The 144179-nt window shown below is 35.3% G+C and overlaps 1 protein-coding gene across 1 annotated transcript; it reads left to right on the forward strand.

Annotated features, from left to right (window-relative positions):
- Positions 1-19399: 19399 nt before the first annotated feature.
- On the forward strand, positions 19400-85389 carry GRXCR1 (glutaredoxin and cysteine rich domain containing 1). Its single transcript, XM_056802574.1, has 4 exons — positions 19400-19542; positions 33910-34152; positions 80378-80443; positions 85091-85389. Exons 1-4 carry the CDS (start codon positions 19531-19533, stop codon positions 85268-85270), a joined length of 501 nt encoding a protein of 166 aa, XP_056658552.1. The 5' UTR covers positions 19400-19530; the 3' UTR covers positions 85271-85389.
- Positions 85390-144179: the final 58790 nt, after the last annotated feature.

Below are 144179 nucleotides of genomic sequence, written 5' to 3' on the forward strand. Positions count from 1 at the left end.
ACCATCAGTTGTTTTTCATTGTCTTACATGACTGTTCATCTTTGTCTTCCTTGGGGTATTTGATACTACTTGCCTATATCATCACTGGCAATATGCTACAGGCTACCCAGCCCTGTCATGCCTCTTTCCATTGCTTTTTGGGTTACTTGCAATTTGATTCTTTGATTTCAGATCATGGTATTTGATTATTCTCATCTATATGGGAGATAACTGGTGACAGTTAAAGTGAGTGATTGAAACAAAATAACAGCACCATGCAATTTCTCCAATACTATTCAGCTCATTTCCTCCTTTTATACTTCAATTTTTTTACATAGTTCATTGCCCATTTGTAGTTCTTACAGAAGGATGGCAGCTCTACCTTTGTAGCCATCACAGTAATATTGTGCAGTCATGTTGGAATCAGAAAAATTTGATTCAATTCTGTGTGACCTTATGTACGTCATATAACCTCTTTAGGCATCAGTTTCATGTCTGCAAAATGAGAGTGTTGGAGTAGATGACCCATATAAGGGGTGACAACAACTGAGCCTTAATGCTGAGTGAGAGGAAATAGAATCACAAACCAATGAGTGGCATCTAAATGGAGCCAAATTTGGAAATGCATAATGTAGAAAAGGAAGGAAAAACAGAGGTAAATCTTCCTTTATGCTTTGTGAGCAGATACCTACTTTACATAGCCAGAGATGAAACATAGAATGATAAGATCTGACTTGGGCTAAGAGATCATTTAGGCAAGATTCCTAAACTCTAGAGAGCTAAAGGGACTTGCCTAGGATTATATCACTGGTTAGTAGGAGAATCTTGATGGAGTAGCTACCATGTTCGCTTTTGATTACTAAATGGCTAATAATGCATCTTTAGAATCAGGATATTTTATGTGTGTGTGTATAATTTCAGAAATATAACATTTGAATTAGAAGGGCAGAAACCATTTTGATTGCCCTAATTTTGTTATGATTTTGTAATAAGAATGCTCAGATAAAGTTTAATTTCAAGGGAGTGATTGGCTGGTTAGCCATCAACATCCTGATACAGTTTTATCAAGAATGAATATATAATAAGTAGCATTACCTTGATCTTGCACCTACAGGAAATTTCTTTTCTTTGGCCCTACTATCTTTTTAAGCACTGCTTAAACATAATCATATTAAAAGAGCATATTATTTTATATTCGGAAACTGCTTCTTCCAAGATGTAAGATTGGCAGGCATCATGCTTTATCCTTTCACTGACATTCTTTATCATCTCCATGCTCTACTCTTTTGTGACTAGTGAATATCCTTTAGGAAAAGTAGCCAGTAAGTCTTTTATAAACTTACAACCAATCATGTGTCTAATCATATAGTATCTAGTGAATAATGGATATTTAAGGACCAATTATTTGGTTTGTGAATTATCAGATTTTCATTGAGACATCAGCACCATCTTTCAAGGATAAATATAAAAAATATTTCAAAGAGTCAGGTTGCCCTGGATTAACTGGACTTCAAGTTATCTTCAGTTCTTCATTAGTGATCCTTGGATCAGATCACTTAATTTTGCTCATTGTTAGTTTCTTTGGTATGAGATTTTTCTGATTTTACTTTATCTATAACTGGAACCAATGAGAATATTTTAGTATTGTCTTCAGCTAAGCTAACTTGTCTGCCCTTTGTGGAGCAGTTGATTGGCTCTCAATTGGGACCATTGACCATTTATCTAAAGGCATTGGTGGTTGTATTAGAAACAGAAATGGTGGCCTGTTGCTCTGGTAATTCTATGCCTATTAATGTCAGTAGGTCAACAGTTGTTGCTGGAAATGGACCTCCATCATGATGTGTATAGGAGTTGATCTCATAGCTGGTCTGATGGCTTGGATCACTGCTGTTTCTTAGGCTCTTGAGTTCAGGGTCCTGTGGTGCCCTAATGACTATCCAAAGGGAGATGGTAGTCATAGTGGGATTAGTGATTGGTTGCCTAGCACTGACTTGCTTCCTCTCTCTCCCTTAGGAAACTTTACTCCATTAGATAGATTGGTTTGCCTGCCTTTCTATGGTGCCTTTCAAAAACATTGTTAAGCTCCCTTTATCCCAGATATATTTTCTGCTCTGAATGTTCTGGTGCTCTTGAAGACAATATCTCCTGGCACCCTCCAAAGCTAACTGCTCTTTGCAACCCTGCCCTCCTCCTCCATTGGGCAGGAATAGTTAGTTTTATTCCTTCCTTCTCAATATCACTTTATGACCCTCTCTCTGCTACCATCTCTCAAAAATAACTCTGTCTTTTAAACTTCATTCCATCATAACTATATTCTTGTTACTATGACTTGTGATTTTCTAGGGTACTCTTCTTTCTTTCTATAGATTCAGCACCTGGATCACAGACTTGTACATATAAATATATGTATAAAATAGATAATGATAATTAGGGGAAAGCCATAAGCCCCTCGGAGGGATTGGAAAAGGTTTCATTTAGAGGGCAGCACTTGAACTGAGCCTTGAATGAAACTAAGGAATCTAAGAAATAGAGATGAGGAGAAAGAGCATTCCAGGCACTAAGCCAGTACAAAAGCTTGGAGATGAGATAAAAGGATACTGTGTGTGTGTGTGTGAGGAATAGGAAGATGGCCAATTTGGGTGAACTATAGTGTGTGTGTGTGTGTGTGTGTGTGTGTGTGTGTGTGTGTGTGTGTGTGTGAGGAATAGGAAGATGGCCAGTTTGGGTGAACTACAGTGTGTGTATGTGTATGTGTGTGTGAGTGTGTGTGTGTGTAAGTATAAGTGTGTGAAGGGGAGTCATGTGTAATTAAATTAGGCTTGGTAGATTAGGCACAGGTTGTTAAGGGCTCTAAGTGTCAAAAAGGGCTTTATATTTGATCCTAGAGGCAGTAAAGAGCCAGTATGGAATGTTATAATCAGACCTGTACACTAGGAAAATCATTCTGGCAGCCTTGTGGAGGATTCATTAAAGGAGAGGCAATAGCATGTACTCTGCTTCCAAAACCTGAAGGAATAAAATTAAATGCTCACAAAACTGGTTCCTCTAGTTTGGTATATTCTATTAAACTGACACATTTTTATATCACATTTTAAAAAAATTCATAAATCAAGAATGAAGGATCCTCATCCTCTCCCTTCAAGTATTTATTGAGGCTTTGGAGTTTATAAGAAAATATAGAATATTCCACAAGTCAGTGTGGTTTTAAGCTTTAAGAGATTAAAATCACACTGACTTTTGGAACACACACATATATAATATGTTTCTTGCTCTCAAGTTCTGAAATTCAAGGAAAGAGAAAAGAAATATTCACATATAGTAGTTAAATAGCAATATGACAGTATATAATTAATTACTACTGTGCCACAAGTAAGTACAACAGGCATTCAGATAATGAAGAGCTCAGTGAGGGCTACAGTGGTCTGAAAAGTCTTTAATGAAGAAATGGAACTCGAAATGGATCCCAGTATATGGGTAGAATGTAGAGAGGAATGATGGGAAAGGTATTACAGGTCAGAGGAACAGTGTGAATAAAGTGGGAATGATCATAGATTGTGAGTTCCTTGAGGATAGAGATTGCCTTTGCCTCCTTTTGTATCTCTAATGTTTAGCACAGTACATGGCATGTAGTGGTGCTTTCATTTAATTTTTCATGTAGATACATGTAGATACAATTTTTAATTATTTTTTGACATTTTGCAATTGATGTTCTCTTTCTTCCTCTTCCCCTAGAAAGCAAGTAACATGATATAGTCTATACATATATTATCTTACAATATGTATTTCTATGTTCAGCATGCTTTGAAAGAAGGAACATACTGCTTTATACTAGAGAAAAAAATTCATGGAAGAAATAAAGGGAAGAATGGTAGGCTTCAATTTGTGTTCAGACTCCATCAGTTCCTTCTATGGAGGTGGATAGCCTTTTTCATTATGAGTCTCTTGGAGTTGTCTTGGATTCTTGCATTGCTGATAATTGTAAAGTCATTCATAGTCGATCATCATACTTTATTGATGATATTGTGTAGAATGTTTTCCTGGATCTGTTCACTTCACTTTGCATCACTTCAAATGAGTCTTCCCAGGTTTTTTTTTTATCATCTTGTTTGTCATTTCTTATGAGAAAATAGTATTCCATTACAATCATATACCACAACTTGTTCAGCCATTCCCCAACTTATGGACGACCCTTCAGTTTCCAATTCTTTACCACCATGAGTAGGTGTTTAATAAATGTTTATTGACTGGTTAATAGAGAAAAGAAATCTGACTGGATAAAGAATTCAAACGGGAAGGTAGTAGGAGATACTGTTTCATTTGACAGTGTGGAGGACCTTGAATGCTAGGTAGAGCTATTTGGGGCAATTAAGAAAGCCATTTTGGGTAAGTTGAGTAACTCTCCTTGGCTTCAATTACCTAAGCTGTTTCAGCTGAATTAATTGAATAATTGAATGGACTCTTCACAATATTTTGGCTAAAAGAGTCTTGCCTTGGGAAATTAATTAAATGGTAGGAGAACTGGCCTTGATTACAATGTCACCTACCCTACTTCTACAATTTCCAATTCCTAAATAAAACTTTTTCAATTGGCATATCTAGCATGAATTGAGAAGTTATACTTTTTCCTTCTACTAAAAATGTCTAACATTTCAATAACAATTACAGCATATCAGAATTGTCTGGTCTTTTAGACCACATGCTAAGCTGAAAATTGGTTATGAATGAGGAAACAACATTGATTTTTGTTAATTTTAGGTAATAATTGGTGGGGTTGTATCAGAGTTAACAGTTTGCAAGGATTAAAATTTTCATTTGGCATTTTGGTTTGTCAGTTAAATTAAATTGTTAAAGCCCTTGAACAAAAAGCAAATGCAATAAGTTCAAATTGATATGTTTTACATGGATAGAAGAGATTGGAATGAAATGGTTTCTAACTGCTTCCAGTTTTATAATTCTTTAATTTTATTACCATTTTGGCTTTGTCAATGAAAGTAATGTAATTTATTCCTTTAACATAAAAGAACCAGCTCTTAAGGGCATACATTTTTCAGATTGGCCCACAGGCAAGCTAAAAACTTGAATTACCTAGCCATCTCATAGAAGTGTCATTCCATAAAAGAAGTATCTAGGTGGCTCTTGACTGGGTATACTGAAAATTTTGTCCTTTGAAAGGAAGACACGGAATGAGAGAAACAGCTATATGAGTCAGTAAAAATTTCTCAAGTGGAAAACTAAAGAGCTATTGAATTTTACAGTCATCGAATATTCTCCCTTTCTTCTAGCCAAATGATCTATGCTTATCCCACCATAACCCACTATCTGACAGGTCCTGGAAGTGCCAGTAAGATTTATATCATCACAAAAAGCAAGAACAAGCAACATGGTGACAATTCCATTCAGTAGTTGTTAAGGAAATTTATTTTTTATATTGATATGGATAGCTCAGATATGGCTAAGTGGGAATTACACCCCCAATAGGGTGGGCATAAAGAACGCTGCTCTCTTGGTGGTTAAGACCATAGTAGTTAAGTCAAAAGAAAAGTGAACATGGCTGAGCTCTGCCTGAAACTTTAGGTGTGGTGAGAAAGTCATCAGTCAGGACATTGGGGTCCTAATGTCGACATTCTAGAGATGAAACCATTTGAAGCTCTAGGGTATGATGTCCTATCTAAGTGGCAAAACCTCTAGTGAGACTGTTATAAAGACAAAATGGGATAAATCTATCAAGTTGAAACTTACTAAAGATAAATGTTCAGGATTTCACATAGGTTAATAATAACAAATATTATAAGCACATGTTGGAAAAACCTAGAGAGTTTATATAAAAAAAGATGACAATTAATTGCTAGCTATGTATGAGTAAATATTGAAGTGTGGTTGTCAAAAAATTCCAGTTTGGTCTGGGATGTTTTTATAAAAATATAGACCCTAGAATAGGGAAAATAAAAAGCTTATTTTATTCTGTGCTGTTCAGACCACCATCTGAGTATTGTGTTCAGTTTAAGACTGGTTTCCACATTCATATTTTCAAAGAGTAAGTATGAACACATCATTCTCCTGCTCAAGAACATATGGTGGCTCCCTATTTCCCTTAATATAATTGTTGTTGTTCAGTTGTGTCTGACTCTTCATGACCCCATTTGGGGTTTTCTTGGCAAAGATACTGGAGTGGTTGGCCATTTCCTTCTCCAGCTCATTTTACAGATGAGTAACTTAGTCAAACAGGGTTCAATGTTTTGGCCCAGGGTAACATAGTTAGTAAGTGCTTGATGCCAGATTTGAACTCATACAGATGAGTCTTCCTGGCTTTAGGAGCAGAATTCTATCCACTGTACCATCTAGTTGCCCATTTACTATGAAATATAAACTTTTATTTAGCTCTTTACCATCTGTTTCCAACCTATTTTTTCAAGCTTATTTCCCATTGCACTTACATGCCATGATGTTTTATTTAAATAGCCTACTTGGTTGATGTTCCTCAAGTGAATGTTTCAGTTTGTGTCTACAAACTTTTGCATAGGGAGGCACTAGCACCTGAAAAGAGTTCTCCTCACTTCCTACTTTTATTTTTCCTCAGCTCAAGAATTGTTCTTTCTATGAGACATTTCCTACACTTCTCTTTCCAATATATGTATATATGTTGTCTCCTCCAGTTTTCAGGCAACTAGCATTTATTAATTGACTATAGAGTGTCAGCTTCTTGATAATAGGCATTTTCCCCATATTGTATACTTAGCCCTTAGCGTTTAGCATAGTGCATAACATAGAACAGTGATAGCGAATCTTTTAGAGATCAAGTGCCCAAACTGCAACCCTCATGCTGCATGTGAGCTGCCCCCTTACCCCAGACAGTGAAGGGATGAAGCACTCCCATTGGGCTGCTGGGCAGAGGGGTCACTGATGTGAGAATTGTCCTCAGGCATGGTGGAGAGGGGGAAGGGAAGAGCCCCCTCTGGCATGTGTGCCATAGGTTTGCTGACATGAGTATAGAGTATAGATGCTTCATGAATGCTTATTGAGTTGGGCAGCCTTGACAACATGCTTTATTTCCAGAAGATAAGTGTTTAGGACATTCAAAACCATGTTGCAAACAATGGAATTGTAGAGCCAGGAGGAACTGTTAGAGCTCATTAAACATCTTCATTTTGTAGATGAGAAAACTAAAGTTCAGAAAAATTAAATTTTGCCCAAATTCATGAAACTAGTTGCTGGCATAGGTGTTACTAGAACCCAAGTATCCTGATTCTAGTTTGGTGTTCTCTATATTACATTGTGCTGATTCCATTAATTAATTGGCAGAGAAAAATGCTGTCTTTCACAGCCATACAGACTGTTCTTCATCTACAGACACGTATGCTGTTCTTCTTTCATCTGGTTAGTCACCTCAAAATATAGAGGACTCATTGCAGGACCATAGCCAGCCACTCCTGAAAAACCACTTAAAATAAATTGTCTTGTGAATAGCAGGCAATTAGAAAATGTGTATTGAACTGTATTGAATGTCCTTCTACTAGTGAGTTGGTAGCACTCTCTTTGACAATGAAGGTAATTCCTTTATGATAAGACTACATGGAAGAAGATCAAGATATCCCTATATTTTAAATATACTATAATATTTATAATATGGATGGGTCAAGCAAAGTTTTAGCATTCTAAAATAATATTTTAAGTGTTTTAAATGTGACAAGTTGAAAGCTTCCAATGAGAAAATAAAATGTGCAGAAACAGTTCAAATACATTATTCCAAAACCTTGGCACCTTTAAGAGTTTTTCTTTCCACAACGTGATTTTTATGCTGTTTTTGTAAAGTGAGAGAAGTTAAAATTGTTGTGTAGGGGAAAAAGAGCATCACAATAGGAAGCTATTTCTAGTTGTAGTCATGGTAACAACAATGAAATAATTTCTACTAAGACAAAATGAGAAGGGTAAGTTATAATCACTTGGGAATAATCAGTCTGCAGAACTGATTAACTGTTTGAATGGAGGATTATCCTAGAAAAGTGGGGGCGAGAGCATTATTTTAACATTAACTATATGCTTCAAAATAACTCTGCTTTTTATTTTCCCCTTCTCTTGATTTTGATTGGCATTTTTGTTTATAGAAGGCAATAGACAGAATATAACATGGAAGGAATCAAACCAATCAGCACCCCATTGAGAAAGTTTCTGTCTGGAAAATATCTTTTAGTATGGCAGAAGGCAAACTTTTAAACCAAAGATGGAAAATGGAGACAAACACAAATGCCCCCAGGTAGTAAACTATTGGGCTTGTGGCTAAAATGTTTGTTTGCTTTTGGAAATATTCAAATAGAATATGCTTTTCCAAATGTTTGTATTTATGACAAGAATCATGAGGCTGATCAACATTTTGATATGATTTATCCTATTCTATTCTGTAGATCTTTTAAAATTTTCTTTAATTTTCATGAAAGTATCATACCCCTCTCATTCATCTACTCACCATGTATCTTCTAAACACTTGCTGTGTGTCTAGCAATGTTCAAGGTGATGTTGAGGATTTAAAAGAATAAGATATGGCTCCTTCCCTCCTTCCCTTACATTCTCCTTGGATAGAGAAAGGCATGACATCATTAACATGATAATATAAAATTAACTGTATAATATTATAAACTATAAATCTTAAACTATCCATAAGTACCATTTAACAATATGTTTACATTAAAATTTTACATTCTTAGCTTCTCTTTGAGTACCTGGCCCATGTGGAGATAGAGACTGTTGGGATTCCCAAACTATAGGACTCCTTCATGACATCTCTCAGGGATCTGACATCACCACCCCCAGTTTCTGGTCTTAATACATCCGAGTATAGTACTAGCAACCAGAACTCCATAACCTCCCCTGCCAGCTACATGGTCAGGAGATTTCTGCCTTTGCCTGGTCCAAGAGCCAACTTAACCTAATATACCGACAACTCACTCTAAATTTAAACTCAGGGCTTAGGTTCCACATTTTGATACTCTTCCTTTCTCATACTAATTCTCAGGTATTCTACCACCATATCCAAGGACTTGATTGAATACTGTTATGGAAAATAATTATTAAAATTACTTGGAGAGAAATAGGGCAGAAATTAATGGCAAAAGATGGAAACATGGCTGTCTGCCTTCTCTCAGAGATTCTAATAACTAACAACTAAATGTGGGAATTCTTCAGAGCAAGGAAAATAATGAGATTGTGTTTAGAGGCAGGAGAGGCTTCTGATACTTGGGCATAACGTGAACTACTTTAAGAGCTATCCCCAGAGCCTTGCATGGAGTATTATACAGAATAGGTGCCATACAAGGAAACTTTTCTAGTATCCATTGAGAGTGAATATTAGGGAGTAGTGAGAAATATAACAGGATTGATAAACTGCAGTTAGATTATGGCTATGAATTTATTTATAGTTTATTATATAATATATGAGTTTACATTTGATATTATAGGAAATGAGAAGCTATTAAAGATTTTTGATCAGGGGTTAATGTGATAAAAAACAGAATTTTCTGAAATATTTTCCTAGGTATGTGATGTCAACAATGTGGATACTACTTCCTCTGACAGTTCTGATAAAAATTTATCTCTGCCTTTTCATCAGTTGTGTACGTCCTATCATAACCCTCTATGAGGAATCCACCTAATGTGTTAAAAGATTTTTCTTTGGATATTTTTTTAGGCTCTTGGCATTTCACAATTACTGGTATAATACTTGTCCTGTTCATTTGCCCTCATTCTTGTTATAAGACCTGCCTACAACCTTTTCTGATCTTACATCTTTTATGTGATATCTTTTACTATCATAATTGATGCTATGCTGCCACCTACTTATGGCTATCATAGCTATGCCTGTATATGGAATACACATAGAAACACGTGCATATATGTATTTTTTGATTCTTTAGAACCCAGGATTTCAATTTATGGTCATATGGTGTTGAAAATGTAAACCTTTCTTTCTAATAAATGATTTGGACCACTGAAAATACTGTGCAATTTTGAAGTGCAGTCTCGTCTTCTCTTTTTCTTCTACTCATTTCTGGCTTCAATTCATTGTTTGTAGGTATGGGCTACATATACTGGTGGATTAGCTCCACAGGCTGTTCTTCCAACTGCATATCAAAATCTGGACAATAACCATTTTTTTTTATCCATGGAACAATTGGAGCCTTCAGTTTGGGTCCTATCCAGGAGGCAAAACTTCTGGTGAAACTAAGACACAACAGAATAAATCCTTTGAATGGTTGTAGATCTCATTCAAGAGGACTGCTAGGATGCCGGGAGCCATCAAACCCATGCTGTTTGACATGGTCACCTGTGGAAACCAGGGGTTGCAAAGTGACTTCCAGGGAGGATGGAAACATCGACTTATTCCCCCTTGTGTGACTTCTCTCACTAACATCCCTTATTATTGGAATTATTCCCCAGGAGAAAACAGATGACAGCAACATGCTAGCAGGATTATTACAGATGTCCCTCTCTGTCCCCCTAGAAAAACACCAGGAGATCCCACTTAGAAAATTAAAACTAAGGATTCTTATGTACCCACTTAGATAGGACCCACTTTTCTAGGCATAAAATCTTCTGACAAATCTGTGCTCAGATTCCCTACCTCCATGTACAGGCCAAAAACAAGCTTCTGTGACCGAAACCTGGGCCATGTTGATTCTACCCCCTGACTCTGCACTTGGCAACAGTGTTTTGTTGATTATTTCCTTAGGCTTTGTGTTTGTCGTTGGAATCCATGGAATCAAAGTATGTATCTGTTTAACCACTGAAGCTACAAAATAAACCCAAGCCTGAATGAAGGTGGAGCAGCTCCTTGTGATGCCTATGCTACAGGTTGAAAATATCAGCTGTCTTCCCATTTATTATCCACCAATGTCACTACACCCAGTCAAGGACCCCTGTGCTAGGATCTTATAGCTTACAGGATCTGATGAGAATAATATTGCCTAATAGGAGCATCTGGAGGACCTTGTGGTCTATTGAAGTTTCCTTCAGCAAGCACCATTTTTTAAAATCATAAATATCTTGGGGTTTTGTGCCTTGCTTCATAATTAGAGATCCAGAAATTATCTAGTTTGATTTGTTAAACAATGTTATATGAGCATAACATGTGGATAGTTGTCATCTCTTAGGAGAAGCCTCAAGAATTCATTTTTCTCTACAAAAGAGAATACAAATCTTTGCACATCTCAGTAATTATGTGATTTTAAAGATAAAGAATCAACTGCCAAAGCTTGCTTATTTCTTCTCATATTTTCATCAAACATGGAATTTATTCTTCTAAATGTGTGGATTATTCAAGTTTTTTTTCAAAATAGAATGAATAGGGATTCAGCATGTATTAATGTCTTTTCCCTTGCCTTTTAAAAAGATACAACTTGTGAATTCCCCTTGATTATTCCCCTCTAGGTATCTTGGCAATTGATTCATCAGTGGAGTTAAAATTATATGGCTTATAGCATGAATTTCCTCTAGGTGCACTTGATCTGGTCCGACTATCCTTATTATGTTTATATGTTATTGCTGTTCCACTTCCTTTCATTTAGTGAAGTAGGAGTTGAGATGTTAGAGTTTAACAGTGATTCCACTGTTATTGATGAGAAAAATAATTTTGTTGTAAAAAATTTTCATTTTCCTTGTGTTTGTTATCCATTAAGATTCATTTATAAATGTTTCTGGAATGATTTGGCTTAAATGAATCTCATTCAAAACTTTCCACAAATATTTTTTCTTCACTGTTTTTCTTAAGAGTTATACTATTACCCATAAGATCACAGTTCTTCTAAATAAAGTTTTAGAAATGAGTTTATATTTCCCTTGATACCCATGTTCCTGCTTGACTATTTGATCAATTGTTTGCTGATAGAAGTGGTAACTGTAATATTTTCACCTTTTTGATGTAGAGTTTGTTTTACATCAGTTAAAATTCTATAGGAAAGCATGATAATTTAGACCACAGGGACTATAATGAATTTGTCTCTCTATGCCTAGCATGGAATATAAGGCCTGATACATAGTAGGCATTAAAGAATGCTTTTTGGATGAATGAATGTTTAAATGGGTCATCCTGTATTTCTTGTATGCTTCTCATCATTTCATTTTAATTTGGTGTTGATTTTGATCCTTAAATTTTTATTGCATATACACAGATAATTTAACAAAATTTCCATGTTAGTTGTTAGATGCTTCCTTTAAACCTATATAGTATTTTTCATTTCTGGTGATGGCTAATGGTGGCATTGTTCAGTACCTTCTGATTCTCTTTTCTTAGAGGAAATACGATTATTGCACTACACATTCTGAATATAGTATACAAGCATTTGACATATTTTTCCCTTCATAAATCTTAAGTTGTATTTTCTTTTTTAATGTCATATTTTCCAAAAAAATTCATCATCTTTTTTTTAATGACAATCTTTACATGAAGGCAAAAACTATGGAAGCATTTGTGAATTTATTTTTCAGGATTTTCTTGAGTTTTCAGAATATTTTCTTATCTTGCCATTCTCTATAACATATATTACTACAGAAGGGATACATTTTCATTCTTTTTTTCTAGTTTTGCTCATCAAAAGCATTGCAAGAAAAGATAACCAAGTGCCACACAAAATCATATTTCTTGTTTTATTGGAAAAGGATGAAGTGACTTGCCAACACTTTCATTTACCTCTTCAAAGAAGACATAGAATCTATATTTTCATGTTATTATAACATTCTTAATGCTTCAAGTTTCACTCATTGATGGAAATATCAACATTTATACCATTTAATTACTCAAGTAGTATGTTGATTTGTGGGTTGTTGTATAAGAATCTCATATTTTAACTACCAGCAGTTACATTGGTTTTTATTGATAGTGCAAATTTGTTATTCTAGCATCTTTTTCTGCCACTCTATGACCAACACTGGGGAAGTAGAAGGAAACCACGCAAACAAATTACATGGTTCATCAAAAAATTAATCACTCAGAGGGGCAGTTATGTAGTTCAGTGGATTGAGAGTCAGGCCCAGAGATGGGACATCCTGGGTTCAAATCTGACCCCAGACACTCCTTAGCTGTGTGACCCTGGGCAAGTCACTTAACCCCTATAACCTGGCCCTTAGCACTCTTCTGCCTTGGAATCAATACACAGTATTGATTCCAAGGCAGAAGGTAAGAGTTTAAAAAAAAAATCTATCACTCAGTGGTCGGTCCATTAGTGATGAGGCTCTGCATGTAGTTAGACTTATCCTTGGATTATGTGTGGTCTTTTTCTGAGACTGTACTTCCAGCCTTTCAATATGGTAGAAAATTTTAGAGCTTACATGGCATTGGTATAGTTCTAGAGAATCTAGAATCCACTATCCAATGGGAAGAGGTATTAAAGTTGAAGGTTGTTTTAAAATAGCAATTAAAACTAAGGGGAAATATTATTGCTATCTACAGCTAGATTCTCATCTTAATACAGTTGTTGTGAGAAGGAACTTTGCTGAAAACAGTATTAAAAGAGGACAGCTTTCAGAGTTTCCTACAGAAGACCATACATTAGAACAGAGAACAAAAAACCTCATTTTTTCATTGTTTTATTATTTTTTTAAATGCCTTTGTTACAGAAGAGCTTAATGCATCTTTAAAGGCCATCTTTTAACAAGTTGACTTCCAGTTATCTATTAAAATCTCACCACATGTTTTGATTGACCCAATACCAGAGATAATTTTATTTACAGTCCTTTATTACTATCAAGTGTGATGTAAACAGGAAATGTGTGCTTGCCAAAGGAATTTATTATTGTTGTATAGGCAGGATCATGTTCAATACAGACTTTAAAAGACTAGGATTTCTCTATAGATGAATGATAAAGTTTGGGGATGATGACACATTAATTATACTAAAATCCAGAACAATACAGAGCTTCCCAAAGGAGATCCAAGTTAACTTACAAAAACTCAGTCTAAGTATTCATATGGAAAAAAAAAATCCAAATGATTAAGTTTGATGCTGCCATCTTGGAGAGACTCTTGTACTCAGTCAATAAAGGAACTCGGAGGATGCTTCCTATAGGAACCTGGATCAAGTTCTCTATGTTGACAACATCACAGGTCCATGAAAGCAAATAAAAGAACTAAGTTATGGATCAACCAAATGGCAATGGAGAAGTGCATGATGGATATGAATAGGCTTTAATGCCTCCCAACAAAGAATTGTTTGGAAAAAGTAGTGTCAAAGATATACCCTGACAGCTATTTTGTTTTCACTCTGACTCTTCTATCCTCCAAGCTAACCTTATTCCTTCATCAGATCCTCATAAAGTATAGCTTTTGAAGTCTTCTGCTATCTTGGGTATCATCTTCTGGACATTTTAGCCTATTAATATTCTTTCTAAAATAAGATATTCAAAATTGTGGTATCTATTGGTGAGGGAATACTATTGTGCTCAAAGGAATAAAGAGCTGGAGGAATTCCATGCAAACTGGAACCACCTAAAGGAATTGATGCAGAGTGAAAGGAGCAGAACCAAGAGAACATTGTACACAGAGACTGATACACTGAGGTGTAATTGAATGTAATGAACTTCTCTACTAGCAGCAATGCAATAATCCAGGACCATTCTTAGGGACTCACGAGAAAGAATATTATCCACATCCAGAGAAAGAACTGTGGAAGGAGAAACACAGAAGAAAAATGTGATTGATCACATATGTCAATGGGGATGTGGTTGGGGATGTAGACTCTAAATGATCACCCTAGTGCAAATATCAATAATATGGAAATAGGTCTTGATCAATGATACATGTAAAATCGAGTAAAATTGAGCATTGGCTATGGGAGGAGGTGGGAGGAGGGGAGGAAAAGAACATGATTCATGTAATCATGGAAAAATTTTCTTAATCAATTAAATAAAATTAAAAATAAATAAAGGCAAAAAATAAAGCATTTTGGTGAAATAAAAATAATATGTAGTACTATATTCATGAAACTAAAGTCATTTTAATACAATTTTTGTTGCATATTGAATTTTATAAAATTGTTTGTCATCCAGAAAAAAATAAAATGAGAAGTTCAGAAGTAGATTATTCATTCAGATCAGCTTGACTAAAGCAGAGCACAAACAATGCGATTACTTCCTTCATCTAGTAGCCTGTGATTGCATTAGATTTTTTTTTATCTTATTGAACTAAAAAATAATTTCTGTTACAAACTAGTTGAACTTCATGGTTTATAGCTGAATATGTAATTAGAACTGATCAATTTACCCATGTAGCTTAATTAAAATGATTATTACTCATCAATTTAGAAAAAAGTTTAATAATTTCAAATATTTAATAAAATATATAGAAAACAAAGGAAAAACTCATTTTCTAAAATTCTTTCTAATTTATCTATGGGTCCCTATAGAAGGTGCCTGTGGGAGACAGAGATTTGCTTCTATTATTCCAACATTCTGTTAAGTACATAAATGGGAGAACAAAAAGTCATTCTGGTGATTTATTTTAATTCATTATAGTCTTGCAATGACTCTGGATGCTATGCAGCAGCCAGACTTCCTTGCCTCTTTTAGTCTATCAGCATAAATTCAGACTAATCACATGAAAGAGTTATGCTTCCTTCAATGTGGAATGACATCTCTGGAGGAACTAAAGGCATCAGCAGAAGAATCATATTGTCACAATGTGACATATGATGTTGGTCAATGAGAAAGGCCAGATTTCCACCAAATAGATTTCCTTAGTAATGAACAATGATGTTAACAATTGAGCAAAAAGCAGCACTATAGACCCCAAAGACAGAGCTGAAAGTGTAATTGAGATTTCTTTTCATTCTTGATTTTTTTCCTTCACTGTTAACTCACTGCATTCTCTGTAACTCTCGCTTTAGACAGTTACTACTATTTTTCTTTTCTAAATAATTGAAATTTAAAAGGACATATTTTATGGTTTAATCACATTGATACATGATTTTGCCGATATATCTGACTGCCTAGAATTCCTAGGAAGACCTTATAATGCCTGGTCAGTGCCCTATGACCTCTGGTACAAACATATTAGATACAATACAGGTGTCAGGGATCCATTAATTGGTTGCTGATGTTTGGTAAAATTTCATTATTTCCAGCCCAAATGGTATGTTCTCCAATTTCTGAGGACTCTGCTTTGTGCAGCCCCTGCCTGAAACTCCATGGGAACATACAGAGCCTAAAGAAACGGAGCCAGACCCAAAGGAAAAGCCACCCAGTACTATTTCCAACTCCAACACAGGGCTCAGCTACTTTATTTAGAAAATACCAGCTTTATTGGATGAAATCCTGAAAACTAATATTGAATAAAACTACAGAGTGCAATAGAGGAATTATCCAGAGACTTTGAAGGACAGAGCATGGAAGAAATGCTTCAGTCTGATGCAAATATAACTTAATTTTGTATCTCCTAATGCACTTATAAATTATTTTATATTATCTTTTTCTGTATTTGTGTCTTATCTCCTTTTTTTAGATGGTAAGCAATGAGGACTAAACTTTTTATGTCTCCAAATGTGCTTTAGGAGTACTTCCATTTCAAAGAATAATCTCTAAGGTTTTTTCTTTCACAGGCTACCTCTTACTTCTAGGACAAAATGCAAGCAACCCTGCATGACATTGAAAACCTTTTACAATGTGACTCCAGCCCACTTTTCCAAAATTTCTTACTAATTTGCCTACTGATTTTTCTAGTCAAATTGGTCTTCTTGGTGCTCCATGAACTCATTGTTTCACCTCTCTACTCTCTGCTTTTGCATAGGCTGTCCCATGTCTAAATGTACTTTTTAAACATTTTTTTCTTAGAATCTTTTGCTTGCTTCGAGAAGCAATTTTGGTCCACTCCCTTTGGATGTTCTTTCCTGACTCCTCTAGCAATTATTTGCATTATTCCATTCAAATCATAGGGTACACACACTTATCTTTTTAGATATGCTTCCCACTCCATACCCCAGCTAAATTCCTTGATGAAAAGGGATATTTTCTTTGAATTTCTAGCACCTACAAGAGACCTTTTAAGTCTTTTTAAAAAGGTAGAGAACAATGTGGTAAGAGTGATTTTTTTTTCTGAAACTAATACTGAAAGTTTAATTGTTTTTATTCTGGTAGGGCAACTTGGATATTTCAAAGAAATAAGTAGGGAGAAAGTCACCTTCTCAAATACTCAGTTTGTAAAATGTCTCTGATTCATTTTCTTCAGTTAAGTAAACTTATGATGAGAGTCAGACACTTTGACCTGTATTTGATTTTCTCACTCATCATGGGATATGTTTTGTATAAAGAGACAAGCCAATTATTAAATAACAAGGAAGAATGCTTCACTTCCAGAATGAATGGGAAGCAGGAACCCATTGGATGCCCAGAAAAACAAAACAAAAAACCCAACAAAATCCATATCAGAAGAGTTATTTTTGCTGGTCTTTGTAATTTTCATATTTTTAAAAGTGTATCCTATCTGACATATTAGTAAAGTTTCTTAACTGATATAGTAGGAGAGAAATGAAATATATTATTTTTCCCTATTAAATCTGATAGTTTGTAATTCCTACCTTACATATAATTTTCAAATCTCTAAGGGCAATAGAAGAACTTATGAAACAGAGTATTCCATGATTTCCAAACTAGGTACAAAGTGCCAAGTCTGTTTAGAATGATGTGATATTATGGGGTTTAGTGAAAGCTATTCAAATATGGGAGCCAAGAGAGCTAACATATTTTTCTGGGTTCCTTGCAAAGGAGTATATTTATCTTACTGTAAAAGGAATAATGGTAGCCCCTAATTCAGGGCATATCTACTCTATTTGTAGCACTTGTAGCATTTTTTTGCCCTACTTAATAAACTCCTTTTGCTCCCTATGGACCACAGAATCAAATATTTCATCTTTGTCTCATCCTTTCATAAATTTTATTTCTTATATAAATTTTATTCAGTTATCAATTCAGTAATACAGGTATACAATTTATAAATAATTAAATATATGAATATTCAGGAATTTTATTCTGTCTTTTTGACTGGATGAATAATTAAAAAGCTTTGGAGACCAATTTTGTCATGAGGAAAATTAATATTGAATTGTAATAATTTCTATTAGAAACCTTTTTTAAATCTCAGGTTTCCAAGGTCAGCCAGCTTCCAAGCTAATGTAATTTACTCCCAAACTTTAAGGCATCTCACTGGACTGGCTTTTGTTGATCTTATTCATCTGTAAATAAGAACTCTCCCTGGTAAGAAAAGTCAGCAAGCTCAAGCTACTGAACTTTGTAGCCACTTGGCTAGTGAAAAAATGATGCTGGCATCTTCCAAGCCTTGGCAAAGACTTTGATAAAATAATGAGGGGAGAGTTATGGTCTCTTTTGAAATTTCTACCAGTGGGCACTGACAGGGGAGGTCCTAATATCCAGCTTTCAGGCCAATCAGAAAGAGGTCACAGCTCCCTTTAGAGGCAAGAAGACAGGCCTCATATCTTTACTGAGTAAAAATCCAAATGCTACAGTTGAATCATTTCAGTAGTGTTTGATTCTAAGAAACTCCATTTGGGGTTTTTCTTGGCAGATATTGGAGTGGTTTTCCATTTCCTTCTCCAGTTTATTTTATAGATGAAGAAATTGAGGCAAATAGAGTTAAGTGATTTGCCCAAAGTAGAAGAGCAAGTAATGTCTAAGGTCCTATATGAAATTATTAGGATGAGTCTCTTTGGTTTTAAATCCTGTGCTCTTTGTGCCTTGTTGCTCTTATCAGAGACCATAAGCATGAATAAATGTCTGGTGGTGGAGCTGTCCTAACAGTGCATAATATCAAACATCCACTGTTTTTTTTTCTTCTTGTTTTCTACTCTATAAAATGTGGATATATTCCACCCCCCACCCCCACCCTTAGGATGCTATTATTCTAGAGTCAGGAGGACTTCTTGGTCCTCATACATTCTCCAATGCTGCTTTCAGGCACTGCTTATTATGATTGAGTAGGATAGCTTCCTTGACTAAAGTATATTTAAGTTCACCATACGTGGTTCAAGATGGAGCTTCCTCCCTTTATCCACCTCACTCAGTCTAGTAATAGAATAGTCAGTTATAATTCAGTCATCCATCCATGCCTTTTCATTTTGTAGACCTTGTTCTTAATTTCAATCTTACAGCTCAACCGTAATTTGAGAGGAAGTCTTTTGAGACTTGTTTGTTAAATGAATTTGAGTAGTCTTCTTCCCTTCCTCAAACTGTTGGCTGATTTGAGCAACTGGCTGTTTGGAGTAATAGCCAACTTTTTATCCTCCTTTCTGATAGCTTCTTGTTCTACTCCCTCCCTTGTCCTACTTCTAACTTGTCTCTATGTACACCCTCTCTTCCTTTCCTTCCCCATTCTCAAGGTCTTTATGTAGCGTTGCTATGAGCAGAACTGGTTCAGACAGCACAATCACCTCTTTATGACATAATGGTGTCTACAATTACTGGGCATATCCTTGTTGGACTGTGGTTGTGCTGATTCCTGATACCTCCTAAAATTTAGATCTTGACAAATCCTGTCAATTCTTGTGGTGTTCCTCGCCTGCTATGAAAACCATGGTAGGTAACACTATGGCATCACCAATGTGTGTGATCTGAAAGCTTAGTTTCTTTTTGATTGTTTATTTTGAGATATATTGAACCATAAAAATAGTCATTGTGACCACAAAGAAGCCTGTGAGAAAATTATTTTTGTGCAGGGCAAATTTTTCTCCTATGTGAATTTTCATTTTCCTTCTAGTACAGATCCAGTAATTGATTTAGCATCAAGACAGCTATAATATAAAGGAAAGTACAGAAGTTAATTTATTTCTTTGAAAAGAGAGAAACTTCTCAAAAGATATATTAGCATGTGAGAATTGTTGGGAAAATAGACCCCTACTCCTTATACTTGATTGAATTTTAGTGATAGTGATCAATTTAAGATAATCAGTATTGTGGTTCTAAAGTGATTAGTATAAATTCCATTATAATCTTAATACAATCAATAGAATTCATGATTTTTACAAGGATTTCTAACTAAAGCATAAAGATTGCTTCTAAAGGGAAGTCTAACCCCTCCCTAAGTTTGTACTTCTCTTTATCATAAGATGCTGGCCATCTGAGTTTCATGTCCCAACATGGCACAAACATCACACTCCCTTCCCTGTTTGAAAATAGCCATCCTTCCCCCCAGATCAGATGAGAATAAGGTAATGGACATTGCCTACCCCAATAAGGGTATTGTCATTTGACTTGACCTTTAGACTATTATGGCTTTCCGAAATGAACTAACCAATCAGCTTTGTAATTGGGTAACTGTTTCTAAATAAGGTCTATATGATGTTATGTGATATGTCATCAACCTTGTATTGAAATATTCATTTTGTTACTTAAACCAGATCTCAGCCTCTGGGCGTTGTCTCTTGCTGGGGTCCAACCATGTAATACATGCAGGAGAACGCTTTTATTGGAGGACTTGGCCCTCTTCCAAGAAAATCTAACTTTCTACCTTGACTTGGAGAAATTTGACTTATTGACTTTATTTACCTAAATTGTCTATATTGAATCTGTGGGTTTCTATTTCACAACAGAATGTATTGCATGTTTCTCTTATCTCCAAGGATAACACATATGTCTGAGACTCAGGGTAAGAAACTTCGGGCATCAATGTCCACCACTGTGTGGGGACTTTGCTAACTGATGCTAACTGATGCAAAAATATTTATTTTCTTTAGTGCTGTTTTTATCTCTGGACTTGTGGTCACATCCCAGCTCCCCTGATCCAGTAGGAAGGGGGTTACCTATCTAGAATCTCCAAGTGTATTTCTCATCTGAAGGAAGTATGAATTCTTTCAGTTTTTCTGGGACCACAACAGAAGGCATTTCTGTAGCCTGTATACACAATGTTGTTGTTAGCACTTGCGTAGGATCTGGGAGTCTTGTTCACCTACCCATGGAATCATAAAATATGAACAGGTATCAGTGATCATCTAGTCTATACCAAGAAATGGTTACCAGTATAAAATAACTGAAAAATGTTCAGCTATTTGATCACTTCTACAAAGGGGGCATATATTACTTCTTTTAATAAAAACCCTTCTCTTTATTAGAATAAGAATGGATGAATGTATTTATTTTGATCTATAAGGATTTTGGACATAAGCTTATTTTAGATAGAAATTTGGGGATTAGGTAGAGTAAGTAGAGAGCATAGGTTTGGGGAAACCGAAACAGGAGAAGGATTCATGAGGACCTAAAAAGTGGGAATTGGGATCTAGTTAGAAAAACCCTTAATTATTATTTTTTATTTTTTTTATAGTTTTTTTTTTAATAATATATTTTATTTGATCATTTCCAAGCATTATTCGTTAAAGACATAGATCATTTTCTTTTCCTCCCCCCCACCCCCCATAGCCGACGCGTAAGTCCACTGGGCATTAGATGTTTTCTTGATTTGAACCCATTGCTTTGTTGATAGTATTTGCATTAGAGTGTTCATTTAAAGTCTATCCTCTGTCATGTCCCCTCAACCTCTGTATTCAGGCAGTTGCTTTTTCTCGGTGTTTCCACTCCCATAGTTTATCCTTTGCTTATGAATGGTGTTTTTTTTCTCCTGGATCCCTGAAAGTTGTTCAGGGACATTACACCGCCCCTAATGGAGAAGTCCATTACGTTCGATTATACCACAGTGTATTAGTCTCTGTGTACAATGTTCTCCTGGTTCTGCTCCTCTCGCTCTGCATCACTTCCTGGAGGTTGTTCCAGTCTCCATGGAACTTCTCCACTTTATTATTCCTTTGAGCACAATAGTATTCCATCACCAACATATACCACAGTTTGTTCAGCCATTCCCCAATTGATGGGCATCCCCTTGTTTTCCAGTTTTGGGCCACCACAAAGAGCGCAGCTATGAATATTTTTGTACAAGTCTTTGTGTCCATTATCTCTTTGGGGTACAGACCCAGCAGTGCTATGGCTGGGTCAAAGGGTAGATATTCTTTTGTCGCCCTTTGGGCATAGTTCCAAATTGCCCTCCAGAATGGTTGGATCAGTTCACAGCTCCACCAGCAATGAATTAATGTCCCTACTTTGCCACATCCCCTCCAGCATTCATTACTTTCCTTTGCTGTTATGTTAGCCAATCTGCTAGGTGTGAGGTGATACCTCAGAGTTGTTTTGATTTGCATCTCTCTGATTATAAGAGATGTAGAACACTTCTTCATGTGCTTGTTAATAGTTTTGATTTCTTTATCTGAGAAAAAACCCTTAATTATTAAGGAAACCCCTACCTCAACTCTATTTACTATCTTTCCTTCTTTAAACCTTAACATATTACACAAGGTTTGTTTTTTGTAACCTGTCTCCAAGGAGTTTTTTCCATTTGCTAGAGTTCACCTGTTCTATGTCTTGCCTCAGTTCAAATGCAGTCAGATTGCTTTAACAACAACCATGTAGTAAGGGATTTAGGATAAAGTTTATTATCCTTCCTTACAGTTTCCCTTACATCTTATGTCTTAGGATTGATACGAAACATTGGTTCCAATGTAGAAGAGTCGTAAGGGCTAGGCAGTGAGGATTAAGTGACTTGCCCAAGGTCACCCAATAGGTATCTGAGATCAAATTTGAACCCAGAACTTTTCATCTCTAGGTCTGTCTCTCTATTCACAGAGCCACCTAGCTGATCCCAATATAGTATTTCTTGAGGAAGACCATTACACTTTAGGAAAGCTTTGTTGGGTAAGAAGTTTTTCCAGATCTGTTTCTAAGATTTGTTTTTCTTTTAATCTAGCCATTAACCAGTTCTAAATACATGTAATTATATCATCTATTTTGTATCTTCTTTTTCAACAATAATAGAATCCAATTCTTTATTGAATACTTTATTAAAATCTAGGTAAAAGCTAGAAAAGGAAATAAAGTTAAACTGGCATGATTTGTTTTTAAGAAAGTACACTAGCCCATAATTAGCTCTGTTATCTTCTTGTTCTTCTTTTTGAAAATTAAGACTGTCTTGTCTTTGTCCTATGTACTACTCATGTTTTCCATGATCTTTTATAAATCATTGTTATCAATTTAGCAATCGACCCACACCTGCTACTTCTTCTAGAATCTTAGGATGTTGTTCATCTAGGCTAGACAACTTCAATTCATCAAGGGTGAAGATAGAAAGATAGAAGTAGATTGAGAAAGAGTTTTACTGTTTCCTTACATTTACTGAACTCTATTTTCTCTTGCTACTTCAACTTTGTACATTTGAGATGGTGTTGGATTCCAGTCTTGTCTCCTTTATTGGATTTTGTTTTTTGTGAATTTCTGTGGAAACTGAGACATGAGTACCACCTGGAAATTTTCTTATGGTTAACTCTGGGTTTCAGAGAAATGAGTCAAAGAGTTCACAGTTTTGGCAGAACCCTGCTCTTCATTAACCTGAAGCTTTGGGGGTCCTGGGTTGTGGGTTAATTATAAAATGATAGTAAATCAGACTAGACAGTCTTTAAGATTCCTTTCAGTTAATGAACCGCTGGCTTGGAAGTCAGGTGATCTCAATTCTAATTAACTTGAATTTCTTCATTCATGAAGAAGAGTTAAGCATATTGGCACTGTGTCTATCTTACAGGAGTTTTCCTAAATTAGACTAGGAAAAAAATGGCAAGATGCTCCTGTGTGATAGGTGTTTTATAAACAGAAGTAGCTGTTGTGACATATTGTTAGATATGTGGCAGCATATTTTAGTAAACAAGAAAAATTTTTAAGTCATATTAGTTATCTTACCAAAAATTAATTGGATCGGTTCCAATTCACCACACAGCAACTGCTGAGATGGATCCCACTTGTTCCTTGAGAAATGCAGGCAGGTATATTTGTTTCCCATGGTGTACACTTGCTCGTTTCTGAACCCAGAAGTGATGTAGCATGTTCCAAGAATCATAGTTGTCTGCCTGGGCATTGAGAGACCTATTCTAAGAGGATTTCTTTGACCATTGGGCAGCCTAAGAAGTCGGGAGAAGTCCCTTCACAGGATACTTTATGAACATAATCTCATTTGTCTTCATAATTTGTTAACTTTGTAAGAGAGGTAGTCCAAGCATAGTTATTGTTAATCTCATTTAAAGGTGAGGAAATTTATATTCCTAGAGCCTAGATAAGGTTCCTTAGGCTTCATATAAGTGACAAAGTGACACTACAAACCAAGTTCCAGTGCTTTTTCCTTTATTGCCTCTCAGAAGGAGGATGACATTGAAATTATCTGATGAGGTTCCTTCTTGATGACCAAATTCTGGTTTTGTTCCTATATACTCATCTAGTGATAAAGGCAAGTGTTAGGCTTGACTCTATTGTCTCAGGATTTGGTGATAGAAACTCTGGTTTTGGAGGATTCAGAGTCACTCTAAGAGCTAGGTTTAAAACGTGGGAGACCAGGATGCATATTATCCCAGGGAAGTAGGTAGAGTGAATGAAAAATAGGAAGACAGTGATGGGCTCTTCCAGGTAAGGGGAATCATAAGCTCCTAGAGCTAGAAGGGACCTCAGGGGCCATATAGTCTATGTCTCATTAGATGGGGAAATCCAGGAAGATTGAGTGCTGGACCCAGCCTTACATAGATAATAAGGGTATGATCTGAATCTAGGTCCAATGATTCTAGAGTGAGTGTTACTTCCACTTTTTAAAGTTGCTTCATGGTTCTATAGTACCTTTTTTGGTGTTGTTCAGTCATTTCGGTTGTGTGTGACTTTTTTGACCCATTTGGGGTTTTCTTGGCAAGGAGATTGGCATGATTTGCCATTTCCTTCTCCAGTTCATTTTACAGGTGAGGAAACTAGGGCCAACAAAGTTAAGTGACTTGCCTAGGGTCTCACAGCTAGTAAGTGTCTGAGGCCAAATTTACCATCAGGGAGATGAGTCTAGCTAGGGTTTCTAAATAGTCATTCATTTAAATGCTAACCAGCCCATCCTGCTTAGCATCTGAGATATCAGAAATGTTTAGGGGGACCCAGCCAAGAAGAAAGACTGAATGTGTGCCTCATTGATATACAGTAGAAAAGGCATCATTTCTGGAGTCAGAGGACCTGGAACCAAACCCAGCCTTTGATGCTTTTAACCTGCATCACTTTGGGCAAGAAATCTCAGAGGGCCTCATTTATAAAATCAAGGAAAGGAAGGAACCACATAGCTTCCCTTTATCGCTTATTTACCTCACTATCTGCAAGAAGTCAGCTGCAATTGTTATGGCTTTTTGGCGTGGTCCCAGGCATAAATCTCCCTCATTAAGCTATTGCCATAGTAACATTCAGGTTTTTGATATGAGGGGCAAGTTAACTGTTTGTATGCTATTCTTAGAAAATTTGCCAGCGGATTTGACAATTTTGCTGGAGGGAAAAGGCTATAAGTAGATGCACTCTTATTTGACTATTTCTCTGGATAAATGATTTCATTGTTATGGGTTCTCATCCTGCATGTCTTTTTTTTCCCCGTTTACCCAGAAATCCTTCATGCAAAATATAGCCGATGCCCAGGGGTGGGAGGCACCTAATTTGTTTTTTTAATAGCTCAGGAGGAGCACATGGTTATCTTAACTCCTTCACAATACACTGCCATCATCAAATGAGATATTTGTAAAGTGTTTATAACACTCAATGTCTGGCACAAAGTAAGCATATAAGAAAAGCTTGTTTCCTTCCCTTCTCCTTTCCCTCTTCATTTCATTAGCATAGAAAATTCCTGGTTTAGGAAACTGACTTTACCAATCTAGATCAGTATGTTCACTGAAACTTAGATGTTGAAAAAAACTGGGAAATTGTCTAACACATTCATATTCTATTGGACAGGACTATATTCCATTTATTTACAAAGAAAAGGGAGATAGACTGCTCTTATAAAAGGAAGGAAGAAACGAAACTCCTTAAATGTTTTATTGACAGTTAAAAAAAACCCAAACCACTGGCTTTTTCTAATGATCACCCTCCCCATCAACCTTCCTTTGTGACAAAGAAATATATTTAGACAAACAAAAAAAGAAATGACAACCTAATATCTATTTTTGTCAGCTTAGGTCTCATTTCTCTCTGTCAAGAGGAAGGAAGCATGCTTCAATATCAATCCTCAGAAGTAAAGATTTGTGAAAGCACTAACTAGCATTAGCACATCTTTCAATATTGTTTCCCTTTATATAGTTGAAGTCATGATTTCAATTGATCTGGTTCTGGCTTATTTTACTATCATACAAGTTTTCCCAGTGTTTTCAAAATAATATTCCATTATTTTCATATACCACATCTTATTCAGTAATTCCTTAATTGATGCTACCTATTAGGCTTCCAGTTACTTGCTACAACAAATATTATTGCTATGGACATTTTTTTTATATAAACAACTTTTATTTTGGTTGTTTCCTTCCCTGTATATAAGCTTGGTAGTGGTAATCTTGGGTCAAGGGGCAATACAATTTAGTGATTTTTCTAATATAGACCCAAATTATTTTGGAGAGTAGTTTTCCCAATTCATAATTTTACCAACAATGCTTTAGGGTACTATTCTTCTCAAAGCCCATCTAACACTTGTTATTATTGCCTTTTGTTGTCTTTGATAATCTAATGGCTGTAAGATGTTTGTTTTTAAATATTTCTCTCAGCAATATTCCAATATTTAGGAATTATCACCTTTAGAAACTTTTCTCCTGTCTCAATGCTTTTTAACTTAATTTTGGGGATAGTTCCTTTTTTACATTGATCCCTATATTCACTTCCACATAGAGCTTGATGTTTCTTAAGAAGTTTTTTATTTTGTATGTGGTTTCTTCTTACCAAAAGTACCCTGATTAGTTTTGAGAAAATGATTTTGAAATGACCAACATGTAATTTGATAGAAGTACTATAAGCATTTGCTAAATTGAATACATTTAAATTTAATAAAATGCTGGTAATTACTTTTTCAAATATTTCATTCTTAAATTAAAAAAAAAACACTTCAAGTAGTAGATTTACATAAAAATAGTGTGTTTGACCTTTAGTAAATTATTTAACCTTTTTGGGTCTCAATTTCCTCTTCTGACCAATGAGGGGATTTCTTGGTTCATCTTTGAGTTAGCTTCCTTCTTTCCTTCTTGAACTGATTTTATGATTTGTAATCCAAGCTTGTTTATAGAATAAGCAAGTAACCATTCTCAGTTATTTATCTCAGGCTTTATATACATACATATATATATATATATATACATATATATATATATATATATATATAAATGTCTGTGTGTGTATCGGGAAAGGAAATATTGATGTTGATTTTCTAAACAGTATAGAAAATAGGCATTAGATTTATATAGTTTTATTCTTATAAATTCTTTGAACTGTATAGTTGCTCATACTACTAAATCGAGGACCACATTGTAATTAACTTGAGACAGCTAGTATAGTGTATAGAATGCTGGTAGTAGGCAAGAATACCTGAATTCAAGTCTAGTCTCAGATATTTAATAGTCATGTAAAGCTGGACAAGATATCTAGCCTCCATGGCTTCAGTTTCCTCATATGTAAAATTCGAATAATCATAGCACCTCCATCCCAGGGTTATTGTGAAGATCAAATGGATTCATATTTGGAAAAACTATGCAATTGTCAATACTTAAAGGACTTCAGTACAGAATTGTTTTGTTTACACAATTACAGACACAGAAGAATTCACATCTGAGGCCATAGAGAATTAAAATATTATGCTTTCCAGGAAGGGGCAGCTGATTGACTCAGTGGTTAAAGTGCCAGTCCTGAAATCTGGAAGACTTATCTTCCTGTGTTCAATCCAGCTTCAAAAACTTACTTGCTGTATGATTCTGGGCAAGTCACTTAATCCTGCTTGCTTCAGTTTCCTCATCTGTAAAAGGAGCTGGAGTAGAAAGTGTCAAATCATTCCAGTATCTTTGCTACGAAAACTCCAAATAGGATCACCAAGAATTGAATATTACTGAAACATCTGAACAATAACCACATTTTCCAGTAAGACATTTCCCCTCCCTTCACTCCTCTTCTCCCCCAGCCCAAGAAACCAACTGATCTATATAGTCCCCGTGACTTATAGCACTATGCCGGAGGAGCCCAAGCAAGGAGAATGTCTGGAACTTAGTCTTTCATGCTTCATTGTTCTATTACCAGCAATGATGCCACTGCATTATTGGTCCACAGTTCCAAAGTTTCTGCCTTCTCTTGGATCAAGGAATGAGAGTCCATCTTACCAATCTCCATGTCTTCATTTCTGCTTCTATCTCTCATTCAAACAGGTCTGCAGCTACTTATCTCCTTTCCAAATATATCATAATAGGCAAAGTCTTCAGTGTTTAAACTGATTGACACCTCTGAAGGCACTGAAGGCTTGTGGCTTATTTTTAATCTTCAAATTGAACTCCCTTGTCTTATAGTCCCATATTCTGTATACCCTTTTATTACACCCAATTTTCCCCATCACTGTCCTCTCCTTCACTAATAAAGTTGGAAATGTCTCTATCTGATGCATGCCTTCACCTCCTTACTACCTACTATTTCCTCAACCCTCTGCCAATCTGACTTTCATCCTTAATACGAAACTGAAAGTATTCTGTCAAAGATCATAGGATTATAGAGTTAGAACTGGAAGGAACCTTATAGTAGGGGTGATCTATTATATTCCTCTAATTTTACAGATGTGGGAACTTGAGTCCCAGAGCTAGGATTTAAATTCAGGTCCCATAAGTCCAATTTCAGTCATGAAATTTCAGTGATCTTTCTACTATTTCCTGAAATTGATAACCCTTTCTCTTCATTTTTCATACTCTTTGAGCTCTATCACTTTGGAAATAGCTGAAGAAAGCCATCATGGCAATGTTGGAATCAGGAGCTCTTTTCTAGTCCTTTAAGTCATGTCCAATTCTTTGGGAGTCCATTTGGAGTTTTCTTGCCGCAGATACTGGAGACATTCACCATTTTCTTCTCAAAAAAAAACCAAAACAAAACAAATCAGGTTAAGTGACTTTTCCAGAGTCATACAGCTTTGGGCTACATGCTCTTGGGAACTCATTACCTCTTAAGGCTTTTGTTCCTTCATCAATAAAATGAAAATATAATTTCTGTACTACCAACTTCAAATATTGTTAGGAGTTGAGTACTTTGCAAACCTTGAAGTGGTGAGTCTGGCATGGGATTGGTCCTGAATTGAACCAATCTGTGCTAGGGAGGGGGCGTGGTCCCTCCCCCAGCATGGGATTGGTCCTTTCAAGATCAATCCCATTCTAGGAAGTAGGAGAGAGGCATGCTGGGAAATGCAGTCCCCAGCCAGGATAAATTTTGAAACTCACACATGCAATATAAATTTCAACTTTTAACTGTGTGACTTAAATAGGTGATGTAATCAGAATTAAATCTTGACTCTCCTGAATCCCAGTTTACTAAGTTCTCCATCATAGCAAATTACCTTATGTCATAGGCTAGTATAATGGACTTCCAATGTAATATGAAAATTTATTTTCACATACTGTATTATTTTTATATCAGGGTCTTGGATTATAAAGGTCTAAAAAGTTCCTTAGGGAGTTCATTAGGGAGAATGGACTGGCTCCATCCAGTCTATAGATTTTTACAAATTCTTTGTTCTTAGGAAGTCCAAGGAATGTGTCCCATTCACAAAACCCGGCTGACAGGCAAAAGAGCCTGATTCTTTTCCAGCAATTGTGAGAAACATCACCTATCCATCTCTCAGTGTGAGGAGGGCTGAAGGTTTGACAGACCACTCCTAATTAGCTACTTACCAATAAAAGATATCTTGGGATATTCAAGGGAGGAGCTGTATAATAAACTTTACCGAACTGCTTATAAGTAATTGGGCCAGGAGGTTCTAGGGTCTTTGGAGAATTCAAGGCAACACTTTGACTATAAATTGAATATCTTGATTGATCACTTAGATTATTTTAAAATTAAGACATGAATTCAGAAAAATATTGAGTAATTTGAGGACAAGAAAGCTAAAACTGGGAAGATATTTTTACATCATCTTTCCTTCTTTCATTAGATGCAGTCTTCTGTTATTTGGCTTCTCTTTCATTCTTCTAATATTTGGCATTCTCTGACTATTTGGATTCTATATTCATAATCTGGGGACTTTCTGATCGGTTAATTTTGTTTGTACTAGATTTAATAGCAATCTGTAATGGCTATTTGCTTTGGTTTGTGATTTGGATAGATGGCCAATGATTCTTTTTTCCTGCCAGCATTTGTATGTGTGAGTGACCAACACATTCATAAAAATATGTTTTCTTAATAATATTGACTATCACATTGCAAGTTCTTGGCATTAAAAGTGGACTTACATGTAATGGACCCTATTTCCCCCTTTAAACTCAAGTGAGTGCTGACATAAAGAACAAGAAAGTCCCTCTAGTCCTTTCTTTGTTATCCAGAGCCTCTCAGAAGTATGACTCAGCTCTATGAGTATACTCAGAGAGAAATGTAGTATAATATTGGACATGATAGTAGAAGACTTCAGATAAGTACCCTAACTAAGGGTTATGCACCTTCCCACAGGGTAGAGATTGTCATCCAGGATAGTGGTTTAATAAACTCAAATAGAAATGAGGGCTTCTAAATCATACAGAAATATCTCTCCAATCCATAAGGGAAAACCACACATCAATAATTTCTATGTTTAATTGAATCTAAAGTTTATTTTGTTATCTATTTCCCAGGTCCATTTTATTCAGGTTTGGCATGTGCTAGGGCATTAAGCCACATGCAGCCTTAGGTGTTTGACATCTCCATTTCAGAGCCCTGCTTCCTAGGGCCAGCCCTTGTCGCAGGACCCCATGGTTTCTGGGCTTTCTTTGTTCTTGGATAGAACACGCTTCAGAAGAGAGTAACTATATCCCTTTTCCTAAAGGTTCGATGGTCCTAAAGAGCATGCTACCTCCTTGTGTGGACCAAGGTCAGGAGATCTATTCTGCAGTGCTAATTTGTCTGGAAGATGCATTTCTTTTCTGCTTGGAGCCAGACTTTCATTGGAGGGGCATCATTCCTTTATTGGACCTCATCCTTGTCTGTTTCCTAATAGATGAGCCACCTGATGGGGATCTGGATTTGTACTCCTCCCTCTTTCCATGGGTGCAAGATTGCTGTAGGATGAAAGCCATTCGATGTTGGTATCCTGGGACTGAACCTCAGTTGCCCTTCTCTAATGACCAGTTTGGCTTGGATTGACTTGACTGTAGCTCTAATTGTTTGAATTATGTTGGGCAATTTTTCACATATGTAAAATGAAACGGTTGCACTAGATGACATTTGAAGTCTCTTCCAATTCTAAATATACAATTATATAATTTAATGTTCCTTAAGGTTTCTTAGCTTTTGTTGCTTTCTTCTTGTAGAATGGAGCTAATAATGATGCTTCCCTGCACAAAGTTCTAATTAGGAACAAATGAGAAAATATATGTAGAACCACTTGGAAAACTAAAAGGGGTTATATAAATGTGAAATTATTCATCATCATGATTTTTTCATCATAATTAGTCACCTTTTGAACTCAGGGAAATCAGTTAAAACTTGTGTAGCTTCACTTCTACCACATTGAAAAGCCACAAAACTTAGTGCAGCATCATATAAAGATTTAGTCAGAAGGACCTGAGTTCAAATCTTTAGACACCCACTAATTGTATGACCTTTAGCATTTCTTGCCACCGTTCTCTGTCTCAGGTTCCGTGTCTGTAAAATTGGGTGGGGATCACTTCAGACTCAGTAATCTTTAAGGTCCCTTCACTTTCTCAATCTATGATCCTATGATCTATTAACATCTCATCCCATGGTGATTTAATACTGTTTCCTACTGTGAAAAGGTCAGAAGTGCCTCAGGAATAATAATGTAACACAAAGCTAGTCTCTCTTCACAACTCTGTGGACTCTAATGAAAATGTCACCCACTGAAATCAAATACTGTGTCTATATATATATACACAATCCAGGGCAAACAAAGCAACCTGGTAGTTTAATTCAGTTAAACAACTTGTTATTGCCAGAGGACAGCCCACATAGCAATTAACCACTTGGTTGAATTAAATATTTTGTTTTAAGACCTGTTGAAATTTGTGTAAATGTCACAAGTAGGAATAATAACCAGCAAAAGGGAAGGAAAACTAGATTTTTTTTTAATTTTGATGAGAGTCTCCTTTCAAAACTGTCTGGTAAGTAATGTAGGACCTTATGGATCACAGAGACAATGTGATAGATTTTTGAGATGGATTGGACCTCAGAGGTCATTTGGTCTGTAATCCTCTTATTTTGCCTTAAGTATTCTATAGTGGATAGCGTGACATTCTAAGACAGGAAGTCACAGTTTTATTTGCCACTTCTGATATTGATTATGTGACCATGGACAAGTCACTTAACCTCCAGAAAACTCAGGCTACTCTCTGAGATTAAATTATAGGTGGATTGTAATCTGTTATCGAGTAGGGAGCTTGCATTCAAGTAGAAGCCTTAGTTATATAAATAAGTAGAATATTGACAGAGCGATGGAAGAATTTTTTTTAAATGCCCTGGGTCCTGTTAGAATTAAATAGGCTTTTATATTATCTCCTGATATATTCATGCTATTTCTAGCATTAAATTCCTTCTGTGAACCTACTTTGATTTGCCCCCCCCCTTCCTTAAAATTTCACATCTTATTCATTTAACTGGGAAGGGGTAAATATATCCATTGATCATTCAATATCTGTTTCGACTATTTGTTCCAAACCCTTCCTTATTTTGGGGATCCTAATACCATTCACATAGAAGAGACCACTTAGTCCAGTCTCTTTGTTTTAGACTAGTCCTGACTAAAACCGAGATGGTGTTTCATGTTCAGAACTTTAATGAAATGAGATACTCATAGTGCATCCAAACATTAAAAAGAGGATTATTTAGATATAGCTAGAAAAGTATATATATGCAATAAAGATATCTCATTCCTACTTCTGTTATGGTTGGGTTGGCTTCCTGCTCACCAGCCTTTTAGTTGTTATTTAGTCATTTTTCAGTCATGTCTGATTCTTTGTGACCCCATTTGGGGTTTTCCTGGCAAAGATCCTGGAGTGATTTGTCATTTACTTCTCCGGCTCATTTTACAAATAAGGAAACTAAGGTATACATGGTTAAGTGACTTGCCTAGAGCCACACAGCTAATTAGTATCTGAGGCCAGATTTGAACTCAGGAAAAGTCATCTTCCTGACTCAAGGAATGTAGGTGGGTTAATTGTATAGGCACACAAACATCAATGGGAAAGGACCTATTTGTATAAAAATATTTATAGCTGCTCTTTTTGCAGTGGCAAAGAATTGGAAAATGAAGGCTGAATAAATTGTGCTATATGATGGTGATGAACTACTATTGTGCACTAAGGAATGATGAACAGGATGATTTCAGAAAGAGTTGGGAAGACCTATGTGAACTGACAAAGAGTGAAATAAGCAGAACCAGGAGAACATTGTACATAGTAACTGAAACATTGTAGGATGATCAAATGTGATTGACTTTGCTCCTAACAGCAATACAAAGATCTAGAACAATTCTTGGGGAATTTGGAAAAAGATTGCTATCCACTTCCAGAGAAAAAGAACTGTTGAAGTAGAAATGCTGATGAAAATATATGATTTATCACTTGTTTATTTGCACATGTGTTTGTGGGTTTGGGTTTTATAAGATCATTCACTTATAAAAATGAAAAATATAGAAATGTGTTTTGTGTGATACTACATGAATAACCCAGATTGAATTGCTTTTCATCTCCTAGAGGGGTGTAGGGAGGAAGGGAGGAAGACAATATGAATCAAATATAACTTTGGAAAACTTATGTGGAAATTTATTATTAAAATAAAAAAATTAAAAAAAACAAAATATGTTAAATATACATTGTCTTTCCTCAAGTAACACAAAAATTTACAATTATTTTCTCTTTCTAGCAACCATCAACAGATCTAGAATTTGATCGGATAGTGATTTATACAACCTGCCTTCGTGTGGTAAGGACGACTTTTGAAAGATGTGAACTTGTTAGGAAAATCTTCCAGAATCATCGAGTCAAATTTGAGGAGAAAAACATTGCTCTGAATGGTGAATATGGAAAAGAGCTTGATGAGAGATGTAGGAGGGTGTCTGAAGCACCTTCTCTGCCTGTTGTGTTTATCGATGGCCATTATCTTGGGGTAAGTACTCTATTAGGGCAAGTGAGCTCTTTTAAAAATGTGATACAAGATGTGTAGAATTATACAATCTTTTGAAAGGTGAATGGACAACACAAACTATGCAGTTTTTTTCCCTTTGGAACTTGAAATAGGGAATGAAGGACTCTGTTCTGCTCCAGATCAATGAGTTTGTAAGGTATTCATCCCCTGGGAAGTTCAAAAGTAAGATAAAGCCAGCATGAAATTTCCTATTGAAAGGTATTATTTAAAGTATAAGATTGGTGCCTGACATGACTCCATATTAGGATGTTTTCAGAACTGTATTAAAACCAAGGTGGAAGCAAAAAGTTAAAATTTTCTGCGTAGGCAAAAAGATAAATTATTTAAAAGACACATGTGATTTTTTTTTTTTTATGGCTCATCACCTGATGTTCTGGACCTTATCTGATGAACATAATAAAATGAACCTATCAATATAAAATGTTTGTACCAATATTTTTAGATTGTGCTAATATGCACAGTGGCAAAGATATGTTAAGTACAAAAATGGAAAAAGACCAGAAAAGAACATAAAGTCAATACAATTATGTTCTCATTTTAAAATTTTATACATTTATTTTTCCTTTTGAAAATCTATAAATACTTTGTCATACTTGTCTGAAATACATAAAAATAATAGAACATCTTTAAGATTCTCTTTAGGAGACACATTTATGATCCTTTTATTTGTAATAGCAAACAATTACTAATAATTTTATGTCTGATTATCTTGTGTAATAATCTTTATATAAATTTTTTGTTGTATACTTAAATTATCTATAAGAAAAAATGAGTGGTTAACATATAAAAATCTTTGGGTAAGGAGTAGTTTAGGTCAGTTTTTTTCAATTCTAAAATAAGTTGGAGAAGGGAATGGCCGGCCAGCTATTCCTATATCTTTGCCAAAAAAATCCCAAATGGAGTCACCAAGAGTCAGACCCTACTGAAACATTACTGGAGAACAAGGAGGTTATAAAGTAGGGTGAAGATAGATACAATTTGTAAGTTGTTTTTTTTTAACCAAAAAATTTTTTTACAAAAAATCTACAAAAATTTTTAGAAAGGTTGTTAAATTAAATGGGGATATTTGATTTTTTAGATTTGTTTAGCAACTGGCTTTATGTTTTAATTTTTCATGAATATATCTTAAATTCAAAGTGCTTAGGGCTGCACAGAGTTACAGAATAGTAATGTATACTTTCTCATTTTATCTGGAATCATAGCTTTCCATAGGAGAACTTGCTGCTTCTGGAAATCTAGGAATGGAAAAGTTGAAGCATAGTATGTATCACCCAGGAAATGATATTGTCTTCCCAGGAAGGGCCAGCCCCAAGGAAAACTGGGATGGAGTAGATAAACTTTGTCCTGAGATGACCCAGACTCTTATTCCTGTACTCTTTTATCTTGTCACGTGCCTACTGCTGTATCTTCATGTTCTTTCTCCTCTCTCTTATCAATATCTGTTTACAGGAAAGTATCTACATTTACACTAACATGTAAATGATTGATAGGGTTTAAAGTCTAATCTTTTTCAGGCTATTTGCATTTTAACAAGTGAGGTTATTCTAAGACAAATTAAAGTCTCAAACTGTATCAGGGAGAATAGGGTAGTCTTATTTTGGAGGGAGGTTGGGGAAGGGTAGGGGATATTCTCAATAACCTTGAAAATCTGCCACCTTTAGCATTTCAGGCCAGCGTTTCTCCTTGACTTTTGCAATTCCTTAGCTTCTTGCTTAAATTGTAAGAATCTTTTTTTCTGTTTTTTTTCAATAAACCTTTCATACTTTAGAATTGTTATATGTAGGTTAAACAAAGGGATTCAAACTAGCTATATATATATATATGTGTGTGTGTGTATATATATATATATATATATATATATATATATATATACAATTAAAAGGTTTAATTAGCTAAAGGGAGAAAGGAAGGGGATCAGGGAATAACTTACTTCTAACTCACAACATATTTAAAACCATAAAACATTCTATAATTATTCTAAACTAATTAACTTGAGTATTAATTAAAGTTAGGGAGGGATTGGTAGGGGCAAGGACAAAAAGGCCTAAAGAAACTCAAAACATCAGGAGTCCTCTTTGATTGAAACAGCAGTCCCAGAAAGATGTCACCAACAACAACTGAAATTCACTTCTCTGTAGCAGCAGCAGTAGGAATAGGCAGAAATGTCAAGAAAGACAAAGAAGAGGGATCCACTGGCTTTCTGGGTCCATCCCAGAAATACCAGAGAGATACTCTCTGGGCTATCCTTACTACTGGAGAAAAGCTGCCTCTCCCTCCTCCAGGGTCCACTAACTGTCTAGCAACTACCTCTGTGTTCAGTCCCAGTTCCTGGGAGTTCTGAGTTGAATGTTGGTTTGCAGCATCTTTTGCATTCAGCTTACCCTGCTAATTCCCTTACTATAGAACTAAGCCAGCAGGGAATAATTTCATTTTTTGTTTATACATTTCAATTTAAGGGATGACAGGAGAATTTTCTAGATCTACACAGCAAAAGCCAGATTGATGTCTTTATTGTCTTTTGCCTGTGATCAGTGCCTTTGCACATTTTAAGTTTGAGTGATATTTCTTTTTATTATATTTCATTTTCATAATTAATTATTTAGTTGCTAAGCCTCCCACTACCCCCCAAATAAAATAAAACCCCTTATGACACAAATATATGTTGAAATAAAACCAATTCCCACATTGTCAATATCCAAAAATATGTGTTTCATTTTCCACCTTGAATATACCAGCTCTGTATCATCTTGAATTGATGCCACTTCATTCACAACATACTTCATATTAGGACTTTTGTATTGGTCAGAGTTGTTAATTCTTTCAAAGCTCTTTGTCTTTACAATGAAGTTCTTGAATTAATTGTTCTGCTGGTTCTATTCACTTTACTCTGTATCATTCCATGCAGTTCTTCACATGTTTCTTTGAACCAATCCTTTCTTTTACCATTTTTCTCGAAACAATTTCATTCTATGACTTTCATATACCACAATTTGTTAAGCTGTTCCCTGATTATTGGGTGTGCCACCCTTAGTTTCCATTTTCTTTGGCATTACAAAATAAGCTGCTAAAATTATTTTGAATACTTGGATCCTTTTCCTTTTTCTTTGATCTCTTTTGGGTATTGGTCCAGTAGAAGTATCACTGGGTTGAAAGATAGGCACACTTCAGTGACCTTTAGTCATAATTCCAAATTCTTTTCTAGAATCACTGGATTAATCCACAACTCTGTCAACAATGTCTCAATTTTTTTTTAAATCCTCACCTTCCATCTTAGAATCAATACTTGTGTATTGCTTCCAAAGCAGAAAAGCAGTAAGGGCTAGGCAATGGGGGTTAAGTGGCTTGACCAGGATCAAACACCTAGGATGTGTCTGAGGCCCAATTTGAACCCAGGACCTCCTGTCTCCAAGCTTGGCTCTCCATCCATGGAGCCACCTAGTTGCCCTCTCAACAATGTCTTAATGAATCTGTTTCTCCACAGCATCTTCAATGTTTGCTATTTTTCTTTTTTTTTTTTTTGGTCAGCTTTGCCTGTCTGGCAGATAAGAGGAGAAATGTCAAAGTTTCTTTAATTTACAATTAACTTGTTAATAATTTTGGGAAACATTTTTTTGATTATTAATATCTCGGATGCATTCCTTTGAAGAATTGCCTGTTGACAGTGTTGAACACTTATCTGTTGGGGAATAGTCCTTACATTTCAAGGAGTAAGTTGCCTCAGTAAGATTAACAGGGTTATTTTTCTCATATCCAAGGCTGTACTTTTATTTCATATCTAACATAAAAACTGTGAGTAAAGAACCTTTTCTTGAATGATTTGTACATCTGAAATGGAAGGATGCCCTCTACTGGACCCTGGCATGTAGTGGAAAATAATTTTTAGGGAAGAAAAGCTGATATTGATAGAGATACCAAAAGCAGTAGCAGGAACCTCTTATGTTTGTAACAAATTTTCTAACGTGAGAAAATGTACATACATGTAACCTTCTTTACAAGATAGCTACCTTCTTTAGAAGTGACAAATGAATGATGACTCAGGAATATTAAATAGACCCAGAGTCAGCAAGCCTGGATTTAAATCCTTCCTCAAATCCTTCCATGCTGGGTAGCCCTGGGGTAGTCACCTCTCCTCTTTCAGCTTCAGTTTCCTTATCTATAAAAAGAAGAGATTGAATGACCTCTAAGGACTTTTCCATCTCTAAATATCTGATCCTCTTATTTAGAGCTACTGAGAGAGCCAGTAGGGAGAGAAAAAAGGAGAGGGGAAAGAAAGAGGAACAGAGGAACCAAGAGAGAGACACAGAGACTTTTACGTTTACCTGTTATCCTGCCTTTTTGACAGTTTATCTGTCCTTACTGTGGTTGCTTGGGTGGGAGGTACTGAAGAAGCAGACCAGAGAGGATAAAGCCTGAAGAGCAGAGAAATTCTATGCTATGCTATGGATCTCAGGCAAAGCCAGGAACCAAAGGCAGAAGCAGACTAGTGGCATTAGTCAGTGAAGTTACCCCCTTGATAAGACAGGTGTCTGCTGAGTGGGATGGGCTGAGGGGTTGAGAAAGCACTGTATGTGACATGCAACAAGGAATGTTTTGTCCTTGTCAGTACATGGTGTCTCATATATCTTCTACACTTGAAAAACTTAAAATCATTCTAGGACTTTGGACCTCTTTAACAACATAGTTCAAGGCAATTCATAGTTAGATTGTGTAGCACACAGAGTAAAAGGAAAAAATCAACTGACATTTCACAGGCTATCCCCAACTTAGCAATGGGAATTATTTTCCAAAATTTTGTTATGAATAATTTGTTTAGAATTCCTGCATAAAATGCTCATACAGAAAATAGTTATTAATAATAGAAAGTTTCAGCTTCCACAAAAGCCTTTTTAGCCAATAATGTACTTGAATTTCAATATTAAAATAATTGTTTAGGTTCTGCAACCTGGGAACAGAATCATATGGTGCAAAGAAAATGAGCAAAGAGGGGGAAAGAGTAGAATTCCTTTCTCCTTTCTTCCCCTTTCTGGAACTTATGGTTAGTGAAGTAAGAATTTTGAAATTGAGAAAGTTTATTTTTCCTATTCTTTTACTCCCCTTTCTAATCTTTTCTATTATCTCCTATTGTCTTCTCCCCAGGAATGTTTTGTTATTGTGTTAACCTTAATCTTCTCCTTAGACCAGTTTTTCAGACCCATAAATTATCTACTTCTCGTCTAGTAAAAACTTTGTTAGTCTCAATGCAGCTAATCTCATTTGAGTTTTATGAGGAAAGAAAAAATATTCATACTAATGATTTTTTCTTTTATATTTTTTCCAGTTTACATGTTGATATAATTTTAATAATCTTTTTCTGACATTTTGAAATTCATGTTATCTCCCACTGCCCACCAACCATGGAGCCATCATGAAATACAGATTTCATATTTGCAAGTGGTCAAAAAAAGATAATTTATTTTATACTATAGAAAAATTCATTATGGAAATCAAGTGAAGAATTGTATGCGTCTATCTGCATTCACACCCCATCACTTCCTTCTGTTTTGGTGGATAGCCTTTTGTGTTATGACTCTATTGGAGTTGTCTTGGATCCATGCATTTCTGATAATAGTACACAGATGATCAATGTGCATTATTCATACTAATGGGTGAATGACTTATAAGCCCATTATCCTTCTTGAACAAGACATTTATTAATTTCATTAATCTCAATGGAAATTTTAGGCAATTTAACACAGTAATTTTGAAGAGATCATTGTGACCTCTATCATCTATCTCTTCAGCTGAAGCATAAGTGATTTTTCCTTCAGTCCTTTAGTCCCAAGTATTTCTCTAGTATACAACATATTACTGGACTCTTGTTTCTAATTCATTTTGCCATTTACTTCTGTTTTATTGGTTAGCTCATCCCACTTACATTCACAATTATGATCAATAACTGTGCATTTTCCTCTATACCTTTTTCCTCTCTTTATACTTCTTTCTCTTTGTCTTTCTCTCTCTGTCTCTCTCTCCCCCAATACCTGTTTCTACCCATACTCCTCTTTCACCTTCTCTCTCTCCCTGCCTTTCCTTCTCCTCCTCAAACATGTCTTGATTCCAACTATTACCTACTTTACTTTATCCCCTCTCATTATCCCCCTTCCTCCATATCTCTTACCCCCTTCTTCTCCTATTTTCATCTTGGGTAACACATTTCTTAGTGTGTATATATGCATTTTTTCCTCTTTGAAACAATTCTGATAAGGATTAGGTTTAAGCATCCCCTGGACCCCTTTCCCATATTTCCCCCTCTATTGTAAAAGCACTTCATTTTACTCCCTTTTATGTGAGAAAATGCTCCCTATTCTCCCATGACATCCATCTTTCCAACATAATTTACTCATAGCCATCACCTCTGTAGAGGTAAACTCTTTTAACTGTCCTAATATGATAAAGTCCTTAGGAAGTGCATGTATTATCCTCCCGAATAGGAATTTAAACAGTTTAAACTTACTGAGTACCTTATAATTACTCTTTCCTGTTTACCTTTTTATGCTTCTTGAGTTTTGAGTCTGGTCTTTCAAAAGGAATGTGTGAAAATCCTCTATTTCATTAAATATATATTTTCCACTCTGAGGGATTATCATTAGTTTTGCTGGGCAGGAAATTCTTGGTTATAATCCTAGCATCTTTCTTCTCTGGAATATCATATTCCAAGGTTTTTGCCTCTTTAGCATAAAGGCCACAAAATCTTTTGTGACTCTGACTGTGACACTGACTGTGATGATATTTGGCTTGTTTATTTCTGGCTACTTGAAGTATTTTATCATTAAATTTGGAGTTCTGGAATTTGTCTATAATGTTCCTGAGTTTTCATTTTGGGAATTCTTTCAAGTCATGATCAGTGAATTCATTTAATTTTTATTTTATCATCTAGATCCAAGTCAAACCATTTTTACTTAAATTCTTGAAATTTAATCCAGAGTAGTTTTGTGATCATAGCTGTCAGGTAGTCCAATAATTCTTAAATTATCTCTGCTCAATCTATTTTCAAGGTTAGTTGTTTTTTTTCCCCAATGATATATATCACATTTGTTTCTACTTTTAATTAATTTGGCTTTGTTTTATTGTTTTCTGAAGTCTCAGAGTCACTAGCTTCCAAGTGTCCCAATTCTAATTTTTAAAAAATTATTTTCTTCAGTGAGCCTTGGTAACTTTTTTCCATTTGGCCAATTCTGCATTTAGAGTTCTTTTTGCATAAGTTTTTGTGCCCATTTTACCATTAGGCTAATTTTATTTTTCTTATAAAAGTTACTTCATTATTTTTTGTGCCCTTTTAAAACTACTTGTTAATTTTCTTTTCATAATTTTTATGTCACATTCATTTCTTTTCTCATTTTTTCCTCAACCCTTCTTATCTCTAACATTTCCAGGAACTCATAATGGTCTTTAATCCAATTAACATTTTTCTTTGAGGCTTTGTGTGTAACTATTTTCACATTATTGTCTTCTAAAATTCTCTTGGTCTCTCTATTACCATAGTAAATTTTTGCGGTCAGGTTCTTTTTTGTTGTTGTTGTTGTCATTTGCTTATTTTCCCAGCCTATGTATTTACTATAAACTTTTTTTTTATTAGAGTCTACTTAATTGGGTTTGAGGAGATATTGCACCAAGTTTATTTATTTATTTGCTGATATTATCAGAGCTAGTTCAGGGGGGTTGGAAGCTGCAGGTGCTTACAGGATGGTGTTATCTGGGTAGAGCTGTGGTTAATGCTCTCCTGGTCTACACCCTGGTCTTTACCCAGGAAGGGATCCTGGTCCTTTTCCGCCACAAATACTAGTGATCTTCTTGGCCCTAGAACTGTGATAATCCTCTACTCTCTTGCAGTTACAAATGCTAGTATTTTTCTTGGAGAGGAGAAATGGGAGGAATGATTATATAATGAGATAATGGAGGGTTGAGGGCTATGATGAGAGAAGGGAATTTATGAATTCAGGGTTACAGAAAAACAAAAGTTAAAGTTGATTGAAGTTGAAGGTGTGACTTCATGGTAGAAAGGAAATGTCATGGGAGCTGAGAAGTCTGGGGAACTGAGTAATAAGTATTATAAAGATGAAAGTTCCCAAGAATGAGGGAATGGGGTTTTGGGGTAAAAAGAAACTGAAAGCTAAATTATGCCTATTGAGTTTGTGGATGAGAATGAGCATGTCCTCTTTTTTCCTTTTCTTCATATTCCTCTTCTTTCCCCTTTAAGTTCATATGATCAGAGGATCTTAGATTTAGAGCTATATTGACTTCAGAGGCCACTTGCCAAACTCCATTTGGAAAATAAAGAATCTAAGGTTTAAGAGGTGTTAAGTGACTGTTTAAAGCAATAAGCATAAAAAGGCAGAATTTGAATCCATTCCCTAAAGAGTTAGTGCAATTTCAACTTTACCACATTGCCTCTTTGGTTCTTTTATTTGTCTGTTAAATCCTAATAAAGCATTCAAGGAGGAGAAAATAACAATATGTTGATTTCTGAACTTAGAATATAGCACTATTTTTGCAAATCAGAGAACTTGTCATTTTAAATTAATTTAAATTAAAATGATGTTTCTCACTCTTTATTAAAAGGTTTAACGTGTATGTGGGGAGACTTTTAATCTCAGGGCTAAAAATAAGGTTTTGAGTTACCTGATGATTTTAGTTATCTCTGACATCCTGGATGCTGGGTAATAAATAAAGGAAGCAAAATATGATAAAAAGTCATGTTGCATGAGGAACAAAAGAAGGAACTGGAATTTTTTTAATTTGGGAAAAGAGAAAACATGAAAGGATATACTATAAGTTCTCTACAAGTCCATTAGAACTCTTGACTCTTCCCCCAGGATATCTGAAAGATTCTGATTAATGAACTGTTGCCAAACTCAAAGAAAGTCTAGTCTTTTATTGCTAATCTCTGTCCATGATCCTATACTATCCAGTTTTAAAAATGGATTTAAATGACAACACATACAGCATGCTATTTAAAATTGTGGATAACACAAAGTGGGGAGAGAGAGAAATTGTGTTAGAAAGGAGTCAGAATTGAAATAAATCTTGATAGATTGGATGCACTGAGTTGAAACCAAGAAGATAGAATTTAAAGATAAATGTTTAAAACCCATAGTTAGCGATCAGTAAATCAAATTGTAAATGCACTGAATGACTGAGATACAGATAGACTTTTGATGCACTAAGTTAATGGATACAGTTCAGTTCAATGTGGGGAACAAGCTTTAATTAAACACAGTACATGCCAGGCATTATGCCCTATACTTTATAAGTATTCATTTAATTTGACAACCCTGGCATGTAGATGCTATTGTTATTCCCATTTTATAGTTGATCAAACTGAGGCAGGAAGAGGTTAAGTGACTTATTCAGAGTCACACCTGGATATGAACTCAGGTCATTCTGACTTCAGACCCACTGCTCTATCCATTGCACTACCAACAATGATATTAAATCCCACATCATTACAAGTACTCAATCATAGACTAGATGATTGTTTTCCAAGGATGTTATAAAGAGGATTCCAGTATTAGGTTCTTTGCAAAACTAAAATTTATTACAAGCTCCCAGTGTCTTTCAAATCATACTATGTAATTGGCACTGTATCCTGTTTCTATAAGATTGGCTTAACTTGTAGATGATGCTGATAAAATAGTTTAAGAAGGCAGATATATAATGTGCTTACTAAGCTTTAGAGTTTCAGTTTTATATCTTGCCCCAATAAAGAAGATAGGACCCCTTTGCAGACCATTCTTTGTCAGTGCCCTGAGATTTTTCATAACATCTTGAAAAAACAGCAAACATTCTACTTCTTTCAAAGTCAAATTGTAGGCTAACTTGTTTGAATAATACAGCGATATTTATTATTTTAGGTTACTGATGGAAATCTTTGGTTGACTGCAGGACTTCTCCAGAGCATGTTGGCATATACTGTTTTGGTTTTAATCAGCCTGATTATCAGCCAAGAATATTTTTCATATCTTCTTGTCTATATAGGCTTTAGGGCTGAATTGTTCATCATAAAATAGCTCTTGAATTTCTTTCTCAAAAAACTTTAACTATATTTGAAGAAATATTTGAAGGAATAAGTGATTTATTAGATTTAATACCAATAATGTGTTCAGAGAAGCATGATGAAGAAAATGTATTTAATCTATGACACAGATCCATATCTTATTTGAGGGGGTACTTAAGCTGATTGATGAAACTCCAGAGTATTTGTTTCAAATCCTAAAAGACATTTAATTTTTAAAAAAGAAAATAAATGGTTTTGAATTTTTATGATCACTTTTTCTTTATTTTATTTTTATTAATTTTTAAATTTCCACCCCTTTCAACCCTTGCCACACCATAAAAGGCATCATCTGTCAAAATATGTAGATTGTTTTTCTGATTTCTATTTCATTTTCTAGAGGTAAACATTCACAAATTATTCTTCAAATATTAAATCTGTAAATATAATGTTCTCTTAGTCCTACTCATTTCACTCTTCATTATCTCACATAGTTCTTTCAAAATTTAAAATTAATCTGCTCATTATTTCTTAAGATGCAATAGTATTCCATATTAATCATAAACAGCAATTTGTTCTTCTGTTCCCCAACTGATGGAAATTCCTTCAATTTCCAGTTCTTTGCTACCACAAAGAAAACTACTATACATATTTTGGAACATATAAGTTTTCTTCCTTTTCCTCTGACCTTCTTGGGAAATAAACCCTGCAATGATAAGGATATATGCAGTTTTATAGTTCTCTGGGCATAATTCCAAATAGCTTTCCTAAATGGTTGGATCACTTCACAGTTCCAGCAAAGGCATCAGTGTCCCCACTTTTCCATATCCCATCCAACATTTGTCATTTTAGCCAACCTGATGGGTCTGAGATGATACTTCAGAATGTTTTACATTTCCTTAATCAGCAATGATTTAAAGCACTTTTTCACATACTTATATTTAGCTTTAATTTCCTCATCTAAAAAGTTTTTTAGTCATTTTCCATGTAGAGTTCTAATAAATAGTATATGGTAGATCCTTCCCATTTTGGAACAGATGTTGCCGTAAGAAGGTATCCCTATGACCTAACTGACCTTCCACATCCCCCAAGAGAGTTATTATATCAAATTTTATCATTCAAATATGAGTTTGCCCTTGAAAAAGGATGCTAGCAGTCTGATTGTGTGTGTGCATTTCTGGAGACTGGTACTCCTTTCTTCTTTCAATCCTATGTTTATAATCAAAGTATCCTCTTCTCAAATTTGTCCTAATGAGAGTAAATAAATGTTCATCAACAGTCATCACTACTTTTATTTATTGTTTTTGTATCCTTCCTTAAATTTTAGCTTTCATTAATTGTTCCCAAATGTTCTAATTTCTGGTACTTTACCATCTTCGATGGTTGTGTGGAAAATTTATATCTTAAGGTACTACATGAGTGTATTATCATTGTCAACAGTAATATGTAAGAACAAAGGAAGGAATCATGCCTGTTACCTTCTATGTAATTTCTCTGGGGACTTAATAGCTATTGGTAAAATCATTATACGCAAATAGTGTTTACTAATAGTAAGTTAATTGGCATCTTCTGTATGTGTTTTTTTAGTCTTGAGCATATTTTATTAAATTAAAATCACTCCATCATTCTATTAAAAAGAACATTATAATAATTACCCTTATTATTACTAATATCCTCCCCAAAATGTGTCAATTCTTTCTCCAACACATATAAGCCTGAGCAAGTCATTCTTGGTAACTCTTTAAATTGCATGTATTATATCAAAATGCTAGATGAAGTTTCCTCATTTGGATATTTTCTGTATCAATGAAATCACAGATCTAGTCTCTAACACTATCCAAATAAAAGCTATTAAAGTATTTCCCCTGCTTTTATCTCCCAAACATACCTGCTTCAGACATTAGCTCTTTAAGACAACTGGTTATAGACAAAGAACCAATATACATTTCCTCCCTCATTTAACAAACATTTACTAAGTGCCTACTATGTACCGGACATTCTGCTCAACACTGGGGATACAAAGACAAAAAAATCTTTGCCCTTAAGGGACTTAAATTCAGAATTCCTCTCTGATGAAAGTTCCAAATAGTAATAAAATCACAGATATGGACTAAGACGTTTTTAAAAATATCCTAGCTCTTACCAAATTGGGTTCAGGTTACCAGTGGGTTCAGGTTAACTTTTATTTATGGTTTGTTCAATTTCTTTTCCTAGGATAGAGATATTTAAATATTCCATTTCATCTTCTGTTAATATGGGTACTTAACTATCAGTTAAATGACTGTCAGTTTTATTGGCATATAACTGGGCAAAACTAAAGTTACTTTAATTTCATCTTCATTGTTGGTATATTTATTTACCCTTTTCACTTTTGATATTGGTAATTTGGTATTCACTTTTTAAAATGCTACTTTATTATTCCTCCTCCCATAAAGCCAGTATTTATTAGTTCAATAGTTTTCTTGCTTTCAATTTTTATTAATTTCTCATTTTATTTTTAGGTTTTTGGTTTGGGGTTGAATTGGGGATTTAAAATTTGCTTCTTTTTCAATTTTTTTTTTCTTAGTTGAATGTCGTATTGGCTCTCTCTTTTTTTGATGTAACCAATTAGAGATATGAGTTCCCTCAATTACTGATTAAATTGGACCCCACAAATTCTGGAATGATGTTTCATTTTTGTCATTCTCTAATTAAATTATTGATTGCTTATATGATTTATTCCTTGCCACACTTGTTCTTTAGGACTAGATGATTAGTTTCCAATTAATTTTTAATCAATGCTCTTATGGACCTTTAATAAATGTAATTTTTATTGCATTATGATCTGAAAAGGATGAATTTCATATTTATTGTTTTCTGAATTTGTGAGGCTTTTATGCACTATTATATGGACATTTTGTGAAGGTGCCATGTATGGCTGACAGGAAGGTATATATTACTTTCTATATTAATTCATTTTTCTCTAAAGGTCTATCATATCTAATTTTTCAAAGATTACATTAATCTCCTTAACTTTTTTCTCATTTATTTTGTGGTTTGATTTGTCTAGCATTGAGAGGGGAAATTTGAAGTCCACACTACTTTCACTGTCCATTTTCTCCTAGAATTCACTTAATTTTGCCTTAAAAAATTTGGATACCATACCAGTCTGTGCATATATGTTAAGTGTTGATATTGCTTTATTGTCTATAATGCCTTTTAGCAAGATGCCACTTCCATGCTTATCCATTTTTATTCTAGTTTTTGCTTTTGCTTTATCTGAGATGATGATTGATATTTTGGATTTTTTTTCATGAGCTAAAGCATAATAGATTCTGCTCCAGGACATTATTTTAATTCTGTATGTGTTTCTCTGTTTCAAGTATGTTTATTATAAAAAGAATATTATTGGTTTCTACTTTCTAATCTATTGTTAGGCGTCTATTTTATGGGCGAGTTCTTCCCATTTCCATTCATAGTTATGATTATTACATATTATTACATTATTACATTAACTGTGTATTTCCCTCTATTCTATTTTCTTCTATTTATCTTTATTTGTCTTTTTTTTAATCTTGCCCCTTCTTTAAAGTCTGTTTTAATTCCAACCACTGCCTTTTTAAAAAAAATCTTCCTTCCTTTTTATCACTATCCTCTTTCTTTTTATCACCTTCCTCTCCTACCTCTCTATAGGATAAGATAGGGTTCTATTACAAATTGATTATATATTTGTGTGTCTATACATGTGTATATGTATATATACTTATATGCATACACATAAACAAAAATATTTATTTGTTTATATTCTCTTTTTGAACCTATTTAGATATGAGTTTCAAGCATTGACTGCTTCTCCATCATTTTTCATTTTATTGTAAAAACACTTCCTTTTGTTCCTTTTTTAAGTGAGATAATTTTCCCCATTCTTTTTTCCCTTCCCCATCTCCCAGACCATCCCTCTTTGTTGCCTATCCATTTTTTTACTTCATTCCAACACAATCCACTTATTCCCACACTTTCTATTTAGAATCCTAACTGCCCTAATAATGATAAAGTTTTTAGAAGTTACATATGTTGTCTTCTTATAAAGAAATTTAAACAGTTTAACCATATTGAGACCCTTTTGATTTCACTTTAATGTTTACCTTCTTATAATTCTCTTGAGACTTGTATTTGAAAGTCAAAATTTTTATTAAACTCTGTTCCCCCACCCCAATTAGGTATGCTTGAAAGTTTTCTATTTCATCAAATAAGCTCAATTTTCCTGGTTAATTTATTTCTGGTTGTAATTCCAAAACTTTTGCCTTCTGAAATATATTCTGATCCATTTGTTCCTTTAAGGTGGCAGCTTCTAAATCTTGTTTGATTCTGACTGTGGCACTATGAAACTTAAATGCTTTCTTTCTGCCTGCTTGAAGTGTGTTTTTTTTCTCTCTTTGAGCTGAGAGGTATAATTTGGTTATAATATTTCTGTGAGTTTTCATTTTGGGACCTCTTTAAGGTCATGAGCAGCTGCTATTGCTGCTTTTATTTCCACTATAAAGCCTTGTCACTGGTGTTTCATTCAAGTGGGCTCTAGACCAACCTCCATCTTCATGTCACAGAGCTCTCTTTCCAAACTTCTAAGTTGTGAAATGATTCAATTATTCTGGAGAACTATTAGGAACTATGCCCAAAGGGCTATAAAACAATACATACTACTAGGTCTGTATCCCAAAGAGATAAAAAGATGAAAAAATCAACTTGTCTAAAAATATTTGTGGTGGCAAAGAATTAGAAATTGAGAGCATGTCCATCAATTGGGAAATGGATGAACAAAATTGTGGTTTATGATGGTGATGGAATACTATTGTGCTTTAAGAAATGATGAACAGGATGGTTTCAGAAAGAGCTGTAAAGACTTACCTGAACTGATGTAGAGTGAAATAAGCAGAACCAGGAGAACATTGTACACAGTAACAGCAATATTGTAGAACTCTGAAAAATTTAGCTATTCTGAGTGATTTATGGCAAAAAATGCTATACATCTTCAAAGCAAACTGTTGGAGTTGGAATGCAGATTAAAAAACACAATTTTTCACTTTATTTGGATTTTTATTTTGGTGTTTTGCTTTTATAGGAATATTCTCTTACAAAATAGAATAATATGGAAATGTTTTCCATGATAATACATGATTATTGCAAATCAAATTGCTTATCAGCTCTTAGAAGGGAGAGATAAGGGAAGAAGGGAGACAGTTTTGATCATACAACTTCAGAAAACTTTTGTGGCAAATTATTATTATATATAATTGATAAAATAAAACATCTTTACGAACTTTTAATTTGTCTTGGGCAAGAATAATGTCTCTGTCTGACCTTTTGTTGCCTCTGCCACTCCAAAATTTGATTTGAGGTTTTATTTTAAAGTTCATTAGAAGGGAATGTTGGGAGATCTTAGTTGAGAGCTTCCTCTACTCCACCATATTTGTTATATTTTCTGGAAGTTCTATTCAGATCTTTTTTACTCTCATGTTTGACTATTAGGGTCTCCTCTGGACTTTACTAGGTCAACTGAAAATCTTTTGATAGATCTAAAGGAGTTTCCCATTTAACTAATGATCCAGACTTTAGATTCTATGCAAGTTACCTTACTGTTTATTAGTTTAATGAATGTGATTTTAATCATTAAGCCATAGATAGCTTGGGTTTTAGATATTTAAAAGAAATAAACCATTTCAACTATTTGACAATGAGTTAATACAGGGAATGAATCCAGTCAGTTGGCAAAGAAAAAAAACCCTTCCATATTAGGGAGCTCTAAATTGATGGACTAAGGTGAAAGGAACCAATTTCCTTGCCTTCCAATTTAAATGTAAATGGATAAGTCCTTTTCAGTGTGTTAGATTGTGGGTTAAATGTATTCGCATATGATCAAATTTTTCCCATTTTAAAATGGGAAGTTCTTTGGATCAGGTTTCTAAATCTAAGGAAAGCTATTTAAAAAGTTAATCTATAATTCTATGACTAGGTGAAAGTTAATCGAAACTTTAATGAGTATCTAATCTTACTAGAATTTGAAATCAGAATCTCACAAAAGAGAAACTTTGGGTAGTATGGAAATTATTATAACATTTAGGAATGTAGAAGTACCTTATTATTTTAGCCACCAGAGGGCTCCTATTGAAGTAATATAACACCAGCCCATAAGTTACACTGAAGTCTGAGAATCCAAAAAAGCCCCAAACTTTTTTTAATTTAAAGTAGAATGTCAGTTGTTCAGTTATCATTGGTAATTATACTTAATTGGGTTACATATTTAAGATTGCTTCTAGTTCTATATCTGTGATAGGTGATCCTAATTATTTTAAAATCAAGAATTAAAAATAATGAGAATATTAGATTTTAAGCATTATAGCATGGGCAATAGTAGTTATTTACATTTATAGGTGAGGAAGGTAAGGCCAAATTTAAAGTTTGCACATATTAGATAGAATTAAAGAACTAACTTGTTTAATGATAGAGACTAGAATAAGACTACCATAGATAGAGACTACCATAAGAGCTCTATTCTTTCTGGGAGATTATTACCTACATACCTATGGCTAAGAGGGCTTTTTACTAGTAAAAGTTAGGGGGTGGGTAACTGGTATTATTGGACTTACAATGGGGTAGACTGAAGCATAGCTCTTTCCACAGACTCCAAACTCATTCTGACTTAGGGGATCCTCATTTTGAAATGTTTGGAATGACCAACAAACATACCAAATTTCATGCCATTTCTTGTCCCATTTTGAGAGTCATGAATCAATTTAGTGTTAAATTATTTTTTCTTCTTTGGATTGACCTGGGTGTATCCTGGTTCTCTCTAGTCTTAGAAGAGAGCTAAGAGGTGTAAAACAACACAAAAAGCCCATATACCTAGTTTAGTGTAGAGTATTTATATATCATCTCAGCTCAGATAGGCCCTTTTGTGGGGTAAAAGACTCCAAACTGGATTCTATCATTTCAGAATTTTTAGTGCTAGAGAATGAAATCTAGCATGTATCTGCCTGACATAAAACTAACAAATGTGTTAGCCTCTTGATGGCACCTTATTATGTACTTTATAAAAAGTAAATTTTATTTTATTTTAAGGTGCCCTTTTCTCCCATCCTATCCCACCTCCCCATACCATTGAGAAAGTATGCCAAACAAAACCCCTGTTGCACACATGAATAGTCAAGCAAAACGAATTTCTCCATTAGGTATATAATCTTGTGGTCTAGGGACCCGTTGTTGGCGATGGTGCTGCCCAGGTACTTGAAAGTGTTGACGTTAGAAAGCTGCGTGCCGTTGATTGTGATGCACGGCTGGTTCGTTGGTCTCCCTGGTGCAGGTTGGTACAGCACCTCTGTTTTGCTGAGGCTGATAGTCAGGCCAAACAGTTTTGTTGCGGTGGAGAACCTGTCCACAATGGTTTGGAGATGATTTTCTTGGTGGGCCATGAGAGCACAGTCATCTGCGAAGAGAGCTTCCAGGATGAGTCTCTCTGTTGTCTTTGTTTTTGCAGTCAGGCGGTGAAGGTCAAATAGCGAGCCATCCAGTCGGTATTTGATGTAGACACCCAGGTCTAGATCCATCACAGCATGTCGTAATACTTGGGTGAAAAATAGATTGTATAGTACCAGAGCGAGGACACAGCCTTGTTTCATGCCATTGGAGATGTTGAAGCCATCGGAAGTCTCTCCACCAGATAGGACTTCCCCTGTCATGTCGACATGAAAGAGCTGGATCAGTTTGACAAATTCTGCTGGGCAACCGAGCTTGCTGAGGATCACCCACAATGCGTCCCTGTTCACTGTGTCGAACGCCTTTGTCAGGTCTATGAAGACAATGTAGAGACTCAGGTTCTGCTCAAGGCATTTTTCCTGCATTTGCCTCACTGTGAAGACCATGTCGATGGTGCTGCGATCTGGTTGGTAGCCACATTGTGATTCAGGCAGGTTCTGCTCTGAAACAGATGACAGGAGTCTGTTGAGTATAACACGGGCGAGGATCTTTCTGGCAGTGGAGAGTAGTGAGATGCCTCTGTAGTTGTCACAGGATTAATGCCAGGATCCAAAAGGCCAGCCAGGCACTCGGGCGGCTGCGCTCCAAAGTCCTCCAACACAGAGGTGTAAGCACTGCGATGAAGCTCAAAGTGTACAACGCAGTGGTCCTCAGCTCGCTCCTGTACGGTTGTGAGACATGGACACTGTACCGGAAGCACATGAAACAGCTGGAGCAATTCCACCAACGCTCCCTCCGGTCAATCATGAGGATCCGATGGCAGGACCGAATCACCAACCAGGAAGTCCTCGACAGAGCCAGCTCCACCAGCATCGAAGTCCTGGTCCTCAAAACCCAGCTACGATGATCTGGACACGTCATCCGCATGGACCCACAGCGAATACCAAGACAGGTATTCTATGGTGAACTGTCAGCTGGACTCAGGAAACAAGGCCGACCAAAGAAAAGATTCAAGGATCAGCTAGAGTCCAACTTGAAGTGGGCTGGCATGACACCAAAGCAACTAGAACTCACTGCCTCTGACAGAAGCAGCTGGCAAACCCACATTAACCAGGCCGCCTCCACCTTTGAAGATGAGCGACGTCGACGTCTTGCCGCTGCGCGTGAACGCCGACACCAGGCCACAACCGCACCTCCCGTAACAACTGGCGTCCCATGCCCTGTGTGCCACAAATTGTGTGCCTCAGCCTTTGGACTCCAAAGCCACATGAGGGTACATCAATAGATGATAATGCACAAAGACAATAGTCATTCTCGGTCACCGAGAGACTACCACTAGACTACTAGGCATATTAAAAAAAGACTCAAATGGCATTGAGTCCGTATCACCACTACTAAGAAGTTGGCAGCTTGTTTCATTATGAGTTCACTGTATTTATTTGTAGTTTCCAAATCATCTCGGGTATTCTAATTTTTCTCATTGCATGAAATATCTCTCCTGATCTTTGGTTTCAATCTCAAATACAACAAAGCTCCAGAATTTCTTGCATTTAAGAAAAACAAAAAATAAACATTTAAAATTTAAAATATCTAGGACTTGGGAACAAAGTTAGATTACTAAGATTCTTCACTTCAGCCTTTTATTTTTTTTTTCTCCAATAAAGCTTACCCATGTACAAAGGGGTCAGAACCACCAAACCATATATTGTAAGGAAAGTGTTGAAGTTGCAGAGTGACATGAGGCCAGAAGTAAGATTCTGGAACTTTGAAGGGGGTTAGGCTGAGACCAAGGCTATTAGCTGGATCTCTGGAGAATCTCTGGAGGTTTTGGCTGCAAATTTCCTTGGTGGCTAATCCTGTCCTTTCCTGATTATTGTGTTTCATTGAGGCAGTTCCTGGTGAACATGATCCATCTACATAGATTGTGAGATGGAGTCTGGATTCTTTTCAGATTTAAGACCTCCCCTGACCCTAGCAAAGTCGTACACAGATCCTTTCTTTAAATCCAACAAAAAGGGGTTTAGTTGAGGGTTTTAGTTAAGATCAGGACTGGATATTTTGGGGTTTAGGGGAGAATTAGAGTAGGAAGTTCACTAAGAAGAAATCCCTGTGAAGGGATTTTTAGATCTTGTGGTTATAGGTAGATTAACATTAGTTTAGATTATCCCAAATCCCCTTTTCACTTTCCCTTGTTGATTAAATCCAAACCTGTCCTGTATTAATATAGTGATCTGTGTTTATTAGCTCAGGGTCTGACTCTGCCTACCCTGGGCTTGGGTACCCTTCCCAAATCAGATTACTGGCTAAATTACCATCCCCTGAACCCAAACAGTTGTATCAGTCAGAACCACCAAACCATATGTGACTTAGAGGCTACAGGAACTGTCCATGAAAACCAATTTTGTCCTTTCATCTACTTGTTAAGATGGTAGACCAAGGCTTTTGTCAATAGCCAGAGTTCCAGTCTCATATGCTTCAAGTCTCAGACCCACTTGACAAATTTCTAGACCTATATTTAGCCTTTTATCTCTATAGGTGACGCTGATTGAGTAAAATCACTGGGAAGTTAGACAGGCTAATGTCTATTACCTGAAGATAAGCCTGGCCATGTCAGAGAGACTTATTACCAGAAGGTTGCTTGAAGTTACAACAAAGACAGAGGGGTTGTGTCAGGTAACAGATGGGGATCTGAGAGGCACAAGTGGGAGTAGTAGAAAATCTGGTGCAAGAGTCAGAGATAAATTCTTCTGTATAATGAAGCAGATTAGATCTGCTAGTATCTATAGGGTCTTTATGTATATAAGAGCAACAAAAATAAGTAGTAAAGAGATGAGTGTTTGGAGGAGGCCAGCCATGTTTCCATGCTGAATGCAACAGCAGTCAGTATCTCTAATATATTCCAACATGGGAAGTAGGGATGACACATTTCTAATGATGGAGTAGTTCTACTAAGGGCCCGGACACTAGGCACAAAGCTAATGACAGCTTAGTCATCCATACATTGGGGGAATCTGCTTCCATTCTCTTCTAGTATCACTAATTGGTGGACTGATAGTAGGGCTAGATATAAGAATATACATGCATACATTGTGATAATAGAGACATATTACATGCACATTGAATATATATTCACATATGTATGTAATTTAAGTATATGTATGTATGTATCTTTCTAACTCTCCTTTGTGAATTATCTTTCTCTATTAGAAGGTAGAAGTTGCTTGAGTGCAGGAACTTTCTTCTTTTCTTGTGTTTATAACCCCAGAACTGAGTTTAGCCCATAGTAATTACCTAATAAATGCTTTTTCAATAATTTGTCCATACCTCACATAAGTAGTCTTGCTTAGCATCTCAATAAATTCTAGAGACGGGAACATGAGTGTATAGCATCAAACTAGTAGACTATCTTGGCAAATTAAGAATTCCATACATACCTATAATCAAAAGCCTTAGAATTCTATTCTTATTTTTTTTGGTAATTGAGTTGGTACAAGTCCTTGGGATCCTCCCATTAATTAGCTCTTTGAAATCCAAGAGATTTATCATATTTTTTTTTTCTCTAGTGAGGATACAGAGTTGTTTTTATCACAATAGGTCTGGAATCTATGAAAAGAGGTCTGTTTATATCAATTCTATCCTGACTTGAACCACAGTGCCCTCAAGATAAAAAAAACCTCCTAAAGTCTTAGGCAGAAACAAGCAACCTGCTGTAATAGAAGCATTTTCAACTTTACCACTATACAAGTTGCTTCCCTATAAATATCAGGCCAGAAGCTTCTTTGTCTTGTCAATAGATAGAGGAGGCACTCCAAGGTCTTAATGTGGTCCTCTGAGATCACAAGACAGATCATTCATGTTTGGATAAATGGTAGTCACAGAATTTACTAATCAGTATGCACTCTAGTTACATTAGTGAGAAGTTTACCATTTACTGTCCGTGTTAAAGTTCAAGTACAGGATATTAGAGTAGTCTCCTGATTTATAACTGCATCAGTTCAATCCAAGAAGCAGTGTCCTTGTTTTTCCACCAGGTGATGATATTTAAGTATAAAACAATAATGATGCCTCATATATACCAAAATTATGTGCTTTAATTTTACTTTCATTTGGATTTGAATACTAAGAGATAGGTTCCTGGATAGGTTTTCTGCATAGGATGAATTATCAAAAGAACAGCTGTTTTGGTAGTGGTATAAAAATCAAATAGAAATCTCCACGGGCTACATATTGACTTAGAAAATCACAGTTTAACCTTATCTATGCCATACTGTGTTTTTATTCATCTAGTTAAACCTATTCCAATTACATTTTAATCTTCTTGGGAATTGGCATCTTTGATGTAAAATAATAATAGTAATAATAATAAAAATAATCTGCTAATATAGTGGCAAACACCCTGGTTTTGGAATCAATTGATCTGCGTTAATACTTGATTTGACAGCCTTTTGTCCTTGTTGCCTCAGCTCTCTGAGACTTGGTTTCCTCATCTATAAAATGGGAGGGAGGGAAGACTAGAATATCACTGGGATCCCTTCTAGCAATAAACGTTTTATCCTATGAGACAAACAGAAACATTGTTCATCTTATATAGGAGAGGACCAGACTGATCCCATAATAGCCTATAAGAAAAATTACATCCTCAGTCCTTTAAGGTCCTGTGGTTTGAGCCATACCAAAGGAAATAGCTTTAGGGTAACTTGCAGAGTTTCATTCATTGCTCTGTTAGGCTCCTTAGAGGAAGACAAATTCTATTTGCATGAAGATGAGTGGATACATTCTCTGTTTCAGTACCTTGTGGAAATTCATGCAATGAAGTTGCCCCAGTGCTTTCTTCCTAGGCTGGATTTGGGGAAGGAACCTGGATTTAGAGAGGATGAAGACATATATATTATCTGACAAGCACCCTCAAGCTCAAAGGGTACTCTTTAAGACAGTTGATTAATTCAATTTGACAAGCCTTTGTTGTGTTCCTGCTATATCAGATACTGGGGAGATAAAGATAAAAACCAAGAAAATCTGCTCTGGAAGTTTACATTCTTCTAGGAGGAGACAGATTTTACTCAGACTAGTAAATAGATGGCATCTTTGTTAAGGTCAGATTATGGTTAGCAGAGAGAAGTGGCTCCCCTTAGTGGAAGTGGAGCTGCTGCTTCTTTTGGGAGTGGAGCCCCCTTCCTCTGGAATAGTTGGGAATAAGATCTTTAGAGAGAAAAAGTCAAGGTTCTTCTGCCCCCTCAATTAGGCTGGGTTTGAGGAGGAGGGTGTCCCTGGATAGCTCTAAAGAGGAGGGAACTAATGGAATTTCCCCTGATGACCATTCATTGGAGGGAGCATAGAACCAGGGCTCAGTCTGATGATTTGATACTCAGGGGTTCCAGCTCCCATAAACATTTCTGGTCTAGGATATGTACAAGTGTCTAGATTAGGGCCCAGTCTGATGTTATTTGGTGCCTGACTCAGAGATATCAGCCCTCATTAACTTGAAGAAAAATAAAGTCTTAGCGAATGTTAGGGATTGGAGAAGGACTTTTATAGTAGATGTGTTCCAGGGGAGCTGAGAATTAGAATAAGAAGGCTGAGAAACATATATGAAGTGGAAGAACATGTTCAGTATTGGAGCCAACTGTGTAGTACCATGAAGATCACAGAAGGAGTATACGTTTGAGGATCACCAAATCATGTAATCTGACTAAAATGAAGAGTACATGGAGAGTTCTGTGAATTGAGGCTGGAAAATAGTTTGGAACCAGATTGTGAAGTCTCTTACATTCCAGGTCAGAGAGTTTGAATTTTAAACTATTGAATAGGAAAATGTGGAAGTTTTGAGACGTCCAATGGAGGTTAGGAGGTCATACCTGGAGTAAGAAGACAAAATTTTAAGTCCTGCCCCATAAACTTAGTATTCTTTATCATGGGCAAGTACTTAACCCTTCAAAGTCTTAGTTTTCTCATTTATGGAATAAAAATAAGTGTTTGGGATTACTAACTATTGTGGATATTGTAATGAAGGAACATTATGAATATTAAAGCATTATGTAAAATTTAATAATTGTTGTTATTGAGCAGGAGAGTGACATGGTGAAATCTATACCTTAGAAAGATTACCTCAGGAACCTCTAGATAAATTGGATGGAGTAGGGGAGAAACTAGACTGTGGAGAAAAATGAATATGAATACAATCTGGCATTTACATAGCACCTACTATGTACCAGGTACCATGCTAAGTACTTTGCAAATATTATCTCATTTGAACCTCATGCAACTATAGAAGGTAGGTGCTATTATTTCCCCATTTTACAGTTGAAGAAACTGAGGCATATAGAAGTAAGTGATTTGGTCTAGTCCACATAGCTTCCAAGTGTCTGAAGCTTGATTTGTACTCAGGTCTTCCTTATTTCAATCCCTCCCTCTATCCATTGTGCCACCTAGGTGCCCCATTGTTAGGAAAGTCTAAAATAAAACATTGCCAGTTTGAAGGGAGATTCTATAGAGGTGGAAGCAAGAAGAATTGATGATTGCATTCTTTGACCTCAAGGATAGAAAAGTTTGAAGGAGAAGATAACTAAGGGAAGATCATCATAAATTTTATTTTCAATATATTAAATTTAGGACACTGAGAAATTAAGGTGGGAGATGACTAAGATGTGGTTGGCAATATAAGACTGAAGTTTATGGAGAATTACTTGTGTAGAGAAGTTGATGGACACCTTAGGAGCTGATGAGATGGCCAAAGGAACAAGTGTAAACATAGAAGAGAAAAGGATCCAGTCCAAAACATGTGGAAATGAGGATATCTACATTTAGGAGGTCCCTAATGACCTCAAAGGGAGACTTAGAAAAGCAGGAATACAAGAGATAGCATTTTTATGGAATCTGTGATAAGATGTATTCAGGAATAAAGAGTATTATCAACAGTGTCAAAAGCTATAAAGTGATCAAGTAGTAGACTAAGGACTGAGAAAAAGATTTTGTATGTAGAAATTAAGAAATCATTGTTAATTTTGGAGTGAGCAGTTTTAGTGGATGGATGTGAAGCTATGTGTCAAGGAAGTGACTGAAAAGTGAGTAATATCTGAGAAAGTGTTGGCAACAATTTTTTGAGGTATTCAAAAGGAATTTGAAATCAAAGACAATAAATCCAGGGAAAAACCAAATTCAAGTGAAAAGGTTTTTTTTTCCTTAAAGGATAGGAGAGATCTAGGTATTTTTTTTAAAATATATTTTATTTGATCATTTCCAAGCATTATTCGTTAAAGATCATTTTCTTTTCCTCCCCCCCACCCCCCATAGCCGACGCGTAAGTCCACTGGGCATTAGATGTTTTCTTGATTTGAACCCATTGCTTTGTTGATAGTATTTGCACTAGAGTGTTCATTTAGAGTCTGTCCTCTGTCATGTCCCCTCAACCTCTGTATTCAGGCAGTTGCTTTTCCTCGGTGTTTCCACTCCCATAGTTTATCCTTTGCTTATGAATGGTGTTTTTTTCTCCTGGATCCCTGCAAGTTGTTCAGGGACATTACACCACCACTAATGGAGAAGTCCATTACGTTCGATTATTAGGTATTTTTTTTTGAATGAATGGAGGAACTATGAGATACAGGGAGATTAAAGATGGGGGAGGAATGGAGTATTAAAGGGTCAAGCTCCTGCAAGAGAGGGGGAAAAGGAGAGATCAGGTAGGCTAGTACAGCAGCAAGTCTTTTTAAGGTGGAAGAAATACTTCTTTCTCAGATACTATAACAAAAACAAGTACAAGTTAATATGTAGAGACTTTTGAAGTCATGATTTAGAGAGAAGATGTCACTCATGATGGATGACCTTAATTTTCTCAGTAACAAAAATATTGAATTTTGATGAAATGGAATGGAAAGGGAATCGTATACAAGATCCAAGGAGAGATGAGATGGTTTGGAACAGCCTATGTGGGGAATATGATAGGATCTTGAGGAAATAGTAGAAGGATTGTCATGTATCATAGAGGGGTTTGTTGAGATTAGATATTAAGAATTTGTAGTGAGCTCAGTGCTAGTGGGTCTGATTGTATGACCTTTATGGTTGGACATAGCTTTTGGCAGAAGGGAACAGGAACAGAGAAGGATAGTGAAATATACTAGGACTAAAATTTCATTCATTCTGAGTGATGATGGTACAAGTATAGGATTAAGACTCTAAAGGAAGGAAAATGTGGCCAGAGCAGTGATGATTGACTAAGAAAACAGAGAGGGGTGAAGAAACTAGAAACCATGATGAAGATGAAGAATAAATTAAGTAAGAGTAAGGCAGACACAAGGATGGAAAAATAGGAGGTCATGATCAGACAATAAATTTTCAAAATTTGGGATCATGAAGGAAGCCCATTCCTGTGAATATCCAAGGTGTAGAGAAGGTATGAGTCAGAGTGATGGACGAGAATGATGAGTGAGGAGGCCAGGAGACATTCAAGTGAAAGGGATATTATAGAATAGCTATGTGTTTAGGCAAATTTGGACATGATAGTATTTGGAAGCAGTATCAGCAGCACCAGAGTCAGTAGCAAGGAGGAACAAAGAAGGAACAAGAAACGAAAGGACTCAAGCAGTTGGAGGAGAGAAGCAGTTTATTTCTTCTTCACCAAGAGTTCTCCCAATAAAAATAAAGAGAGTTGGAGTTTGCGAGGGTGGGTGGCGTGGGCAAAAAGCCTTGGCAGGAGAAATGTGGCTTAAAAAATTTATCTAGGCTATTTTAAAAATTTGAGAGGTTCTTCTCCGACAAGTGGTTGCCATCAATGTAAAAGTTAAAATTAAATCTCAATAATAATATTATATTTTAAGAGATTTATTAATGATCATTAGAAATCAAGGAATAAAGGAAGATACAAAATAAAGACCACATGTCCATGGCTGGTTAGCCATTTTTTAGTCAACCCCATTCACCACCATCAATGCTGATTCTACATTAGAGAGAGGAAGCCTCCAAAGCCCATGCCCTTTATCCTCTGTCTACAGGAAGTACATAATTACAGGAAGTCAGCGGGCTCTTGGGATATGTAGTTCAGATTTTCAATCATACATTACTTCTATGATAGTACTAATATTCTATAAACCCATTTATTTTCTTATAAGTAGTAGTTTTTATTTACAAGTCAGTGACCTTGGCTTATACATTTAAATGAAAGACAACTCAGAAATGTAGCCATCAGCCTCACACAGATTCATAAATAACCCCATATAATGGCATCTTAATCATTAGGATAATTAATCATTTAGGACCATGGCCTTTACTTCAGAGCAGTGATACTGTCTTTGATAAGTATGAATATTTTCCACTTTAGTGTCTAAAACAATACTGGTCACAGTTTACTATCTTAAAGACCATTCATGCCTTATTGCATTTGATTCTGTTGTCATCATTATTGCCAATTTCAAAGAAAATCAGTAGCAGGTGGGCTCTTGTAGTAAAACCCCAGACAATTCCTTCAGGGACCAATATCATCAGTTGATAGCTACATTTTTGGGACCCCACCAATTCAATGAGGTCTAAAGCATCTAACAAAAGGTTTCCTTGGCTTCGCTGTATCTTTGCATGCCCAGAACATCCTGTAAAACTTTGATTTGGGGGTGATATTATCTTGATAAAGAAGAGAATCCTTTTAATGACACAGTGTACTGCCCAAAGCTTTCTTGTCAGAGATAGAAGAAAATACCTGTTGATCTAGAGTCAGGCAGGTCTTCAGAAACCATTTTACAATCTTGATTTCCTTCTAGGTTTGGGAAACCCACCAACTCTTGAGAAATCCCATCACACTTTTAATACCTGTTAGAAAGCTTAAATCTGCCTCTCTGAAACTTTTAGTCCATTGTTCCAAATACTTTTGTTTGATTACAATGAGAACAAAAGTAATTCCATTTCCACATGGGATTCTTTGAAGGCTGAAAGAGATTGAAGGCATGAGAGGTCTTTGGGTATATGAAAGGCTATGCTGTGGAAGACGGAAAACTTCTGTCAACTAGGAGAAATATGATGAAATTAGAGATTTTGGTTCAACATGAAAAAAAAAACCCATAGAAATCCTCCCTTTCAACAGAGATGACAAAAGTGGAATGTAGGGACCTTCCCCTTATGAAAGATATTCAAGAAAAGGCTACGAAGACACTTGTGGATAATGTTGTAGAAGGAATTCTGGGTAATGTATAGCTTCAATTGGATGACCTCTGAAGTCACCTTCCAATTCTTAAAATTGATTTTATGAGTCCCAACAGATGGATAGTACTTTGATAGTGTAGACAAATATGAATTTTTCTTTTAATAAAGGAAAGAGATAAGGAGCGGGGTGAGGGTCACTTGTGTGCCTGAATGGGGAAGGAATTAGGGTTCAGTGAAAGCAAAAGGAGACTGGGATTCAAATGAGCTATATAAATGAGTGATATCAAGACTTTTCCTGTTTCACTGGGGGAGGCTGGATGCTGGATGCTTAAATCAGAAGTAGAGGGGATAAGAGAACAAAGTGAAATCTGAGACAGCTAAGACAAACTTTAGAATTTTACTGCAACTCTAGTCCCATTAACTTTCTATAGTTCAGAAGGGAGAGAAACTGAATGAGGAAGTGTATCATTTGTTTCTACACAGTTATGCATGTGCCTGCAAGATATTATATGCCAGTTATGCTTTGCAGCATTTATGCTTTATTTTTTTTAAATGTGATTTACTTTAATCATAACATTTTGTTCCTGGAGGACTCATTAGTCAAGATAGCATTACATTGGAAACTTGGTACCTCAGAGGAAAAAGTAATAGGGGGTGGTAATAAACATAAATCAATTCTCTTGATCCTTGTTTTTGGTGGCAAAAACACAGGTTAAATGAAACATTTATGAAGCTGGGCTTAATTCTCGAATGCAGTTGTTATAGGTGTATGCAGCCAGCACAGAATCCCCACACAATTTCAGTTGATCGATAGTTAACTCAGGAGAATTACAAGGATCCAGCAAAAGGGAGTCCATTTCAAGTCAAGGATTAAACTTATTAAGAAACCAATCATGTTTAACGCATCCTTCTTCACTCCCACTACAGAGACAGTTGGAAGCAACTTAATGTAGTGAATAGACCCCTGAATGCAGTCAAGAAGATCTGGGTTTGGATTCTGCCTCAGTTAATGCAATGGCCCTTGGCAAGCCATAAACTTTCTGAGTGTCAGTTTTTTCATTTCTAAAATGGTCATACTAATAATCGCTGTTCTGTCATGGGGTTACTGGGAAGATCAAAGAGAAATTAATGTATTCAAAGTGCTCTGTAAACCTAAGAATGCTATTTATTATAAAGATGAGTTATTATTAGGACACTGGTGTATGACCAAAAGGAGTTTTCCATTTTCAGTTTTGTAAAGCAAGATGGGGCACCTTTGAATTCGTGCGACAGGTTAATTTCTCTTTTGCTGAAGATAGAGCGCTTGGTGTTTAGCACTTAGTATTCAGAAACCTTTGCTATACTGATATTGGTGCCCTGAAGCCTTTCTTTTTCACCATTGCAGTGTCTCTTAATAACCCAACAGTAGGAAGTTGAAGGCAAAAGAGATGAAATTCCAATCTGTTGTCAGTTAGTCCCAGAATGTGCTCTCAGTGGACTAAGCCAGCCCCTCAGTAATTTCAAGGTACTACTCTCAACACCCCCTCAGTGCTTAGTTATTTCTATTTGATTCAATCCAGTGCAGTAGTAAAGATAATTGCCTCATATTGTTCAGGGCTGTCAGTACATCCAGAAACTGGCAATAAGGAAACATTTTTCTTTTGGTGGGGAGTGAAATCATAGGCTTTAGTAAAATTGCTTAATTACAGTGTACAGATGGTTTTCAAAAAGAAGATTTCAAATATGTTTTAAGAAAAAATGTCTTTGAACTTTTGTCTACTTAATGCATTAACTTATGTCCCCTTCTCTCCCTTTCCTACCCTGAGTTTTGACAGGGAAGATTTTAATTTAAAAATAATACCTGAACAATTTTTTTCTCTCATGTCTTCCACCCACTATTTGTGACCCTAACACAATAGAACATATTTTGTCTTAAAATCGTATTTATTCCTTGAGAAGTTACTCTCTGGAGAGTCTGAAGTTATCTTTCCTTGAATAAATAAAAAGTTGCTGATTGTCCATAAATGGGGTTAAGCAATGGGGGAGCCTAGTCTCTTCTTTTACTCTAAAATATATTTTTCTCATTGTTTCTGTCATTCTTGCCTCATCTGGACTAATGGTTCAGGGCTTGTAATCACTTAGACCATAGGATAAATAGTGTATTATGTATGTATGTATTTAATATCTATTTATCTATCTATCTATCTATCTATCTATCTATCTATCTATCTATCTATCTATCTATCTATCTTCCTGATTCTTTCTGCCTTTGATCACAATGAAACAGATCAAACCCAAAACTTGAGAGGACATTCTGATTATAAATTTCTAAATTTTGAGTGTTATTATTCTGAGTCTTATAAATAATCTTTCTTTGTGTCCTTCCAAAACAAAATTTGCTTTGGAGTTCCTTAAGTCATTTGCTTCTACATTTCAGTTAACATTACTACTTACTACCGTGCAACTCTGAGTGAGACATGAAGATTAATGAAAGTGGCAGAGAATAGTAGCTGTGGACCAGAACTTTGGGTAATTTTTCATGTCTTCTCACTGCTCTTCTCTCATTAATTAATTAATTTATCCATTCATGTCCATTGTGGAGATTTATTTATAAAGAAATTACCTATTCCAAAGCAGATTGCCAACTGTCTTAAAGGATTGTCTGGGGATACTGCAACAGTAAGTGTTTGCTCAGGCTTATATATTGTAAAAATAAGAATTAGTGAGTTATAAAAATATAGATGGGATAACTCACCAATACAGGTTCAAACTATTCTGATACTTTTGATAGATGTAATCCAAAGTATCTTCAGTGATGAAGTGAATTTCAAATGTGAACTTCCCTTCAGGACCAGGCACAAGGACACTAAAAGACTCTTATTATAAAAATAAAATATTTATTGAAATATACAAGGATAAAAAAGGATTTCTAATTCTAATGGATTCTAAATCCACCCAAATAAACTCCCTGGTTCCACAAGGAACAGCTTCTCCTGTGCTTCAAAGGCTACACTAATCCTACCTGATATGATTAACCCAAATTTATACTATCTGAATAAAAGCTACCAGTATAATCCTTATAAATCTTAACTTCGCCTTCAAATTATAAAATAGCAAAGGCTAACTGTTTGAGTCTCAACAAGAATCAAATTAGGACTCTGAGCCTTAACAGACTCAAAGTCCAAATCAAAGACCAGGTTTTTCTTTGGTCTTCTCAGAGTTAAATCAATCTATAAAAACCGCAATATATAGTCAATAATGTTTCCAAGTTGGGAAAGGAAAACACTAAGCTCCTTCAGGTCTTTCCCTTAGACAGAGAGAGAGGCAAACATGTTGCCTCCTCTAGCCCTGAGAGAGAGTCTCTGAGTGTGTGTCTCTGCCAACCACCAGAGTCCAACTGCCAACTACCAGAGACAGTTATTGATACAGAAAAATGGTTATAACTGTCAACATCTGAAATCAACATGCTCTCTCAGCTCTGCTTCAAACTCCAATTCTTTTCTCAAGATAGCACTCTACTTTTTATCTCTAACCTAATAAAATAATACTTATTTTCTCATATCATCCTTACAATATCCAATGAGTTTCAAAGGGAGAACTTGGAAAAAAAAAAGCCCACCTCAACGTCTCTCTTATCTGCCCTGGATATCCTGTTTCATTGTTATATATTGACAATCAGGAGTCACCTGAATATTCAATTGTAATCTCATATATCTTCTTAGAATAAAATATCAGAAATAAAAATACATTAACCAAATAAATATGTTAGTACTATATGTGATGATATCTTGCATTTATATATTACTCCAAGTGAAGTGGCATGACTACTAGATAATATAGCTGGACTTGGATTTAGGTATATGTGTGTTCAAATATCATCTAAGACAACAAATATGTGAGACTACTCAAGCTACTTAAACTCTCTGCATCTCAAGATCAAAAACCTCCTTTTTTCACTTGAACATGTTTCATTTTTCCTTTAAAATGTTTAATATATTACTTGGTACATAGATGGTACCTAATGAATGTCTTCAGTTGACCCAAAATTGGTAGACCAAAATGTTGGACAATAAACTCAGGATTTGGAAAAGTCTTGATAGACCAAAAAGTTAAATCTAGTAATGTGATATTTAATGATGGTAAATCTGAAAGTTGCATTTGCGTTAAAAAATTTCATTTCACAAAAAGATAGGAGGTAAGGGCGAACAATAGTTTGAGTGGAAAAAGGAGTTTTGGATATTGAGATGCATTAATGGAATCTTAGTGTACTTCATAAAGAGGCAGGATATTGTGAGAAAGCAATTTTCTCTTGGTCAGATGGCATTTGTGATACTGTGACCAGTTTTGGCCATTCCATTTTAGAAAGGACGTTGACAAATCAGAGAATATGTAAAGAGTAATAAGAGAACAAAGGTCATGTAATATAAGAATTCGTTGGAGGAATTTAGAATATTTGCCCTGAAGAAAAAAACATATTTGAGTGAATAGGATAACTATCTTTATGTGTTTGGAGGACCATTATCCAGAGCAGTGATCTCTAAAGACTTTTAGCCAGGTGTAACTTTTGTTTAGTTGTGTCAAACTCTTAGTTGTGTTAAACTCATTTGGGGTTTTCTTGGCAAAGATACTGGAGTGGTTTACCATTTCCTTCTCCAGTTCATTTTACAGATAAGGAAACTGAGGCAAACAGGGCAAGTGACTTGCCCAAGATCACAAAACTAGTAAATATCTAAGGCCAGATGTGAACTCGGGAATATATTTTCCTGACTCCCGGTCATCAGCTCTATTCATATAATCCCTTAGAAAAAAACAAAATATCCTTATATTTTTTAAACATCTTTTTCTCAAATGGTCAGCACTAATGGAAGCACCATTTTCTACCTTAAACCCATTTCTGCTTGCTGCTGCTATTGGTATCTTACTCCAAAATGAACTCATGTTCATTTTTATACATAGTTGTGTGTGTGTGTGTATGTGTGTGTGTGTGTGTGTCCTTCAGTTAGATTGTAAATTCCTCCAAAGCAAGGATTGCTTCATTTTTGCCTTTATATTTCTGATATATGCCCCTAAAACATAGTAGGTGCTTAATGAATGACTGCTGATTGCTATGTCCCCTTGCTCTTTGAGCCCAAAACCTTTGTCACTAGTCTCCCTCCCCTCTCTCTTTGTTTACTCAGTCTTTATCTGTCACCATCACTAAATACTTGCCCTAGTGCTTAAGGGAAGTGAGGAAGAGAAGAATCTGCAGGTGAACCAATTGTAAACCATGTGAAGCCTCCCTATCTCTTTTGCTGATGCTGCCTTTCCCTCTATCATCTCAATCTCTAGTAGTTGCTGCCACCCCTTTATAATCTGGAAAGTCCCAGTTGTGTTTGGGTAGCTATTTCTTGGACCTCATCTTCTGGCTCAGCTTATCTCTGCTGCAATTTCACCAATCCATTCCCCTCAGTATCAGCTATCTCTACTGTTGCAACCCCATTCATGAGCACCTATCTGTCCATTCCCATTGCTCCTGTACCACTCTATAGACCCTCTTAGCCTGTGTCCATCTGCTTCTTTCCTCTTCACCTTACCGCCTTCTCTAACTTATGTCTATCTACTGTTACTATAACCATCTGTTCCTTATAAAAAGATCAAAAAAAGGTGGGGTCTAGGGCTTGCCCTGCCCAAAGAAAACATCTTCTGCCAGAAATCCCCTCAGTCTTAGATGGAGAGAACCAGGTTCTTATTTGTGCACCCCAACAACGTTATGAACTCTTGGGGCCAAGGCTCCCACTTCAGAGACCACTGATAGAGTGGAAGAACCAGACTTGTTCTTTTTGGCCTCAGAAACTAGAACTAGAAACACTGGGTTGAAGTTTTCCAGAAGCAGACTACTTGGAATTATATGGGCTATCTTTGGAGGTTAGTGGGTTCTATAAAAATTAAAATTAAATCTCAATAATAAAAATATTATATTTTAGGAGATGTATTAATGATTAGAATCATCAGAAGTAAAGGAATAAAAAGGGATACAAAATAAAGACCATGTTCCCATGGCTGATTAGCCCATTAAAATTTCCGCTCTTAGCTTACCATCACCACCATGCTTGCTGAAAGCCAAAGAGGAGCCAGGGACCCTCCCCATCCTTGCCTAATATTTCCTGTCTACAGGAAGTACATAATGACAGAAAGTTGGTGGGTTCCCGGGAAATGTAGTTCTTTTTTTTAGGGTAACAAATTTTCAATTATACAGTTCCCAGTTACTAGAAGTTTTTAAAAAGTGGATGACTATTGGGAATGCAGTAGAGGAGATTCTAGGTATTTGTTGGACTAGATGTCTTCCCTCCCAGCTCTGATTCTGTGACTTTTCAGACAGATTCAGTTCACCTCTGTATAAGCAGAGTGTTTGGCTATCATTCAGAATCATTTTGCCCATTCCTGAGGGCAATGCTGAATGATGGAACACTGATCCAGCTGACTTCAAGGCAAATTTTAGTGTATTTCTAGAAAATAATAGGCTATAAACTCAAAGGAAGATAAAGTTATTTATTCTGGATATTCATAGAATCAGCTCATTAGTGCTTGAAGAAGTCCTTAGAGGTCATCTAGTGCAATTCAAGACTTCACAAATCATTTTTTCCAAGATCTTCATATTTTTTTGAGGAAGTGGAGATCTCGATTGGTTAAGTGATCTCTCAAAGGTCACATGTTTAATAAGGGTCATGACCAATATTTAAACTCAGATCTACTCATTTCAAATACACAATTCTTTGGCTTTTCCAGGCTGTCATATTTAAGTATGATTTTTCTTGGTTTTTGGTTTTGAAGTATTTTTTATGAGAACATACCTCTGAAATTGTAATAGAAATGAAATAGGGAACATGATATGATTTACAAAATCTTGATTTACATGCAACTTTTTGAGAATGGATTTGCTGCTGAGACTTAAATCTTCTGGTGCCTGGTTGCCTGTGATAATATGAATATTTCTGGATGCCAGAAAACTGGAATAGTTTAATCTGAAATATCTTTGCAAATAATTAACTCTCATTTTATAAGTAATCAATACAGTAGATCTACAACAATCTGACTTGGAACATGGTAAAGATAAGAGTTCATTTACTGTTCTACTATAAAATGCATATTTTATTAATCACAAAGGGGAGGTCATATGATTTAGTGGATAGAGGGCTGGCCTTGGAGTCAGTAAGACTCACTTCTAAAATAGACTGTTTTTGTTACTATGGGCAAGCTACTTAACCTGTGGGTACTCACAGGTAATTGACTATAAGTTATAGAGAAAAGTAGATATTTTTAAGTTGAGGAAATTTCTATAGTGGGAGTTATCTACACTGATGAAATCACAAGTTTGTACCCAAAATTGTTTTAAAGAACTCTATAGTTTATTTAACAATATTATTCTACTCTGTGAAATAAATGACCCTTGAATAGTATGCTTAAAAAAACCATGCAGATTTTCTCTGATTACTAATTGAGAAATCCTAAATGTACATAATATACCTTTCTCTCAGTAACCTCAAATCATCACATTTGGCTGTGACTGCTTTTGTATTTTTTGCTTTGAAAAATTTCATCAACTTTTTATTACATACTCCTAAAGTGTTCAAAGTAGACATTCTTAACAATTGAGGTTAATTTTGGGAAGCCGGCATCCTTAATTGGAGTGCTTTGATTATGACTCTATAAAGCAGCCTAATTATTTCATCAATGACACCTGGCTAAACTAACATTTTGGCTAGGAAATATTAATTCATAAAATAGGTCATAAATATGTGAAGAATTAATAACCTTATGCTAATAAAATAGATAGCAAATATTATATGTATATAACACACAAACACTATATATGTATGTAACTTGTTTCTATATAATGTAACATGTTTATAATCATACAGTTATGGGCATCACATTTAGTTGTAATGCTGGAGACTGCATCAGTTTATTAATCAAGCATTTACTGAATGTTGTTCATTATTTTCTATAAAGTCCAACTCTTTGTGACTCTGTTTAGGGTTTTCTGGCAGAGTGGTTTGGCATTTCCTTCTTCAGCTCACTTTATATATGAGGTTCTGAGGCAAACAGGGTTAAGTGACTTGCCCAGGGTCACACATCCAAGAAGTATTTGAGACCAGATTTGAACTCATAAACTCTCTGACTTCAGGCCCAGCATTCCTTTGCACCACCTAACTGCCATTAAATAACTACTATTTTCTAGATATTGTTAAAAGAGAAAAAAAATTAAATAGCCTATGCTTTTGAGAAACTTAATTTCTACTGAACACAATATGTACATATATAAGTATATTCAAATATATGTGTATACATAATGTGTAGGCACACACATATATCCATATATGTGTATATATAATTATTTGCAGGTGGAAGATCCTTGCTGTTGGGAGGATCAGTCTGTCAATCAACAAGCATTTATGAACTTTTCATTACATACTGTTAAAGTATAAAAAATAAATGTCCCTAGAAGTCTAGATTAATTTTAGGAAGCTCACATTCTTAATTAGAATGCTTTGGTTATGACTTTATAATGCAGATTGATTATTGCAAGTATCCACTATGTGCCAGGCACTGTGCTAAGCACTAACATATAGAGAATGCTGCTTGACCAAGTTTTAAAGGAAATATTAATTCTACATAATGGAGAAGAGAAGAGAAGAGAAGAGAAGAGAAGAGAAGAGAAGAGAAGAGAAGAGAAGAGAAGAGAAGAGAAGAAGAGAGAGACTTCCAGTCATAGAAAGCAATAAGTTCAAAAGTATGGTGAGTCTAGGTTGCAAAGGGCTTAAAAATAGAATGAATTTCTTATATTTTATCCTAGTGGTAACAGGGAACCATTAGTGTTTATTGAGTGAGCTAAATGATTACCTCTACTAGGAAAACCACATTATTAGTTGAATGGATGATAAGCTGAAGGAGAAACTAGAGGAAGGAAGACCAAAAAGGAAGGGGGTGGGGTTACAATGGTCTAGTTGATTGCTGAAAGCCTGAATTAGTGTGATGACCATATGATCATAGAGAAGGGAACAGCTGCAAGAGACATTGTTCAGACATAAACAAAAGTAATTGGCAAATAACAATATGTGGGGTGAGTGAGAAGTTGAGGATAAAATTGAGATTATAAACCTGGGAGACTGGAAAGAAAATAGTGTCCTCAACAGAAATAGGGATGAAATCAAAGCACAGTCATAAAGGGAAAACTTGAGCATGATGTTATGTTGTTTTCATCTATTTGGATAACATGGGGATAATGAGATGAAAGGGTAAAGTTTCCATTCAATGGCATTAATGAGTGGCAGAGTAAAATTTAAAAAATGGTGACCCCCTGTCCTTGTGACATACTTATGTATTGCCCCCCCATATGTGTGCATGTGTCTGGGAAATAACGAACTAAGGACTAAACTGATATTGAGTGGAAAATAATTATGAGTAAACTCGACTTCTTTTCATACTTATATATTATATATTACTGAACTAAGATTCTTTCCTTGGCAATGAACATTTAGGGTCTCAAAGTACATTTCAATGTAGCCAATTTAAATTCTGGAAGTTTCTATCAAGTTAAAACATCTCTAACTGTATCTGCCTGTCCAAGGACCAGCCTCACTAACTATAGTACTACATCAGTAGGTTGACCACAAGGTGATGAATTATTTAACCATGGCAACACAGGAAATAAATCTAAATTTTAAAGTGTTTTTTTAAACTACTTTGACTTTCACAATGGCAATGGTAAAGAAAGAGAAAAGAAGGAAGAGCATTCTTGGAAACAATTTTTTGTAGACCATCTATAATCATTAACATGACTATGGGCACTCTGAATATAAAATATTTGCTTGACAATCCATAAATTTTCATATTAATGGGAGAATTGAACCCATTCGGTATTAACATCCTCACCATGAACCAAATTAGAAAATTCAGGAAAGCTACTAAAGGGAAGGATAGCTCAGAGGTTCTCTTTGGAGAATCTAACACAGAAATTGGTTGAGTTGGGTTCATTCTATGCTCAAGGGCAAAAAAAATGATAATTTCACAAGATGTTTGCTCATCTTATCTTGTAGTTTTCATAATGAACATCAGCAAAAAGGGCACAAAGACATTAATTGCAATTTATGCTTAAACATCTGCTTCGGAGAATAAAGAGGCAATGGAATTCAACTAAGAAACTAAGAAATCTCTACAACTTAATAACAGTACATACTTTTAAAAGGAGAGATTTGAAAGATACTAGGCAAGTATTGAGACACATCACAAAATTAGCTATTCATATAATATGTAGGAAATGAATTATGACTTACTGACATGAGGCATCATATTGAAACCAGTAGTTTGTACTCTAGTGGATTATCGTTGAACTAAAAGTGAAAGTCAAGATCAAATTAAAGGAAAGAATAATGATGAGATGAAAATATTGCATACAATTACAATCAATTAAACCTGACCAATTCAACAGGACAATAATGCTGTATGATGGGAAATGGAAAAAAGGCCAAGATATTGACTTTAAAAAATTATTATTTCCTTTATAAGCTTAACCATTTTAAAAACAAATCTGTCCTGGCCCTGTTGTACATTTTTATTAATGACTTAAATAAAAACACAGATCGTTTTTGTCAACTTTGTTGATGAATCTTGGATGTCTGTCTGGCAGGTTCAATTACAATGTCAGCATCAACCAAAGATTGCTACTGATATAAAATTTGATACAGTCAACTGTAAAGTCCTATCCTTGAGCTCAAAAATTAGCTGAAGAAATATAAGATGGGAGAGATTTGACTGGAATACAATTCATATGAAAAAGGTCTAGCAGTGAAATGTTATCTCTCCCCCCACCCTGAAAAAAAAGATCTTGTTGTAATGAAATTATAGTCTTCATTAAGAGAAGTATAGGGGACTTCCAGTCAAGATGGCGGCTTAGAAGCTGTGAAAGTTCAGACCTCAGAAACCTTTCCTTACCGATCGCAAACTGAGAGCTCTTAGGACACTGAAATTCAAACTGAACAACAGGACAGACCCGGGGAACCCTCCTCCCGGACCTGGATCAAAAGGTACGTCACCCCAAAAGCCAAAACCCTAGATCACTGGGATCTAAGGGGCAGGCAGAAGGAAGGTCCCAGGACCCATCCCCCCCCAACCCAGAGTGCTGAGCCTACGGCAGCAACCTTCTCAGACCACAGTGGAATAAAAATAATAATTAGTAAGAATACATGGATAGATAAATCAAAAATTAATTTGAAATTAACCAATATTATTCTCCAAAACCAGCTAGTTAAAGAACAAATTGTAGAAACAATTAATAACTTCATTGAAGAAAATGACAATGATGAGACATCCTTTCAAAACCTATGGGATGCAGCCAAAGCAGTACTCAGGGGGAAATTTATATCCTTGAGTTCATATATAAACAAATTAAGAAGGGCAGAGGTCAATGAATTGGGCATGCAAATTAAAAAACTAGAAAGTGAACAAATTAAAAACCCTCAGATGAAGACTAAATTAGAGATCCTAAAAATCAAAGGAGAAATTAATAAAATTGAAAGTCAAAGAACTATTGATTTAGTTAATAAGACTAGAAGCTGGTACTTTGAAAAAACAAATAAAATCGACAAAGTACTAGTCAGTCTAATTAAAAAAAGGAAAGAAAAAAACCAAATTGACAGTATCCAAGATGAAAAGGGAGACCTTACCTCTAATGAAGAGGAAATCAAGGCAATCATTAAAAATTACCATGCCCAATTATATGGCAAAAAATATGGCAATCTAAATGATATGGATAAATACTTACAAAAATATAAATTGCCTAGACTAAAAGAAGAAGAAATAAATTACCTAAACAACCCCATATCAGAAAAAGAAATTGAACAAGCCATCAAAGAACTCCCTAAGAAAAAATCCTCAGGTCCAGACGGATTCATAAATGAATTCTATCAAACATTCAAAGAACAGCTAACCCCAATACTATACAAACTATTTGACAGAATAAGCCAAGAAGGGGTTCTACTAAATTCTTTTTACAACACATACATGGTACTGATCCCAAAGCCAGGCAGGTTAAAAACAGAGAAAGAAAACTATAGGCCAATCTCCCTAATGAATATAGATGCAAAAATCTTAAATAGGATGCTAGCAAAAAGACTCCAGCAAATCATCACGAGGGTTATCCACCACGATCACGTAGGATTCATTCCAGAAATGCACGTATGGTTCAATATTAGGAAAACCATCCACATAATTGACCATATAAACAAGCAAACCGACAAAAATCACATGATTATTTCAATAGATACAGAAAAAGCCTTTGACAAAATACAACACCCATACCTATTGAAAACACTAGAAAGTATAGGAATAGAAGGGCCTTTCCTAAAAATAATAAACAGTATATACCTAAAACCATCAGCAAACATCATCTGCAATGGGGAAAAACTCAAAGCCTTCCCAATAAGATCAGGAGTGAAACCAGGATGCCCATTATCACCTCTATTATTTGACATTGTACTAGAAACACTAGCAGTAGCAATTAGAGAAGAAAAAGAACTTGAAGGCATTAAAATAGGCAAGGAGGAGACCAAGCTGTCACTCTTTGTGGATGATATGATGATTTACTTAATGAGTCCCAGGGAATCAACCAAAAAGCTAATCGAAATAATCAACAACTTTAGCAAAGTTGCAGGATACAAAATAAACCCACATAAGTCATCAGCATTTCTATATAATTCCAACACAGCTCAGCAGCAAGAACTAGAAAGAGAAATCCCATTCAAAATTACCTTAGACAAAATAAAATACGTAGGAATCTATCTACTGAGACAAACACAGGAACTATATGAACACAACTACAAGACACTCTACACACAATTAAAACTAGATCTAAACAATTGGAAAAACATTGATTGCTCATGGATGGGATGAGCTAACATAATAAAAATGACCATCCTACCCAGATTTACCTATCTATTTAGTGCCATACGCATTGAACTTCCAAAAAACTATTTTACTGAATTAGAGAAAACCATAACAAAGTTCATTTGGAAGAATAAAGGATCAAGGATATCCAGGGAAATAATGAAAAAAAAATACAAAGGAAGGTGGCCTTGCAGTCCCAGATCTCAAACTCTATTATAAAGCAGTGGTCATCAAAACAATCTGGTACTGGCTAAGAGACAGAAAGGAGGATCAGTGGAATAGACTTGGGGTAAATGACCTGAGTAAGACAGTCTTTGACAAACCCAAAGACCCCAGCTTTTGGGACCAAAATCCAGTATTTGATAAAAACTGCTGGGAAAATTGGGAGACAGCGTGGGAGAGATTAGGTTTGGATCAACACCTCACACCCTACACCAAGATAAACTCAGAATGGACGAATGACGTGAATATAAAGAAGGAAACTATAAGTAAATTAGGCAAACACAGAATAGTATACATGTCAGAACTTTGGAAGGGAAAGATTTTAAAACCAAACAAGACTTAGAAAGAGTCACAAAATGCAAAATAAATAATTTTGACTACATCAAATTAAAAAGTTTTTGTACAAACAAAACCAATGTAACTAAAATTAGAAGGAAAGCAACAAATTGGGAAACAATCTTCATAACAAAAACCTCTGACAAAGGTCTAATTACTCAAATCTATAAAGAGCTAAACCAGTTGTACAAAAAATCAAGCCATTCTCCAGTTGAAAAATGGGCAAGGGACATGAATATGCAATTTTCAGTTAAAGAAATCAAGACTATTAATAAGCACATGAAAAAGTGTTCTAGATCTCTTATAATCAGAGAGATGCAAATCAAAACAACTTTGAGGTATCACCTCACACCTAGCATATTGGTCAACATGACAGCAAAGGAAAGTAACGAATGCTGGAGGGGATATGGCAAAGTAGGGACATTAATGCATTGCTGGTGGAGTTGTGAATTGATCCAACCATTCTGGAGGTCAATTTGGAACTAAGCCCAAAGGGTGATAAAAGACTCTCTGCCCTTTTATCCAGCTATAGCACTGCTGGGTTTGTACCCCAAAGAGATAATAAGGAAAAACACTTGTGCAAGAATATTCATAGCTGTGCTCTTTGTGGTAGCCAAAAATTGGAAAATGAGGGGATGCCCTTCAATTGGGGAATGGCTGAACAAATTGTGGTATATGTTGGTGATGGAATACTTTTGTGCTAAAAGGAATAATAAAGTGGAGGAATTCCATGGAGACTGCAACAACCTCCAGGAAGTGATGCAGAGTGAGAGGAACAGAACCAGGAAAACATTGTACACGGAGACTGACACATTGTGGTACAAGAGAACGAACGTAATGGACTTCTCCAGTAATGGCTTTACAATGTCCCTGAACAACCTGCAGCGATCTATGAGAAAAAAAAATTCTCAAGCAGAGGACAAACTGAGGGAGTAAAAACACGGAGGAAAAGCAACTGCTTGACTACAGAGGTTGAGGGGACATGATCGAGGAGAGACCCTAAATGATCACCCTAATGCAAATACCAACAACAAGGAAATGGTTTCAGAGCAAGGACACATGTGATACCCAGACGAATCGTGCGTCGGCTAGGGAAGGGGTTGCCGGGGGGGGGGGGGGGGCGGGGAGGGGAGGAAAAGAAAATTATCTTTTTCCAATGAACAATGTATGAAAATGACCAAATAAAATAATGTTTAAAAAAAAAGAGAAGTATAGCATCTAGAAGAAAGGTAAAGCAGAAGTCCCATTGTAGATTGCTCTGGTCACGTCATTTATTGATGTTTGTGTTCAGTGCTGGGTACCACATTTAAATAGGAAATTGACAAGCTGCAGTATATGCAGTACAGAATGCCTGGGAGAGTGGGGACTCTAGAGTCCCTGACATACTAGCATCTTTTGAAAGAGCCGGTGGCATTTAATATAGAGAAGGAACACTCTAACAGCCCATTATAATTGTCTTTGTCTTTGAGTTTTATACTCTGTCTTTTAGCTAAACTGGCCTACTTGCATTTCCCTTAATTCAGCAGCCCATTTCTAGTCACCGTATATTTTTACACACTCTTTTCCATTCAGGGAATACATTTTGCCATTCCATATCAAATCCTTTGTTTCCTTTGAGGTTCAGTTCATATGCCATTGCCTACTCTAAGTCTTTCTGATTCCTTTGGTTTTTAGTGCTCTCTATTTCCTCTTCAACTTGTATATAAAATTATCTTTTTGACATCTCTTTACCTCTCACCGCAACCAGTGATATGTAAACTCCTTGAATGTAGGGGCTATTTTTCATTTTTACTTTTATTACCAGTACTTCACACATCATAGACACAAAAAATTGTTGTTGGATTAGATTAGATAGGCTACCATATGGAAGATGTATTGGAATTGATCTATATGGACTAAGAAGGAAGAACAAGGAACACTGTAGAAGTTGTAGACAGGAAGCCTCAGGCTTCATGAAAAGCAGTTGCAAAGAAGCAAATTTAGGCTTATGTGAGGAGATATTTTTAAAAATTAGTGTTCCGAAGTGGAATGGGCTACCTCAAGAGGTGGTGAGTTCTTGGAGGTTTTTAAGTGAAGGCTGGATGACTGTATTTTGGGTATATTCACCGGGGGATTCTTTCATATATAGTTTAGACTAGATGGCTGCTGATTTCCATTCCAACTTTTGATTCTGTGATTCTTCTCTAATCCTGGGAATTCATTCCTCCATACCTATTAACTCATTCTTAAAGAACTAGCTTAAATGCCACTTCTATAATGAAGCCTTTCCTATCTCCCCCTAACTGATTTCCTTTTTTCAATAGAATTTCAAATTAAATTTGACATTTATTAAGTTCCTGTTTTATGCAGGGCATCATGCTATATCACTAGAAGAAATATAAATGTTTGATAAAGTATCATATAACTTACATGTCTAGTGAGTAAGAAGAACTAGGAAAATTATAATAGAGAAAAAAAAGCTTTTCTCTCATTGAACTTATATTCAATTAGGTTACATTTGAATTTATATGAGTAGAGGGAATTTAAAAATCACCAGAAAATTATGTAAGTGCATCAGAAAGGTGCAAAACAAAACTCGGTGACCTCCTTTCAGGTGGGAAGTGATGGTCGGGGAAAACTTCAAGGAGATCATTTTCTTAAGATCTCACTTAGCATTTTGTACCTCCATTAATGTACTTAAAATACTACTTGACATTAATTCTGCTTATTTGTGGACATCTTATTTTGCCAGCTTAGCTTATAAGCACCTTGTGGGCAAGGGGCATGTTTTATTTGTTTTTGTATCTCTCTCCTATGCCATGCAACACCAAGAGCCAAGCTGTATAGAAATATTTAATAAATATTGATTGAATGAATAAATCCAGCTCAGGTTCAGTGTGAAGCTGTGGAAAAGAACAGGAAAGCTTTATGAGTACTTTGGTGCATTCATTTTATTTGTAGTCATTTCAGGATCTTTCCTTCCACAGGAGAGAAATGAGGCACATTCTTTCATTACTGCTTTAGTGCAGGCTGCCCTGATCCCCAGAGGTTTTCCCATTTCAATTTTTGCTAACTCTTAAAAGAAACAGAATGTAGCAGAACTAAAATATTATTGGTCATTAGTGAGTTTTTCCTCTAATGTTGTCACGGTAGTTTCATTACCTTCAAACTTACTTTATTACACATTAGGTATGTTAGGGCCAAATTCCAGCTAAACCATCAACAATTTTTAATGGGTTGCTTCTGCTTATACACATTTGCTGCTTCTGCTTATACACATTATGCAATATCATTGCATATTCATTCATTGCATTTCTGACATATTAACTCAACATTTCTCTCTGGTGATGAAGGTGCATGAAACATCCAGGATATACTGAAGTGAAAAGAAATCAAGACACCGATTGGCTACAAATCACTCTAGCAAATGTCTTCTGATAGAAAGATTACTCATCTTTCACAGTAGTAGTAGTAGTAGTCTCTCGGTAACCAAGGATGAAGATTGTCTTTGTGCCCTTTCATCCGTGATGTAGATGAGTGTGCACAAAAACACTTGATGAAGCCTTCTTTCTCTTTTCTTTGGCCAGGACGTCCTGAAATCACTCAGCATTTATTAAGTGACTGTTATATACCAATGAATCTATTAATCAATAAAACATTTTAAGCAATACTGTATCATCATAGGGCTGATATTCTTTATGGGAAACAAAATATACACATATAAGTAAATATGCAATATATACAAAATAGATGCAAAGTTCTTTTGCAAATAAGAGTAGTAACAAGGGTGGGGAAAGGGGCTTATTTATAAGGTGCCCTTTAAGCTGAGCTTTCTTTAAGCTAGAAATTCTTAAAGGCAGAGGTGAAGAGGGAATGAATTTTGGGCTCACATATAAAGGGACAGAAATGGAATATTGAAGGTAATGTGTTCAGGTGTAACACTCCATTATATAACGTGTAGCTCATTTTAAGCTTAGGAGACCATTTTTGGCCTCTAAAGTCCCTTTGGATTTTTTCTCTTCACCTTTAGGAATTTTCTTTTAGATGAAGTTGAGTCTCCATTGCTCTGACCCTTAGTTCTGAAAAAAACCTAGTATTTAGGCAGAAATTATGTTCTTTGTCTAAGCTTCTGTTTCAAATTTCTAAACACCTGGCTTCTTTGTGACTGATGCAAACTTAGTTTAGTAGAACATTTGGCTAACAAAATAACTGTTACAGCTTCTGTGGCTGGGCAGACATGAAACAGGAAGTTGAGGAAAGAACTGATTTTTGCTTGGGATTTCCTTCTGCTTGAATCCTCCTATAAGAGATGCCCATAGAACCAAGGACCCTCATCATATTGCCCTTATCAGCTATAGCTAATTCTTCCCATTTCCCCATGTTTGCTCTAACCTAGGGAATTCAGATGTTCAGAATCTTTTCTTTCCTGCCTTGGAGATAGCAACTCCCCTGGATACAAAGCACTTAGAGAATGAGCCAGTTTCTTTCATACACAGAACAGATACCCACATGCGTATATGCATATATTTAGATATAAGGAAGTATATAAGCTCTGTTCACACTTAGACCTCATTGTATGATTTAATGTTTAAGAAGTATTTGTAGCTAGTCAAGGAACCAGAACTAAATGGAGCTGTTTCAGCTTCATCTTTGCATAGGGGGAAAAAAATAGGTCGATTTGGCTGGAAAATAGAGTAGACGGTAGGGATCCTGTTTAATAAACCTGCTGTGGTAGCTTGTAGACAGACTGGGGGTGACTCTAATTGTGAAAGGGGATTTTTTTTAAATTGTAGGTTCCATGAAGACTGACACTATACTTATTATTTTTTTTAAATTTCTCAGCCTTGTAGAGTGACTTTTGAGTCATGGCCACTTAGCAAATATAGTTATAAGAGGAAACAGAACTGTTCTTCATAGGGTATCTTATTAATTGATGACTTTAATTGACAAACCGCCATGTTTTAATTACAAGGTAATTTCAGTTCTTTATCCTCCCCTCCCTGTGTACTGAGTTATCAGTGTGTGTTGTGTGTGCACACACGTCCTCCTTCCTTTCAGAAAAGATGCCTGTATAACAGGGTTAACATTTAATTCTCTTAAATACTAACAATGTGGGTTTTCTTTTTTCTTTTTTCCCCATGTTTATAGGGTGCTGAGAAAATTTTGTCAATGAATGAGTCAGGCGAACTGCAAGATCTCTTAACTAAAATTGAGGTAATTGTAATTTAATAAATTACTAATTTAAAAGGACAGAGTAAAGGTACTTTAATTGACTCCCTTCTCAGATTCTGTTGTATACCACATTATGAATGTAAGCTTCTTTGGGGAAGCTACTAACTCTTGTTATTATTGTTATTGCTTTTTCTTTTTTATTTGTATCCCCAACTCTTAACCTACTGTCTTGCACATAATAGGCACTTCAAAAAGATTTGTTTAATTGAATTTAATTCATAGTAAGGTGTGTGTGGGGAGGAATTACATATGTGTAAACATGTACATAAATATGCACATATGCTGTATGTAAGATTAAAATTGAATATCCAAATACTCCAGGTATCATATTTATTATATTATATATATATATATTATATATCATATTATTAATAATAACTTGAAGCAAGGAAAATAAAAGGTTAGAGCAAAGAGGGAGTTAACCCAGCTGTGGTCATGGGAAAAGAGAATGAAAAAAGGTGGAGTTACAGAACTTATAAACAATATACAAGGATGCTATGTGGATGAAGGGAAAAGGATTCTGGGAGATGAAGTCCAAGGGTTTAAGATTTTCTAATTACACATATATGCATAGATATTATACATAAATATAATTAACATATATACATTATACTCATACATACCACATACCTACATAAATATATCACATCTACTTGAAGGTAGGCATTATTTCAGTTTAGTCTTTGTTTCCTCAGGGCTAAGAACAATATCTTGTATACATAAGATGTTTACTAAATGTGTGTTGAATAGTTTGCAGAACGATACTGTTTCCACTAGAATACAATGTCTTGTGAAAGCCCTGACCTCTGCTTGTGACTCTGAGAGACATAGAAAAGTGTAGGATACCTTTATGGAATGGCATCATGTCTTCCTAGACCTACTGATTATTCTCAGCTTTCAAGAAGATGGTTTCTGGATTTAGAGGAGAAGCACAGCTGGTATGCAGAAAACTAACCAGTTCTTTTAAGAGCCTGGGGTGGTTGAGCTTTCTCTCTTTCTATAAACATGAGAAGAGTTTCTTTTTCTTGGTTAATGAAAGTCTAACCTTCCATTTCATCGCTGGGAGAACAAAGTGATTATTTCCATATTATTATACTCCTTGTAGTTCATCCATGCCTGATTCATAGGCTTTATTTCTTTGAACTTTTTAAAAGCAGGTCACCTCAAAGTCTGCCTGTAGAATATCTGATCTTTTTTCATACGAAAGAAATATTTTGTACAGTAGAGTTCAACACAACTCTTGAATTGAGAAGATAAGGACACAGAGAGGTATATAAAATGACTTGATACTAAGAATTCATCACAAAAATAAGGGTATTGCTGTGGATAAATCCTGGCTTGATGTGGCTGGTGGCTCTACAAAATCAAATATGATGCTCTAGTAGCAGAATTGCTAGAGATTTTCAGGATGTATTTAATCACCACTAGATAGATACTCATTTGCTAGGATGGCTTAGATTCTTAATATGACTTAGTATTGTCGGTGGCTCTCACTCCCCCTTATACTCTATATCTACACTGAATTATTTGTAATTTCTGTAAAAATACATAAATATTTTACAATATGTGTGATTTTTCTAGATTTCTTAGTTTCTACAGAATCAACATAACATAGTGCTCTATAAACAGTAAGTACTTAATAAATATTCACAGGAGGAAAGGATTTAGAGCAAGAGACAGCCTTAGTATTCATCTTGTCCAGTTCCTCATCTTATGGAAGTCCCAGAAGCTAAATGGTTTGCTACACTGATCATGGTAGCTAATAGGAAGATTCAGGATTCAAAGAATATAGCAAGTACAAGGACTTGTGGACTGGAGTCACAGGACATGAATTCAAATCCCTTCTCAACCGCTTACTACCTGCTTGACTTTGGGCAAGCCACTTTCCCTCTACCTAAACTTCTTCATCTCTAAAATCATGGGGTCAATGAACAATGAGTCCCTTGCTACTTTACATCTGTGACCATGTTAAAAATATCGGTCCTCTAACTATGAATACAACACGCTTTCTACTGTATGAGGCTTGTGATTAGACTTAATTAGCCAAAATACTTAATTACCTATGTTCTCAACCATGTTTCAAATAGGCTTGCCATGTACAAAGTACTTTTGAAAAATATCATTATTCCAAATGATTGCATAGAGTTTAATACATGTCTTGTTGCATAGAAATACCAGATGTTTATAATCTCCACATCAATGAAGCATTGACAATATGTGTGTGTAATGATTCTTCTTAAAGATGAAAATGTATTTTAAAACCAGATATTAATTTATCATTACAAAATCCCTCAGAGTGCTTCTAGTGGAAAGACAAGTGTCTTGGGCTCTGTCTAGAATGTCAAATTTTAGAGGTTGCTGAAGGCATTTGTACTCTTTCAGGAAGTAGAAGTTGAGTCATATATGCAAGAGAAAATAATTAGTAAAAATGAGGAATTACCAAGCAGCATGCTTTTTTCCTCTGTAGTAATCCCACCCCAGATGAGTTCCTCTTTTACCCATTTCATTCCTCCAGTGACCAGCAGTTGTCTCTCCATCGCACAGTATCCCAGGGTCAGGGTTCCTATCTCTCCCACTACTAAGTCTTGTATTTTTAAGTCTGCAATCTAGAGGTCCTCATTCTCCTTTCCCCTCCTCTTCTCAACTCAGTTTAATGTTAAAAGGTTATTTGAGGATATCTTTCATGCAGCTGGTAAATGTTTATTACAACTCTGTTATCGGGTACCTAGATCAAAAGCTAGTCTATGATGTGTCTAAGAGAGGTACTTAGGGGGACCCTAGGAGTTTATTCCATAAATATATTGTCTAAAGTGAACACATCTGGGAATAGGCTATGAATATTCTCACCAGCAGCTGATACTATTTCTTACATTGAAAAGATTCATTAGAATGGTAAAATCCCTTTTCCCCAACCCCTTTCAGAGGAGCATAGGACTACCATGTTCTTGTGGAAAACGGCTAGATCGCACATCCTTCTTAAGGGCAGAGGAGCAAAGCGTCAGCCCTGACTTAAAAGAAGGATAACCCAGAAACCACTCCAGACAAAGCCAAAGCTCATCAGGAATTACAAATCAAATAGGGGAAGAAACAGGGGGTGATAGTAAGGGAAGCTGAAGCAGTCGTTTAAAAGCCAAGAAAATCACTACAAAGTCAGGGAGGGCACACCACAATGGTAAGTGGTACATGTTGTCATGATGTTTTTATTAAATAAAAACCTTTCCCTTAGAATCTGTGTTAGAATTAATGCTGTGTATTGGTTCTAAGGCAGAAGAGTGGTAAGGGCTTAGGCAATAGGTGTTAAGTGACTTGCCCAGGGTCACACAGCTAGGAAGTATCTGAGGCCAGATTTGAATCCAGGAATTCCCATCTCTAAGTTTGGATGGGGTTTGTTTTATATGACTTCTTTGCACATTAATTTCACCAGGGCATTGTACCAGCCACAGTCACTCTTAGTGGTCCACTTTGTCCGTGTTGCCATGATCCCAGATTGTTTTTTTTTTTTATTTGATCACTTTAGGTATATGTATTCTTTGATTTTGAAGCAAAGTATCCATGTGACAATGTTGAATACGACTATCTGTCTGACTTTAGACAAGTTTCTTGATCTTTCTGTTATTTCATTACCACCTTTATAAATGGGAATGTCTCCCATTGAATATGACAAATATCTAAGGATGAAATGTGTATAAAACTTTAGAAAGTTATTAAGCACTTGCTCAAATGGGTCAGATGTCATACTAGTGCAGTTATGATTCTTCAATAAATAGTGCCTTCTAACATGGGACTTTTAAAGTTAATCCTCCATTCTGCTCATTGTTCCCCCACTTTTCTATCAAAAGCTAATTTGGGGAAACTTAATAATTAAAGGATGAAGTCATTAAACCTCTTATTAAAATGAATAGTCCTCTTTTAATGCGAATGATTCTCTCCATACGATATATCTTTTTAAAATCTATTTTATATATATTTTTTTCAAATGGAGCAAATCTCTAATAATTTAATACTTAACATTTGTAAAACACTTGATTAATTTAGCATCAATATTATTAGCCCTATATTTTATATGAAGAAATTGATGTTCACAGAAATGATGTAACATTTTCCTCACTATACACCTTTTGACCAACTTGATCCCTTTCCTAGAGGTATAATTGGCCAATAATTGGAACTTTTTTTTTTTACTTTCACCTTCCTTCTTAGAATAAGTACTGTGTATTGGTTCTAAGGCAGAAGATTAGTAAGGGCTAGACAAAGAGGGTCAAGTGACTTGCCCAGGGTCACACAGCTAGAAAGTGTCTGAGGCCAGATTTAATCTAGGACCTCACATCTCTGGACCTGGCTCTCAATCCACTGAGCCACACAGCTGCCCCCTCTTCTTTTCTTATTCTGAGAGATTTTGGTTATAGGAAAGTGAGTTGAAAAGGAACGAAGGAAAACTATGTGATACTTAGCAGGGGATTACCTACTTTTCAAATTCCTGCTATATTGTGAAGAGTTTTTGTCAAAAAGTGTTTCAAAAAGTGTGCTTTATGACATCATTGGTTTCCAACTACTACTGGTGTAGGGAACTAAAAGCCTGGGGCCACTGTATATTTTAACACTTTTTCCATTTTTTCCATGTGCTTCTAGAGAGTTCAGCATCCACATGAATGTCCTTCCTGTGGGGGCTTTGGCTTCCTTCCCTGTTCAGTGTGCCATGGAAGCAAGATGTCAGTGTTTCGGAACTGCTTTACAGACTCTTTCAAAGCCCTGAAATGCACAGCTTGTAATGAAAATGGACTGCAGCGCTGTAGAAGTTGCATAAGTTAAAAGTGTCTTCCAATACAGAGCCTCATTTTATTAACACCACTCAAGAGTTTGTTATATTCTTTTTTTAATGGTTATGTTTATGGGATAATTAATAAACTTTATTTGTAATAATCCTTGAATATTTGCTGAAATTTTCACTGAAGTCGGTGTTTCCCTTAGTATAAAAAAAAGTCTATACTATTCACAAAATGCCTGAGGCTGAGTTTTCTAAAACTATTCACAAAGTAAGTGTTACTTGTCAAATACTCATTTTAAAGGTTATTCATAATACCTAACATCAGAAGTCATGCTTCCTGGGGTAACAGCCAAGCTCTCTTTGGCTCTCAGCGACCTGGCTACCTCCTCCTCTTTATCTCTTTTTCCCTTTTGGGTGTGGCAATATTTGGCTCTGAAGCCCAAGGATTTAATGTGAATTTATGCATTTGAGTGAATACTACTTAGTTGGGGAAATATCTCTTCATTCTATCCCAGCTACTTCAGAGGAGGTTGTTCATATAAAAACATAATCACATTAAGTTCATTAATTATACTACTAGAAAGGAATGAAACAAATAAATTAATGAACCCAGCATAGTCCTTTCATCCCATTCTAACTCCTCCAAATAGAGTGCAAAAAGGGGGAAATTTGGAGCAGAGATGAGGATACAGAAGTATGCTGGACGCAGAAGATGGAATGTAGGAGGGAGCTTGGAATTCTGAGTGAAGAGTCCTGAGAGCCTGGACTGGCACAGTTGGGGAGAGTATTCATGGAGAAGGGTCAAGTGATTTGCCCAGTATCATACTTCTTGGAAGTATCTGAGGCCACCTCTTAACCAGGACCTCTCAATCCACTAAGCCACCTATCTGCCCCTTGTCTTGAGGTGACTGGCTCAGCACCACTGACAATATGGATTAGATGCTGATTGCCTATTCCAGGACACCCCACCTCAACTTCTGCTCTTGATGCTGTGGCTGCTAAGCTTTGGACTCTCCTTTTGCCTACTATTCATGTGCCGATTGCATGCTTTTAGGCATGGGTTCTGGAAAGAGAATAGAGTCATGCTATTAAAATCTAACTTTACTACCACCGGGAGGCACCATCTTGCCTCTCTCTCTTTCCTTCACCAAAGTTTGAATCCACTTTTTAAAACACTCATCCATCATCTTGGCTCTGGAGCTTGGTAATCTGGACTAATGGGCTTCCTCCTTCTCCAGGTGAGCTTGATAATTTTCTCATCAGGAAAATTTGAAGTACAAGTGAACATCTCTGAAGGTATTATCTTAAGTGTCATTAATTGGGATATAATAGACCCAGGTAATTAGCTCAATTGCATAATGCGAGCTCATATATAGATACTCAAGCTATCACATAGACACTAGAATTGCATTAAGCTAATGCTAGTGTTTGGGACAGAACATAATAGCAAACACAGAAACATTTCATATCTAAGATTAAGGAACAGAATTTCATGCTGTATAAAATCATATTTGAATTTTAGAGTGACAGGCTCCTAGCTAGTGTTAAATTTAGGATTGGATTGAATAAGCCTACATCAAAAGAAGATGTGGCCCAAACTGGTTCTGGTTTATCTTCAGGTATTGCAAAGGTGGGGAGGCTCTTTCACCTCCTGGCTCTCTGAGAGAAGTACAGGGGGTAAATATAAAGATTCCTCAGGCACTTCCAATGACATAGAGCCATCTGGAGGGCAAATTATTGTGGCCTGTAGTTTGCATAGTAAATCTCTTCCCAGAAAGTTTGTAGGGGATCCAGGCATTAAAAGAAAAGAATGTTCAATGGTTAGGGGTCCAACACATACAATGCAAAGAGAAAGTTTTGGGACCTTTTGAGGTGTTCTTGATACACCTACTACATTTAGAGAGTTAATAGAGTTACATTTTGCATCTGGTTTGCTTACCAAGACCGACCTAGAGTCTCCAGTGTCCAAGAGACAATGGTAGTATGAGTTCCCCACCTTTAAGGTGACCTGAGGTTTCTTACTGTGTGTGTGTGTGTGTGTGTGTGTATGAATGAATGTATAGGGATAATTGGCATTAAAATATCAGGGTCTGGAAAAATCAAAGGTTTTGCTCTTTGATTCCAAGACACTCCCCACCCTCCATCACACTGTCAAAAAGATGCTTGGGCAGTTCTCTGGGATTCCCCATGCTGATGGAGATTTTCACCCCGGGGTATAGCATGGACGAGCTCCATTTTTTTTAATATATTGTTATTGGGTATTTTGTTGTGTATGTTCATTTGTCTCAGTTTGAGCATTGTCATTCTGACTGGCAATGCGATTCCTATAGTTATTATAGTTATTTCTATCAGTTCTAAAGTTGTGATTTCTATGATCATTATTATAGTCATTTCTATAGTTATTATTTCTAAAGTTGTTATTATTTCTTTTTTCCTGTAATCAATTCTTACAGACAATCATTGTGTGGCCTCTTTTTCTACAGTAAAGGCATATTGTTGGTTTATCTGTGGATTTCTGCAAAGGGGCTATGGTCTCTCCCTGATTTTTCAGTTTTCTTTTGAATATGTCAATTTTTTTTTCTATAAGTCTTCCACTGATTTGCTGTTTTCCTCACATCTTTTTGTAGGGCCCTTATAAACCTAGACTGCTATTCTCCTCAATTCTTTTAGGTCCATAGAGTCCCAGTTCAGGCAACTAGTTTTAAAGTAGTCTTTTACTACTGAATGACAATTCTTAATGAATTTTCTACATATTTGTCTAATATCCCTTTCTCTGGACAAATCAAAGTATATATATATACTTTGATTTGCCTCCTACCCTATCCCCTCTTACTCCCCCAGTACCTATCCTTTCTTCCTTTGCCACTCCTTCTCTCCCTACTCAATTCATTTTCCATACTGCTCCTACCTCTCATCCTACTGTCACTCTGGTCCCACAAGCCCTCCCCCTCAGATATATATATATATATATATATATATATATATATATATATATATGTTCCCCACATCAATAAGCCTGTCCATAAACTGGGAGGGAGTCTCATCTATTTTTTGTTGGGTGCTTTTGAATTTTGACCATGGATCAAATCTATCAGAGCAAGCTCTCATGGCCATCAATAATGCTTCTCTGGCCTGGTTTAGTTTTGTATAATCTGGTTCAACATTGGGGTTCCAATGTGGATTTTCAGTTGGCCAATAATTTTCTCCCCTACCTCGCTTCTGGTTAGCCAGAGAGATGACTTTATTTTTCTCTCTGTTTTTCAGAGAATTTTCTTATAAATTTTTGACATCTATCCAAGTGAGGTGAAAACTTTTGAATGTGTTCTCAAATCTTTTTATATTTAACATCAGATCCTCCTCGAATGAGGGAAGTTCTTCCTTGATTTTTAAAAAAAATCTTCAGGATTGAAAGGTGGTATCTTATAGATACCATGTTCCCATTTTTATTGAAAGTGGATACTTCCCTTAAAGGGAATAAACTGATCTCTGAATTTTCTTGTGTTTCTGTTTCTAGGTTCCTTTCTCCACTTTCAATAGGGTAGGTAAGAAGAGGGGAAAGGGTGGGTGATCTGAGGGGGAGGGCTTGTGGGACCAGAGTGACAGTAGGATGAGAGGTAGGAGCAGTATGGAAAATGAATTGAGTAGGGAGAGAAGGAGTGGCAAAGGAAGAAAGGATAGGTACTGGGGGAGTAAGAGGGGATAGGGTAGGAGGCATGGGGAGGGGCTAGGGCAGAGGGAGCAGGGAAGGCATGGGTGGGGGAAGGGCTAGGGCATAGGGGTTGGGGCAGGAGGCATGGGCAAGAGAAAAGTGTTAGGATAGAGGGGGAAGGGCAGTCAGTATGGGTTGGAGGGTGGCCAGGGCAGGAAACATGGGCATGGGGAGGAGTGGGTTGGGTAGTAGAGGGAGGAGTAAATTGGGTATCAGAGGGGATGGCTTGAGAACTAGGAGCCATATTGTATAAAGTAGGGTGGGAGGGAGATTCTGATAATGAAGAAGTATGGAGAGATAAATCATTCCTATTCTGGGGTGATTTAAAATCCATTTCAATGCTTTTTATAGAAGCCATCATCTCCCCCAAACATTCCTCCACATATTCAAGTTGAGTTTTTAGTTCCAAATTTTGTTGAGTAGTGGAAGGAACAGTTGGTCAGTTTGACCAGGAAATGCATTTTAGAAGGGGATACTGACCTGAATTCCTTATTTGATTTTCTAGCATATGTACAGTGTTTATCAGATCTCTCCTAGAGAAAAAGAGATACAACACTGCACCTCCAACAATTACAATCACACCCAAGTACAGTGAGGAGTATAACCATTGCCATATATTTACTGGAATTATGAAATAGGTTTGTCCAATTTTTGTTATTTTTCTGAGAAGCCAGTTGTTAATTAGGCTGTATAATGGTCCTAGCCAAATTTTCTAGGTGTTTGGGTGTGGCCCTTTTAAAGTCTCAATCCAATGAACTCTTCTGGGTGAAAGGGCAGATGGAAAACAAAGCCTTTTGCTTGAGGTCTGAGGCTGAGTTTTTTAGAGAGGCTTGAATAAAAAAGTGAAAGTGAACTTCTAGGAGTTGGACAAGGCTAAAACTTTAATGCAACCACTCTCTCTAGCAGGGCTCCTTTTTTCTAGGTTTTTCTCATAACTAGTCAAGAACATTCCAGCCATCTTAGTATTACCAGCAAGGCTTGCCTAATTGGGTTGACTGTTCCCTGAGGCAAGGGAGAAATGGAAACGGCTTCCCCCAGCTAGGACCTTAGGGCCCTGTTGCTAAGATTAAAAGGGCTATGTTCTATTTAATTTAAGGAGAAAAAAATTGAACTTACTTCTACAACTGTTTTGTGTAGATTCAAAATAAGCTATTAAAAGCTGGCTTAGGGATAGTCACAAAAGTAAAGGAAAAACTTTAGAAGATTGAGGGTATTTTGTCACAACCAAAGTGGTCAGCCAGATTGTAAAATTTATGGTTGGATTGAATATATTTTAGTTGGTCACCAGGGATTTAATTACTAAATTCCAAATGAATTACTAAAGTCAGAATGGAATTTATGGTAGTTTGTTTTACAATAAAGAGGGAAGATATTAAGGAATGAGAAAGATAAGAAAAAGAGAGAGATAACTCCTCTGAGCCAGGCAGGAGTTCAGAGGCCCAGCCAAGGGAAAGGAATCTCTTGGTGATGGGCCTCTCCAGAGGTTGGGGCGTCCAGAAAGGCCAAGGGAAAGGGAGTCAGCCTTTATACTTACCATGTGTCAATTCAAAGGAAAAGGGTCACCAGGAAAACAGCACTATTCTGAATGAAGAATTGTTCTCCATTTCAGATGAACTGCCAGTAGAACTCCAGCAGAAGTGGAAGTTCAAGTTGAACTTCCCAAAGAAGTGCCTTCTGGTCCTTGTCACTCTCTTTTAAAGACCTTTTTTCTTGTGTCACTTCCTTTAATCTTTAAATCTACCTATCACAGCCAACACTCAGCTCTAGGACCTTCCAGAAGGCTGTCAGTCGATTCTGATTCATCAGCCACTCTTTCACAAGTGGGTCACAGACCTCCCACTCAGTGTGTGAGATGGTGTTTGTACCTTTTTTGATTAAATCTAAAATGGGCAGATCTCCATACTCAACTTTAAGTACTATGCTTACACTTTGGGGATTAAATCCAAAAAAAACAGGGGATTACAGTTTAATCTTCACAATCAAGGAAGAGGTAAGTACTGTCATTGCTACAATCAGGGGAGAGTCAAATCTAATCTTCACATTAGCCAGGAGGATCTGCATTCAAATTTGGGTTCATGTATTTCCTACCTGTGGGACCCCGGGCAAGTCTTTTAAGCCTGATTGCCCAACCCCTTATTGTTATTCTGCCTTAGAACCTATACTTCCTATTGATTCTAAGGCAGAAGGTAAGGGATTTAAAGAAAGAATTATACAGTGGCTAGATACATAGATGACATGCAGAAACAGAGTACATGTTTATTTCCCTGCATACATGGCATGCTAGCATAAATAGCAAAGAATGATGATGCATTAAGAAAACAACACATAGAAGACACAGACCTTAAATAATGCAAAACTGTTATACATGCCTTCCTAAAAAGCACACAGTAAATGCATATATGTACTACAAACAGTATATTTTGCCAATATGGGTAGAGACTTTCCATTTCTTTTCATGAACTATTAGTAAGTTTGTCAAGTGACTTAATCGACTTCTCTTGTGGCCTCTTCAGTTTGGGAATGGATAGCCAAAGGGGCCAACCACTGTCTCTAAGTTCTAGGACCCTAATTTCCCAGAAGGCTCAATAATTAAAGGCAAGAAAATGATGGTTTTTTTTTTCCAGTCATTCTTCCCACATTCCAGCTCCATTTTTATGTGTTGCTTCCCTCCCCAACCAGAATGTAAGCTCTCTTAAGGGCAGGGACTATTTAGCAAGTTTTTATTTGTTTCACTGGCACTTAGCATAGTGCCTGGCACATAGTAAGGACTTATAAATGTTTTATGTATATACATATATATGTATGTACACATATTTCCATTAATTGTATATATATAAGTGATGTGGATATAAAATATTTTTTACAAAGGTACTATAATTACACACACATATACATACACACACACACACACACACATATATATATATATATATATATATATATATATATATATACTCTGGGGGGATATATGATTATTACATTTATGTATATTGTAATGTTGTAGAGGAGAGAAAATAGGAAGTCTTCAGCAGAACTGGAGAAGGTAGGACTGCCTAACTGTCAATCAAGGAGAACATTCTAATTGGAATGGTGACCAGGAAAGACTGTTAAAAAGGAACAGACAAGCTGAAAAACTTGGCCTCTTTGCCCTTGAGACAGAAAGGAGGAAAGACAGAAAGTCTTGCTCTCTGGTTTCTTTTTATTACAGTGACTGAATCTTCAAGACCTGTTGACCATTTTCCCAAATCTGAACTCTATTCCACCATCCTTCAACATGGGAATTGATTTAGAATTAGGGAAACCCCAAACCCTCTCTCCCCTCAACTTCTTTACCATTCCCCTTCTCTTAAATCACCCCCTTACTTAAACTTAGAAAAGAGAGAGTACTTTGTTTGGTATACCAAGATACTCACTTTGAGCTGACTTCAGTGCTACCAACAAAAGAATCAATTAAGGGGGAGGGAAGGGAAGAGGGAGGAAACAGGGAGGAGGGAGGAGATTGGCAGACTTGATCTTGAAATTATCACCTCTCACTTAAAATAATCCCCTAATACAATATGTATAAAATATAATGTTTAGACACACATTTCTAGTGGAAACCTCAGCAGGTATGTGGGATAGTGGATAGAGTATCAAGCCTGGAGTGGGGAAGAATTATCTTCCTGAGTTCAATTCTGGATCAGAGAGTGACTAGTTGTTTAAAGCACCAGAATCTTGCTCATGCCCTTCCTGTATCCTTCCACACATAAAACTTGTTTTTTGGCTCAAGATCCAAAGCTTTGTTGGTACTCTCTTTCCAAATATGCAGCACTTCCATTGGAACACATGCTTTGCCTAGACCTTTTTGACAATCTGAAGAAACTAAGGACACTAATGTGTTTAAATGCATTAATTAAAATACAAATGATTACAGAGAAAACCAATGGCACTGCAATACAGCAAACAGAATATGTATATCTTCAAAGTTTTATTTTTTTAATAGACACCCAAGTTAAGAATGACTATTCTAGTTATTGCCCGCCTGTTAGGGAGAGCAAAATCTGTCAAGTATCCAGTAATCAATCAGCTAGTACTTTCAAGGCCAGAGATGAATATGCCTTTGAGAACACCAGCTGCTTTCAGGTACCACATATGAGATTAACAAGAGTCTGGTTTATCTCCTTCATGTAGCATGTCTTGATGAGCTGAGCATGGGCACACTGTAGATTTTCTGTACTGTCTGATTGCCTCTTTGAACCTTGCAAGCATTCCAGTTCTATGACATTAAGCTCCCTTGATTTCACACCACTCACTGGATTGAGGGTGAATCCTTGAGATATCATTAGTCTCCAGAGGTCCTTTATTTCATTCACCTGCCATTACTCTAATGTTTCCATAGAGCATCCTCTCCAGAACTTTAATGGTTCCTCTCCAGGACAATATAGACTCTCTTGATGTATTTTAAAATTTGGTATTATAGTAGCCTTGAACTGACTTTTGGCTGACTTGCTCTCCATGTCTAGGTATTGATTTTATATGTGAGTCTCACTACATCTTCTGACCATCTTTCCCCTTGCAGACAAGCCAATAATGCCCTCTTCCTCCTCCTTGTCTGATGAAGGGTCTAAAGCCTGGTTAATGCATTTTCTCTTCCACTCATCTTTTTATATGATTCTAGAATATGCTCCTGTCTCAGATAAGACAGAATAGGCTCCTTATAATCAACATTTCAGAACTCCTAACCTCAATATTCATTGCCCCATGAAAGGAAACATTTATAATATGTACTCAATGCTGGTAGATTCTCCCAGAAAAAAAAAAATCTTCTGTAGGCATTCAATTTCAATTTTTTTCTTTCCCTCATGTGCTATAGATTTTTATATCTATACTGCTTATTTTAGCTTAAATTGTGATCACAAGATACATAGCAATGCAAATGATATGAGCATTTAATGCAAATGACATGATCATTAATAAGCAAAACTAGACAGATTTAAGATCAAATAGCATAAAGGTTAAGGTAAAATTAAAAAGAATAGTTCTATTCAAAAGGGAATTACAAAGTAGGAAACAAAGCAGAAAAGGAAAAAAATTTGCAGAAATTAAAAATTAAAGAGAAATCTTTAGAATTCTAGTGAAATGAGTAGGCTTCTTTTTAGCCACTTAAAAAACCCTATCTGAAATGATCCTGAATAAGCTGGAACCACCAGGGGGCACTGTTCACCAGGGCCTGACTTTCATAGAAGGTGCTGATTGATAATTAAGCCCTTTTGGCCCTTCTTCTAGCTGATAACGGTTTATGCCTTTTAAAATAAATGTACCTTGTGGTGTCCTAGTGATCTGAACGAGTTAACACTGCTCATTAGTTGTCTCTACAACAAGGAGTGTTTTGGGAAGAAGAAAGAAGAGAGCCCAGACTGGAGGGAAAGAATATAGTGTTGAACAAGTGAATGAATGAGAAAGTATTACGTGCTTATGACATACCCAGCACAGAAGAGCATGCATTGTCCTCATAAGGGCAATGACATTAATTTTAAAAGTCCCTTTTTAGGCAAAGGGAAAGACTTCGAATTGACAATCACAGTTCTCACCAGATTGGGGCAGCAAGAAAAGTACTAAATGGCTTCTCAGTGCAGAAAACAAATAGAAATTTAATTTCTGTCCCCAAGATGCCTTTCTGGAAATAATCCAAAAGTGAATTGGGACCCAACAATATAGCTCTGTTTGGCCACATAGAAATAAGCAATAGTAGTTTGGACAAATAATCTACTGCAGTTTTATGTCTGGAGAGAAGACTTTTCAGTTGACTTTCCTCATAAGTATTTCAATTTCATTTATGAAGGAGCAACAACAGTGTAAAGAAATTTTGGCATTCAATTAATTATTCAGCCTCCCCTCTTCTAGAAATTAATTGAATAACATGTTATAGTTGTTAACAAGTGTTTTCCTCTGGCTACATCTCTTGATTCATAATATCCCTCTATTATCTATTCTTCCAACCATTTGCTTAAAGAACATAAAATGTATTTGGGTTCCATTGCCACTTGGGTCCCGGGATGTGCTGTCAAAATTCTTGACCATGTTGCCTACTGTTCCTCTTATGTGGGTATGCATACTATGTTCTGCACTTCTTAGAAAAAAAAAATGCTGTGTATTTCAGTTCAAATTCATAGTGATCTATTGTCCAAAAATAATTTCAGAGTGAGCAAAGTCAAATTTCCCAGACTTACTCTGTGTCCTACTAACCCAGGAGGAAATAGTTCCTTTTTTCTTAATCATTTTCATGAGGTACATATTTCCCCAGCTGCCTTTCATTCCATTTAGTAAGCATTATTGCATGACTTAAGAAGTAGTGTTTTCTGTCAATCGCTATTCAGTCCTCAAGGAAGAACAATTGTGGAAGAGTAATGAAGCTTCACAAAAGACAATTTAGAAAGCTGCTAGTCTAGGATAATGGAAAGAGAATTATGCTAAGATTTAGAAGGCTCTTCTATAGCTGACTTGACCTTCAAAGCAAAGTACTTCCTTTCCCTGTGCCTCAGTTTCCCCAGCTGTGTGATTCAATACAGTATTGATTAATTTTACATCATGTAGTTTTTGTGAGGAGAGAGGGAATTTTAATTTTCCTTGATATGAGGACCCAAGTAAGGAAAGTCCCTCCAGCAATGCAGATTGATACCTTCTCCATTATCTACAGTTATAGAAAACTGCCTAGAATACAGAGAAAGCTAATGACTTTTAAGTGACCATAACACCAGTATATGTCAGAAGAAAAGGACTTGCATCCATAGGTCTTCCTAGTTCTGAGGCCAGTTTTCTATACTACATCCAATTAAAGTATCTAATGAACCATTCAAATGCAAAGTATTATTATTATTGCTCAATAATTATTGTGAATTTCATGTTTTAGCAGAGCTTTTCAAAAGAAAGAAGGAAGAAGCTCATTCTTCATTTTGTTCTAAAAGTGTATCAAATAATAATTAATTTATATGTGACATAGTAGTTAAAAAAGCAGATGTGATCTTAAACTGCATTGAAAGAAAGAAAGTAAGTAGAACCCAAAGATGATCATCTCTCTGAAACTGGTCAGTCTATGGTTTGCTTTTAGATATCATGTTTTAGGAAGGACATGATAAGCAAGAGTCCATCCAGAGAAAGAAAACCAGAATGGTAAAGGATCTGGAGATTATGCCACAAGATTATTTGTGGAAGCAACTAAGGATGTTTTACTTTGGAAAAAAATGGTTGGTAAGGTATTGTAACTTTTTTTAAGTATTTGAGGAGCTGACATGTAGAAAAAGGAATAGATTTATCTTGCTTGTCCCCAATGTATAGGACCAGGAACAATTTATAAAAGTGGTACGGATGAAAATTTTGGCCTGATGTGAGGAAAAAAAAAATTCCTAACCATGCTTTTCCAGTGTGGAATGAGTTCCATCAAGAAGTCATAGGCTGCTTTTATACTAAAGGTCTTCAAGTGAAATACTGTTGTCCATTTCTCAACGATGTAGAGTGGATTTCTCCCTCAGTAGAAGATGGACTATATGTTGCTGAGGACCCTTTCAGTTCTTATGTTCTATGGAGTGTTAGATTTGACAAAGTTTTCATCACAACAACCTGAATGGCACACATGATAGAACCATTTGGATATAATATGTTGTTGTAACCAAGATCATTCCATATGCTGTGTACCCTCACTTATTGATCAAGTCCCTTCTTGATGTATATTAGAATGTATATTATGTATATTAGATTATGTATATTAGAATTTGAAATTCATTAGGTACAAAAACTTTCTAATCAGGAATCCATATAATTGGAAACATGATCACTGGAGAAGATCTTGGTGAAAAAAGATATTTTAATGTAGACTGCCTACTTCTGTATGGTACACAGATAACAGAATTAGTATTCTCTTTGGTACACATTGCTACTCCGTCTTCTGCTTTATGGGAAGCGTAGGTGATACATATTGTTATCTTTTGTTAGGTAATAAATACCTAACAAAAGTGACTCGATTGTTCAGAATCTTGGACCCTTCTGAATCAGACATCTTGGACCCTTCTGAAATTTCCTGATATTTTGAGATGATTCTCTTTTACTGAGAAAGCAGTTTTTGCTAACTAGAAAAAAATTATTATGTTTCCCAAAGAATATTTCCCTGAAGAGAATAAATAATATCAATGCTGATGGCAATTTCATTCCAAGACTATTCCGAGTCTTCTATGGATCTCGGTTTTTTTTTTTTCCCTCTTTCATAAGATATTCCTTTGATTATGCTAGAAAAGTAGAAATGTGGTGAGATTGTGGCAAGGTCACTTTGGAAGGGGACAATATAGCTTTTTATAGGAAACTATAAAATGTCATAAAACCATTACTGATGTGAAGTAAAATTAAGGCACACTCTTCACATTATTCAATATCCAGAAAATCTATATTAATTCTCATTACTACACATGCATACTTTAGCCTTTTTCTGTATTAAAATGTGTCTCTTTTTGTTAGTCTCATTCTAAGCTTAACCTTTTCCCTCCTATTAGCCCTTAGAAGAAATGTGAGGAGAAATGATTTTCACTGGGAATAAGGAGGTAGCCACAATGATATCAGAATCACCAAAATAGACATCAAAGAATCATAAAATATTAGAATTGGAAAGAACATCAAAGTTTGTCTTCCCTTAGTAGTTCTTCAATATGAATTCTCCCAATATTATCTCCTCCTGCTGCTTAAAGATCTCAAGGTGGGCAGCAATCCCATTAACAGCCAAAGCAATCTACTCAAGTTTTTGGCTCTCTTTTCTTTAAAGTAAGTCCAAATTTCCTTCTCTGTGACTCCTACTTATTCCTTCCATTTTTTTTTCCAGTGGAAGAAATCAAATCTTTTTTTTTTTCATGAAAAAAACTTTTAAATATTTTAAGAGCCTAATCACATTACTTCTCCCCATTTTCTTGAGATTAAACTTTCTCATTTTTTCTATTGTTCTTCACATGGTGTAACTTTTAATTTCTTCAACATTCCTATCATTCTCCTCTGAGTTGATCACTTTCTCAGTGTACTTATTAAAATGATATATAAAACAGAAGAAAATTTTCTGACTTTCGTCTAACCACAGGGCCATCACCTTTAATAGCTCTGCATAGAGTGTCTCCCAATATAACCTAGGATGATTTCAACTTTTCTAACATCTGAGTGGTACCCAGAGTCCACAAAATCCACCATATTTGATTCATATAAATTGTTGTCTAACTCACTTCTCTCATCTTGCTCTTCTGTATTTGATTTTTTTTTTAAAGTAAATATAGGAGTTTACATTTAATCTCTAATTTAATTTCTTTGTTTCCTTTTTTACAGAGATGCCCCAATGCATTAACTTGTATGAGCTTTTTGGATTGTGTTATCCAAAGTATCAGCTCTAAATTATCTGCATATTTTAGAAAGTTCCTATCCCTGCCCTAAAGTAATTTAAAAATTTTAATCAGCAGGAGCCTAAGGATAGACTTCTGCAATATTCCATTAGATATCTTCCTCCAAACTGACATAAACTCATAGATATTCATAGAACATCTTCCATGAAACTGACCAAAATCATTATTAATCATGCATATTCCTATTTACTATCTCATTGAGGATAATATGCCAAGATGACAGTGTAGTAGCAAGAGCCTTCTGAATCTCCTTCCAACCAATCATTACAAAGCATCTCAAAATGACAGAAATCAAAACCAGATGAGTAAAGGGGCTCTCCCACTGGATATAGCCTTAAGTGTTGGCAGTGTTTGGGGATTCCCATGTGATAAGGGGGCAAAACTGCACTATTCAAAGCTTGAGTTGATCATCCATCCCCACCCACCTACTGCCCCAGAGTCAGAGTTATAAAGGATAATTTTAGTGTTGTGACCTAAACTATATTAATTATTGGTCACCATAGGATATCCCAAATAAAATACCCAAGTCAGCTGGAAATTTATGGTGAGTTTAAATAATATATAGGAAAGAAATTAAGGAGAAGGGAGAGGGAAAAGGTGTAGGATTTCTCCTGCCTGGCCTGTGCCAGGAGGAAGATTAGAACTAATTGGAAAATTTGATGTCCAAATACAAAACTCAAGAGAACTATAAAAAGGTAAACAACAAAAAGGGGAAAAAATAAGGGCTTTAGTAAGGGCAAATTGATAATATTCCTATATGGAAAAATGATATCTGTGACTCTTAAAAATTATTTTCATTATCATAATAGATAGAAGTATTCCTAGACATAGGTTGTGGTATTTATTAAGTTGTTTATGAAGATATGTAAAAGCAAATTGGGGTTGGGAAAAAAAGAGGATGTTATAAAGAGAAACTTAAAGAAATAAGAAAAATATGATAAATTATACCACATAAAGAGGTACAATGGTGGACGGAAGAGTACTATATAAGAAGGGGAGGAAGAGAGTATAAGAGGTAATACTTAAATCTAACTCTCAGTGAAATCAGTTCTGAGAGGGAAGAACAGCCAGATCTATTGGGTTATATAATTCTATCTTTCTCTACAGGGAATCTGAGAAGGAATAAAGAAGGGGAGGGAGTAAAGTGGGAACTATTAAAAGGGAGGGGAAAGTTGGACGTGGTGCTTAATAGTCCATAAAGAGAAATAAGAGGGGGATAAGAAGGGAGAGGGTGGGAAGGAATATAAAATAAGGGTGGGGAAAAGGAGGACTGATTAAAAGTAAAACACTGGTTTAGAAAGAATTAGTGAAAGAAGAAAAGACAGGACTAAAAGAGGAAATCAAAATGATGGGGAATACACAGGTGGTAATCATAATTCTGAATGTGAGTGGGAAGAACATCCATAAAAGGGAAGCAGATAGCAGAGTGGATTAAATACCAAAACCCTACCAAATATTGTCTGTAAGAAATACACATGAGGCAGGTTGACACATACAGGGTAAAGGTAAGAGGCTGGAGCATAATTTATTGGGCAACAACTGAGAAAAAGAAGTCAGGAGTCACAATCATAACTAATAAAGTCAAAGTAAAAAGAAAGATCTGATCAAAAGAGATAAGGAAGGTAATTATATCCTCATAAAATAATCCCTTATTATCCCCCTCTTACTTCTCTTCTTTTAAGCAATATGTATGTACCAAATGGTATAGCATCCAGATTTTTAAATGAGAAACTATTGGAGCTTAATGAAGAAATAGGTAGCAAAATTATACTAGTGGAAGACCTGAACCTTCCTCTGTCAAATCTAGATAAAGTGTACCAATAAGAAAGTTTGTAAGAGATGTGAAAGAAATCTTATAAAAAATTAGTTAATACATATATGAAGAAAAGTAAATAGAAAGAAAAAGGAATATGCTCTCTTTTCAGCAGCTCATGGTACATTCACAAAGGTTGACCATGTATTAGGACATAAAAAGATTGCAAACATATGCAGAAAAACAGAAATAATAAATGCAACTTTTTCATATCTGTAATATTTATTGGGAAAGGAAATGGGATTGGAAAAATAGGGGATAAAGGGAGGCTGGTATAGGGTATGGAGTAGTTGAGGGGAGAGAGGGTATATTGCTTGGTGAGGCAAGGGAAGGAGATGCCCCCTGCTGAGAGGAAGCAGCAGGGGTAAAGCCTGTTTGTTCTGGAATGACTGAACCGAAGTTCAGCTCCCTCTATGACCAGAAAAGATAGTCCACGTATCTGACTGCAAATTCAAATAATATAAATTTTAATAATCTGTTGGGATTGGAGTTTTTTTTCAGCTTCAGACCTGAGGCCAGGCCCCAGAGGCTGGCGAAGAGTTCTCCCACTACCGTCTACTCTATATCAGTCCAGTTTTGTCTAATTTGGAATTTTAGCAGTAGACAGAAAGCAAACAAGAATAGTTCTAACCTGCAGAAGCCTGTGTCTTCCAGCTGAACCAAGAAGAGGTTCACCACTCCAGACTGAGCTGAACAAGCTCCTCTCTCCCGCAACACCCGGAAGCCAGACCCACATGGCAGGAAGGAAGTGCTAGTCACAAGACCCCACTGCCACTCCCTGCAGGAAGGAAGTGCTAGTCACAAGACCCAACTGCCACTCCCAGTTGGCCCCTTCCCCTACAAACTGTCAGTCTAGTTTCCTTTCCACAGATCATAATGCAATAACAATTACAATTACTAAGGGTATGTGGAGAGATAAAACAAAAATTAATTGGAAATTAAATAATCTGATTCTTCAAAACTGGTTGGTTAAAGAATAAATTATAGAAACAATTAATGATTTCATTGAATAGAATGACATTGATGAAACAACATATGAAAATTTTTGGGATCCAGCAAAAGCAGTGCTCCAGGGAAAATTTATATCTGTGCCCATATTAAGGAAAAAAAAGAAAGAGGAGATTAAAGAATTGGGCAGTCACCTAAAAACAAACAAACTAGAAAAATAACAAATTTAAAACCCTCAGATAAATATCAAATTGGAAATCCTAAAAATCAAAGGTGAAATTAATAAAATTGAAAGTAAAAGAAGTATTGAACTAATAAATAAGACTAGGACTGGTATTTTGAAAACAAAAATAAATACAATAGATAAATTATTGGTTAATCTAATTAAGAAAAAAGAGAACCATAAATGAACAGTACCATGAGTGAAAAGGGTGATCTCACCTCTAGTGAAAAGGAAATTAAGGTCATTAAGAACTATTTGTCCAACTATATGACAATAAATATGACAATATAGGTGAAATGGATGAATATTTAAAAATACAAATTGCCTAGATTAAAATAAGAGGAAATAGAATACTTAAATAATCCCATATCAGAAAAAGAAATTGACAAAGCCATCGAAGAACTCTCTAGGAAAAAATTTCCATGGCCAGATGGATTCACAAGTGAATTCTATCAAACATTTAAAGATCAATTAATCAAAATACTCTATAAATTATTTGACAAAATAGGCAAAGAAGGAGTCTTGCCAAATTCTTTTTATTATACAAATATGGTACTGATTCCCAAGTCAGGAAGACCAAAAACAGAGCAGGAAAGTATAGATCAATCTCCTTAATGAACATAGATGCAAAAATATTAAATAAAACACTAGCTAAAAGGCCACAACAAGTTTTCACAAGGATTATTCATCATGACCAGGTGGGATTTATACCAGTAATGAATGGATGGTTTAGTATTAGGAAAACCATCTATATAATTGACCATATTAACAACCAAACCAACAGAAATCACATGATTTTCTCAATAGATGCAGAAAAAAACCTTTGGTAAAATACAACACCCATTCCTATTGAAGACACTACAAAATATAGGAATAAAAAGGATTTTCCTCAAAATAATAAAAAAAATATTTATTTAAAACCATAAGTAAGTATCATCTGCAATGGGGATAAGTTAGATGCCTTCCCAATAAGATCAGGAGTGAAGCAGGTAGGAATGCCCATTATCACCACTATTATTTCATTTTGTACTAGAAGTGTTAGCAGTAGCAAATAGAGAAGAAAAAGAAATTGAAGCGATCATAGTAGGCAATGAGGAAATTAAACTATCACTTTGCAGATGATATAATGGTATACCTAGATAATCCAATAAAAGCAACTAAAAAAACTAGTAGAAACAATAACTTTAGCAAAGTTGCAGGATATAAAATAAGCCTACATAATCATTAGCATTCCTATACGTTTTCAACAAAACCCAACAGCAAGAGTTAGAAAGAGAAACTCCGTTTATAATTCCTCTAGACAAGATAAAATACCTGAGAACCTACTTGCCAAGAAAAATTTAGAAATTATATGAATATAACTACAAAATACTCTTTACACAAATAAAATCAATTCTAAACAATTAGAAAAACATCAATTGCTAATGGGTAGGATGAGCTAATATAATAAAAATGACAATCCTACCTAAATTAATTTACTTATTTACCTATCAAACTACCAAGATACTTTTTTATAGAATTAGAAAAAAAAATTTTACAAAGTTCATCTGGAAGAACAAGAGATCAAGAATATCAAAGGAAATGATGAAAGATATGAGAAGAATGGAGGCCTAGCTTAACCAGATCCCAAACTATACTATAAAGCAGTGATCATCAAAACTATATGGTACTGGTTTAGGGATAGAAAAGTGGATCAATGGAATAGACTTTAGGTAAATGATAGTAGCAATATAGTGTTTGACAAACCCAAAGATTCCAGCTTTTGGGACAAAAACCCACTATTTGAGAAAAAACTGCTGAGAGAACTGGAAAGCAATATGAGAGAAATTAGGCTTAGAAAAACTTACACCCAATATGAAGATTAACTCAGAGTGGGTAAATTACTTAAATATGAAGAGGGAAACAAAGAATAGAATACTTTTCAGATGTATGAGAAAGGAAGGCACTTAAGACCAAGCAGGAGATAGTACTACAGAATGTAAAATGAATAATTTTGATTATATTAACTTAAAAAGTTTCTGTATAAACAAAACCAGTGCAACCAAAATTAGAAGGGAAGCAACAAATTAGGGGAAAAATTTATGAGAAAAAGCTCTGACAAAGGTCTAAACTCTCAAATTTACAAGGAGCTAAATCAATTGTACAAAAATTCAAGCTATTCCCCAATTGACAAATGGTCAAGCAACACGAATAGGAATTTTTCAGATAAAGAAATCAAAACTATCAATAAGCACACGAAAAAAATATCTCATAATTAGAAAAATGCAAATCAAAACAATGCTTAGGTACCACCTCACACCCAGTAATTTGGCCAATATTACAGTAAAGGAAAATAATAAATATTGTAGGACTTGTGGCAAAATTGGGACACATGCATTGCCTTGGAGTTGTGAATTGGAAAATACTTGAATAAAAATATTCATAGCTATGTTCTTTGTGATGGCAAAAAATTGGAAACTGAGGGTGTGTCCTCATTCCCATCATCCTTGCTGTGTCATTTAACATCTAATAGATAGAACATCTAATGTTCTAAGTACAATAGGGCCATCACCTTCCTTGTTCTGGATACTGTTATCTCTCAAAGTAGCCAAGGACAGCTTTTACAACTATATCCTCAAAAAGGCCAATTGTAGAAGACTACTGAAGATAATATTAGACTCTTAGAATTAGAAAGGATCTTCAGGGTCATCTAAAATCAACCCTCTTATTTTATAAATGAGGAAGTTGAACTCTAGAGTGAATAAGTGAATTGCCCAAGACTACACGGAAATTCACACAGCAAAGGGGAAAAGAACCGGGGTCTTCCAAGATTCCGAGAGAGAGAGAGAGAGAGAGAGAGAATACTCTCAATGGTCATCTATTCAAATCCTTCATCAATTACAAATTGTGTCTATGACATCCTTGACAAATGCCCAGCAAATGTTTGGTTGGAGAATATTAAGTGGTAGAGAACAACTCCTCTTACCCAATACATTTTTCAGATAGCTCTAATTGTCAGGAAAATAATGTTCAGTGAAACGTGCTTTCTTAAACCTTCTCCCATTGGACCTTGTTCTTTTCCTACTAAGAGAAGCAAAAAAAAAAAAATCTCTCTTCCATATGACAACCATTCAGGTATTTGAAAGCTTATACCACTTCATTTCTTTGTCTCCTTTTCTCTAAGCCAAACATTTCCCTTTCCTTCAATTTTGCAGTTTTTGTATTGCATGATTAAAAGATCATTCTTTAAGTTGATTACCTTCCTCTAAATGCACAACCACCTTGTCAATGTCATGATACTTAAAAACTGTACACAATCATTTAAAGATAGTCTGACTAGGGCAGACTACAGAAGGCTTGTCTCTCCCTCTGGAATCATAACACAAAGCAATACTATTATTATTTTAATAATAACATAATATCTAGTATTTTGCAAAGCTATTTACATATATTAACTCATTTTGTCCTCACAACAACACCTGGGAGGTGGGTGCCATTATTATCTTCATAGATAGAGGAGGAAATGGGAGTAGATAGAGGTCAAGTGACTTGCCCAGGGTTGTCACTCGGCCAGAAGGTAGAAAACAGTACTATAGATCTATTAATACAGCCTCCTAAAGGAGAACCAAGTATTAGGCTACTTTTTTTTCTAAAATATAACATACACCCTGAAAACAATCCAATACTAGATCTATGGGAACCAGAATGGGTAGGAGATGTTTGGGCAAAGTCTACAGTCTTCTTCCAAACTCCTTCTTAGAGACTTTTGCTAGTTTCACATTGCTTTTATTAAGATAGAGTTGAAAACACTGACAGTAATGTTTGGAATAGATCATCTTTCAGACAAAAAAAAAAAAACTTGCCATAAATGTTTTATAGACTGAGTGCAGCTGTTAAAATGGGAATTAAATGGGCATATGTGGAAGTGCAATAGAGTGATTCCTAAATTCTACTTCATGGTTTGTGAAAATTATTATTCTACTAAATGGAGGAAAGACAGTCACAATGATGACTGCAAATCAGTGCACATTCTTAATTCCCCCCAAGACTCCAAATCTGGGCTCTACACTTGATATCCATGCTTTTCTAGCCTCTTTCAAAAAAATCTTTTTGGCTAACATGTCATTTGGCCTACTTCATAGAGCTGTTGAATATTTGATTTGTTCTCTGCCATCAAATGAATGGGACCATATGGGTAAACCATTCCAAATCATCATCCATTTTACAGATTAGAGTGAGATCATGTAATAGGGTTTGATCCTGCCTCTCCAGTGAAATGAATGGAAAACTATAGGGGTGAGTCATTCCAAATCATCATCCACTTTACAAGATTATTGTGAGATCATATAATAGGGTAGAAGGTCTTTCTATTATAAATGCAGAAACATGCAAAACAAAACAAAAACAAACCCAAACCAAACCAAAACAAAAATACCCTGTTTACATTATTTTAAGTGGCCCATGAATTGTAATCAGTGCATGGTTTCAAAGAGCTTGTCCTGCTTAAAAATAATTTAAAGTCAGTAATAGTTTATTTCTGCAGTTTGCTTTTTATTATTTTAGGGATGTTCCATAAAATTCAATTAAAACATTGAATAAGCACCCATTCTGTGCAGGGCACAGTGCATTGTGTTAGGATATGTTGTGGTTTTTTTTAATTACACAGTCTCTGCTTTTAGCAAATTCATATTCTATTGGAGGGACTGAGACATGTCCACAGGCAAGTATAATATAAGGTACTGGTGATGGGAGTGAGTCAAAGCTAGAGCAAACATTAACGTCTCTGGGAGAGATTTGAAGATATGTTTAGCTGGGGTGAAGGACAGGCATGGAAACTTCTCAGAGGTAAACCCTGAAGAAGAAAAATTAGACGCTAAAAGTATAGATGCATTCCAGGAACACAAGAGGGCCACCACAAACCTAGAGTCCAGAAGACAAGTATTGGATACAGCTAGTAATTCATCTTAGCTAGAATGGACAGTATATGAAGAGAAGGTAAATTTTATCTAAATTGGGGTGAGGGGTAGGTGGTGCATACATTCTGTTAGAGGATGTATTTTCCTTTCTTGACATGAATATTTCCATTTCAGAATGACCATTTTAAATGTAAGTGGGTAGTCACATCTAAGTCCCATGTTTTATCCCCTTTAATCCTAATTGTTGTGCAAGAACAACCACAATACAGTCTAGCCTATCTTAGATGCCTGAGGTCAATGACAGGTTATAGGATTAGAAAATCTCTGAAACTCCTACCCTAAAATACAACTAACTGCTCCTAAGGCTATAGAAAATTAGCTTGTCTTATAGAAAAATGGCTTGTCTTAAGAAACTCACTTTTCTTGTAGAGATGCATATCTATATATCTAATGATGGATTTCCCTGCCTCGATTTATACCAATGGTACATAATAATACCTTTTATTGCTTTGTCTTCTAAATCACAAATGGTAGATTTTCTTGCCATGACAAACCTAGATAGAGTTGTGGGGAGGGGAAGCCAATGGGATTATTTCTGTACCTTAGGAGAATTATTTACGAATTTATATAAAGAATCAATTGAAAAAGATAAGATTTGAGAAAAAGAGGAAAAAAAGAATAAATAAGTAAGGCTTACCCCTAAAAGAAAGTATGATTTACCAGAGGAGAGCTAGCAAGGGTCCAAAAGAGGAGTAGCACTGGGAGTGGAGGGAAGGTAGTAGATGTAAGATATACTTTAGAATCAAGAGGATTTGACAGCTTCTTTGTTGCAAGGGTTGAAGAAACAGAAAGAAGCAAAAGTAACTTTATGGATTCCAGCCCAGACAGCAGAAAGTATGGTGGGTAGTGCCATCAAAAGAAGTAGCGAAGCTTGAGGGAGAGTGATTAATTCAGTTTAGGTCTTGTTGATCTTACCGTATTGGGGAGTCCTACTTGTGTATGACATTCAAAAGAGCTGAAATGTAGGGCTGAAACTCAGGCTATATTAGAACGGAAGAATATATATATTCACACACATATACAATGCCTAATGTAATAGGGAACTGTTCTAGAGTGATGTGAGATGATACAACCTACCCAGGATCTCCCCAGGGCCAGTAAAGAACAAATCCCTTGAACTATAAAAAGTAAAGTTTATTTTATATGGGGAATAAGGGAAACTGGTAGATAAGACCCTAACACTCTTAAAAACTAAGTTCCATCCAACTTCTAAGTCTCCTGCTCAAGAAGAACCTTCTTTCTCTTCTCTGGGCCCTGCCTACTTGGGCCCTGTTCTTATCTAACCACCACCACATATACACACACTATCAGACCCTAATTAGATCTATCCACTAGTGATTAACAAAAAAAGGAAAGGAAAAACTTGGTTTTGGCCACACTAAAGTAACCCAAAGTCCCAGATGAAAATCTTTGGATTACCTTAGCCCAAGAGGATTTCTGGCAGATGGATCACTAGCAGATGATCTCTGTACTCAGGGAAAATGGCTTTCTCCAAAGTAAATTCTTTACCAAGAAGTCAATAATTTCTCCATGAAATTATGACTATCTAGGGAAAATCTCTCAGAGTAAAACCTCCCTCCATCTTGATGGCAATCCAGGCAGAGGAGAGTAAAATCTCCTTCCAGCTCAGTGGAAATCCCAGAAGAAAGTCAGTTATTGTCAGTTCAAATTCCCACAATTCCTCTCTGCTTCCCAGAATCCTCTCCCAGGGCTTGTATCAAAATTTCCTTCTTTTAACTAATCCCCGAAACTACTCTATTTCTAACTTATATTCCTACACTAATATATATATTTATATATTTATATACTTGTGTATATGAGTTATGTATGCATATGAATTACATAGATCAAGGGTATCAAACACCAGCCACTGCTGCATCTCACTAACAACATTCCCATGAATGACCTGAACCAGAATAAACCATGATTGTGTAAAAATTTTCAGGAAGGTGGTGGGAGGAAAGGAGGGGAAGAAAGGAGGAGGAAGGGGAAGGAAGAAAGAGAAAGAGCCAGTGGGAAAGACAAGGAGGAAAGGATGAAGGAAGAAAACAAATGAGTGAAGAGGGGGAGGTAAGAAATGAACAATAGAGGAAAAATTTTAGGTGATTAGATCAAAGGCAGAAGAAAGTGTGTTAAGGCTAAGCCTTGGCAAGTTTATTAAGCTCATCATCCCATGAGAATGAATGAAATTAGAACAGGTGAAAATGTAGTACATTTAAGAAAGCAAGCACATAAGAAGGAGCAGAGATGATGGAGCTCATTACAAATGATCTTAATTTTCTTAGGAAAGTAAAAAGCAACATTAACCAGTTAGCTGATTTTTTTTAGGACTTCAATATTTGTAAAGCATTTTACATACATAATTTCTTTTGTGCTTCATAACAATTCTAGAAGGCAGGTGCTATTATTATTATTATCTCAAATTTTAAGGATAATGAGGTTCTGAATGTTTGAATAACTAACCCAGGGCCAAATAGCTAGTTATTATTTGAGGAGATATTTGAACCCAGGCCTTCAGATTCTAAATCCAGAGGCCTAGCCTTGATACTGTGTAGCTAACTGTAATGAATTAAAGGATTTGTCTTTCTGTATAGAGAGAGAGGAGAAGAGTGGAGACCTCTCTTTTCAAAGCAGGGTTCAAGGAAGACAGTAGATGTAATGGAGAAAAGGTCTGGGGATGGTAAAGGGAACAGAATTTAGGAAAGGACAGCTGATGTTTAGGGTTGGCTCAGAGAGAGGAGAGGGGGTTTGAAGATTTTCCCCCTTCTGCCTTCCCTACTAAGCTATGGCTGCTTTCCAAGATTTGCTCTTGTCCCTCTTGTCCCCTCTCCACTACTGGAGACCAAATGATTTCTTCTTAGGTAAATGTTTCTCCCCTTGAACTGTTCACTCATACTTGATTCACAGCTTGGGGAAAAGATAACTATTTTAATGTCAACTCAATCAGGGTATTACAAAGGAATAACTAGTAAGGAAAAGAATGGCAAAGGAAAGTGGGGGAAAGGAGGATCCCTGTCTCTATCAAAACCTCTTTCCCCTCCCTACTCGAGTTTGGGGGAAACTCAGGCTTTGGCAGCTTTTGCACCCTGAAAGATAATCGGGTTGACTGACCCTGAGTTTGGCCCTTTGGCCACAGTTCAGACCCAGGGCAACAGGAGCTGTGGTAAAGTCTGACAGAAATTTAAAATGCCTTTCTCAGGTTTCTCTTCAATAGTCTTTTTCAATTGGGAAATGTTGGGGGGAAGGATTTCCGGTCAAGAGTAGCAAAAGTTTAGTAACCCTCAGGAGAAAGTCTTAATCAACCTTCTCCCTTCAACTTCTCCAGACCAAGAGATCAACTGCTCTTCCAGCCACAATCTTCTGCTCCTCCAAGATTCCAATCTCCTCCAGGAGCCTCTCCCCCATTGAGGTGATCAGTTCCACACACTCTTCAGCCTGGCACTTTTTCTCTAGTGCTAGCCTCTGTCACATAACTCAAGTGGAGGAGTGTGACATATATTATGTGGTTGAATTGAATCGGGAAGTTTAGAACAGATGAAAAAGTTTTAGAAGATCTTCTGAGGGATGCATGATATCTAATTAATCAGAGATGAATGATAGGATTGAAAATGAAAATGCGGGTTCAAGCTAAAATGAATTTGTAGTGCATGGAGTAGTCACTATGATTTTATTAATTCAATCCAATAAGCAGTTCTGGGGTAGAAGCAGAGAATTTTGTTAATGGGTATAGTCCTATAGCTAAGAAATTTGCAAAATGTGAACATGGAAAGCATAAAAAGGGGACAGAGACTCATATGTGAGAGGGTGGTATGCTATTTTATTGAAATAGATAGCTATGAAACCTCTATTGATAAAAGGAGTAAAGATGGCTGAAACAAAAGGTTGAGAGAACAAGTAGAATTAAGGGACTAGAGACTTCATCGGTGATAATAAGTCAGTTTAAAAACAGGAGAAGTGATGCAGTATAGGAGATTGGAGGATAGCAGCTTGTTCTGAGAAAGAGAAATTCCAGAATTCAAGAAATGAGATATGGGACATTTTAGGGTTATGGTAAGATCTAAGAAATAACAATGCAGCTCTCCAGACAATTGAGAATGAGTTAAAATGAAAGTAAAGGATGTTAAGGAGTCTAATAAATTGGCAGGTCATGGTGTTTATTTAAACAGTCATCAACGTGAATACTGAGATCACAATGATTAAAATAAGTGTTGGCACACTATTTTCATTTCAGCATCTAGATGAAAAACAACAATAATGTCTATTTTACTTCTCAACTTATAAAAGGCCTGGGAACTTCAATTATCTGGCTTCCCTCAAAGGGTATCCTGTTCTTTATTTAACATAGGGAAGATTTTCTTTACATGTAAGGAAGTTAAAAATTACTTATACTTGATCCACTACATTGTTAAGGAAAAACTTCCCAACTGTGTCCACAAAGAATAATATCAATCCTTTTGGCATTTTACTCCTATGTTTTATTTTGTTAGGTAGTCAACTTCCCTCCTGCCAGGAGACTATAGCTAGCATTTTATATTACTAGCATTTATATAGCACTTAATATTTGCAATGAACTTTGCAAATATTATGCCATTTAATCCTGTCAATCCTGGGAGATGGCTGCTATTGTTAGTCCCATTTTATAAATAATGAAACTGTGGCAGAGGTTGAGTGATTTGTCTAGGATCATGCAGTTTAGCAAATAACTGAAGTTATGTTCCAGGCCCATTACTCTTTTTATTGTGATCCAGTACCAGGGAAAACAAGGTCAAAATTTTATTCTTCTTTGCTTCTTGTTTCTAGTGATTCCTCTGATCTTCAGTTCCTTGATTCCTTGCCACATAAATTTATATCCTCCTTTTAGGTTTCCATTTACTCACTGTCATTTCAGTGCTCCCATCTGGAGTCATTCTTTCTTCCAGAAGGCTTAGGCACAAGTCTTCTTGGTACACAGATGCCTTAGCATCTCTGTCTTGTGCCAGCTCCTTCTTTCACTCATGCCTAGACTTTATTATATGATCTTTCTTGGGCACCAATCCTGGAAGTCATTATTTCCTATATCAAAGCCCTACTCTCCTTCCTGAAGACAAGGAGGTAGACACTTTCTCTACTTCTTTTGACACATTAAAAAAATTAGATACTCAAACTCATTTAAAATCCAGAAAGGTGCTGGTCACTTTTAGAATGTAATCCATATTTCTTTTAATATTATAATCATTATGTTTTTCCAGTTTACATATAGATGCAATTTTAATAATGCTTTTCTCTTATTCTCTGATCCATAGTGTTCTACTCCCTACCCCCCTCCCAAAGGCAGCAAATAATATGATAGGTTATGCATATGGTATCATGAAATACAAATTTCCATGTCCATCATGCAGTGAAGAAAGACACTTATCTCTTATATAAGAAAAAATATATAAAGGAAATAAAGTGAAAATTAATTGCTTTAATCTGTATTAAGACTTCAGTAGTTCCTTATATGGCAGTAGATAGTGTTTTTCAGCATGAGTCCTTTGTAGCTTTCTTATATCTGCCATTCATAATTCTTTAGAAAGATTCTTAACCTGCATATCTAGGGAAAATGAGTCAGAATTCAGCAATTATCTGGTGAGTTCTATCAATTTAGAAAGCTGCTCTGGAGCTGATAGCTGTCCATATTTCCTTTAGAGCCAGGATACAGGTACAATAAGAATTTTAAAAAGGAACTGAACCTAATGTTTGGACAATTCAGGTCCATATATTCTGCATTGGGCTGAAGGGAATGTAGTTTGTGTTCCTCATTTGAGCCAGGAAACTTTCTGAAAGGATCAGCCTTTACTTTAAAAGATCCACCCATCTATAAGTGTTGAGTGATATGTGGTCTTCCCTTCTTCTTTCATTTTTCTCTCCTCTCCTCCCCTCCTGTCCTTTCCTCTCCTTTTCTTTTTATTCTGTATCCAATGTAGTTTTTGAGCTTTCTCAAGGGACATAGGAGTGGAACCTCTTTGGCCTATCGAGAACCCTTTTGTCTTTAGTTAGTCTAGAAATAGAAAATGCTTTGACTAAATGTTCTAAGGCTTATGTTGCAAAGCATTCTAACTGTGACTTTCTTATATCTATAAAAGTTAGCTTTCCTGTATGTATGTTTTAGGATTTATTCAGTATTATTCAATCAAGACTGCGCGTTTTTATGTGTGGATTGGGGAAGAGTTATGAAGAGTCATTTTGCTAGGTCTTTGGGGGAAGACCATTTAATTTCAGAGAATCATAGCATCATACATTTAGAGCTGGGTGGGACTTGAGTAGTAACTATGTCCAAAAGGAGGAAATGGAAGCCCCTGAGGCAGGTTTTGAACTTGTCTTTCTAACACCAAGTCCAACAATCTATTCACTATAGTTTTATGCTTCTTAATTCTAATTTTTTTGTCCAGATTAAAGAAGTTCCTCCAAAACACTGGAGATCTCCAATCACAGCTCCTATACTTTTGTTCTTTCTCTTTCTTCTCAGAGAGTTGGGCAACAGGAAAAGAAATGAGCTTCGGTACTCTCAGGGGAATGGGAAAATAATCATTCCAGTTCCTTCACATTCCATGTCTCCCTCTTGCCATAAAGGTTGGTACCTTTAGCTCTAGTTCATATGGAGGGTTAGTTTATTTTTGTCATTTTTTAGAATTTAAAAAAAGATTTTGCTTTTTTCCTTTATGGCTCTGGAAAACAGTTTATGACCTTCTAACTTCTATTTATGATTATGTGAGTCCTTTTGGTTTTAAAGTATAGCATCTATTTCAGACCTATGGAGGCAACAATAATGAAAAGTAAAATTACAAAAAAAAAAGTTCATTTTTTCTTTTAAACAGTGAAAACAGAAGATCACAAGCCACTTGTATGATGAAAAAGCAAAGGTGTCACTGAGTCACAGTGAGCAACTCCTGTTGGGCAAATTTACTGACAAAGCAGTTGTCCTTATAGAAAGATAGGGTGAAATGTAGTCACATCTTCCTTTGCTTTCATGCAATATTGTAGATACTATTGAAGTGATTCACTACTTGGCACCCTACCTACTATAAAGTCTGCTGTTTCCCCCACAGATCAAACTCACTAATGAGAGATTCAATTGAGGGGAACTATTGTCTCTGGAAAAGAGAAATATTCATTTAAAACAGTAGTGAAACTCCACTACTTTAAGAGAATAGGGTGTTGTAACCAAGAGCTTAAATTTTTTTCAAAGAGGATCACAGTGGAAATGCTTAAGACTATATAAAAAATTCCCTTATAATATTGTACTTCACTATCTAATCCTATTACTTTTATAAGTCAAATTTTAAGAAATATTAATTGTAATTAAATGTATACTTTTTTTTTTGCATGATGCATTTACCAGAGAAACCTGAGCACTTGTTTTCAAAGAAAATTGCAACAGCTGAATTTGAAAATCCATGCAAATTCCTGTTAGATGGTCTACTGGAGTGTGACTGAAAGAATTATTGCCTTTGGCCTACAGAGTTGGAACTCCCTTCTTAGCTGAACAGACTTTAGCCAAGCCCATTCATCCTGTATTGAATTTTCAGCAAACTTAAGAGAAACTTCTGCCCCATTGCACTTCCCATCTAATACTTTATTCATTTGATTTGATTTATTTATATTGTTCCTAGTCCTCTTAGGTTTCTAGTGTACACATAATACAAATTCAATATCTAAAGCAAAGCCAGCAACTCCAATTGGCTTTAATGCAAACTAAGAACCCAAAAGGAATGAGGAAAGAGAGTCTAGATCAATAGTTAGACCAGGATAGAAACAAAAGCCCAAAGATGGAGGCAGCTTTGCCTCTCTCTTCCTAAGCTAAAAGTCTGGGAACTTTTAGCGGCAGTAATTTGGTTTTGTAAGTGATTTCCATAGTGATTCATAGGGAGAGAGAAAAGATCTAAACTAAGGGGTCCTCCTTTGCTAAACCATGATCAGCTCACATAATGTACATGGCTGACTTAGTCCATTGTGCTGCCCTTTCTTTGGAACAAGGACATTTTCACTAAGGAAGAAGACCTTGCTAGAAAATAATGGTGCATATATTTTGTTCCTGTTTGGGGCTAGCTAAGTTGGTAAGTGATGAGTAAAAGGAATAAGTGTGGAAGCTGAGCTTGATATCTGTACTCTAGGACACCTTTTCCCTCCCCAATGATTTTGTTTTTATTTTAGGAAAAAGAGAAATAGATTTCCTTATAAAATGATTCAGAATTTCTGATTTGAAGTAACTATGCTCCAGATCAATCAAGATAAAATGTCACTATTATTTTTAATATAGTATATTATATATTATTATAGTCAATGTCAATGGTTCGGTGTCAATAATGGCAGGAGTTTCCTAATGAAGTACCCTTGGGAATCTGGGTTTGGTAGTCTGATATTTAATATCTCTGTAATTGATTTATACAATCCCATAGATTTCATGTTTATGAAATATGCAAATAATGTAAAGATGGATGGGATAGCTAATATGCTGAATGCTAGCATCCCAAAAAAGATCTTCATAGGCTAGAGCATTTGGCTGAATGGAAGACAAAATTCAAAAGGAATAAATGTAAAGTCCTATACTTGGATATAAAAATCATCTTCTCAAGTCAAGAGGGGAGAAGTATGGCATATAGCATATCATTCTGAGAAACAAAGAAACAAATAAAACCCAAAACAAATCCCTTTAAATGACAGCAGGTTTGATGACCTGAAAATTCATTAAGTTAGCAATATGATATATTAGCTGAAAAAGTAAATGTGATCTTTTATCTTTGGACAACACTGCTCAGATTACATCAGGAGGTTTGGGTTTAGTTTTCAGTGCTACAGTTTAAGAAGGACATTGATAATTTAAACAATATTTAATATTTAGGGAAGAGAAATCAGGTTAGGGAGGGCTTTAGTTCTGTGTCATGTGAAGATCCATTGAAGGGATTATTTATGTCTAGTTTGAAAAAAGAAAAGTTACAGTTTGAAACAAAGGGTGAAAGTTGTGAAAAAGTAGGTTTAATGCTGATACTAGGAAAAGCCTCCCAACAATTAGAATTATGCCAAAATAAGATGGACTATCTCAAGAATACAGCTGATATATCTTCTTTTGAAATTTTCATGTGAGATCCATATGATCTCTTGCAGAGTAGATTAGCTTGGGGGCTCCTTTTAGGCTTGGACTGGACTCAGTGGCTTCTGAAGTATGTTTTAACTCATATTGTGGGAGAAGGGAGAAGAAAGATGAGAAACAGATAGAAGGGGGAGGGGAGAAAGAAAACAAAGTAAATGAAGACTATTTTAAATTATTTCTAGAGGTAAATAAAAAGACAGTCGAGGCTGGAGCACTGAACTATACAGTTTAATTCATAGCATTAACAGCTCAAAACACATGGTAGTTTTCATGTAGTCTTTATAGAAATCTTTAAAGAGAAAAGTAAATTGAACTATCTAGCTAAAGATAAAAATGAAACAACAACAAAAAAACATAAGAACTCTGACACAACCACCTATGGTGGACAGATAAAATCACATTTTATTCATGAAACATGAAAAAGTTCTCTTGCCTCTAGTTGCCACTAGGAATTATGTCAAAATAGAAATAATCCTAATTTTCTGAATATTTACCCTGGGCCTCCTGTCTTTAATTTGCTTTTGGTTAATTCCTTAGGACTGTAAGTATTTGCTAAATTTAAATATCTCCCAATTTAAGAAAAGTAGATACACCCAAATCCAAACTAATGCAGCTGTTCTTTGGGGTGGAGTAGTGTGGAAGTAAATATTTGCTTCATAAATGGATTTTCTATTTTATGAAAAGATCCAGCACCAGTTTCAATTCAATCCTTAATTTATTAAGCAACTAGGCATTGCACTGGATCCAAAGAGCCAGATGCCTTGATGCATTTAAAATATTCAATTTACAAAAGATTTGATTTACACACTCTTAAGGAACACATCTGTTGAATGAACTGATTTTATTATATATTCAACACTCAGTTACTGCCTTACATTTTATTGAATAAACCATAAGGACTCTCCATTTTTCCTTCCTTGTCCTACTACTACTATATTTGGGGGGCATGGCCCCCTCCATTTAGGATGAGAGGGACAAAGAACCAAGATGAAATTACATTACAAAATCTTGTCACCTGCTAAAGGCTCCAATAAAAACTTTATTGAGAAATACAAGTTACGGACAAAAATAAGGTTCTTGTAAGTCCTCATGGCAACTTCCTCTTGTACCAAAGAGGAAAATTAAATTCAATATGCTCTAACCAATAAAGAAATCTTGGCAGCTCTCTGGAGAGAATATACTAGATTTTGAATAAAATGACAGATTACTAACTTTATTCAGCAAGGTAATTGGCCACATTGGTAGGTGTGTTATTGCTAATATAAAAAATTGGAACATATAGTAAAACATGAAATAGCAATGGCAAATTTTGCAGCAAAGAAAAAAAAGTGTAGAAGAACATTTATTACAGTTGACTTTTCATATATTGTAAAAAATGTAACAAATTCCTCATAGACACTAGGTTTTATGGGAAAAAATAAGAAATGTATTTTATTGCTGGTATCTGCTTCATCATTTTCATAAGAGAATATAATGGCAGTCACTTCATGTATTATTTCTAGCCATTGCTTTTGTATTATTGCATTAAAGCTAATTTTATTCACTTAGACTGAGGACACATAATGTGACCACAAAAGCATTCACCAGGAAACATTTATACACTAAATAATTTAGGCAGCAGAAGCATTTAGATTTCTCGGCTTACTTTAAATAATTTAAGGGTGGCACTTAAGGGCACTGTAATCCAGCCACATGTTACAAAGTGAAATTATGGGGCATAATTCTTGATATTTAAATCCTAGATTTCTTTGGTGTAATGCTTTTTTTTTTTTTGCCATGGTGTAATGAATTGATGTGGGATTGGGGAGTAGTGCAAAGGAATAGGAAATGGATGGTCAGTGACACTGTGGTCATTGAAGCTCTCAGTGACTAATTCCCCTCGTGGGAAAAGCTGCCTGTGAAGAGGTCCCAAAGATCAAGGGCCACAAATGTGATTGGGCTAAAGAAACTAGCATTGAATGTTTCATATAAGTAATCATCACCCATTCAGCTTTACTGATATTCTCAACACCATAGTTTACATTTTTTCCAGTACTTAGCACAGTGCTTGGCACATAGTAGGTGCTTGATAATTGTTTATTGATTGATTGAGATAATTGCCATTGTCCTCTTGAATGGGAAAATTATCTTTAAGTGACAATTAGTAAGTAATGTTTAGTTAAAACAGAAGTCTTCCATTTCCATATTAAGAGATAGTAGAAGTGATTAATTCTTGGCTGAACCTTGTTATATCAGACAGAATTTTGAATGACAGCTCCCTGAACTCATATACTATATGGGCAATGTGGTGGTAAAAATAACCTTGAGACCTGTGATACGTAGTGTGTCTAATCACTTGACTTAAGAAAAAAATCACTGGTTTATAAAAACCTAGACCAGGAAATATAAAGTGAGGAATGAAGAACACAGTAAATTTAATATAAAATGTGTTGTATATACATATATTATTGATATAAAATATGTATATGTTCATATTAATACATTTACATATGTAAATATGTATATATATGGAGAAAGAGATGCCCACACACCCTGGTTATTGTCATGGTACTACCATCAGACTGCTGTATGTCCCCCACAAACTGTCTTCAGTTTCAGTATCTGCTCTCCCATATTCTTTATCTGTAAAATGAGGGAGTTAGACATAATGATTTTAAAAGTCTCTTCCCACCCTAGATAATGTCTGATTTATGCTTTTATGAAAGAGATTATGTTGAAGTTATTTAGAAAAAGAACATTTTAGTCTAATAAATTGAAAATAAGCTTAGTTAATTAATGATGGAGATTGAATGAATAAAATTTATTTCCTGACGGCTCATTAGAAATACTTAAACAACTCTGCCTCAAAGAACAATTTAACAGTTCTTTATTTATAATTGTGATCATATTTAATTGCTGCCTTATTTTATGTTACGGATTCTTTTCTGTTAGTATCTTTTCAGAATTTTACTTTTGTAAGTAGGACAAATCTGAAGAAAAATAAAGTCATTTCCACAGATTGTGCCTAAAATGATCTGTTACCAAGTATCTGTTGTATTGTTTTTCAGATTCCCAAAGTATTTGCTTAGTCAGTACATTGTAATATTCTAATGTAAGTTTTCACTAAAATACTGGGTCCGTTAGAATCATAGAACGTTAGGACAAAAGACTTTAGAAATATTACAATCTAAGTTCTTCATTTTATGCATGAGAGAACTGAGATCTCAAGAGGTCAACAGACTTATCCAAGTTCATAGAGTTAATTAGATTTAGAAAATTTTGGTTTCTTCATCAGAAATGAATAAATGTATTCATAAATGAGTGAATAAAATTAATTAAGAGCTAACTATGAGTTAAATGTGCTAAGAAATCAAAGCAATTTTACTTTGTACATTTTAAAATATTTTTGTAGTTCTAGAGAAGGAGCTTACTTACTACTTACTACTAGTAAGATACTAGTAAGTACTGTAAGATACTAACAACTAGGTGTGATACCATTTCTAGTGTTTCTTAATTAGTTTGATACTTATCTTTGCTATAGCTTACTGTTATCTGTGCTGGCCAAAAAGGACAAAGATACCATTAACTGCGACTTCTAAGTCTTCCACTCTTCTACAATTATTTCTTCCCATGGTCAGTTAACCTTTTTTTTTAACCCTTACTTTTTTTTAAACCCTTACCTTCCATCTTGGAATCAATACTGGTTATTAGTTCTAAGGCAGAAGAGTGGTAAGGGATAGACAATGGGGGTTAAGTGACTTGCCCAGGGTCACACAGCTGGGAAGTGTCTGAGGTCAGATTTGAACCCAGGACCTCCCATCCCTGGGCATGGCTCTCAATTCACTGAGCCACCTGGCTCCCCCCTGACCCTTACTTTTTGTCTTAGAATCCATACTAAGTATCAATACTAAGGCAAAAGAGCAGTGAGGGCTAGGCAATGGTGGTTAATTGGCTTTTTCAGGGTCACACATCTAGAAAGGGTCTAGGGCAATATTTGAACCCAGGTCTTCCAAAATCCAGCCCTGGTTCTGTATCTTCTGTGCTATCTAGCTGCCCCTGCTCACTCAATTCTCACAGAGTTAAAAGACCTTGAGGAATACAGTGAAGTTTGTAGATGAACAGAGTGCAGTCAGTTGATATGTACAGCAGAGGATTTGAACCTAGGTCTCCCAATACTTTTCCATTTCTTTTCTATCTTCCCTTATATTGTCTTAAATTACTGATTACTTTTAATAAAAATGAATCTCAACCAAAGATTATTAGTGAAAGAGGCATGTTTCTTAATTACTATCAGTAAAATTAGGGCTTTATACATCATGACTATATGTGATGGGTAGTTTCTGCGGCTAACCACATATAAATGGTAACAGGTATAAATTCTTCATAGATGATGGTATTATTCATTAAGATACTTATAGGCTGTATTCTTCTGGGCATATCATCTAGAATCTGTACCAAGACATAGTTATTCATATGATGCCATCATCAATGAATTGCATATAGCTGTGTCCATATTCATGGGCACTAAGTGGTTCGGTAGATAGGATGCTGGGCTTGGAATCAAGAACACTCCTCTTCCTGAGTTCAAATCGAGCTTCACACTTATTAGTGACCCTGGACAAGTCACTTAACCCTGTGTGCCTCAGTTTCTCCTATGTAAAATGAACTGCAGAAAGAAATGGCAAACCATTCCAACATCTTTGCCAAGAAAACCCCAATACAACTGAAATGACTCAAAAATAACCACGCTCATATACATAGGGTTAGCTATATAAATAACTCCCTATTGTATATAACTAAAAAGATTTTGTATAAAGATTTTCAACCTGTCACTGAGGAAGAATCAATTTGCTGTTCTTTTTGTTCTTTTTTCCTTTATAAAAAATTTAGATTATTTTTCCATGCTTACATGATTCATAATCCCTCCCTTCTCTTTCCTCCCCCCTCCCGAAGCTGACAAGCAGTTCCACTGAGTTATACATGTGTCATTGTTCAAAACCTATTTCCATGTTAGTTATATTTGCAGTAGAAATTTGTTGTTCTGCACATAATTCCTAGGGTCTTATTCTGTTTGTAGCTTTGGACCTTTGGTCTTCCATATGTGCTGCCTGATGCTACTTTCCTCCAGCAATCTTTAGGAATGACTTATTGTAGAAGATTTTAGTCCAGTGTACATTTATAAAGCACTTCAAGTTTGCAAGGTATTTTACAGATGTTATATTATTTATTCCTCAGAACAACTGTGTTAGGCATATACTACAGGGCACTGGTATCTCCATTTTATAGATAAGGATGCTGAGACTCAGAGAGGCTGAGGACTTGCCCTGGGTCAATAACACAGTGAAATGCAGAAAGCAGAATTAGAACCTAATATTCCAACCACTATATTATATAAATTACAATTGCTCAGGGGTTTCATCTCAAATCCATCAAATTAGCAAAGATGATATGAAATGGAAAAAGAAGGCTAGAAGGGGCTATATAGAATCAGGCACACTAATTTACCAATGGTAGAGCTGGAAATGGTTCCAATCAATTTATAAAGAAATATTGTATCATATGATAAAAGTGACTGAAGTCTTCCTATTCCTTAATACAGTGTTTCCACGCCTGGACATGTAACTCAATGAGCTCAGTTACAGAAAGAGATCACACACACACACACACACACACACACACACACACATCACTATATTCATAGCAACAATCATTGTGGTCACAAAAACTTGAAGAATAAAATGATCTCATCTCTTAGGGAATGAATGAGCAATTTGTAGTGTCAATAGAATGAAATCTTGAGCATTATGAAATAGAAGGAATTTAGAGAAAGATGGGATTTGTATGGAATAGCGCAGAGTAAAGGAAGAAGTAGAAGGATGCATATATAACTACAATGATGTAAATTTTAGCATCGTTCAAAATAGTTGAACTCTTTAAATAAATGACTTTAAATGAATAATGAATTACATTTAAAAGACCTAATAATGAATGTAATTTCATTTTGTATAACTTGTCAAATATAGACATGATGTCCGTTGGTTTTACTTAAATCTTTTTATCAGAAGGAAAGACTCACAGGGGTGGAGAATGTAAAGGGGGAATAATCATGTTATAACAGTAAAAGGCAACAATAATTTTTTAAAAGTCCCTCAGTCCTTTTGTTTTAAGCTATGGGTCTTGTGTCAAGAATAGATTGGGAAATTGAAATGATTTTACGCTATTAACAGATTTATTTACTTAAGAAAAAAATATCTTATTTGAAAGATATGAATCCTGAGACTATGAATAAGACCCAGATGAAATGTTAACTAAATTTATTGCAGCATTTTAGAAAGCACTGTCTTCAACATGTAATTTCAGAGCAGTTTTGATTTACAAATAATTCCCTTTAGGCCTCTTAGCTTATTTGTGGCTCAGTTGGTTTCTTCCCTGTTTATTGATGTGTTAAAGAAAAAAAAAACTAACTTCATATTTGCTGTGTTTTGCAACTTTTAGCTAGAACTAGATCAGCTAGGTTTTGCATGTGTCAAGAACTCAGGATGAAGGGGACTTAAGAATGTCTAGTCTTAAATTTAAAAGGAAATATGCATATATTGACTCTGGTTTCAACCAATATTCTGGTACATTGGGCTTCAACAATGATTCTCACATACTCTCATAGATTACCTTTTGCCTCTGTGTATTTCATGAAGTTGCTATGATCTCTTTGGGGAAACAATGAAGTTATTGTCATTTTCCTGAACAAATGTGGTCATAAGTTATGACCACATAGTATAAACCACTAGTAGTGGTTTGTGGAACTAAAAAATATATAAAATAAAGATGGAGATTTGGGTTATGTGGATCAATAAAAATGACCTTATAGTCTCAACTTATCATTTTTGTGATTCAAATTCTTTTGTACATCCAGCCTGAGATCTTGGAAATTTTTTTTTAAACCCTTACCTTCCATCTTGGAGTCAATACTGTGTATTGGCTCCAAGGCAGAAGAGTGGTAAGGTCTAGGTAATGGGGGTCAAGTGACTTGCCCAGGGTCACACAGCTGGGAAGTGTCTGAGGCTAGATTTGAACCTAGGACCTCCCATCTCTAGGCCTGGCTCTCAATCCACTGAGCCACCCAGCTGCCCCCTGATCTTGGAAATTTTTAAACCCAAGTCAAAATTTGTCTGGGAGAAAAGATTTACCTTAACCTCAAACACAGAAGTTAAATTAAAATACTTTTTAAAAAAACTTAATGGCACTGTCTACTTTTTATTAGCTGGGTGTAGTGGTTCTTAGTCTCTAGATATCACTAAGGCTTTCAATTTGCCCTTTTCAGAGAGAGGCTTTCTATTCACTACATACTATCTAATTAGAGCTGAATTAATTAACTAGAGGGCCAGAAGCAATAAAGTCCAGTAGCTGGGAACAGGGAAGAATGTTCAGTAGCAACTCTGAAAATAAAGCGTTGATATATTCAGTGTAGATCAAAGAAGACTGACAAACTGAGGGAGTTGGGGAGCAGCAGAGACACAACACATAGAGTGCAAAAGGGATAAATGTGACAATCAGGATTAATATCAAACAGGAAAGAGCTTTAGAGGGATAAGAATGTTAACTCTGAAGCTTTGGAAGTGTGAGATACTTCTACACATGTTCCCTACTACAGATTTCCTACATGTGTACACTCTGTGCAGATACCCAGTTTATATGTGTATTATTTAGTTCACATTGTATTTTCTATTTCTGGCTTCTGTGAGAGGGAAAATGAAATCTTATAGATAACTTGGAGGGATTTAGATTAGAGGAAAAGATCAGAGAGTAAATTGTAAATGATAAATTTCACAAAATTTGGGAGAAATGATACTAATCCAGATTGTACTTCTTGGCTGAAAGAGAAGCAGGACCAAAGACAATTAAGGAGGATATAAATGAATTAAGAAATCTCTGTTGTATATTCTCTATTATTAGGTGATCTCCTGTTCTTTCTCTCATACAACACTCCATCTCTAAACTCTCTGACTCTTAATAATCTTTCCCTTGTGCTTGGAATGTTCTCCCTTATTTCCACGTTCTGGGTAACTTTGTTTCAGCTCAAATCTCACTTTCTGCAAGAGGACTTTTCCATCCCCCCAGATACTTATGCCTTTTTTCTGAGATTTTCACCCATCTACATTCTCTCTCTCTCTCTCTCTCTCTCTCTCTCTCTCTCTCTCTCTCTCTCTCTCTCTCTCTCTTTCTCTCTCTCTCTCTTATATATGTATATACACAAAATATTTCATTTGTTTGCAAATATATATATGCTTGTTGTCTCACTCCCACTGTCTTTCTCCCTTTAGGATGGGAGCTCGTTGAGGGCATAGACTGCTTTTGTATTTCTATAGTGCTTAATATATAGCAAGTGTTTAATAAGGGCTTGCTGCTTTACTTTAAAAAAGAGGGTTGGTTGGATCAATTCACAACTCCATCAACAATGCATTATTATCTCAATTTTTCCAAATCCCCTTTAAGATTTGGCATTTTCCTTTTCTATCATATTAGTCAATCTAATAGGTGTGAGGTTTTGTGAATAATTTTTTTTCAAAACCAGAAAACAACAACAAAGGTAGGTAGCTACCACATAGACTTTCTGTTTCCTTTCCTGTGGTTTATGAGCCACATCACATAGAGCTGTTTGTTGTCATTTTATACACTGCAAAGCATAATCCTGCCCAGTTCTAAAGATGGCTTCATCACCTTGCTGGTTATAGCTGGAACATCAATTCCCCTGGTTAAATTTTATATCTAGGTTTACATTTTTACCAGTGACTCCCTGTATAACTATAAGAAATTTTAATGTGAAAAGGATTTGAATATAAAATTTGAATTTTAGTTTTAAACAATTACCTTTTAATCTCTCTACTTTGGTTGTTTTTCATTAGCTGGTTCTAGGATTTTAGGATTGTTGGCAGATGTGGGGGCCATGAATGTCTTTTTATTTTTTATTTGTTTAGCTAAGCATAGCCAGAAATTTCCTTTTCTCTTATTGCCTTTGTGGGATTGCAAAGAAGGCCTTCCTTTTTGGGTATGGCACTTGTTGACTGAAGGTAAACTTTTTTACTCAGCTAGACATCCTGTTTCTATCTGTGCTCTTCCATAATCTACATGCACCAAGTATTTTTAAAGCCAATTAACTGAAATATTGTGGAATATAGTGGGGAATGTTTTCAGCCCTAGCTTTAGTGGCTAGAATTAACACCTTATAGATAATCCCTTATATTGCTGTCTTGCCTTATGTAGCCTTCCCCAATAGTTGTCTTTCATGAATCAAAACTTGATTTACACTATATTAAAATCTAAACAATAATGAACTAGTTTTATTATAAGAGGAATCTGTGAATCTTGATGGAGGGGTACAGAAGGATAAGATTTTGGATACTGGTAAATTTCTGAGACACTAATTTGGATTTGGAAACCAAACCAAGCTTCCTTCCTTCCCTGCTTCCTTTTTCAGTTTTTAATAACTTTCTGAAATTATGTGATCCATGATTTCTACTCTTTCACTCCTCCTCCCTCCCCAAGATATAAGTTGTACATGTGTTTTCATGTTTGTCATAGTGTGAAAAAAGGCAAAAATCACACTTGAGAAAAATTCACGGATGAAATAAAGTAAAGAATTGTACACCTCCTCCTGCATTCAGACTCCATTAGCCCCCTTCTAGGGTGGTGATAGCCTTTTCTGTCATAAGCCTCTTGGAGTTGTTCTTCAACTTGGTATTGCTGAAATTAGTTAAGTAATTCACAACTAATGATTGTATATTCTTGCAGTTACTGTATACAATATTCTCCTGCTTCTGTCCACTTTACTTTGTATCACTTTACAAAATCTTTCCAACTTTTTTTTATCTTGCTCATCATTAATTCCCTTGACATCTTTGCTTTTTGTTCTTCCAGATAAATTCTATTATTTTTTTCTAGCCATATGAAATAATTTTAGATAGTTTGATTTGAATGGCCCTTGAATAGGTAAATTAATTTATGAAGAATTATCATTTTTATTATATTCACTCAGTATATCCATGAGTAATTAATGTTTGTCCAATTGTTTCTATCTGACTTTATTCATGTGAGAAGTGTTTTGTAGTTCTGATAATCTGGTTCCTGTGTTTGTCTTGGCAAGTGGATTTCCAGGTATTTTATATTGTCTATAGTAATTTTAAATAGACTTTCTCTTTGTAGCTCTTGCTGTTGGACTTTTTTGGAAGTACAGAGAAATATTTTATGTCCTGCAACTTTGCTAAAGCTGTCAGTTATTTTTATTGGATTCTCTAAGTATACCATCATATCAGCTACAGAGAATGATAGCTTTATTTTTTCATTCCCTAGAATTCCTCCAAAAGTTTTTCTTTCAAAGGACTTGCAAGACATCTTGGATTTTGAATAGTATTTTAGTGCATTAGGCCCTGACTTTAGTTAGCCAACTCATTAGTGAGGGTTCTATCACTTGAATTGTTTGCTTGTACTAATCAGTCAGCTAGTTAAGTCTTTAATCAGAAGCTATTCATGAGGCACCAAATCTGTTCTTTCCTAAACATCTCCTTAGTTCAATATCAAGGTCACAGTTGTAGGTTTTACTTGGCACAGATAGTTGTAACTGGGAATATACATAAAACACAAATACATCTGTGGGACAGGCTCCAAGTACCTGTATATTACTCTGTGCTGTATTTAAATGTTAAAAGGTATTTCAGAATCATAAAAAACAATCCAATCCACACCATGCTCAATATTTCTACGTGAGACATTTCTCTTCCTGATGGCAAAATGTGCTTAAGTACTAAGATAATTCCTTTGTGGAGTTAAAATATTTCATTGACATTTAAGACCAGACTAAGCAATAACATTATTTCTTTTCTTCCTTGGCTAACATGTCCAACTATCAAGGTGAGCATACAAAAGAATTTTTGTCTCACAGCTCCACAACAGTATCTTTTAATTGAGTCATCTAACAGAGGAATAACTTTATTTTAGAATTTTTTAAATATAGCTAAATGTAATTCCTTAAGGGGATCACAGAAAATTCTTCTATTTAAAAAATACACTGGGTTTAGTATACAGCAAAAATATTTACTTTACATTTATATAGGTAAGGGGACCAATGTTGCTCAGTGGATAGAGAGGCATGGCATCAGGAGGACCTCATTTCAAATCTGGTCACTGACACTTCCTAGCTCTGTAATACTTGGCAAATAACTTAACCCTGTTTGCTTAGCTCTTCATTTTCTCTCTTAGAATTTTTAACTTTAAAAAGAAAGATCTTTTTAAAGTGCAGGTTCACAATGGTGACATTGAAGGTGAGGTTGAGGGTTACATTGTTGAGGACCTTGATGTTGTTGAAGACATTTACATTGTTGAAGACATTGATGTTGATGTTGATGTTGATGTTGATGGTGATGTTGATGTTGATGTTGATGGTGATGTTGATGGTGTTGTTGAAGATATTGATGTTGTTGAAGATGTTGATGTTGTTGGAGACGTTGCTGTTGTTGAAGATGTTGATGGTGATTTTGAAGATATTTATGATATTGATGTTTTTGTTGATGGTGATGATGATAAGGATGGAGGATGGATGATTAAGAAATAATGAGATTAACTAGAGGCATTTAGGAAACTGAAGGAATAATATATTGGTTAATTCAAGAGTTTCCTTCCTGATTTCCTGATGGTAGGTCATAGTACAAGTACAAGATGTCAATTATACTCTTTCACCTATTTATTTCTTAGATTATAGCTTCCCTTAAAGTAGGTAGGGATCATTTGTTTCTTTGTACATAGTACTTAGTACAGAACCTGGTATATTATTCTTGTCTAGTCATTTCAATTGTCTGACTCTTCATGAATCCAGGGATTTCTTGGCAAAGATGCTGTAGTGATTTGCCATTTCCTTCTTCAGCTCATTTTATAGATGAGGAATTGAGGCAAATGGAGTTAAGTGACCAGCCTAGGGTCATAAGCTAGTGAGTGTCTGAGGCCAGATTTGAACTCAGGAATCTTCTTGATTCCAAACTCAATATTCTATCCATGATTTATTATGATATAACAATGTTATTATTAGTAATAATAACTGCTTATATTTTTATATTGTCTTGCATGTCATTTTATATATTTATATTTTAAGACAAGAAAAATTCACAATGTATAGGAGTAAAATTGCTATTATTCCCATTATATAGATATTAGAAGAAACAGATGATCGAGATATCAAAGGACTTTGGCAAGTTCACTGGGCTAGTGAATACAATAGAAGAGCTAGAATTTGCATTAGGGTATTCTGACTCTAAATATGTTGTTCTTTATATTGTATTGCATCTACCACACAATTTGGAGTTTTAATCTTAATAACAGAACTTTTCCATTAGTAAATTTACCTCTTATTCTGGCATTAAATATTTAAAAATTTTATAATAGATAATCAGTTTATAATTTTTGGCTTTTACTTTGATTGAAAGTTATCTCAGGAACATCACTAGAATAATCATGAAGTCATTCAGTGAGCAAGCATTTATTAAGAACCTATTTAATGCAAGACATTTTAATAGGTACTAAAAGTACAAAAAGTACTGTGTCAATTCCTGTCAACAAGAGGCTTACATTCACATTTTGAATATTCATAGAGATTCTCTGACTTCTTATTTATTTCTAAATGATTCTATCTCAGAGCAGGAGGAGTCATGATTCCCCAATTCTTGATACAAATTCCACATAGAATCATTATTCCAAGATGGATGAGGAATCTGTTTGTTTAGCCCTGCAGTCTGAACCTAATTAAAGGCAAGGAAAAACTCTCTGGAAAGGTTGGATTCCTTCAGTATCATCAAACTCTTTTCATAACAACTATGTTACTTGTCACTGGATTTCCACGACTAGAATAGTAATGTTTTCAGTTTTTATTCTGGAAAGCTTTTAAATTTTTTTTAGTTATTTCCAAAGATATTTTAGTATCTTCCCACTTAAGTCTTGCGTAAATTGTCTAACATCATATGTAGCTAAACTGTCAGAGATCAAAATTCAGATTTGAAAAGAGAGAGAGAGAGAGAGAGAGAGAGAGAGAGAGAGAGAGAGAGAGAGAGAGAGAGAGAGAGAGAGAGATGACCTTTCAAAGATAAAGCACAATTGTGCAGGTAGGAGAGAAATGATTATGCTGCTATAGAGTCCAAGGACTAGAAAAAGTTTGTAGATGGGAATGATTAATCACAATATCATATACAAATTAATCAAGTCAAAGAATAAATTATGAAATAATGATTACACAAAAAACTATTATAGTGATAAATTGACATACAAAGATTACATGAATGTCTCTAAAGAACTGCTTAAGCAAAATATATTTCTCCAATAATACATTAAAATATAGGAAAGGAAATAAATTAACTCAAAGTGTATTTTATTAAAATTAAAAAATCAACTTACAAACAAATATAAGGTAGCACAAAAGAAGAATTCTCTTATAAGGGTTTTGTTTCTATGAAATATAGGGAAGTGAGTCAAATATATAAGAAAAAGTGTCATTCCCCAAATCATAAGTAATCAAATGATATGAGGAGACAGTTTTGAGAGGAAGAAATCAAAGCTATTGTTAGTCATATTTAAAAAGTTGTAAATATCTAATAATTATATAAATGTAAAATGAAGTAATTCTGAGGTACCACCTCCCACTTGTCAGATTGGCTAAGACAAAAAAGAAAGTAAAAATTCTGGAGAAGTGATAAAACACATACACTAACACACTGTTTGTGGAACTGTGTACTGATGAAATGATTACAGAAATAATTTAGAATTATGCCTTCAAAGCAATTAAACTCACAGTATTATTTGATCAGAAAGTAGAAAAAATAACTATATGTACAAAAATATTTGTTGCAATTCTATTTGTGTTGGTAAAGAATTAGAAATTGAGGGGATTTTAATCAACTATGGAATGACTAAACAAGTTATGATATAGAAATATGGTAGAAAACCATTTTACTGTAAGAAAGCATGAATAGGATGAATTTGAGAAAAACCTGAGGTTTTATGAACTGATGCAGAGAAGAACCAGGAGAAAAATTATGCAGTAATAGAAATTTTATAAAAAATAATCAATTTTAAGAGACTAAGTAATTCTGATCAATAAATTGACCAACCACAAAATCCTAAGGATGCATAATGAATAACATATTATACATTTCATAATTGATAGACTCAGTGTGCAAACTGAAGCATTTTTCTTCTCTCTTTCTTTTTTTTGAAACAGATGTGGTAGTAAAGGAATATGTTTTGCATGACTATACATATTTATCATGTTTTATTTTTCCTGCCTTTACAATGACTGAGGGAAAGAAAAGAGGAAAAGAAAATTCAAAACAAAATAAAATGTATTGAATTTAAAATAACTGAAAGAGAAATACATAAATTTTAAAATAAAGAGGTTGTAGAAATTATAAAACTAAAAGCTACTTCTTTGAAAAGACAATTAGTACAAGACACAAGAGAAACCGAGAAAGGAAAATAAGGAGAAAATTTAAGGGACTCATAAAGGTGAAAATGTTTATACTTTACATGGAAAGAGAATTTCTATAATTGTCAAAAATTAATCTCAATAGTAGAGAAAATAGAAGGAATTTACTCAGAAAGAGGGTGGAAAACTAAGCCAATTATGATAATATGGCGTATATGATGATATGATATATATGTAAATGTGATGATATAGAATATGTAGGTATGATATAATATGTATACATATGAATGATGTGTAAAAAAATCAATCAAGGGCTGAAAGAGAGGGTTACACTGAGAGAAAAGAGAAGGGAGACATAGAACAGGGTAGATTGTATAACATGAAGAGGAAAGAAAAATCAATACAGAGAGGGGAGGATAAGGGTGGTAATGGGAAATGCTTAAGCTTTACTATCTTTGTAACTGGCATAGAGAGGGGAAAATGAGTATATTCAGCGCGATATAGAATTCTATCATACCCTACCAAGAAGTTGAATGAGAACAATACAGGGGAAACAGGGATGACAAAAGGGAAGGGAAAAGGTGGGTGTGTGTGACAGAAAGCAAAATACTGGTGAGAAGGAATAGAGTGAAAGGGAATAGAGCAGGATCTAAAGGGGATAAAATGGAGGGTAACATCCAGTTAGTAATCATAACTCTTAATGTGAATGGTATGAATTCACCCATTAAAATGAAGCAGATGACAGAATGGATTAAAAACCAGTATCCTACTATATGTTGTTTACAAGAAACACATTTGAGTCAGGGTGACACACACATCATTCAAATAAAAAAAGCAGGAGTAGCAATCATGATACCAGGTAAAGCCAATGTAAAAATTGATCTGATTAAAAGAGATAAGGAAGGAGATTACATTTTGTTAAAAGGTACTATAAACAATGAAGTAATATCATTACTAAACATCTATGCACCAAATGGTATAGCATCTAGATTTCTAAAGGAAAAATTGAAGGAGCTCAAGGAGGAAATAGATAAGAAGACTATACTAGTGGGGGATCTTAACTTTCAGCTCTCAGAAGTAGATAAATTGAACTAAAAAATAAATAATAAAGAAATAAGGGAAGTAAATGAAACCAAACCAAAAAAAAATATTTTGGTAGCTACTTCAAAAACTGTAATTTTGCTACAATTATGATTAGGAATGTAAATACCTGATATGCATTAAGTATTCTCATTGCTACAAATTGAGGGGTTGAGAACCACTGATTTAGACCTACTTTGCTCAAATATATGGCAATAAATATGACAATTTAGGTGAAGTGGGTGAATATTTACAAAAATATATATTGCCCACCTTAACAAAAGAGGAAATAGAATTCTTAAACAATCCCATCTCATAAAAAGAAATTGAACAAGCCATCAATGAACTTCCTAAGAAATAAAAATCCTCAGGGCCAGATGAATTCACAAGTTAATTCTTTCAAACATTTAAAGGGAAACTAATCCCAGTACCATACAAATTATAAAATAAGCAAAGGAGTTTTATGAAATTCATTTTATGACACAAATATGATACTGATTCCAAAGCCAGGCAGATCAAAAACCGAGAAAGAAAACCACAGACCAATCTCCTTAATGAATATAGATACAAAAATCTTAAATTGTATAGTTGTAAATTCTTGAATCCCTAAAACCTACATTACCCAAAATTCCTTTCTGTGTTACCTAGAATCCTTTTTCCTTTTCCTGTGTCCTTGTATTTATATGATTGTATTTAAGTTTGCTGTGACTCCTCCCACAAGCTCTTTTACTTGTGACTGGGCTGAATTAAGGTAGTTCATTTACTTTAATTATTATTAATAAAACTATAAAATATAATACTTAATTATTGAATATTAATTTTAAAATCCACATTATTGCTTGCCACAAAGTGACAGAATTCTCAAATATTTTTAAAGATAGAATAGTTATATTTTGTTAAGCCTGCACTCCAGCATGCCTGTCTGCTTTCATGCCATTGTGCTGCTGCTCTGCCTGATGCTGCTGTTTGCAAACTACTGTGGTTCCTGCCTTCGCTCCTTCCCCCCTGCCTAAAAGCACTGCCTGCTCATGGTCTCCCTAGTGATGAGGTGTGCTGGGAAGACTAAGAGCTGCTTTGCTGCTATCTCCCATTACTATCTCTGAGTCAAGTCTCTGTGCATAGGGTGACACATAAAAATCTTTACACCCCAATCCCTTTCCTCACCCCACAGGGATTTTCCAGGCTAACCTAGCTATTTTTCAATGTGGAAAAAAGAAACCAGGCTATTCAACCCCACCCTTTCTAGTTTTCCATCAGATTTTTTTAAGCTGACCCTGGACTCCTAGTTTAGAAAGTTGTTATTATAGGTATTTCACAGGAAGGACAGTAGTTCAAAATCAGTAGAGTTAAAGTCAGTTTTGGGGAATAAGCCTTCTTTTTCCTTCTTTCTCTTGACCCAAAACACCAAGGAGCAGTACTCTTTCTATCATATGCAAATATGCTATTGTTGTCCTTTGCAATTTTGCCCTTAGGGTAGAGAGAAAGAAGAATAGCTTTTAAAAGCCCTTTAGCAAAAAACTCTTTTAAAAAAGTCTCTTTACCTTGCAGTCAGGGTCTCCTTTTGTTTCACTTTTATTTAAGAAGTAAATTTGTTACAAAGCATGTGTCACTCTATGAAAGAGCAGTGCATTACCTATCTCAAGCAACTCAAAGTTTTTGGGTGTCTTTTCTTACTGCTATTTCTGGGTGCAATTGTCCTTGCATTTAGCTTGAATAATTCTGAGGTTCAGCAGGAAGATTGAATCTTCCTACACACCTTTGGCATTTGGGCCCGCCCAACCTCTACAATACATCCAATTTGAGATTCCTACATAGTATGATCAGTGCAGAATTCTCCCTTACTATGATGAAATTCAGAGCTCTGACAAAAGAAATGAAAATAGATGATAAATACTAGGGGAGGGGAAGGAAACTTTAAGAGACATGAAAGTTTATTGCTTCTAATTATTTTGAGTCTCTTCTCCTATAATAGAGAACAAGTCTATTGAATTGGTGAAAAGAATTTTGACTGTACTGCCTGCCTGTACCTTATCATTTGCTTATATTATTGTATTTACTGATTGTTTTAAGGTTAAATCTTTTTAAGTTTATATATTATTAATCTAATGAATACTATTTTATTATATGATTCTTCATTTTGTACCTTTGCTGAAGAAGAAAATATTGTATAAGCACATGAACATCTTGCCCAAACCGTTGTCACTAGTGTAAAAATGGAGACTTGAATCTAGGACTCCAGTCCCCAAAAGTCCTTGCTCACTTCCCAGAGTGCTTTGTAATTGCACTGAATTCTCACCTGGGCAAGAACACAGATTATTATTTAGAGGAGTTCTCCACCTACTCAGGTCCTCTTTCCTACTTCTTCTTCGGAGCAGACGTGTCTCTCATGATGTGAGTGAAATTGAATTGGGCCTCTTGGCCCACCTAGCACGTGCCTTTCTTACTTGTATTTTCTTAAATTCTCAACCTTTAATAAACCTCTAAAAATATAATACTCCTTGCAGAGAGAAACTAATTTCTACTGCCTCAGTTTCCCCCTAAATTTTTAATCTTAACAGTTTGGTGTAACCACTTCGGGAAAACAAAATATCTCAATCTTTGAATTCTTTTCTTTACTGATCTTTAGTTCAGCCTTTAATAGCTACTGCCTAGAAATTTTTTTAAGTGACGTTTCTCCAAGATGCTTTTTAAGAAAACCATCTTGATTAGCTCCAGCCAGCTGCCATCCTCTTTGGACAGCCTCTTCTCCCTGCCTGCCTGCAGTCATCTGCTCCAGACTGGTTTGCTGTTTGACCCAGATTGCAGCTCACCTGCCCACCCAGGCTGCCCGGTCTTGCTCTGGCTGCTGCTCCTGGTCTTTCTCTTGCTCACCTGGTCCACCTGATTCAACCTAGATTGCAATCACCTGATGACCTGCCTGCCCACATACTCTAGTCTTGGAGCAGATCCCCTCATCACTCAAGACTCATTTCTACTAGCTGGTAAAAAATGTGGGTATTGACCATGTGGGCAGATGGTAGGAAGGGAGACAGACAAGAGGGAAAGAAGAAAGGTTTTTTCAAGCAGGAACTTAAAAGCATGGCTATTTTACAAGGATATCTTTTAATTGCATTGAATCTTTTATTGACTTCACCTGCATATCAGGGAAAATATTTAGCTCTGTATAACCTTTTAGCAAACTTTGGGGAGGCAGCTGGGTGTCTCAGTGGACTGAGAGCCAGGCCTAGAGATGGGAGGTCTTTGGTTGAAATCTGGCCTCAGATACTTCCCAGCTGTGTGGCCCTGGATGGATCCCTTAACCCCCATTGCCTACCCCTTATTAATTTGCCTTAGGACAATAGACATCTAAATGGATAAAACACCCAAGGAACTTTAAAGAGACTGGAGCTTTTATTGTTAAGGCATTTCAGACTCCAATAGTTTATACAAATCTCTGTATTCTATTGCATTTTACTGATTGTTTTGTTTAATTTTTAACTTCGTGATTTTAAATTCATATATAACTGCATTCAATATTATTCTGTTACACTGAATCATTTTCATGTACTGAGTTTTTAACTGTTAAATTCTGTTGCTTTTCTCCTATAACTATATTGAACAAATATCATTGTAATTAAGCCCATTATGAAAAAAAAAACAAAACAGCTTTTCTATTTTGACTTTGTCAATTGTCACATAGAGGATAGATGGACTTCATCAGAACTGGTTATAATTGTATAACAACCTTTGGAAAATTTACTGTGCTAAATATCTCAAATGATTTTAAGGGTTTTTTAAACGTGATTTTTGGATTTTTTTTAAACAATCTCTGGTTATTTTGCCTGTCCCTACCATGAGGTGTGAGGTCCATTCTAGTAGCTGAAGTAAAATACATTTTATAACCCCCAACCTTCCCGCATTTCTAAATATGTGAATGGAATTTGGGCAGTTGATCTCAGGGCATTTGTATCCCTAAAAAGCCTCCAAAAAAGAAGCATCCCTCATTTACACTCTTCAGCTCACTACTTTACTTCCACTAGAATGATATTTCTTGATGATGTTCTAAACCCAAAATGAGTTTGACTTTGTTTAAAAATATGTTTATTCACCAAGGTTGAAAGATTGTTATGTTTGTAAAAACTTGTGACAAACATCCATCAATTCAAAGGCTTTTAAAAATGCCATACAGCAACTTATGTGAAATATGATAGTGTGTTTGTTTGCTATTGTAATTAATTGGGGTATTGAGGATTTTGGGGATATTGATATCTACATATTTGTAATACTGTTCTTTAAAAAATGAAAAATGTTACCTTGTTTAATTCATTTGCTCATACTTACAGTGGATCATGGCCAGATATGAAGAGGAAATGGATCTCATTTTTGGTGAGAAAGCCTTGCAATTCTATATTTTCTTAGCTGACAAAGTGTGTCAATGATTATAAGCTACATTTTTATTTTTTAAGCTCTTTTATTATTATATTTTTCTTGCATGTGCAATATACTATTTCAGTTTTTTTCTCTCCTTTTTATATTTGAAGCACATGTCACCAGCATTAAGATTTTCCCAAATAAAAAGATTTTCCCATGCCCAAAATGCTAGAGACTATAAAAATGATGCCACTAATTATTTTAAAAAATATAGGACTTTGCTTAATGATTCTGTCTGATTCCAGGACAAGATATACACAAAAAAGCCATTGCACAGGGCCAAAGAAAACCCAATCCAGGATGTATTGATGCATTTCTAGGCTAATGTGAAGTTTTTGAACCTAGTGTGAAGACTCCAGGTTACTGTGTTTAACATTGTTAGACATAGGCTTTCCTTTTGTACACACTCACTTTGAAAATACTCACAGACAAGTATCCCCAAAACCTTGGCTCCTATAATCTGGTCCCCTTTTCTGCCTTTCATAGTGTGGTAACTTTCTGTAGTCCTGGCTACTGACTGAGTAAATGCATCATTGCTTCGGTCATTTTAATTGGGCACTGATTCAAGGACCTGCTATAGATTTGTTTTTCTTTTTACTTGGAATTTTTACACATAAGACTTTGATAGTCTATATATTCATCCAGAAATTTTTCTTTTTTTTCTTTGGATTTTTCTGATATCTTTTTAATTTCTCTTATCAATTGATTCATATACCTCATACCACAGCCATGCATCCCTAAGTGATCCTGTATTTTCAATCACCCACAACATGGGAAAATGAAAAAAAAACATTATTATTATTTAAACTGCAAAGTTTAAATTATTTTTAAGAAGAATTTTAGGTAAAGAAAGATGATCCTTCCCTGAATCCAAAAACTGAACTGTTGGAGAAGACACCATGAAGAAGCCTCCAGATCGCAAGCTGCACAAGAATGAGCTTTGGGTGTGGTTGATTGAACATTTATTTGTATGTATACTTTCATGCCAAAGGAGACTGCCTCCTAACTGGCTTTTTGTCAATGCAATCAGCAATTACTAGTTTTGTCTTTTTTTTTCTTCTCTTATCCTCAAGTTATTGTTATCTTTAAATTGATTATGTTTTCATGATCCTTTAGGAAAAAATATTTTTTTTCAAATGATCACACAGGGAGATGTAAAAATGGAGACTTGAATCCAGGAATCCAGGCCCCAGAAATCCTTGTTCACTTCCCAGAATGCTTTATAATCACACTGAATTCTCACCTGGGCAAGAACACAGATTATTATTTAGAGGAGTTCTCCACCTCCTCAGGTCCTCTTTCCTACTTACGCTTCGAAACAGACGTGTCTCTCATGATGTGAGTGAAATTGAATTGGGCCTCTCGGCCCACCTAGCACGTGCCTTTCTTAATTGTATCTTCTTAAATTATCAATCTTTAATAAACCTCTAAAAATATAATACTCCTTGCAGAGAGAAACTAATTTCTACTGCCTCAGTTTCCCCCTAAATTTTTAATCTTAACACTAGATTCATAGAAGATTACATGTTGCCCTTAAAAGTCTTTTCTGCCATTTTCCTTTGTTACTTGTCACATAGATGATGATGAATGAACTTCAACAAAACTGGTTGCAATTGTATGCAACCTTTGGAGAATTTAGTGAGTTAAGAATTTAAATTGTAATTGTAAGGGGTCTTCAGAAATAATTTTAGATAACTAATGGTTTCTGAATGGATAACACACACACACACACACACACACACATATATAAAGAATGTTGTATTAAAGGCAGAGAAACAAATAGAAGTTTCAATCAGAAGAGGTTTTATATATAAAACAGGAAGTCAAAAAGAGCTTTAGCAAAACTCTTCAGCTTAATTTACTTCCACCAGAACAATCTAGATTTCTTGGAGATGTTATAGACCCCAAACAGATTTTCCTTAGCAATGCAGAGGCTTGGTTTTTTCTATACTCTTCTGCCAAATTTTGAAATAATGGCAGTAATATACTTTGTTTAAAAACATCTTTGCCAAAGTTGAAAGAATTGCTACATTGGAAAAAATTGTGACAAATATCCATCAGTTAATGGGTTTTTTACATGTCATATAGCAACTCATGTGAAATATGATAGTGGGTTTGTTTGCTATTGTAATTAACTGGGTTATTGTGAGTTTTGGGAATTTTTGGTACTTTCTTTGAATGTGCATTATCTTCTGTACTGTTTTATTCTGAAAATTATTTGCTCTTACACAGTGGTTCATGACCAAGTTTGAAAGGAAATGGATTTCATGTTTTGGTGAGAAACCTTTGTATTCTACCTCTCCTTGGCTGACACAGTGTGTCACTGATTGTAAGCTATATATATATTTTATTTTTAAAACTTTTTTATTATTGTTTTTCCTTGTATGTGCAATATAGTATTTGAGTTTTATTTTTTCTCTCTTTTTTGTATTTGAAGCATATCACCAGTATTGAGATTTTCTTTAATTTTTTTATTTTGTAGTAATATAATTTTCAAACACAGTTGTTCTAATATCAATGCCTACCCAAAAGCTTTAGACTATAAAAATGATGCCATTGAGTCCTTAAAAAATTATGGGATTTTGCTTAATGATTATGTCTGATTCCAGAAGAGAAGGAATACAAAAAGAGCCACTATACAGTGCTAAAGAAGCACAGAGCAACTGCACAGTGCCTATTGAGCACAAAGTCAAAGAGACCAAATCCCAGTAGGAGTGATGAGATTTTGAGCAAAGAGAAAAGGACTTGAACTTGTTTGGGGTTCAAATTTGTGACAGTTTTGCCATGTCAGAGATCAGACTTCCTCTGAGCCACATTCTACCAAGTACCTAACATTTTGATCCTACCTGGCTCCTATAATCCAGTCCCTTTTCTCTTTCATATTATGGCAAACTTTCTGTACTCCTGGCTACTGACTCAGTAAGTGCATAATTGCATAAATAATTTTAATTGGGCCTGATTCAAGGACCTGTTATAGGTTTGTTTTTCTTTACCTCGATTTTTTAGACATAAGACTTTTACACTATGTATTATATCCACAAATTATTTTTCTCTTTTATTTGGGTTTTTTCATGTTTTTGATTTTCTTTTGCCAATTGATTCATATACTTCATAACTCAGTCATGCATCTCTGAGTGTGTTTGTTATTATTCTCCTCAGGGAGGGTCTACATTATTGTTTGAACTTTGATTTGAATTTGAGCAATTTTAGAATAAGAAACTTGTTACCTCCAAGAATCCAGAAGGCTCAATGAAGATGCCTGTAGTGACCACATGCTGCACCAGAAAATCTAGAGTGTACTTTTGGATGTGAATTGAACTCTGGGGGAGGGGATTGAAATGTTTTTATCTTGAGTGTATATTCTTATGTCAAAGGGGACTGCCCCCAAATTGTTTTTTGTCAACCTAGTAATCATGGGTTTTATTCTTTTTTTCCTTTTATCCATATATTATTGCAATTTGTAAGTTAGCTATGTTTCCATGATCCTTTTGAGGAGACTGGTCTCCCAATAGGATCATGGGGGAATTTATAGTTGTAAATTCTTGAACCCCTAAAAACTACATTACCCCAAATTCCTTTCCAAATTAGTTAGATTAACTTTTTCCTTTTCCTGTGTCCTCACGTTTACATGATGTATTTAAATTTTCTGTGACTCCTCCTACACACTCATTTACTTGTGACCAGTCTGAGTTCAGGTAGTTCTTTTACTTTAGATATTATTAATAAAACTTTATAAGATATAATACTTAGTTTTTGAATATCAATTAAAAAACCCACAAATAGAATACTAGCAAAAAGACTCCAGCAAGTGATCATGAAGATTATTCACTATGATCAAGTGGGATTCATATAGGAATGCAAGGATAGTTTAATATTAGGAAAACCATTCACATAATTGACCATGTCAATAATCAAACCACCAGAAATCACATGATTATCTCAATAGATAATAGAAAAATCCTTTGACAAAATATAATACTCTTCCTATTAAAAATACTAGAAAGTATAGGAATAAAAGGGTCATTCCTCAAAATAATAAAACTTTATATATTTAAAACCATCAGCAATTTTCATCTGCAATAGGGATAAATTTGAAACCTTTCATATAAGATTAGGAGTGAAACAAGGACAACCATTATCAACTCTTTTATTCAACATTTTACTAGAAATACTGGCAGTAGCAATTAGAGAAGAAAAAGAAATTGAAGGGATTAAATTAGGCAATGAGGAAACTAAACTATCACTCTTTGCAGAAGACATAATGGTTTATTGAAGAACCCCAGAAAATCAACTAAAAGGCTACTGGAAATAATTAACAACTTTAGCAAAGTTGCAGGTTATAAAATAAATCCAAATAAATTGTTAGCATTTCTATGTATATCCAACAAAACTCAGTAGCAACAGTTAGAAAGAGAAGCTCCATTTAAAGTCACTCCAGACAATCTAAAATATTTCGGAATCTATCTGCCAAAACAAACTCGGGAATTATATGAACACAACTACAAAACACTTTCACCCAATTACAACTAGCTCTAAACAATTGACAAACATTATCTGCTCCTAGGTGGGATGAGCATAAAAATGACAATCCTATCCAAATTAATCTACTTATTCAGTACCAATACCTCTCAAGCTACAAAAAAACTTTCTTATAGAATTAGAAAATATTGTAATGAGGTTCATCAGGAAGAACAAAAGGTCAAGAATATCAAGGGAAATAATAGGAAAAAATGTGAAAGATGGGGGCCTAGCAGTACCTGATTTTAAATTGTACTATAAATCAGTGGTCATTAACACAACAGGGTACTGGCTGAGAGACAGAAGGGTGAATCAATGGAATAGACTAGGGGTAAATGACCTCAGCAAGTTTGTGTTCAATAAACCCAAAGATCCCAGGTTTTGGGACAGAACCCACTATTTGTAAAAAAAAAATGCTGGGAAAATTGGAAAACAGTATGGGAGAGATTATGTTTAGATAACATCTTACACCCTGTCCCAAGATAAATTCAAAATGGGTAAATGGCTTAAATATAAAGAGTGAAATCATAAATAAGTTAGGTGAACATAGATTAATATACCTGTCATATCTGTGGGAAAGTAAGGAATTTAAGACCAAGCAAGAGATAGAAAACATTGCAAAATGTAAAATGAATGACTTGGATTATATCAAGTTAAAAAGGTGTTATAAAAACAAAACCAATGCAACCAAATTTAGAAGGATAGGAACAAACTGGGAGAACATTTTTTAATAATCAAACTCTCTGACAAAGCTTGAATTTCCCAAATATTTAAGGAATTAAGTCAAATCTACCAAAAAACCAAGCCATTCCCAAATTGACAAATGGTCAAGGGATATGAATAGGCAGTTTTTGCAGGATGAAATCAAAACTATAAACAAGCACATGAAAAAGTGTTCTAAATCCCTCCTGATTAGAGAAATGCAAATTAAAATATCTGAGCCATCACGTCACACCTATGAGATTGGCTAATATGACAGCAAAGGAAAGTGATAAATGTTGGAGGGGATGTGCAAAATTGGGACACTAATACATTCTGGAGGGCAATTTGGAACTATGTACAAAGGACTTTAAATGAATGCCTGCCATTTGATACAACCACACTATTAATGGGTTTGTTCCCCAAAGAGATGATAAGGAAAAAAAGACATCAAAATCATTCATAGCCATGCTCATTGTGGTGGCAAAAAAAATTGGAAAATAAGGAAGTGTCCATCAATTGGGGAATGGCTGAATAAATTGTGGTATATGATGGTGATGGAATACTATTGTGCTGAAATGAATAAAGAGATGGATCAATTCCACATGAATTGGAACAACCTCCAGGAATTGATGCAGAGCTAAAGAAGCAGAACCAGGAGAACATTGTACACAGAGACTGATACATTGTGACACAATAAAATGTATTAGACTTTTCTACTAGCTGCAATGCAATGACCCAGGAGAATCCAGAGGAACTCATGAGAAAGGACACTATTCATATCCAGAGAAAGAACTGTGGAGACCAAAACACAGAAGAAAAATTTATGATTGAACACATGGTTTGATGGGGATATGATTGGAATTTTGATGTTAAAAGATCACTCTATTACAAATATGAATAACATGGAAATGGATTTTGAACACTGATACATGTATAACCAAGTGGAATTGCTTGTCTGCTCCAGGAGGGGGGAGGGAAGAGGAGAAGGAAAGAACTTAAATCATGTAACCATGGAAAAATATTCTAAATAAAAAAATTTTAAAAGACAATTGATAAACTTTTGGCCAACCCGATTAAAGAGTAAAAAGATTAGTTCTCTAATATGAAAAATGTTGTATTATCATACACAAAAACTCATAAATAAATAATGGTCAGAACTTACCATTTACAATTATGTGTTAACAAATTTGGTAACAAAAAAATAAGAGGAGTAAATTCATTAATATAAAGAATACTAGAACATAACAATACTAAATAGAAATATTAATTTACTTTAATTAAGAAAAGAAAATAGAACTCTGTGTTTACCAAGAGATGAGTATACTCTTGGTCTTCATGGATTCACAGGGGAATTATTATTATTATTATTAAACTTTCATAGAACATTTAACAGAACACAAATTATCCTATAACATTGCGAAAGAATTCTCTTGATCAGACTCTTGCTTTTGATACACACATAGTCCTAAGCCTTTAAACAAGGAAAAGATAAAGCAAAAACAGAACTACAGAATAATGTCATTCATTATTATCAATTGCAATATTTTAAATAAAATTCTGTGAAACTAAGAAAATTCAGCCAAGAAAAACATCATTAACATCAAGGCAGATCAACTAGAAAGAAGAAAACTTCAGAAAAATGTCAACATAATTTATCAAATTATTAATAATATAAACTTATAATGTTATGATTATATAAAAAGGTATAGAAAAAATCTTTGACGATAATTTTTGACAAAGTACAATACTCACTTTTATTAAAACATTAAAAAGAAATTGTCTAAAGGAGCTATTTTTAATATCATATATCTATAAAATTCATAAGCAACTGGGGAATATACTAGAAGCTTTTCCAGTAAATATACAAATGAAGCAAATATTCCTGCTTTCCTTTCTAGGTATTATTCTAGAAATGCCAGTAAGTGCAATTAAAGATGAGTAATTAAAGTAAAAAGAGATAAAATTATTCCATTTGGTTGACAACATTGTAGTTTATTTGTAAGAACTAAGAAATTAATAAAGATGCTAGCTGAGATAGTTAATAGCTTCATTGAAATTTCAGGCAACAGAATAAATATCCAAATTTAACATCATTTCTGTATAAAAATAACAAAATCTAAGAGGCTAATACAGAAAGGGAAATCCTATTCAAAATAACCACACAATTCATAAAAATATTTGGGGTTTAACACACAAAATATTTGCATATATTCAATTTTAAAAATTCTACTTAATTAAATAATGAATATCTTAGTTAACTGGAAAAATCCAGGGCTAATGGTTGGGCCTTGCTGAGATAGGAAAAAGAATACTAAAACAAATGTATTCATGCTTTTGCTGTTTATCATTCAAATTATCAAAGGGATATTTTGGATAATCCAATATGATAATAACAAACCAATTGGAGACATAAAAATTTAATGTTAAGGAAAATACTTTTAAAAAGTAGAAATAAAGACAGAATATGACTTCTAGTCCTTAAATTATGTTACAAAACAGCATTTATCAAAACTATTTAGTATTAGTTAAAAAAAAATAGGAAAGTGGCTCAATGGAATAGATGAGACGAGCAAAGCCAGAAATGACCAACATTAATAATCTAATAATTGTTAAGTCTGGAAACATAAATGGCTTAATAAAGAAATCTAAATTTTATTTAAAAACACTTTTAGGAAAAATGGAAAGAAATATGTCAGAAATTAGGCTTACAATGACATGTTAATACTATATTCTACAAAAATTAAAATACATATGGTCTCAATATTAAATATAAAATAAAAAATCCCAATAAAAATCATAGCCATAGTAAAAATATTCTTAACCAAATGAGAAATATAGGTATTTCTCAAAAATAAAATAGATAAATTTGATTATCTTAAACTGAAAGCCTTTTGATCAATGAAAATACATCTAGGTTCAGAAGGGGAGAAATGAAATGAAATGAAAAAGAATACCACCACCATTATTTCAAGTTTACCTGATAAAGGTTTAATATTTCCCTTAATTGATATTGGGGATCTATAGTTTTGTCATATTGCATATATTTTTAGACTTTTTAAATGTATTATTCAATTTTGCTGATTTCTCATCTTTTTTTTTTCTTTAAAAACATTATTTATTCTTTGGAATGTATCTTAGAAGGAGATGTACTGGACTGAGATATATTTAAAAAAAGATTAATAAAATTTATATTGTTGTTGAGCCATTTCAGTCTTCTTTGTTCCTTTGTGACCCCTGTAGTAATGAGATTATATGGAGTTGAATTTTGATAAGAGTAAGGTTGAGAGAATTGGAAATTGTCTCAAAAATACTGAGCTTAAGAAACTCTGGCTAGTGTTCTGGAATGCAGTAGGCGAAGAAGAACGGAGTTTGAAGGAACATTTACCACTTCCTGTCTTAAGCTAGGAGAGGAAGAGCTGCTTCTGGGGGCTTTCCTACCTAAAGCTTTTTGTGGACAAAGTAAAACCTTCAAACCATTTTCTGAGGTTCTTGTTCAACTGGAGAACAATTTGAAGAATATCTAGTTATCCCTGTTGTGTTTACCAACTTGCCTGGAGGTTTTACTTTGAGATCCTATCTGAGGGTCTACCTCAGAATTAGACCCAGAGTGGATGAACTCTGTCATCTTGGGTTTACTCTTAGCAGATT

This window comes from Monodelphis domestica, chromosome 6 (assembly GCF_027887165.1).
Source record: "Monodelphis domestica isolate mMonDom1 chromosome 6, mMonDom1.pri, whole genome shotgun sequence".
Lineage (NCBI taxonomy): Eukaryota > Metazoa > Chordata > Mammalia > Didelphimorphia > Didelphidae > Monodelphis > Monodelphis domestica.

Coding starts and splice junctions, on each gene's coding strand:
- GRXCR1 (XM_056802574.1), top strand. Junction 34,153..80,377: donor TCGATGGCCATTATCTTGGG/GTAAGTACTCTA, acceptor CCATGTTTATAG/GGTGCTGAGAAAATTTTGTC. Junction 80,444..85,090: donor ATCTCTTAACTAAAATTGAG/GTAATTGTAATT, acceptor ATGTGCTTCTAG/AGAGTTCAGCATCCACATGA.